We start from the raw sequence: 111,751 nt of genomic DNA, 5'->3' as shown, positions 1-111,751 counted from the left end.
GAATAGAATTATCAGACACATAGATGAACACAATATGTTGGGGAAGAGTCACTGTGGCTTTTGAAAAGGGAAATCATGCCCCACCAATCTGTTAGAAGTCTTTGAGGGGCTTAACAAACATGGACAAGAGTGATCCAATGCATATGGTGTACTTGGACTTTCAGAAAGCCTTTGACAAGGTCCTTTCACCAAGGGCTTTAAGCAAAGTAAGCACTCATGGATAAGAGCGAAAATCCTCCCATGGACTGGTAACTGGTTAAAAGATAAGAAACAAAGGGTAAGAATAAATTATCAGTTTTCACAATGGAGAGAGGTAAATAGCGGGGTTCCCCCAAGGATCTGTACTGGGACCAGTGCTGTTCAACATATTCATAAATGATCTGGGAAAAAGGCTAAACAGTGAGGTGGCAAAGTTTACAGATGACACAAAATTACTCAAGATAGTTATGTCCAAAACTGACTGAGAAGAGTTAGAGAGAGAGCTCATAAAACTGGGTGACTGGACAACAGAATGGCAGATTAAATTCAATGTTGATAAATGCAAAGTAATGCACATTGGAAAACATAATCCCAACTATATATACAAAACTATTAGATCTAAATTAGCTCTTAACATTCAAGAAAGAGCTCTTGGAATCATTGTGGAAAGTTCTCTGAAAACGTCCGCTCAATATACAGCGGCAATCAAAAAAGCTAATGGGATGTTAAGAACCATTAGGAAAGGGATAGATAATAAGAGAGAAAATATCGTAATGCCTCTATATAAATCCATGGTACACCCACACCTTTAATACTGAGTGCAGTTCTGGTCGCCCCATCTCAAAAAAGATATCTTAAAATTTGAAAAAGTACAGAGAAGGGCAACAAAAATGATATGGGGTATGAAACAGCTTCCATCTGAGGAGAGATTAAAAAGACTGGGCCTGTTCATCGTAGAAGAGAGATGACTAAGAGGAGATATGATACAGGTCTATAAAATCATGAGTGCTGTGGGGAGAAAGTGAATAAGGAAGTGTTACTTACTCCTTCACATATCACAAGAACCAGGGGTCACCCAATGAAATTAATAGGCAACTTAGGCACCACAGGTGCCAACTTTTGTTGTCGCTGGTGGGTGCTTGCGCCCCCCCACCGAGACTCTGCCCCCTCCCTTCCCCATTGGATTCCTCCCCAAATCCCCGCCCTGGCTCCGCACCCCCTGGCCCCACCCCGACTCCACCCCCTCCCTGCCCCATTGGATCCCACCCCAAATCCCCGCCCTGGCCCTGCCTCTTCCCCCAAGCATGCCACATTCCTCCTCCTCCCCCCTCCCTCCCAGGCTTCAGTGAAACAACTGTGCTGGGAGGGATGGGGGAGAAGCAGGACATGGCAGCCCACTCAGGAGAGGAGGCAGAGGCGGAGATGAGCTGGGGGGGTGGAGTGGGGAGCTCCCCGTGGGTGCTCCAGCCCCGGAGCACCCATGGAGTCGGCGCCTATGATAGGAAACAGATTTTAAACAAATACAAGGAAGTACTTCTTCACACAACGCACAGTAAATCTGTAGAACTTGTTGGGAGGTGCTGTTGTGAAGGCCAAAAGTATAAACAGATTAAAAAAATAATTAGATGGTACGCCCACATCTTGAATACTGTGTGCAGATGTGGTTGCCCCATCTCAAAAAAGTTATATTGGAATTGGAAAAGGTTCAGAAAAGGACAACAATTATTAGGAGTATGGAACGGCTTCAGTATGAGGAGAGATTAATGAGACTGGGACTTTTCAGCTTGGAAAAGAGACGACTAAGGAGATATGATTGAGGTCTATAAATCATGACTGGTGTAGAGAAAGTAGATAAGGAAGTGTTGTTTACTACTTCTCATACCACAAGACCTACGGGTCACCAAATGAAATTAATAGGCAGCAGGTTTAAAACAAACAGAAGGAAGTATTTCTTCACACAACGCACAGTTGACCTGTGGAACGTCTTGCCAGAGGATGTTGTGAAGGCCAAGACCATAACAAGGTTCAAAAAAGAACTAGATACATTCATGGAGGATAGGTCCATCAATGGCTATTAGCCAGAATGGGCAGGAAGGGTGTCCCTAGTCTCTGTTTGCCAGAAGCTGGGAATGAACAACAAGTGTTGGATCACTTGATGATTACCTGTTCTGTTCATTCCCTCTAGGGAACCAGGCACTGGCCACTCTTGGAAAACATGATACTGAGCTAGATGGACCTTTGGTCTGACCCAGTAGGGTCATTCTTATGTTCTAGATACATTCATGGAGGATAGATCCATCAATGGCTATTGGTCAAGATGGTCAGGGATGGAACGCCATGCTCTGGGGTCCCTAAACCACTGATTGCCAGAAGCTGGGCCTGGACAACAGGGGATGAATCAGTTGATGAATTGCCCCATTCTGTTCACTCCTGATGAAGCACGTTACTGGCCACTGTCAGAAGACAGGATACTGGACTAGATGGACCTTTGATCTGAGCCAGTATGGTCATTCTTATGTGCTTAGTCCTGGTTTACATACACAGTTTTTGTACTGGTATACATTTTTTGGTTAGGGGTGTGATTTTTTTTTTTTATAACTGAAATAGTTATGCCAATACAATCCCAACTGTGGATATAGTTATACCAGTATAACACTGTTATCACTTACTTCCCTTCCTGGATGGAAACACCTATACCAGCATAATGCGCCTTTATACAGCCATAACTGTATCTGCTCTATGGGCTGTCTATGCTGAAAAGTTATATTAAGAACATAAAAACAGCCATACTGGGTCACACCAAAGGTCCATCTAGCCCAGTATCCTATCTACCGAAGGTGGACAATGCCAGGTGCTTCAGAGGGAATGAACAGATAATCATCAGGTAATCCATCCCCTGCAGGGCAGGCTTTAGGGCTATTCTCCCAATTCCCGGGAATCAGGCCCCGCGCCTAAGAGGGCCCCACACTCTCCACCGAAGTGCTGTCGGAAACAGCGGCAATCGATTGAGCTGCCGCCAAATTGCCACCACTATTTTCGGTGGCAGCTCAATTGCTGCTGCTGTCTTCGGTGGCATTTCAGCGGCAGCTCTTTCGAATCGGGGCCCGCACATCCTAAAGCCGGCCCTGATCCCCTGTCACCCAGTCCCACCTTCTGGCAAACAGAGGCTAGGGACATCTTTCCTACCCCTCCTAGCTAATAGCCATTGATGGACCTATCCTCCATGAACTTATCTAGTTCTTTTTTGAACTCTGTTATAGTCTTGGCCTTCACAACATCCTTGGACAAGGAGTTCCACCCAGGTTGACTGTGCATTGTGTGAAGAAATACTTCCTTTTGTTTAAATCTGCTGCCTATTAATTTCATTTGGTGACCCATAGTTCCTGTGCTCTGACGAGCAAATAACACATCCTTATTTCTTTCTCCACACCAGTCATCCCGATCATATCCCCCCTTAGCTGTCTCTTTTCCAAGCTGAAAAGCCCAATCTTATTAATCTCTGCTCATATGGCAGCCATTCCATTGCCCTAATAATTTTTGTTGCCTTTTTCTGAACCTTTTCCAATTCCAATATGTCTTTTTTGAGATGGGGCGACCACATCTGCACGCACTATTCAAGATATGGGTGTACCATAGATTTATATTGGGAAAGCTATGTCTCTCAGGATGTAGAAAAATCAACCCTCCTGAGATGTAATTAAACTGACCTAACTCTCAGTGTAGACAGTGCTAGGTCAATGGAAGAATTCTTCCATCAACCAAGCTACTGCCTTTCACAGAGGTGGGTTAGCTATGACAGGAATACTCCTCCCATCACTTTAGTGTCTACAGTGAAACACTAAAGTGGTGCAACTTCAGCTGTGCTGCTGTAGCCTTCTAAGTGTAGACATAGCAAAGTGTGCTGTACTGCTTTAACTATCCAGCATAATTAAATCAGTACAACTTTGTGTGTAGGTAGCCCTTAGTGATAGCATTACAATAGCATTTAAAACCCTAATTGTGATTGAGACCAAAATATGTTAAGTGCTTCATATGCATTAGAGACAATTCCTGTCCCAGAGAAGTCACAGTCTAAACAGACATGACAGACAAAGAGTGGGAAGAAGGAATTATCTCCATTTTTCAGAAGAGCAACTGAGGCACAGAGATACTAGTAAACTTGGCCAAGCTCACGCATTTCTATGGCAGAAATAAGAGGAGAGGTTTCCCTACTCCTACTTGAACACTGTTAATAAAACTATGTTTCCTCCCTCATCTTTTTTAGGATCATTTCCCTCAGGCAGAAATGTTGGAATAAAAGACTTCAAAAGGGACCAACCACTCTTATTAGGTCAGAACTTGGACATTAATTGGTGTTACAGCATCAATTTAAAGTGGCTTACGTTTTACATTTTGGACTTGTCTGTGTACATGGGAGAAAACCTATGTTATAATTATGTTAGTCTTGACAAACTATTTGATAGCCACACTGGGTACACGGCTTTGCCTGGAGGCATCATGATAGCTGTCCTATTTTGGCATATTTTAAGCCTTTTTTAAAGGTGGCGTGTACACCCTTTTGTTCTACTGAATGACACAAATATGGGAATGATCAGGCCCTAAATGGCAAATAACCCTAGATAAGACTAATCTTCACATCAACTCCTGAACACTTTGAAGAACTTCTTTTCAGTCACGAATTTAGCAAGAACACATTTTATTTTTTATATATTTCTACTTGGATGTGTCTGCACTCAAGTAGATCATAGAGACCTCTGTTTTCAAGATCAACCTAGTATAGGAGCTTTGAAAGACTGAAATATAACTGCACATTTTAGTACCAGCAGCAGCCATTTTTCCAGTGCTATTAAACATGATTGCAAACCTGAATTCATGCACCTGAATGTTAGTAGTGATTGGGCATTCTGGGTATCAGACTCTTTCTGTGGATAGGACTGAACTGCATTTTTAAATATGATCTATGTGCAGGGTCATATACTAACCTTAATAATATAAAACATATCTTTCACATGACAATGATTCACTTGTGCATTCAGATATCCTAATTACATGCAGTCATGGTAAGCTATTTATTGAAAGAGAAATACCCTGAAGATTAGACTCCTCATTAGGAGACTTTATCACCATTGAGATGAATATGGAAGGGATTGTCTACATGGGGACTTTTACCAGCATAATTATACTGGTGTAACTCCCCACATGGATGCTTATGTTCACATAGTTATACCAATATACTTATACCCCTTATGGACAAGCCCTAAGGTCTGATCTACACTACAGAGTTAGATCAACACAAGGCAGCTTACATTGACCAAACTATGTAAGTGTCAACACTTAAATTTCACTCCTGCTGATATAATTGCCCTGCTATACCAACTTAATAATTGACCTCCATGAGCAGCAGAGTCAAGGTTGATGTGGTTAGGTTGAGGCAGAGTTGGTGTAGACACTGCATTGCTTAGATCAACTGTTACTGGCCTTCAGTAGTCATCCCATAATGCCCCACATCAACAGTACAATTGATACAAGTGCTCCTAGTGAGGATGCACATCTGCCAACACAAGAAGCAAAGTGTAGCCATACTAAAGCAGTGTAATTACCAGTACCTGTATACTGACATAAATTAGGTCAATTTAATTTTGTAGTGTAGACATGGCTTAAGTCTTACATCTTTACAATACTGTCTCACTATTTCCTGCAGGAGTGAATTGGAGCCAGATGAACAACCTCTGGTTTCCAACCTGTGCTCCTGGATCTAACTTTTTTTTTTTTAATTAAACCTTATGGTTGCAAGATTACATCTGGTTACATTTTTGAAGGTTAACAGACAACCTGAAAAACAGCTCACAGAAAAGTGTGAACTGCTCCATTTATCTCACTAGGTGCTAACTCTGAAGCATAATTATGGCATTAACCAGTTCACCAGTGATCAAGGCACACAAGAAAGAAACAGAAGTTGCACTATGAAGTTCTGCTGTATTTTGTTGTAGTATCAGGAGAGGTAGAGCTGAAATTGTAGAAACTGATTATTGGGAAAGTAACATCACCCACACCCAATTTGACCTCTGGTTTCTAACAATTTGCATGTCAGGTACACTGATCTCTTTTCTCCCCTTACTTGGCTTGTTGTTTAAACTCTTGCAGACACTTTGTACAGGTATCAAAAATTTCTATTAGTATGTTCTCCTCTTATCTGTTCCTTCAGTGGGTACTTTCAGCTAATGATGTCTGGCTCCCCCTAACTCATTTCTTAATTTTTTCAGACAAGTTAGTGTGTGCTTTAGTCCACTCTGCCCCTCACACTTGGGAGGAGCTGCCTGTAAATATCCACAAGGCTAATTCATTATCCCCCTTAAAACTTTCCTGTTCTGTGATACCTAAAAAAAAACCCTGACAACAGTAAAACTATTAGTGGCCTGAGGCCGCCGAACAACCCTATCTCCTGGCCTCCCATCGGTCATTTCCTCTTAGATTGTAAACTCTGTATGGCAGGGACCACGCGCTCCGTCTGTGTGCATCTGTACAGCCCCTTGCACCAGGGGCTCCCTGGCCCTTCAGCAAGACAAATAACGAGGCAGACGAGCTCTTTATCCTGCTGCCGTTTCCTGACTCGCCCCTCTGAGCCCAGGGACTTATCCCCCGCTTCGCTCCAGCTTCGCGCTCTCAGTTACCGCCCCCCCTTTGCGGGCTTCCCCCGCTCCTACCCCGGCCTGGCTCTAGCCACTGCCAGCGGCTCGGGGCTCGGGGCCCGGGCCCGCGGCCCCTCCCCACTGAGGCCCGGGCCCGCGCGGCAGACGCCAGACAGCCCCTAGCGGGGAGGGCTCTGAGGCGCGAGCCGCCACTAGGCCTCCCGTCAGAACGGCGCTAGAACGACGAATCTGGAGGACCACGAGCTAACGGCTACTTCCCGGCCCCCGGGGTGGCGCTCGTCACTACCGGGTCAAAGGGCATCCGGAAGTCACGGCGCGAGGGATTCGTTCCGGGTCGGGGATTCCATCGCGTGCACTGACTTCCGCCTGGCCGGCCACCCGGCAGCAAAGCGCGAGCCATGCAGGTCTCCAGCCTCAACGAGGTGAAGATCTACAGCCTGAGCGCGGGCCCGAGCCTCCCCGAGGTGAGAGAGGGCGGCCCCCCCCACTCCCGGCCGGGATCCCGGCCCCAGCCCCCCCCCCCGGGTCTCCGCGAGAGGGGGCGCGGCGCAGTCTCTGTTCCCGGGCGGGAGCTGCACGGGGCAGCCCCGTGCTCCCGCTCCAGGACCTGCAGAGCGTGTCTGCGCCAGGGGAAACCGCTGCCTCTGCTCCGTCTCGTTTCCCCGCCCAGCCCCTGGGCGCTCCCCTCCTGGCCAGGCGCACCTCTGCCGCGGAGCGGGCGCTCAGGTTGGGTGCACGGTTGCTGAAACCCCTTCAAAGTGTGCGTGAAACTGACAGAGCGACGGTGTTTCTCCTCAAACTGCTGCAGCTGCCAATTTTGGGGCGCGTTTAGGCGTATTTTTCTGTCTCTGTCAAGTCTGTTCCTGTCCGGTTGAAGATCTGCTTGAATAACAGGCGAAACGGTGAAACTTTCTAGACAAAAACTGCTGCCAAATGCACAAACTTGGGGCGGGGGGAAGAGACTCCCTAGATCACTGGTTTTCACCCTTTTTCCATTAGTGGACTCCCTAAGAAATTTCCAGTGAAGGTGGGGACTGGGGCTCTGTACCCACTACAGTTTAAGCCCATATAAGTTAAGTTCCTCTGATGTGAATAAGCTGCCCCCCTGAGCGAGGTACATTACACCAGCCTAAGCACTGGTGTGGACAGCGCTATGTCCCGACGACATAGCTGCGACTGCTCACGGGTGCAGGAGTAATTGAATTGATGGGAGAGCTCTCTCCCATGGGTTTAGAGCGTCTGCACTAGCAGTGCTACCGCGGCGCAGCTGCAAGCTCTGTAGTGTAGCCATAGTCTGTGGACCCAAAGGGGTGTGTGGACCAGAGGTTGAAAGCTAATGTCCTAGTGCTTTCTTCTCTAGTCTCTCTGAGCAATCTGGGATCAAGGTTTCAGCAGCATTCAGAAAGAGATTAGATCTGTGTACAGACAATACTAATATCCAGAGTCATATTAGTAAAAACTCTAAAAAGTAAATTATCAGAGGGGTAGCCGTGTTAGTCTGGATCTGTAAAAGCAGCAAAGAGTCTTGTGGCACCTTATAGACTAATATATACTTATAGCTCATGCTCCAAAACGTTTGTTAGTCTATAAGGAGCCACAAGACTCTTTGCTGCTCTTAAAAAGTAAAGATGGTGGGATATAATACCTCAGACTTCAGAGATTAAGACAACCTCTGATTATTAGATGTTGGGGAAATGTGACTTGGGGTAGATTATCCCCTTTTCTGTGTCTTCCTGCAGGGTGGCTATTTTGCACTGCTTCTAAACCTTCTGGTATTGACTACTGTTGGTAATAGGATACTAGGTTAGATAGACCTGTGGTCTGATCCGGCTCTGCAATTCCTCTGTTTATACAGATGTTATAAATAGTGGTAATGTCTTAAAAATTGGGTTTTAAGTTGATGGTGTCCCCTTAATATTTTTGTCTGTGTCTCACACTGAAATCTGAGAAACATAGGAATAGGACAAAGTGAAGAAAACCGAAGAAAAAATATTTTGTATCCTGACAAAATTCCAATAATTTTAAGTGAAGTCTTTGCTTTTTTTCGCCTAAATTCACTGCCCCAATAATGACCTTTTACATATTTGTGGTTTATACCATTATGCCCCATCTCATTCCTAGTCTCATTCTAGACCAGGGGTCGGCAACCTATGGCACGCGTGCCAAACATGACACGCAAGCCGATTTTGAGCGGCATGCAGCTGCCTGCCGCCATCCCGGCCCCCAGCCCCACTCAGCACCCCCGTCCACTGCTCTCCCCTGCGGTGGCAGGAGGCAGAAGCTTGGTTCTGCGGCAGCCAAGCTCTCCCTCCCCCACCCCGCTTCTTCCGCCAGCGTGGTGCTTTCCTGCTCCCCCCCCTCTCCGTCCCTGAGCCAATCAGCTGATGGCCCTTGCGAGAGGGAGGGGGGGAAGAACAGCAGCGTGCACACAGCTCCATGCAGGACGCAGAGAGAGGTAGGGACGGGGCCTGGGGGAAGGGGGTGGAACAGGGCACATCCCTTCCAGCCCCCTGCCCTGAGCGGCTCAGGGCAGGGGGCTGGGAGCACCCCCACGAGCCGAGCACCCCAGCCCTCTGCCCTGACCCCCCCCACACACTCAGCCTTCGGCCCTGCACCCCTATACCCCCCAGCCCTCTGCCCTGACCCTTGAACCCCCCCACACACCCAGCCTTCTGCCCTGCACCTCCCAGCCCTCTGCCCTGAACCCCCCCACCCCAACACACACCCAGCCTTCTGCCCTGTATCCTCACAGTCCCATCCCTCTTCCCTGAAATCCCCAACACACCCAGCCCTCTGCCCTGCACCCCCACACACCTCCAGCCCTCTGCTCTGACCCTTGAACCCCCCCCCACACCCAGCCTTCTACCCTGCACCCCCCACACACACCCAGCCCTCTGCCCTGATCCCTGAACCCCCCCCCACAGCAGCCGTCGGCCCTGACCCCCCTCCCCCCGCCCTCTGCCCTGACCCCCGCCCCACCCCAGGTCTGGGGTCCCAGCCGCAGGCTCTGCTCAGCCTGCTGCTGGCCTAGGTGAACAGAACCCCAGGATGGCAGCGAGCTGAGCAGGGTGGCAGCGAGCTGAGCAGGCTGGCAGCGTAAGATCAGCATTTTAATTTAATTTTAAATGACACTTCTTAAACATTTTGAAAACCTTGTTTACTTTACATACAATAGTTTAGTTATATAATATAGACTTATAGAAAGAGACCTTCTAAAATGTTAAAATGTATTGCCGGCATGCAAAACCTTAAATTAGAGTGAATAAATGAAGACTTGGCACACCACTTCTGAAAGGTTGCCGACCCCTGTTCTAGACTGCTGTCCTAAACCTTGGAATTGTAACCTGTAGGGCTTTTAGACTTTTTGATAAAAGTTGTGTTGCCAGTACATTAGCTAGCAAATGCTAACTAATACATTTGAAAAGTTTAGTGTAGACTATGAAGTTTATATACTTTAACGCATGCTAAACTGTTAGTTACAGGTAGGTGGGAGCCTTGCCTGCACTAGGCTGTTAAAATGTGTTAATTAATTAACATGCTAACAGCACACCTTTAAGCCTCATCTAGGATGGCAATGCTGTTTTTGGGAGGCTGAGAATCTTAAGATTTTATTTGGAAAAAAATGTATAACTGCTCTGATTGCAAAGATAAATCTTCTGAATGTAAATAGCTATAATAATCAGGTGAGTGTTGAGACTCACTAACAGCACACTCAAGTTTTCAATTACTTATTTTCTTAAGTATGAAATTATTAAATAGCTTCATGGAAATGCTTGCTTTGCTATACATAGCATAATAAACAGAACAAGAATTAATTTGGTTGTTAGAGCCTAGTTTTGTTTCACTGACAAATTTGATAAGCCTAACTCTCACACGCTTTTCCTAGCGCTTGAAATTAACACTGACAGCAATTATTTTCCTTTTCTTACAGTGGATTTCCGATAAGAAGAAGAGAGCACTACAAAAGAAAAATGCGGGTAAGTTGTCCTTAACACATGCTGTTCAGTAAAAATGGGTTGCATTTATATAGCATTCTAGTCCAGAAGTAGATCAAAAAACTTTACAAACTGATTTAAGAGCTATAATTATATTTTGCTTATGTACATAGATAGTTGGCAGCCACCTCTGGATTGAAGAGGCACAGCTGTAAATTGATCTAGATTATGGGGTCAAGAACTGAATTTTCTTATTCGCAGTATTGTACAGTCAACTGTACGAATTATGGGTTGTTCTTGAATTCCTATAAAGCATCAGGTGTGGGCCACTGTAGGAAGTGGAACAGAATATATGCTGGAGTCCTTTTACATATACATTATGAGAAGATTGTCACATTTCTGATGTAGATACAATTATGATCCTCAGGGACAATGCAGCTGGTTATACTCACATTTCTCAGCAGCAAGTACAATATCAGAGCATTCTTTTCTGGCAAGAAGTTCTGTCACCAAGATCTGTTGTTCAACTCAAAATGTAAAATCTGCATTTTAATTAAAGCCTCCTCTTCTTGTCCCAGACTCTATGCTGTTAAAAAATGCCCAGCAAACAAAAAAACCTGCAAACAAAAGTTCCTACCCATGCATAGTCAAGCTTTTCTGCCTAGAGATCGGGAGAGAAACAAAACACCTTTTTACTCTGGATTTTTATGCTCTTTTGGTTTTGGTATAAATACCATAGTGATAACTGCCATATGGAAAGCTAAAATAGATACATATTGGGTTTTATTGCATGTGTCCATAACAGAGGGCGATGTGATCCACTGTATCAGGGTTTCTCAGCCCATGGGTCAGGGACCCAAAATTGGGTTGCCGGAATGTTTCAGAGGGTCGCGTGGGAACTCCTGTGGCTACAGTCCTGTGGGGCTGGCTGGGCTGCCTCCCTGCTCCAGGAAACCTCTGGGGTCCCAGTGCCACTCAGGTTAAGCCCAACTGTCCTGATGACGGGAGTCCAGGTAGGCCAAATTTGAGTGAGTGGCACGACAACCCCATGAGCCAGGTCAGAACTCCATTCACACAAATTTGGTCTAGCCAGGGTGGTGAGCCCAAACCTGAGTGGCACTGCAATCCTGGAGGTTGCAATGCCTGGAGTGGAGAGCCACGCCTAGCCAGCCCCACACACAGGAGCTGCCACTGTGGGGTGAGTGCTGGGCAGAATCTGACTGAAACCACCCTAGAGGCTCCATCCCCAGATTATTTACTGGGTCGTGACAGGCTATAAACCAAGGGTAGGCAACCTATGGCAGGCGTGCCGAAGGCGGCACACGAGCTCATTTTCAGTGGCACTCACATTGATGGGGTCCTGGCCACCAGTCTGGGGGGCTCTGCATTTTAATTTAATTTTAAATGAAGCTTCTTAAACATTTTAAAAACCTTATTTACTTTACATACAACAATAGTTTAGTTATATATTATAGACTTATAGAAAGAGACGGTCTAAAAACGTTAAAATTTATTACTGGCACTCAAAAGCTTACATTAGAGTGAATAAATGAAGACTTGGCACATCACTTCTGAAAGGTTGCCAACCCCTGCTATAAACATTTACAAATGGGTCCTGAGCCCAAAAATATTGGGAACCACGGCACTATACAGGATCTCAGCTATGTAAGGTAAAATGCTATTTAACTTTCTGAACTATAATTGTACTAATGTACTATAACTGAAGTGACGTGATTTGTTCTACATTGACGTGATTTGTTCTACATTGATATAGTCTACTTCTGAAAATTCACAGAATGTACTGATCTGTAAATTTATTACTTGGCATATTTTTGGAAGCAGTATTAATTACTCCTGGGGGAATTCTGCGCATCTGTGGACTAGCAGAATTCATTTGTCTCGCATAATTTTGTATTATCCCACATAAAAAAGCATTTTGCCTAAGAAGTGCTGCAGTTCTGCCTTTTGCCCACCAGAGGCCCCTGTGACACCGGAACAGCCAGCTGCCTTCATGCTGGCTGTTCTAGCTCCACAGCAGCCTCCTCTGGGCAAAAGGTGGAACTGCAGCACGTCTTAGGCAAAATGTTTTTTATGTGGAAAAATACAAAATTCTATGCCCAGTGCTGCAGAATTCCCCCCAGGAGTAGAGTTAATCACAGCACCCTGCCCACAGAGCCAGGTTAGGACAGAGTGGGGCATAGAGAGCTGCTGGGGGAGGACAGACTGGAGCATGGGCTCAGGATCTAGTGGGGTGACAGCATTGAGCCTGGGGAAGGGGGGCTGTAGAGACCCATGAGGATGAGGGGTGTAGGGTAAGGAGCAGACATGCCTGACTGAATGAGAGAGGCTTGGGGTCAGGCAGGGTCTGCATGGGGAAGGCTTCCCAACACCCTAACAATCTCTCCCTTCTCCCCAAAGAAAAACCTCTCACCCATACCTAGCACCCTCCAAGTTCACTCCTAGGCTCCCTCAGCTCCTCTCTTACCCCTGACTCACCCAAGCCTTTGTGCTGCTTCTGACAGGTGCAGCAAATACAGTTCTGTATTGTGATTTAAACGAATTACACGAAGTTCTGTATTAATATGTCTTGTAAGGAATCTATTTGTCAAAAAAAATTTACCAGAATCTTTTTTTGCTCTGTGTTGTTACAGACATACTTTCTGACAGATATTTTTAAACAAATTACCAAAATAATTGTAACTGTCTTAATTGTATTGTGTTATTTTGACAAAATATGCAGAATTTTGCATAATTTTCAAAGATTCAGTGCAGAATTTTTAATTTTTTGGTGCAGAATTCCCTCAGGAGTATTATATTAAATGTTCCTCATGCTTAAAATGAGGATTTTTGTCCTTTGTTTAGTTACTGATGATACTGCCTTAGAAAACTTTGTCTGTCAAACAAAAGATGTTACCAGTTTTCATTAATAGGAATGTTTTCTCTTCAGATGTTCGCAGGAGAATTGAACTTATTCAAGACTTTGACATGCCCACAGTTAGCACAACTATTAAGGTATCAAGGGATGGACAGTATATTATGGCAACTGGTGAGTTAACTAAATGTTTATGTATGCCAAAGGCTAAAATATTCGAAAACCTTTACCTGGAGGTACCTTACTGAAGGAGAGAAGACTTTCTAGATAATTTGTAAGTGTCAATGTATAGGTGCTTTTTTAGCTTACTGTTACCATGTGGTGAACCTGGTAGCTCACATGTCATGGTACTCTGTGAAGCACTTCTTTGTAGCACATGGGTATTTATAGAATTTAATTGTTATTTTTTTGCAGATGGAGGCTGCCCTTGACACGTCTATTATGTGTATATGAATCTGGCTTTCAAAATAAGTTTTTTTTAAAGTTTAATTGATTGAAAATCCTAGTGGCCGCCAAACTATTTAATGATCTAAATTTGCACAAATAATGAAACCTGGTTTTGATTGTTTTTTTTCAAAAGTAAAAATCAGTGAAACTCTGCAAACATTTCGTGGATTGGCCGACGTTGCTGTAACCATGTATTATTTTAGATGAAATATACTATTTTAATACATGATAGCTGCATGTCTCACTTGGTGAATGAAAAGTAAATGTTGTTGTCTTTAGTTATGAATCTCACTTTAATGGTAAAGTGTAAAGAAAATTTTATCTTCCTATTTCTTTCAATGGGTATTTCAGCCATTTTGGTTAGAATGCTCCTGTTGTTGTTTTTATTATTCTTGTACAGTAATCATCTTTTAAATTAATCTGGTATTCTTTAAAAGGATGGAGGCATAGTACTACAACTAAACTTCACAGGGATAACAACTGAGAATTAGTGATTTAGGTAGACCTGGACAATCTAAGACTGTACACAGGCTTAGCCTTTCAGACCATTAGAAGGTAATGTTGTTATATCCAGTCACAGAGACCATTATCTTCAGCTTAGATGTGTGTGTGGTTTTCAGAATAAATTTCCAGCACCAAGGTCAAGGTTTTCAAAAACGGGTCCCTAAAGTTATGTCCCTACATGGCTTGATTTTTAAAAGTTGCAAGCACTCAGCAGCTACCATTGATTTCTGGGACTGAAGGTTCCAGCAGTTGAAATAACAGCAAAAGTAAACACTATGCATACTTAAGACCTGACTGTGTTTAACTGATTGTTTTGAAAACATATTCTCTGGTTTGCTTATGTCAGGGATAAAACTGTTTTGCAGGAACATATAAGCCAAGGATCCGGTGTTTTGATACCTACCAATTATCCCTGAAATTTGAAAGATGCTTAGATTCTGAAGGTCAGTAAATTATATGGCTTTAAACTGTATATGGGAGGCAGTGTGGACCTGTAAGTAGGGCACTGAAGTGGAGTAAAGAGACCTGTGTTCGGTCATTAACTTGCTGTGATTTTATGCAAGTCACTTTTTTGTACCCCCATTTTCCCATCTGTAAAAGGGAGATAACGTTACTTAACATTTTTTGTAAAGCATTTTGAAATCTGTGGGAACTTAAATAACGTATCTAAAGCAAAGCACAGGCTATCTGATTTACCCTGTAACTTACGTTTGTAAGATTATAAGATTTTACATTGCACTTTTCTTGGTAATTGTTAGATCCAAATGTCCATGTATATCTTCGATCAACCCAAATGGGATTTCTGTAAATCAATAAGATTGCTAGAAAGTGAGCCATCAATCCTAGATAAACATGCTTGTATGGCTGGCTGGCCTTTTACACATTTTTTTTTTATTACAAAAAAATCTAATTAAATAACCTTTATCTAATCAGCTGTCAAGAAAAGCAATAAGTACAGAGTAAAATTTACTAATTTGCATACTCCTGTCTTGAGTAGTAGATACTTTCATATCAATATTGCACTTTCTTCTTTCCAAGTGAATCAATCTCTAGTTAGTGTTCTAGAAAACTCTAAAAAGCTTTAATATTTTTCATTCGGTATCAAATTTAAATCTGTAAGGTAGTTACGGTTATTAATTATACATTAATTCCTTACATTCTTAATAGAATTTGAGTTTATTTGCCTTCTTTGCTATCTGAAAAGCATTTTACATGTTGTGAGCTCTACAAGAAATGAATAAATAATGTCATCTAAAAAACTAAATTAAGATGTAGCAAAGAATCCTGTGGCACCTTATAGACTAACAGACGTTTTGCAGCATGAGCTTTCGTGGGTGAATACCCACTTCTTCGGATGCAAGCAGTCTGTTAGTCTATAAGGTGCCACAGGATTCTTTGCTGCTTCTACAGAACCAGACTAACACGGCTCCCCCTCTGATAAATTAAGATGGTATTAAAGTTGTGTGGTTAAGTGCTCCAGATATGATAAAGGCAAGGTTGTACTTGCAACTTTGTGCATATTCATTAAGATAACCTTTAATTTCATGATTACATCTCCATTTGTTTTAAACTTTAAACATGTGTATAGTCTTCTAGTATGCCAGAAAAACAACAATCTGTGAAAGTCATTAATTTACAAAGAAGACAGTAAACATTCTCCACAACTTCCTTCAGATTAAGTACAACAGTTTAATATTAGACTCCTGCTGGCATATTAAAGCTGCCTAAATTCACCAAAAAAATTTGCCTTTCTCTGACTTAACTAGCATCTAACTAGACTGAGTCCAAAAAGATATACTTGAGTATTATTTTAAGGAAAATACATTGTTTACGAGAATGATAAAACATTACGAGTTGCTACATGTGTATCTCTAAGGCTTTAGAAAAGTATATGAAGATTATATTTGATCATGTAATTAAAGATTGCATACATAATGCATTGATGTCAGTGTGAAATACTTACATGATGAAAGTTAAGCATTAAAGATCTAGGTCAGTGTTTGTAAATCATGTTTACGTAATTGATTCTTAAACTTTCTTTATTCCTCCTCCTCCCCAGTGGTTACATTTGATATTTTATCAGATGATTACTCAAAGGTATGTTTAATATTTTATTTTTAATGTCTGTTGAGAAAACTGAATTATTTTAGACTTCTGTGTATTAAAGGGATATGGCCAATACAAACTTTTGAAGTTGATGAGGTTAAAAAAAAAATTAAAGTCCAGTTTCTTTAAATAGCATGTCCTGACTCTTTAAAATGATCTTTAAAATATTTCATTTTTCTCTGCCTCTGTTTGAATGTTTTCTCCTAACTAGTCAGGATACAGGACAAAGAACAAAACTGGCAGTTAAAGCAAAGTTTGGTCTAAAATACAAAGAAAATGAAATGTGAAAAAGAAAGAAATGTCTTTACTAATTTCTTTCAGTTATAGACATTTTAGGCCTCATCTATATTGGCAGCAGTGTATGTGGGTATAGGGTATGGGTAACTATATGCCTCAGTGACAAGCAGGCTGAGTCTACACTGTGGTGTACAGCTACACATGGCAGTGGATGGTCCTCTTCCCCACTGCTTCTCCCCTTTCCCTGCTGGCGGAACCTTCGACTTTGGCAGGGAAAGACTCCGGCAGCAGAAAGGGACAAGGCAGTACACTGCTAAAAATAGCAGGGTAGATGTGGGAGGCATTTCTCAGATATGTAAAGAGCTGTGTAGGATATGTACTCCCAAGGTTCTGGTGTGTCTTTACTCGCCTAAGCAGTTCCTCACCATCTACAGTAGTGTTTATACCTATGCTAAGGGGCTGTTCTCAACACGCCACTGTAAGTAAAGACATAGCCTTAGTCACAATCATTAATAACTACAAGGTGGGTACAAATTTTTCAGACAGAAATGTGATTTTTCAAATTGACTGTTGCTTTAAATGTTAATGTATTTAAGGTACTGTTTAGTCACATGTTAATAACCTGATTAATGTTAAGCATGTGAGTAATTTCGTTGACTTCAATATGACTACTCAGGTGTTTAAATTTACCTTGCTGAATCAGGACCTCAATTTCCCTGGACAGACATTGCCATTTTATTAGATATGTAATCTTGTTGCTTTTCTAGATACAGAATGTCTAAAATTCTGCCACCTGATAGAAAACTAAGAATAACTGTGTCTGCATTGAATGGGGAAAGGTGGGAACTAATTTTATGAGTTACAGCAGCCTTCCACCTGCTTTCTCTCTAAAGGTACGTCTACACTATGGAGACTATACTGGCATAGCCCAGTAGTGTAGACACAGCGTATGTTAACAGAAAGGGGTTTTCTATTGGTGTAGGAACACTGCCTCCTGAGCGATGTTAGCTACATTGATGGAAACACTCTTCCATTGACGTAGCTGCATGTACACTGGGGTTTATGTTGGCATAGCTATGTTGGTCAGAAATGGTTTGTTTTTGTGTTTCTTTTTTTTTCCATACCTGTGACCAATGTAGCTTTCTAGACAAAGCCTAAGAGAAAATGCTGGCCATCTTAAGGACTGAAAAAAGAATTTGTGAGGTTATCAGAAGACATTTTTTGTTTATAAATTAGTTTCCTGTCTGGTTATAAAAAAAAGTGTTGCCTTTTTGTGTTTTGTGCTGAAATTGGCAATATATTCAGATGCAGAAAAACTATCTAGAGAACTTGTCTAACTCCATATTTTCCTTTTTGTATGTCTTTTTTTTTTTAACGTTATTATCCAAAAACATAATGTATAATCAGTAAGGAGAAAAACTGAAAACCAGTCCAAATAATCCTACCTACTTTAAATTAGCAGTGCATTCAAGATATTTTTAATCAAAGAGGCGTTACTCTGGAAGTATTTACTAATTGATGATTATATGACTCACTGTGTAGGTTTAGAAAGGAATGGTGTTTTTGCCTTTTCAAAAAAGGTTGTCTTTCCCTTTGTCTATTACCCATACCAGTAGCCAGATACCTTGGGGAAGATGGTCTTGTCATCCAGTGGTTTTATTTTCTAGGAATAACTCAGTGGTGGCAGAAACTGACATGATGCTAAGGAAAAACTAATATAAAAAAGTTCCACTGAGTTGGATCTATTTATTAATAAAGGAAAACCTGAGTGTTTTTCGTTCCAGTATTGTAGAGACTTTCCAAAAATATCTAAAACAACAATTATTAGAGATTGAGGGAAACTTCAACATTTGTATGTCCTTCGGTTACTCTGAGCTTACTTTATGAAGGCATGAAATTTGATTGTGTTTCATTTTTTAGGCACATTTTGAAAAGTCTTTAAAAATTCTTTTTGTGGGAGAAGTGAAAGAGGATGAATATTCAGATTTGTCCTTGAAAATAATCTGCTCCCCCTGAGAGTGATCCTTTGATGTCTTTCCCCCTTTCCTTCTGTCCATGGACTTAGAACATGCTATTGAAGCTTAAACTGAATATTATCTCATTTTACGTTGATCTCTTTAACTTATTTTCTGTACTGCTCCATGCTTCAGAAATTTCCTTTAGTTTTACTAGACTGTCAAGTTAGAACAGAAGAGATTCTAGTTAGACTAGAGAAGAGAACTGACCTGGGCATCATTGTAGAAAGCTTAATGACAAGCTCTTCTTAATGTGCAGCTGTGGTCAAAAGCCAAGCAAGATGTTAGGCTGCATGAGGAATTGGATAGAGAATAATTTGGGAAATGTTGTTATGCCATCATATAAATCAGTGGGGTGGCCTCATTTGCAATATTAATCACCCACATTGTAAGTAAGTAAGTAAATAAATAAATAAATTGCAGAATGGTTAAGGATGTGGGAAAACTGTTGAAGAGCGATTGAAAAGATCTGGATTGTTTATGTTAGAAAGAAGATGAATGAGAGGGGACATGCTAAAAGTATATAAAATAATGGTCTTGAGGATGTAGATCTGGAATTTCTGTTCTCCCTGTCTCATAACTCAAGAACAACAGCTATTTAATGAAATTAAAAGATTAGGCATCTGTCCTTCCCTTCCCTTCAGGGAGTGGTGATGGTAGGAGAGCTGTTCATATAGGCATACAAATGAACAGAAAATGCCACCATCATTATGCAACTTTTTAAACGCATGTTGAAATTTCACTAAAAACATTGATCCAAAGGCTGCAGAAATCATTTAGAAAGATTCTCTTAAAATTAATTTATCCAACTCCCCATACCCAATTAAAATAGCGAGGCAGGATCCATTTTATTAAATGTTACCATTGTTATTTAAATACAATGTTAATTAAAAATAATAGCCAGCTCAGTTGGTTTTGATAAAAACCTGTGATTTTGAAAAATCACTGGAGTTTTCTTTAAAGAAAAGAGTGACAAGGGTGGAGAAGTGGGGAGGAAACCATCAGAAAAAAAACTAACCCCCAAATCCTTTCTGTTTTGTGTTTTCAGATTGTCTTCTTGCACTGTGACAGATACATTGAGTTTCATTCACAACATGGCCATTATTACAAGACAAGAATACCAAAGTTTGGTAGAGATTTCTCCTATCACTACCCATCATGTGATCTGTATTTTGTAGGCGCAAGGTATTGATCCGGATGGGCTGGTCTCGGTTTTCATTTTTCTTAGGACTGTTTTTTTCAAGACTAAAATGAAGCTAAAAATATGCTGTAAAAATTGACAATTCCATCTAAATGCACAGTGGAAAATGCTATTCTTTAGTGAAGCGAGAAAATGTTGGTGATAGAAAAAATAGGTTGGTTCATTAAACAGAAGACTTTACAAAATTAAATTCAATAACTCTCAGGAAGGAAAAATCATACACAAATTCTAATTTAGGAATAACTCTTTAGGCAGTAGTACTGCAGAAAAAGATCGGGGGGTATCTTGGATCACAAATTGAATATGGGCCAACAATGCAATGCAGTTGTAATATATGGGAGGTAATTGGCTCTCCTTAGCACTGTTGAGACCTCAGCTGAAATACTGTGTCCAGTTCCGTGCATCATACTTTAAAAGGATGTGGACAAATTGGAGAGAGTCCAGAAGAGAGCAACAAAAACAATAAAACGGTTTAGAAAAACCTAAAATAAATAAATAAATAAACAGAAAATGCTGAGAATTGTTAAGATAACATGTTAGAAAATTAATACATTCCTTACCTGGTAAGATGTAGTTTTTGGTATAGTACCGATACTTTGTTGGTGAACATTTAGAGAGGGGAAGGAAGATTAGTCAGGGGACAGGAGTTTCCCTGCTCTATTCAGATTAAGTTCTGAAAATTTATACTTGCTATAAAAATGAGATCTAAACAAGAATTCATAGATCCTAGGACTGGAAGGGACCTCGAGAGGTCATCGAGTCTGTCCCCTGCCCTCATGGCAGGACCAAATACTGTCTACACCACCCCGGATAGACATTTATATAACTTGTCTTATGGTTTTCACTCATTTAAAATATTCAGCATTTAGAGAGAGAATAATTAACGTTAGCTTCTTTGTAGTTCTGAAGTATACAGATTAAATCTGGAACAAGGAAGGTACCTGAATTCGCTACATACAGAGGCTTCGTAAGTACCTACAGTTTATCATGTTCATTACAATTTTTCCAGCAGAGGGAGCCAAATATTTAGCTTGCTCATTATCAACAGCACATTCCATGCACAATCCAAATGCACCGTAATGTAAATTAAGGTATAGTTTGACAGAAGCATGGTCAATTCTGAGCTTCGTACTTTAAAAAAATCTTCACTCTGACAATTAGATGTGTTCATCTTATTTCTATGTATATTTTTTATTTGTCTAATCTGCTCTTTAAAATAGATACTATGAAACTTCCTTTTGATTAATGTGCCTTCATTTAATCATCCCCAGTGCTCTTCAGTCTAGCCATCATATGTTGGTTGATTTCTTGCAGTCTTCATGGCATAAGTGGGTCTTGAGAAGGGACTTGGAGGAGGCGATAGACTTGTAAATCATTTCAGGGAAGATTCCAAGTACAAGAGGGGATGAGGAAGAAAACAATAAGATATTTATGAAAAGATAAGCAGGCAGTTGAGGGTGGGATTGTTGGTAGGATGGTGGTGTTGGGACAAGCATGATAATTACAATTGTTTTAGTCTAAGTAATTTTGTGGGTCATTAAACTCTGCCCCTCTTTCTGTTCTAGGGAGAATAATGTCTGTGACATAAATCCCATGCACTGCTTATTTGCTACTGGGACAGCTGAGGTAAATGTTTAAATTAACCTTTCTAAGAACTGTGGCAGTATTTCTTTCTCATTTCTTGGTGATCATATGCAGATCATAGTAGTATACCATAATATATAGCTGAAGAATTAATTTGATCCTATTTATTACATTAAATGTAAATTGATTAAGATGTTGGACAGCCTGGCTGTTTTCAGAGCACAATGCAAACAGAATTTCTTGCACTATATTGGATGTGGAAACACTTATGATTCCACAAATAAGCAAAGAAAATAATCATCACGTTTAACTTTAAAATATAGACATATGTATAATTTAACTAGCCTACACACATCCTGTTACTATTTTAGGATTTAACATTTTAAAGACATTCAGATCTGATCGTATTTTTTAAAAATAGAAGAAAACTGAAATGTGGCAATTAGCATGTCATCACTGAAATCCAATCCTTCCATGAGCTGTTTACCTTCGCAATTAAAGTGGATTGTCAATAGATCCAGCATCCTCTATAGTTTGATTTCTGGCTTCTGACAGGGCTAAATAATTGCACTGTTTAATCTTGAATTATATTTTTTTTCATTAATTGTTTATACTGTGTTTAGGGGAAAGTGGAATGCTGGGACCCTAGAACTAGAAATCGAGTTGGTGTGTTGGACTGCGCTTTAAGCAGTGTGACAGCAGATACAGAGTAAGTAATGATTGGCTGTTAGTGCATAATGTTAGGTCCTGATCCTGCTCTCCAGTCCTACTACACATCAGTAGTCCCATCAATGGTAATGTGTAAATGCTGTAGAGTTGGTCCTTTATCTCGAAAGTTAGGTCTCTTATTTCATTGGTCTGGCAGACAAAGGCTAAAAGCACATCAACCCAGAGCTTGTGAAGATGAACAATAATATTTCTGAAAAAATGCATGTCATTGGTATCCCCATTAGTTTTTGTATCTAATTTCTGAATATATAGACAAACATTCAGTATTTTTAGCCATTAACTTTAGGCATTTTAGAAAATATTCACAGTCTTTACTAAAAGGATAATATAATTATGAACATTGTTCTTTTCAGGATAGATGGCTTACCATCTATTTCAGCACTGAAGTTTAATGGAGCTTTGAATATGGCTGTAGGCACATCCACTGGACAGGTAGGCATGCTGTTGAATTAACTTTGCTTGCCATAGATCTTGAGAGATACAGTTCTTGTATCAAAGACCTGGATCTTTTCAGACATTCAGTATAGTTGTTTTGAAGCCAGTTTGTACTAGCGGAGGTGTAAAATATACACACACAAACTTGGCATTTGTGTTTGTATACGAGGTAATAATACTCAACCTTAAGGTGCAGAGTAATTTCATCAAGAGGAATTAAAGAGCTACAAAATAACAATGCAGTGATGTCCTGATGTGATGCTGCAAAATCCCCCCCTCCCCTCGCCCCCCCATGTACAACATCTCAATGTAACTTTCTGTTTACTCAATAGTGTGAGAAAATTGCTGTTTTTTGTGGTTCTGCTGCTTTTCAATTCAATATACCATATCCACTCTCCTCCTACCCCACCTCCTGGCTATTCTAGTGAAAGAGGTGGTTTTTCATCTTTCTTCCAACTGCTCCTGGGTGAAGCTAGGGGTTGCCCAACTCCAGTTAAATGGCTATTACTTGGGCTGTCCATGTGTAGTGCAGTGTTAGGATTTCTTCTGTCTTCAGTACTCTATTTGACTGTAGAGCCCCAGGTTGAGTATTGTTCGTGTATGTCTGCTTTCTGAGTACCTGTTCTGGATGTTTTGAGAGAGCCATTCACCTCAATACTTGGGGTGCAAAGTCTAATGTTGTTGAATCAGAAGAATATTTAGTACTAGCGTAGTTCTGCTCATGTGTAGAACTGGGTGCTTTACAAAGGTAAGTTAGCATTAGTATCCCCACTTTACATTTAGGAAATTGAGACACTGCCCAAGGCCCAGTGACAGCTCACTGGGAGAGCCAGGACTAGAGTTTCTCCTGAATCCCAGGCCAGGGCTCTTACTTACTGGACCATGTTACTTCCCATAAAGGGAATGTGAACACTAATGTTTTCAATGAAATCATGAAAATGATGTTCCCAGGTAGTAAGTTGATTAAAAACTGCTAAATCCTAAGGGGCTTTTTAAGAATCTGAGTTACATATTTCACTTGAAGTTACCTTGCTTTATCACCATCCTGTGCCATAAAGGAAAAATAGCACTAGAATACACTAGACAGATGACAGCACATATAACACTTGATTTTTGGTATTTACTAGAAAGTATGGTAAATGCTTACATTCATATATAATTATCATAGTACTGAAGCATCTGTGTGGTATTGGTATAAGAGATTATTTCAGAGTAAACTGGGCTTGTTTCATAAGCAGTTCAGAACTTCAACTGCTTCTTAGTTGTATTTTTACAGACTTGTCTAAACACAAAAGTTGTACCAGTTTAACCTAAAGGTGATGTTGCACAAATGTAGTTTAACTGGTACAACACAGAGTGTAGGCCAGGTCTAGGTTGAACACTCTTGATTAGATAGTACAGGGAATTTCTGATGTCTTTATTTTTCCAGATTTTGTTGTATGATCTCAGATCCAGTAATCCATTAATAGTCAAAGATCACCTGTATGGCCTGCCTATTAAATCAATCCAGTTCCAGGATCCATTAGATTTAATAATATCTGCAGATTCACGAATCATAAAAATGTGGAACAAGGACACAGTAAGTATATTAAATTATTTTTTATAATTTTGTTTGTATGTGATTTAAACTTATGTCTGCATTTCAATATAGCGAGTTTTTTGTGTATCCTAATTTGCTTAGTATTGTTATATTCTATTTGACTTTACAAATAGATCATTGGGAAAATCTTCAGTAAGCTGTTGAGTATACAGATGCACAGACTGTTTTCAACAGTTATATAGCTGCTTATAAGCCTTTTTTAAAAAATAAAGGTCTAAAACATTTGTAAAATTGGTGAGATGTAAAAAAACAAAAATACAAAATGTTTTCCTTCCTCTGTCCTTTTGGCACAAAGTCTGTTTTTCCCAAAATGCACTTAATTCATTTCTAACCCCTGTGATCAACGGTCTGTAACTCATGGAGTCAGATGCTTGTATGTACATAACTCTACCAGTACAAAGAATCAGAAGTTAAGCCTACACTCAAATTGCAATTTGCAATATGTTATATATTGCATTAACTGACTAATTTACAGTAAAAAGCAACACAGAATCCTGTGGCACCTTATAGACTAACAGATGTATTGGAGCATAAGCTTTCGTAGGTGAACACCCACTTCATCACCCACAAAAGCTTATGCTCCAATACATCTGTTTAGTCTATAAGATGCCACAGGACTCTTTGTTGCTTTTTACAGATCCAGACTAACACAGCTACCCCTCTGATACTTAATTTACAGTAGATATTTTTAACCTTATAAGCTTAAAAGGCAGACATAAAGTTGAGCTTTTAGCATGAATATCCATATGATACAGGAGATGTCATGTTTGTTGGGTGTTTTACAATCTTTGTCTTAATCTGTGCATTCATACTAATGTTTTGTATGGAATTTACTATGCGCGAATTGGCAGATCCATAATAGCGCTGTTGTAACTCAGGCCTGGTCTACACTAATGGCGGGGGTCGAACTAGGGTACGCAAGTTCAGCTACGCGAATAGTTCGACTGACTTACCCGTCCAGACGTGGCGGGGTCGAACTCCGCGGCTCCAAGGTCGACTCCACCACCGCCGTTCACGGAGTTGACCGCAGCGCTTCCGGAGTTCGAACTATCGCGTCTAGATGAGACGCGATAGTTCGAACTCCGAGAAGTCGAACTCACCGCGTCGACCCGCGCGGTGAGTATGGACCTGTCCTTAGTTTCATTTCAGGGTCTTTCATTATTTGCTGTTTTTCTCTTACCAGTGCTTGCATTACACTCCTCAAAGACTCACTAGCTGTTCTGCCCTTGCACTCTTCTTCTCTTCTGACTTGATGATGGACCTTTTCAAGAGAAGTTGTGGCCCGTTCAGTAGCTTCCAAATGCTTTATAGCCTATTTCAGACAGTCATCTAGGGTTGCACTATTATTTCTCCACCATAGGAAATCTACTTGCCTTCACAAACACCCAGAGGCCTTTTAGGTTCATCAGCTTTCTTACAGTTTTCTCTGATCACACATGGGTTGGTTGGTAACAAGCCCCTTTTCAGTAGCTGTATAGTTAGTTACAAGACTTGATAAATCCTTGACTAGTGTTTAAACACCAGTGCTAGCCTCTCTCCATTTTTTTAATTGCATACATTTCTCCCAATGACAGTTAAGCACCATAAAGGTTAGTAGGTGGCTCCTGAAGTGGGAAGAGGGAGAGTTTCTTACCGCAGGAGGCAGCGCTGGGTTTGGACTCTTTCCTAGAGTGTGTGCCAACCGGCCCCACCTCCACCAGCTGTTGGTTCCTGAATATCTCTGGTTGAGTGCCAACTGCGCAGAGGCAGATTGGGGTGGAGAGTCTCTGGCTTTGATACCAGAGTAGCCCCATGCTGAGACGTGCCTTCGGGTGGGGAGTGTGAGACTTTTATCTGCTGAGATGGGGGTGGGAGAATGCTCTTCTATTAATCATCAGGGAAGAGACCAGAGGTGGGTGGGGTAACAGCATTCGCCTGGGAGGTAGAGGAAGCGCCTGGAAGGTAGGTGCGACTGCTGCAGGGAAGGCAGAAGAGACAAGAAATGGGATCCAAGTTTGCTCTGCCTTTGTCCCTCATTTTAGAACACTGAGGACATGTATGCTCATGCTTTTAGTGCTATGGCCCAGTTCTTAGAGGCTTCTTTCTCAATGGCTGTTTTACATGTTTGCTTATAAAAGTACCTAACTGTGCTGTCTTTGTTTTCCCACTCTTAAAGTAGTCTTGCTTCTGAGCCCCTCTAAATATGCGCAATAATTCTGGATACAGTGCAAAACAGGTTCTGACCATCGTGATCATTAAAGCTCACTTGGCACTTTACAGATGAGTAAGAGTAGATGTGCCATTTCTTCAGTGATAACAGAAAGGGAAAGAATAACAGGAATAACTACCAGTTAGCAAGGAAGGGTATGAACCAAGTGGGTGCCAGATGGCTACTTCAGGGCTGCAGCTGCTTTTCCCTGTCCAACTCAAAGGGCCAGTTATCAGAAAATTATGCTGGGAAAGTTTTCGATGAGTGAGTGACCCTGCACTCTGTGCATTCGGAGATAGTTGCTTGCAGAGAAGGGACCGAATTCCTACATTTTCAAGCAAATCCTTTGCCTTTAGACATCTGCATCTTTGGTGGTAACCTAATGCTTGAAATATTTTTATATATTAGAATTTCAAGTGCTATGTTTCAATGTAGTTTTTTGCTGATGTTTCTATAATGAAATAAGACACAGACATCCACTGCTTCCCTCATTCAGTGCCCTGCCACACACAGTAATTTCATTGTCCAGGCACCATTCTAGTTGGTAATCACATTCTTCTTAGCTAAATTCCCCCTGTAGATTCTACATATGGTTTTCTTCACTTCATCTAAATTGATGTGTAGTGGTGCTGTGCATTGTTAAACAAGTCACATTCCACTCAAGAACGGGCTGCCTTTCAGTTATGAATGAAGTGATCAGCATATATCACTCATGTATCTCACTTCGTGGCTGAGGACTTGAGAGCCACAATTGAACGGCATTGTATAAATGCCAAGTGGTATTAAATGGCTATTTATGATATAGGATTATACCCAGAATATACTATATACCCAGTTTTCACCTGAGTGTAATTAATTAAGAAGCAGGTTTGATACCCTTCTCAGTCAATTTGTTAGAATAAGCAGACCCCGTTCCTTGTATGCTGTCAGTAAAAGGATCCATTTAAAAATATTTAAAGGCAAAACTTTATTATTTAAAAAAAAAATTGTGGGTCACAAACTTCTTTTAGTGCCTATCTTGCCCATCAGTGGGATTATGTGTAGCAACATGAACTGAAAATGACAAGGTTGTTCAACAACAGATCTTACCCTTTTCTTAATGTTGTGCAGCATTGATTCCTGTTTATCTTTGTTTCTCCTGTTCTGTTACTTTGGATATATATATATATTTTTAAATAATTTCCTCTTCTCTTACTTCACTATAGTGGTTTGGCTGTAAACTGAGAGCTGTCTTCCCCTCCCCCCTCACCCCCTTGATCTATCGAGTCAAATTCGTGAAGTGAGACAAAATCCTTAAACTGCGTACTTTAAATATCATTATTAAATCACTATTAACCGAAGATCTGGTCAGCCAGGGGCTACATGTAGAATTCCTTGAGCTGCCTTTGCCATCATAGTGCAAAGCCTTATTTGTATCATGCCTTGCTTGCTGTACTCTTCCACTATATTTTTAATTTTCATAAGGGCTACTTTTTAATTGGTTTGTTTTATTGAACTTTGTAATTGCATCATTTGAAATCTCTAATGTTTTCTTCCACTATTTCAGGGGAAAATATTTACTTCCATGGAGCCAGAACACGATATCAATGATGTCTGCCTTTATCCTAATTCAGGTATGTAAAATACCCTAAATATCTATTACATTCAACAGGTAAAGCATCTACTGCCAGAGGCTGTGTCAGGCTTGGCTGACTTTGGTTGGTAGACTTTTTATGGAGCTTCATGTGGTCATATTTGTATCCTTCTTTTCTCTGATTCATTACTGACTCAATGTGACACTATGGTTGTAGGCCACTGTACTGTCATTCAGAGGATCAGAGCTACTTTTGGCCGTTGAAAAGCCAATGCCATTTTTCATAAGAGTAGCGATTTTAGCTCTGCGTCCAGGTCAGAACTTCATTTGAGTAAAAAAAGTTTTCTTTCTAAAACTGGACAAAGTTTTTTAATTAGTATGTTGACAAAAAAAACCTTGTCAACAACATTTAAAACGTTTGTTTTTTGTCATAAATTCTCATTTCAAAACCGACAATTTTGATTGTTTTGAAAGAATAATTTATTTTCCCATTCTGTCAATTCTCCCTTCCCACAGATGTTTTTTCAGTGTGGTTGGGAAGTTAGATGGGTGGGGGAATCTCAAAAAATTAAATGTTTGAATCTGAAATGAAAGGTTTTTTTATTAGTTTTGACTTTTTGTTGTTGTTGAAAAACAAATTTTTGAAAATTGTGGTCAGATTGGTTCTTTGGCGGTAGGCATATCCTTTGATTCACTTTTGTTTTGGGAGAGGGTAAGAGGGCTGACTGTTTTCGCAGTAAAATCTACCATGTCATTGGCATGTTACGTCATGGCTATGACACTACTGTCTTACAATTCAATTTGGTCTTGCCTGTTATACAGCAAGCCAGCTCTGCTATAGTTAAGATTCAGGTGCACTTTATAATCTGCATGCCTTCTTGGATTGTCTTGAAATTTGCTATGCTTCATAGAGGTCTGGGTGGTGGTAGTTCTCCTTGTTTGGGCTCAGAAGAGTAAGGGGTTCCTGAGATACAGCCCCTCTGGAAAAAAAGAGCATTTTACAAAATCTGGTTCTTATAATATTTTTTGCATACAGGGTGCTAATAACATTGTTAGATTCTTATAACTTTGTTGGTGCAGAGCTGGGGAATACAAGGGGTCAGAGCAGTGAGGAGTAATGTAGGAGGGTGTTGGAGTATTGCTGGAGGTATGGGGCGAATAGGAGGAGAGGGGTCTGGGGCTGTGATGAGGGGGGATAAATGGAAGGATGGTAGGGACAAGAGATTGTGGATGTCAGGCCAAGAGAAGGGAGTGGGAATTAGGGACGGTAGGCGGGATGAGTGGCAGGAAGTGGGTGGGGGATTAGAGGTTGGGGGCTTGTCAGCTTCACTCTCCCCTTCTGTGTTCTGAGTCCCTCTCCCTGTTCCCCTGTATGTGCCATCTGGGGAAATCTGCGGCGGCCCCCCCCCCCCCCCCCCATGTGTGTGCTGGAATCTGGGCGGGGAGAGTCTGCTCCTCTCCATATCCCCCCATGTGACCTGGTATCTGTGAGGACCATGGTTCCCCTGGAGGATCTGAATTCCTCTGTCTGCCCTCGTGTGTGCCAGGATGTGGGGGGCGGGAGGATCCTGCTCCTTTGCGTAGTGAGCTGAGAACAAGCATGCATGGAAAATGCACCAAGTATACAGTGCTGAGTCCAGGGTGGGGAGCGGCAAGAGGTGTCTGGCCATCCCCTCAGAAAATGTCCCCACTGACTCCATGCTAGTACCTATACTGGTCCTGCAGTCTCTCCCTAGTTCCTCAGTCTGCAGCTCCCACCCTGACACCTGCCTCTCTGTGGGGAGGACTCTTGGGGAGGGAGAACCAGGCTGTCTTAGACAGCAGAGACAGACGATGAGAAGATAGCAGGGAGAGAAGGGATTAACATGTGGCGAGTGCATTCTGTGGCCAGGGTAATTATTGCTAGGGAGCCAGAGGCAGTGGAAAGGGAGAGCTGGACTGTGGTACATGGAGATGCTCAGAATTTTTTTTTTTTTAATAAAAACAAGGAAATTAAATATCCCCAACATCCATTATCTCAGAATTAAGATTGCCTAGTGGTGCCTTGTACCTTTCTGGAACGTGGAGAGTGGCTAAACTTTTGAAAACCAGGAAATAGAGTTACAGTAATGCAAACTTCTGAAAACAAGGAAGCAGAGTTAAGGTGCAATCCTTTACAGTCTTAACTCTGCCCTTGGAGTGATGCTCCAGCGTGCCCATAACTTGCCTCCTAGCAATCTGCCTTTGCAGTTAGTGCAGAACACTCAGGGAACATGGCACGTGATTACTGTAGCACAGAGTTTAATACCTTATGTTTGCTAAGGCAAAACTTGTATTCGGTTGAGGGGTACTAGCCAGGAGCTACCTATACCTGCCCTGCACTCAAACACAGTTTTCTCCACAGACCCAACAAGAAACTTGCTAAATTGTACAACCCCTTCGCCCTTATGCACAGGATTCCATCAAACACTGTACTTCCATTGACATTCACGGGGTGCCTTGGAGAGAGGCTCAGATCACTCCTTCTGTATATCTCCTTGTATCACAACCACAGTGTTGCCAAGCTGCTCACCTTATCCCTCCACCACTTGATACAACTACACATACCTCAGTGAAGGCAGCTGGAATGCATGCAGATAATTCCCAGTCATCTCAGGGGTGGGGGTGCAGAGTTAAGGTTGTGTTGGCATATAGGTTATCTGTACTTCCTGGTTTTCAGAGGTTTAAATTCAGCCATTCTCCACGTTTTTGGAGGGCATGAGGCACCACTGGCCACCCTTAACTCTGCGTTATCGAAGTTGTGTTAACTAAGGTTTTGGGTGTATAATATTGATTGAGACATAATCATATTTCCATTGAGTAGAAGTCTCTCTGCCCCATCTGCTTCTGTTCATTGTAAATTTTTCTAAAGAACTTGCTTTTTTCAAACTTAATACTTCCCATTGAAAAGAGAGTTATTTCTTATTCCAGTCTGTGAAATCTCTTGCATATAAGATTAGTCTGGTCTGTGGTTTGATAGGTGTGTCTCTCTTCTCATGAAGGATGGTCAAGGCTAACAAGCTGAGACAGCAGAAACATGAATAGGAGACTTCTTTGATCAAGACTCTCCTTTTCTATTTCTCAAATTTCCCCTGTAGTATACACCCAGGTACTGTCCCTGAAACTGTTTCCTCCTCTAATTTTTGGTGGAAGGTTCCCAGAGATGCTTACCTTTACTGTCTTCTTTGAAGCATTAGGCATAATTGGTAAACTGCTTCTACCGTTCTGTCTTTGGGGTTTTCCCTGTTCATTGAATGAACTGTTTTTCCATTTCTAGTGGCAGTGAAATGCTAATGCTCCAAGGCACTGTTAATCCATGAAATATACCATAAATCTTTCTGATTTTGTTTAGGTTGCCCGTAAACTTTCCTGGGCTTGGTTTTTAACCTTGCTACTGTGACTCTCTTGGTGTGCCAGAAATATCCAGCCCTTTTTCGGTCTTCTAGAGTCCAACTGCATTGTGTATTTTTAATAAAGGGATTGGCTGGAAGGGATTATCATATTAATTGTGTGCCTCTATTTGGATATAAATTGTATTTCTCCCCTCTGGCTACATGATGATTGATCCCGTTATTCATAGTCTCAGTGGAATCTTTTAGAACATTATTAGGTCAGAAACTTATCTAAATTGATTTTTTTTCCCCACACTCCCCCCTTCATGCTTTTCCTTATTTGTATTATTTAAAGGTCATTTTTAGGAAAGTAAAATGACATAAATGCAGAAATATCTGCTGAATGCCCTTACTGACTAGTTTTGTGGGGGAAAGTATAGCATATCATTTGTCACATCAAACTTGCACAAAGCCTGTTGCCAGTTCTGAGTTTGCTTAGATTTAATAATACTTGACAGTTGTGCCTCACTTCTCATCTTCAAAGCATTTCAGTCTGCACAATACCTCTGTACGGGTAAGTATTTTCCATTTTAAAGTAGCACAAATTGAGGTACAGCAGTAAACTGGCTTGTTCAACAACAACATAAATGCAGTTTCCATCTGAGTCACAAGATCCTGGCGCCCACTTCTGTACTTAGACCATACCTCTGATTCCCAGAATGATGTATCCTGGATCATCACCAGTACTGTAAATTGCAGTTGCGTCACTGAGACGGTCTATAAATCCCCAAGTAACAGGAAATTAAAAATTGCTACAGATGAGGACCTTATCAATGTGAGGGAAATTTTTCAAAAATTTCACCCCAGAATTAACATGGTTTCATCTTCACTGGGGTTGGCCACCATGTTAAGCACAGTATTAATTAGACGCCTTCTATGCAGAGTGAGAGGACAGTAGCAGCACCTGGCAGCCCACATACAATAGGGCTTATAACAGTGCTCACATTGGTGGAGATGAACCAGTATTGGCAATAGTGGGATTTTTTTTAAATAGGGCAATGAGGCAGGGATAATCAACTTACTTGGGGCGCAGTTGGCAGGCGCTATTCAAGTCCTAATCAGTTCTGTTTAGATATGCTGTAGTATCACTATTTTTTTCTCAAAGATCTTTCATGTTTACTCAGATTGCTATTCTAATAACTTCCTTTTTAGTCTTGTTTTATTTTAATAAAATTTGCAGTTAAATTCGTTTTTCCTAAAGCCCCGTAAAGGCAATGGAATTGATGTACAAATCTGCTTTGTACTGAATAGGACCAATTTTCTTCAAACATTTCTAAATAAAATAATAAAATAGATAAGCTAGTCTCTTATGGCCATTGTTTACACCATGTAATTGTGTCGCTCTTTAGGAATGCTGCTGACAGCCAATGAAGACCCTAAAATGAACATCTACTACATTCCAGTAAGTAATGCAAATAAGTTTGGCCCTGCTAGAAATATTTATGAAATATTGTTTTTAAAACTGTCAGCACTTTAATGTAGCACATTTTCTTGTCAGATTGTTCTGTAGTAAATTTTGTGTGCAGACTGAATTCATTCTGGAAATCTATAAATAAGGCTTCTAGGCATGTGTAATAATTTATAAGTAAAATCTATTGTTTAATCTCATGCTAAACTAGGTATTGGAAACAAAGTGTGGTGTATTTATATTACATCATTATTTTATTGAAAATCAACCCTGAAGCTTGCCACACTCTTAACAATTCCTAAATTGACTAGTGGCAGTGGGAAATCCAGTCTGAGCCCAAGAGAGAAAATCTGCAGATTTTCTATCAACTTGTTAAGATAGATCATTAAATATAAAATGTGGAGCTTACCGTCAAGATATAAACTGTCTTCTGAAATAATTACCCTAGCATCATAGTACAGCTATAGGCACTATATCCCTGGCCGCTGCTTTCTCAGCCATTTCTATGTTGGTGGCAGTTCTTAGCACCTGGTTACCGAATGTCCTATTTGAATTGGAGCTTTTGAGTTCAGAAATTTAAATATATCCTCAATCTTGAGGTATATTTTAGCCAGGCTTATACCCAATCTCCAGTTGCTCACATACAGTTACGCCTGCATTTTAGTCTCAGGTTTGGACTTTTTAAAGTGTGTGCACATGTCTCTATCTCTGCAGGGTTCAGGTGCAAATATACATGTGAGCAATTTTACAGGCAAAAAGGGAGGCCACCTCTGAAAATAGATAGGCCTTTCACCAATCATTATATTCATGTTGGCTCTAGATCATGCATTTTAACCAAAAATGTTGGTATAGCTGAGCACAGATAGGACCACTAAGCCTTTTCAACAATCTGGCAATGCTGCCCTTCCACAAATCTGACTTGCTGGACAGATTGGCTCCTTAATTATAATTGTTCATTCAATAATTTGTTCCTTCTGAGTCCAGCATGTAGTTTGAAAGCTTTCTGTGGTAGCATATGAGTTATTGCAAAGTTCTATCTTTAGGAAGATTGAAGTTGTGTTAAAAATGTTTCAATCTAGTGTCCTGTCAGTGTTTCCAGTTCAATTGACTAATTTAGTGACTGTACTGCTTGTCTCTAAAACAGCTTGAAAACATCCTGAATATGTTGCAGAATCTTTTTTGTACATGTTATGAATGTTGCATATGCTTTACAGATGTAGTAACTTACTTATGTTCTATTGTGACGGTGCTGGGTTTTGCAGTGACAAACCCAATGTTGTTTCATAATGAACACATTGCATGTATGCCTTCTTTTTCCTGGACAGGCATGCTGTGTTAAAAAATGCTATATTAAGACTTATTTTGGCTAATTTCCTTTCCAATGAGTACACTTTTGTATAAATTTTAAAACAACTAAAAAGAGAATCCATTTTGTCCATCTCAAAAGTCTGCCGTTTTTAAAATCCTCCTAGGACTGTTGAATTTACACAGTGTTTCAGAATATAACATTTTGCATTATATTTTAGAGTATATCTGAGATATGTAAATCACGCGTAGCCAGATGTTCCCTAATGATGTAGCATATGTACTTGTGTAGAGCACATATTATTCCAGTTACAGTCAGCATTAGCCTAGGCTCAAAATTTTCTCCTTTCCCCCATTTTCTGCATTTTTTTCATACTTTCTGGCGTCCTGAGTGATGTGATGGTTTCCTTGCAGAGAGACAAAAATTGCTTTACCCTGTGGCTACTCTGAGCAGATCTTCACCTCCAAGACCCAGCAACTTGCTGTTCTAACTAGTCCAATTTTCCCCAGGCAAGTTTTCTGACTTTTCTGGGATTGGTTTGAGCCAGGATTCAATTTTACGAATAAATAAGGGCTTAATTTATTTATTTGCTGCAAGTTAGGCATGAATAGTGCTTCAGATGTCCTGTCTTTTTGAGACGCAAACAAGAGCTGATTTATTATCCTTTAGTTTCACAACCAAATAAATGTCAGCAGAAAGGACTTACTAATGTACAAGGCAATGTTCCTTCAGAACCTTTGGGGATAGTTTAATGTGCCACACTAAAATAGAATCCGTTCAACTGATCCTGTCTCTTAATTATTTAGCGCATGCCTAGTCATCTAGCCAAGTGATGGCATCTTCAGTGGTGTGATACAGTCCTCCTAGGCCACTGCTGAACCTAGTCAGCAGGCATTCATCGACAATGTCCGTCATCGTCTGTGTTGCGCCGCAGCTGCACAAAGGGCTGTCATGGAGGCCCCAGCAATACTGATTAGCTGCACAGAGACTTTGCCCAGTCCGGAACCTGTTCAACAGGGACCGTTGGCAACGGGGCAGGTCAGAACCAGGCAGGCAGATTGTGGGGTCGGCAATGAGGGACTGGCTGGGGATTATAACAGATACCCATTTCTATCGCCAGAGTGTTTCCTGGCGTGGTGGATGAGGCCATAATGGGCAACGTGACAGCTAACATGCAGCTGGTGATTTTAAAAGGTTATTGTGCAGTGAGAGGCTTGGTTTGGTGTGTGCTCTCTCCAGTAATTTGCCCGTGGCAATCTCTCGTCTGATATGAGGAGGAACGATATTGCTCAGAACTGGAAGCCATAGAAGTGGAGTCGGACGCAGGGTGCCGGAGATGAGGCACATGGCGGCATGTAATTGCATATCCATGAGTTTGATGTGTGACGATCAACTCCAAACTGGTGCGCAGTACTCCGCCGCCAAATAAGAGATAGCAAGAGCTGACATCTGCAAAGTTGGAGCATGAGCACCCCATGACTAACCTACCAGTTTGCTCAGAAGGTTGTTGCCTGTCTTAACTTTAGCTGCTGTCGTCTTCAGGTGTCTCTTAAAGCCCTATTATACTAGTAACAATTTAAGCTTTTTGAAGCCTGCATAGTGGAACAGCTACAGGCAACTGTTTTGGTGATGGTCAGGGAGCATTTGAAGGGACTCTGTCTGAGAGGTTCATCTGTGTAATGCTTTGGTGCTATGCCTGCAACTGTTAAAAGCAAGTTTGATGTTCCGGGAACAGACAGAATAGACAAACAACGTTATGGAGACACTGGCATCTCCATTCTGAAGGCCAAAACTAGATTTCTGACTGTGATGCTGATTTGAAGATTTAGGGGTTGCAGAGTATGCCTCAACCTTTAGTGCAAAGTTTATTACTAATTGGGCAAAGTACCTGAGATAGAAGAGTTTGTTGCACCGCACTGCTTAAAAATTAGGACTAACTTGTACCATATAGGCACATACCTGTTTTGTGGGGAAAGGGGATAACATTAGGGCCAACTTTCCACTCATACAAAACTGAACACTCTTGCCCACACCCAGCCACGCCCTGAGACCTTGCCCCTTCTCTGAGGCCCTGCCCACTCCATCCCCTCTCCTTCCATCTCTCGCTCTCCCCCACCCTCATTCACTTTCGCTGGGTTGGGATGTGGGAGGGAGTGAAGGATTCCAGCTGGGGGTGTGGGCTCCGGGGTGAGGCCAGGGATGAGGGGGTTGGGGTGTAGGAGGGGGCTGAGGCTTGGGGTGCAGGCTCCAGGAGGGAGCTCAGGGCTGGGGCAGGGGGTTGGGGTGCACGAGAGGGTACGGGCTTCGGGAGGCGCTTAACTCAAGTGGCTCCCAGAAATGGCCGACGTGTCTGGCTGCTAGTTGGAGGCATCAGGGGGATCTGCATGCTGCCTGCGCCTGAAGGCACCACCGCTGCAGTTCTCATTGGTTCCTGGCCAATGGGAGCTGCAGAGCCAGTGCTCGGGGTGGGGGCAGTGCACGGAGCCCCCTTGCTATCCCTGCACCAAGGAGCCGGACATGTCACTGCTTCTGGGAGATGCACAGAGCCAGGGCAGGCAGGAAGCCTGCCTTAGCCCTGCTGTACCGCTGACCGGTCTTTTAGTGGTCCAGTCAGCAGTGCTGACCGGAGCTGCTAGGGACCCTTTTTTACCAGGCTTTACAGTCAAAAATCAGACACCTGGCAACCCTAGATAACATTTAGTCATGTCCCAAAGGGAACACACAGGCAGGATGCCTTCAGGAGCTCCCTGGTACACAAGAACACAGATGCGGCTACACTCTTATATGTAGCCAGGATAGTCATGGCTCTATACCCCATCGCTATCCCTTTTGGGGTGCAGCATCTACCCCCAGAATAGTTGTAAGAGAGCAATGCCTATATGCCCCCGGGCCCAGAGACTGCAGTTCTGTCAAGGCCTTGTGTAGACCTTTTAATGGTTCCTTACTCCCTGCCTGCACTGCATAAAGGCCAAGTGGAATTTGGCCCTTGATGAGATGTTTTAATTTTATTTGGCTTATACGTCAAAGGGCCTGGCCTAGAAATTCCATTCTTGCTTTATTCTGTTGGCCTTAATGAAGGCAAGTGCCTCTGAACTGTATTGGGCAGTTTAGCAGCAGCTTAATAGTTACCTACAGCTTATGCAAACATTTAGAACCTGCATCCCATCAGCTGGCTTCCTGATACATAGTTTGATATGTGCCTCAGGAAGCTTGAAATTAAAGATATGTGTGCTTTGGGATATTTGAAGGCTATTGATGTTAAAAGTGTGCACTGAGCCAGTAGTGTACCTAGAGACTGCTGCCAGGGAAATGAGGAGAAAAACTCCATTGGGGCAGGGAGGTCCAATGGACTGAGATCTGAAATCGGAACCAGAAACTTTCGCTCTAATTGCAACTGTCAGATAAATCGATTCATAGGTATTAAGGCCCGAAAGGACCACTGTGATCCTCTAGTCTGTCCTCTATTTACATAATGCCATCTGTTCAAGGATTTCAGAACCCCTGATAGAAAGGGTTTGAGAGTCTTAAATTATCATTGAGATAGAAAAACTCTTATCGACATTTAAAAATGAGATGTTGAAATTGAGTCTCTGAAAGGTCATATGATGAATAATATATAGTGACAACCAGGGTTAGAATCCAGGGCTGTGTGTGTTTCTACCTACAAATTATGGATATAAGATTGCTGACATGTAAATCCTCAGGGCATCTCTGTGAGGTAGATGTTTTACCACTGAAAATGGGAGGCTCTATATTATGGAGGGATAACAATTGCTCCACATTTGAGGTTTTGACCAGTTTTCTGTTTAACACAGTCTTTACTCCTTGATGTTGTTAAAATTACATTCATCCACCAGCAGCTTCTTGTGTGGTGTAATAAAATGACTGTGTGACTAGATCATTCTCCAGCTGCTAGCTCAGAGCAGTCATAATACTGTTACAACTCCTAGAGATTTGTCATTTCAGTTCTGGAGCCAAAGGTCCTGGATTCCCATCCCGGCTGATGACTCTGGGTGAAATATGTGGGATGTTCTCAGTTTTCTCCCATTTCATAAGTGTTGTTTTGTAAAGTTTTGGAGCAATTGTATAAGGCTTGTCTTAACTGACAATTTGAAAAAATCAGTGTGTTGTACATTTTAAAAAAGTTCTTAATGTTTTTGTACTTTGAAACTGAAGCAGCTGTGCAGATGCCAGTCTGACAGATGCCTGTCTACATCATAAGTTAGTGCTGAATGCTTAATTGAGATCAGAAATCCACTTACAAATATCCTGGAGTCCCTGTAAGGAGGAACAGGTCATTCATAAATTCTAAGGCCAGAAGGGACCATTCTGATAATCTAGTCTAACCTTCCATATAATACAGGCCATAGAATTTGCCCAAAATAATTCCTAGAGCAGATCTTCTAGAAAAACATCTAGTCTTGATTTAAAAATTGTCAGGGATAGAGACTCCACCTCAACCCTTGGTAAACTGTCCCAATTAATTATAGTTACTATCACTGTTAAAAATGTATGCCTTGTTTCCAGTCTGAAGTTTTCAACTTCTGGCCACTGGATTGTGTTATACCATTCTCTGCTAGATTGAAGAGTCCATTACTAAATATTTGTTCAACATGTAGGTACTTACAGACTATAATCATGTCATTCCTTAATCTTCTCTTTGTTAAGATAGATAGACTCAAGGAGCTCAATCACTATAAAGCATGTTTTCTAATTGTTTAATCATTCTCCTGGCTCTCCTCTGAATCCTTTCCAATTTTTCAACATCTTTCTTGAATTGTGGGCACCAGAACTGGACACCATATTCCAGCAGTGGTTGCACCAGTGCCAAATGCAGAGGTAAAATAACCTCTCTACCCCTACTAAAGATTTTCCTGTTTATGCATTCCAGCTCTGCCCTTTGCTTCCCTTCCCTTCCTTTTCCCTCCCCTCCAATAGCTAGATTTCATGGTGGAGATCTGATTTCATCGTCCGTGACACGTTTTTCACGGCCCTGAATTTGGTAGGACCCTAGTGATGATATTGCTCCTGGTGGTCTGATCTGTGAACCAGGTTCATTTATGTGTTGAGATCAAGGCTGAAGTAGTCTGTGCAGGTGCAAAGTATTGTGCCTCTTTGGTGCTATGGAACAGGTTCCTGCAAGTTATCTCTGCTGAACAAAGTGCTAAGGAAAGCAACGGGCTGAAGCTGTTTAATACTGATGCTTCAAAACTGGATACACTGACGTAGTCAGTCCTTGCTTAAGTATCTCAAGGCAGACTGACTCTCATTCCCAGACTCAAAGACAACTGATGTGGGGTTACATACTTATACCAAGTCTGGAAACTCTAGTGTATTGGTTTGAATGTTAAAAGAGGAGGGTGGAATTTTTCAAAATTAAAGGTGTGTCTGCTTTAGAAGTTGTTGATTTTCCTAAAGTCTTGGCATGCAGCCAAATAGACTGGCTTCTCTGACTGGAAGCAGTTTAGCTTCTGGTGCAAGGAAGAGATGTTAGTCTCTAAAACTTCCTAGAACATCTTTGCCTTTCAGGTGGCTTTGGAAAGTAACTTGATTTCTTAGCCCTTTCCTGGTTCAGGGCTGTTGTCCTACGTGAAACTTGAAAATGCTTCAAGATTATCTTGTGGGGATTTTGCCCCTTGATTCATTTTTTCCAAGCAGTATCTTTAAAAGGTTGTGGTTGACAGCTTTGGCCTTGAGCTGTGCTAGGAACCATCTTGGTTTGCTTTCTCTCTGTCCTTTTGTCAGTCTTGATCAGACTGCTGTCTCTCTCCAAAGGCCAGCTTTTACCACAGCCGCCTGACGCCTTTCCATTTTGTTCTCTGGCTCAAGGCCTTTCTCTGCTTCCCTACAGGTGGAGTGGCCATGGGGGAAATCTCCTGCCTCTTGGCTGTTGGTTGCTAGGTGTGAGTGTCCTGGCGATTGAGGTTACCTTGTCTTTAGGGATCCTCTGTTGATATGGGTTGGTTTCAGCCCGTCCTTAAGGACCCATTCATATCACCTCAAGCAGTTGCCTGACCTAAACACCTCATGTCACAGTGCATTTTGATCTTCTGTTGATATGGGTTGGTTTCAGCCAGTCCTTAAGGACCCATTCATATCACCCTAGGCAGTTGAATGACCTAAACACCTCATGCCTCCCACTGTGCTCCAGGTGCATTTTAACTGTTGTGCACCCACTGGATAGTCACGTAAGTCACTGTGGTGCATACCATTCATAAAAATGTTATGGAAAATTCCTGCCTCATCAGTTTAGTGCTGACAAAGATGTTTTGGGAGCCTTGGGCTAAAGGGTGGTGGCATTAGAAGCACAAATTGTTTTACTATTAAGAAAATCATTTCTTATTAAAAACCAAAGATTAAGTTGTTTTAAGTCTTGATACATCATCCTCTTTAAAGTATTTGGTTGTTGTGTAAACTTGAAAATAAGTTCTGTCCATATCATCCTGATATCTTAAACATGAGTTTGAGCAAATACACTATGAAATGAGTTTTAGTTGAACAATATGTGGCCTGTCTTATGGTATGGTAACAAGTTTAACACAAAAAAAAATTGTTTGTCTATGCAGACGGAAGTGTGAGCTTCCTATCTTTAACCTGAAGGTTTCAGGCTGAAAAGTAGCACATTGGGCATATTCCCAACAAAGGAAATCCTCTATTTTCCATCACCATTAATTGGTTCAGAAGAATCACACTCTTGTAAGCATAATACCAAAAGCATCAATGTGTGAGATTCAGAAAGCAATTTCCTGGTCATCCTGTGGAATCTTTTTGGAGTTGTTCAGCTAAAATCACGTGGATGCATTATGAAAGTATATGAAGCCTTTGTATTCCCATTATATCTAATACACGATAATCCAATAATTAATTGTCCATTTTAAATTGACACTACTACACTGACTCTAAATGCAGACTACACCAAACAGCTCAGGTTGCTTAGTTAAACAGGACAACATTCCTTACAAAATACATTACACTTGGCCACTATTTTTTGTGCTCCAATTTTTACATTCATAACAATTATTGAATATTATTATAATATCAAAAGTCCTTCAGACTAAATTCTAGACAATTAGCAAATTTTACTGTAACTGTGGTAAGGAAAAAGCAAGTATCTTCAGTCATCCTGTGAGTTAGAAGGGACCAGTAATTTTGAGTCCTTAATTGCAGTGTTCTCTATCATTTCTCCAGCAGATTTGATATTCCAAGTTGTGCACAAATTTTCATTGCAGAGCACTCCTGCTTTTTGAAGGTTAAATAATGTGCATGAGAATTTTTTAATTGACCTGCAGACTCCACCTTACGCTTGGTAGCTGGGAGGGGGCTTGAGACAGAAGTAAATTCTTTGCCACTTACGTGGTACGTTTCCTTCACCACCATTCATGCAGATGCTGATTTTCTGAGAGATTTTGTAGTGTGCTTCTAGAGGGGTGAAGCATAAAACTGAGAGGGGTATGGCCCCCGGAATAACTTCAGTAGTCCAGGAGGGCAGCCTGTCCCTTGCTGCCTAGAGGCAGCAGTACTCCCCAGAATCCTGGCAGTGCTACATGCTGTGGCCCCACAACCAGTCTTGTCTAGGACACCCACCCCACTTCACCCCCATGTGCTACAGCTTGTATGTGGAGCACTGTAACTGGGCTATTGCAGAGAAGAGAATTCCTTGGACAGAATTTGTTGTAAAGTTTGGGTAGATGGGGGGTCGTTGACCTACAGATAGTGGCTGTACCCTGCCAATTGATTCTGTGGGTCTGACTTAGCTGAATATCTTTTACACAGAAGTGCAGAGAGTTGGTTTGCAAAGGAATCAGTAGTATAGGGACCTCTATTCTTAGGTTCTCATTTTAAAAATAAAAATAGTTCTTGGGTTTTTTTCTCTTTTCCTTCTCTAGGGAGGCAGAAGATTTGAACCTCAAGCATCTCTTTAAAAGTTGCACTTGGTAGTTCAGTATATCTGACCTTGTACTCTGTGTGTGTTTTTCTTTGTCATGTTTATGCAAATATAGAGACAGTGCAGTAATTTACTTAGCTCTGGCCAATGAAAGGGTGAAGGAAACCATCTGCAAGTATTTGAAGGATGTAATAATGATGGAGGGAGAGTTTAGAAACTGGTGTTGTCTAGCAGTACATAAAAAAGAGTAACTGGATATTTGTCATGGTAGACTCCTTCTAATAAAACAAGCATTTATGATTTTTCTCTGGAGGGTAACTTTAAATGTTTGTGCTGCTACCCACCCTCTACGTAGTTTCAACTCATATAGGTATCGGGTAGATTACTCTTTCCTGTGAGTAATTTATACAGATTATACTATATTATAGTGTGTCTTACTATTAAGCTAAATCCTTCCTCGATTATGACTCCTCATAATTATAAACCAACAGTCACAGGATTATGAGGCTATAAAGATGTGTTCCCGTTTCTAACGCCAAAAGCTGTGCGCTAAATACAATCAGCAGATGGATGAAAGCCAACATTAGGAATTACATATTTTATTTTTATATTGAAAACTGTTTTTATATTCAGAAAAGCTATTAAAAGAACTTATTGCAAATCACTAACTGGTCCCTAACTGAAACTCAGCTATGTACAGTTGCAGGAATAAACTTTTACATTTTATCAGTTTATGCTGGACATCTCTACGTTATCTGAACAGATAATTGGAGACCCCGACAGTTACCCCTCCTTCCCTGTGTATTATCAGGCTGGAGTTGTGAGAACTGATATGCCAGTCTTCCTTCAAGGCTTATAAAATAGGACATTGTGAGGGAAGAAATTAGATTGCCATGCCAGTGGCTTAGCACACACTTGCTCATCACCAGATTCCCAACTAATCTTTCAGTTACACAAGCTAGAAGACATACCACTAGACCTGGTATTCCTGATCCTTTGTCATCTTTCTCACACACACCTCCCATTACTCCTCCCCGCACCCCGCAGGATTCTCTTGAACATGGCCGACACTTCAGACTCCACAACAATACGTAGACTAAATGTTTTTGATACATTTAATTCCAGTGGAAAGTCTAATATACTTTAGAGTAGTCGCCTAAGAAAGGTGTCAAACCCCCTGTTGCTCTAAATGACTTAGAACAGGGCTAAGGACAAGATGACCTGATGGAGCTTTCCATTTCTGACTTCTAGAAATAACTCTTCTTAGCAACTTTTATCAGTTGGCCTCTATAATACAATATAAACGAATACAAGCTTATTGAACTCCGTCTCTTGTGTTCCTTTCCTGTATTCTTTAGATTTTCCTGCTTCAAGTTGGGTTCTGAGCTACCCTTAGTCTTAATGTTGCTCTAAAAATACTCTTGTAATGGAATTCTTTTGTATTTTGAGATGACAAATTCTAAAATTTAGAACAGCTTTAAAGAGTGGAATCTTGAAAGAAGCTTTTTAAAAAATAAATAGTGGAGGGTCTTCATTAAATGTGTTCTGCCACAGTCCGTGCCATGTTCTATCCCCTGGGATTTTAAAATGCTGTTAGTGGAGAAAGGTCTTTCAGAAAATTACGTATGAGCTGGGTTGCTGCACTTCATTATGAAGAACAATGGGATAAAATAGTCACAGAGGCTATGGAAGCGTAGTGCTGACCAGGAAACAATAACACACAAGTTTTATGGATAATATTCTAAAACCATCTGTGTGTTTGCCAGCATTAAAAATGCAAACTGTGTCTTGGTATAGACATTACCATGCAGCTGGTGGTCAAGATAAATGAGACACACATTTGGGCCGGGAGGTGCTATCCTTGTGCCTCTAACATACTGTATGAGCATAGTATCCTGTGCACCCAAGGGTTTCTTCGGTACACTTGGAAAACAAGGAAAAAGTGCTCTGCCAATGTTCAAAGTTACTGGGTCAAATTCTCCAGTCTGCAAAGGCTTCTTTGCCTTAATTCAAGTGGAGGTAGCCAGTGGAAACTTCCCACTGTAGGGGAACCCTCTGCAAGTATAAAGCTCCACTGTGTCCTGCACCAACAACAGCCCTTAGAGTAAGAAGGAGAGGGCATTGTGGGATTTGTGTTCCCACAGAATATTATAGTGTATTTGTGTCTAAATAATATCAAACAGACGGAAATTGTTTTCTTAGTTAACTAGATTGCCCATGAAAAGAGGAAAACACACGCCAATTATTAGTCCTTAACATGAATATTCTGTTCAGCACGGCAATCGGAAAACACACAGGATACAAATACCCTAGAGGCTGTAAAGCTTATGAAAAGTATTATTTATTTTTATGACTGTAGTGCCTAGGAGCTCTCGTCAGGGACCAGGACCCCATTGTGTTACATACTGTACAGTCTAAGACAATATGGACCCAGAAAGGAGAAGGCAGGGAAACAATGAGACAGTATTGAGCACCATGATGGGGCCCCATGCATGGCCTCTACAAATTGTACAATCATCCTTTTAAAAACATACTAATCTTGTGCTTAAAAATTACACTTACGAAACTTGTGTGCTTTTTTTAGACTAAAGTGCTTCTATTGATGCAAAGCCAGTGTGTCTCCTACTTTAGTTTAGCATTTTCGTCTGCTAGGCTTTCCTGCTGTTGGTGTGTCACTATCAATTTTTAGATCGGTGGCTGTCAGGAAGAAGAAATTCAGAAGTAAGTAAATATAAATAGTTTTGTAGGTTCCAAATCTAATTGGAAATGGAATTTCTGCAAATTTCAAATGTGGTAACAAAAAAAGCTCACTTAGGGCAACTTATCTATCAGAAGGTTTTATATTGGAATCCATTATCATAGTGTTAGTGCTTCTCAAGTTCATTAGATTGGATTAATGAAGTCTTTAGTGAGCCTTTGACTCTCCTTCCACTTCGGTTTGTGAGACTCTGCGTGAAGCTTGTGGTCAGGGTTTGTTTTTGTTTTGTATTTTAAGTTCACTGGCAGCCTGTACTCCAATCAGCGTGCTTGGGTACTCTCGCATACCTGTTCATGTAGCTGCACCTGCTGCACCACAAGTGTGTGAAAGCACACAGTTATAGGTGTGGCTGCAGGGCATAGTGGTCTAGTAGGAGGATCTTCATTAGGCCCAGCTTAGATGCTGCACCTAAGCAAGCTGTGGATTGTGCAGAAGTAATAGTCAGGCATACGGTAAAAGGAATGTTGAGTGTCAGTAGCCCTGTCTGCTCCCACAGCCCTTCTTAGCTTCAACTGATCAGTTTATCTAATGTAGAGCCACTGGGATTTTAGTCCCGTCTCCCCTCCCCCAAATCCTCTTATCTTATCAAGGCCTCTTCAAGAGTTAAAGCAGTAGGGAGCTACTCCTCCTTGGATGTGTGGCAAGCCCAGTATGAATGGGAACGAATTTGTTTTACTTTCAGGTATGTCAGGTATATATCTACATAGATTTTCCTTTTCCTCTGTCTTCATATCAAAATCTGAAAGGGACTATGGTGAAAACTTAAAATCCTGTTGATGGTCCCTTAAAACCACCGCTGGTATACTGAAAAGCAAGACATAAAAGATGAAAACTGAATCTGGTACTATAGAAGGACAAAAGAGTTTTCAGTGGACTTGCAGCTTCTGACAGCAATGGTGAATTTGGCCCCAATATGTTCCTCACAAGTAGAGGAAAGTTTAAAAACTTCTTTAGGGAAAAGAAAGATCTGCAAATCGAAACATAATGTAGGAAACAGTGAAAGTGGTAACAAGATGTTGGATGATAAAATACTAGAGACCAGGAACCAGAACCTAAAACTAAAAAGGTAAGACAATAAACAAAAAATGTCACCAAGCAGGGCAAACGGGGTGAGGACAAAAAGGAGAGAGCGGAGTTGGAGATGATAGAGCAGAGGTGGGCAAACTACAGCCCTCTGGCCCACAGGTCCGTCCTGCCCAACCCCTGAGCTCCCGGCCAGGGAGGCTAGCCCCCGGCCCCTCCCTCGCTGTCCTCCCGCAGCATGCTATGCCGCCATAGGCATGGGAGTCCTGAGGGAGGGGGTGTGACATTATTGATATAAATTGGGACCATATAGAACATGGGTTGCAACCAAGGTCCTGCAGTGGCACCAAATCTTAGATAAAGGGGGTCATCTAAGGTGTCTAAGACCAGATTATGGGTTGCTGGTTATAATTATGCTGTCTATATGTCTGTATCATTTGTAGTTAAAGTTATAAGTATTGGCTCTGTAATGTCTATAGTTTGTATTCTGCTCTGCCTCTGGGAAGTGTCCCAGACAAGCTGATGTTAGCCCGGCATAGCTGGATTGATGGCCCATTAAAGGGCCATCGGCTACACAATTGACCCATGGAGAGAAGGCAGACACGCCTTGTGACTCAGCAAAGTATGCAGGGACTGGCCCATGTGACTCTAGGCTCCATTTTGCTGTAAAATTCCACAGTGAAGACAAAGGGATTCTTACACCTGGAAAAGTCTATATAAGGCCAATGCCTCATCTCCATCTTGTCTTCAATCCTGCTTCTGACCTCTGGAGGGACTTTGCTACAAACTGAAGCTTTACACAGGGGACTGAACGACCCATCCCGGTGGGGGATGTATTCCAGAGACTTAATCTAAACCTGCAGTTTACTCCAGCACTGCTGCAAGCCTGAACTAAGAACTTTGCCATTACTGTATGTAATTGATTGCATTTAACCAATTCTACCTCTCTTCTCTACCTTTTTCCCTTTGTAAATAAACCTTTAGATTTTAGATTCTAAAGGATTGGCAACAGCGTGATTTGTGGGTAAGATCTGATGTGTATATTGACCTGGGTCTGGGGCTTGGTCCTTTGGGATCGAGGGAACCTTTTTCTTTTATTGGGGTGTTGGTTTTCATAACCATTTATCCCCAGGACGAGTGCACTGGTGGTGATACTGGGAGACTGGAGTGTCTAAGGAAATTGCTTGTGTGACTTGTGGTTAGCCAGTGGGGTGAGACCAAAGTCCCTTTTGTCTGGCTGGTTTGGTTTGCCTTAGAGGTGGAAAAATCCCAGCCTAGGGCTGTAACTGCCCTGTTTGAGCAATTGGTCCTGATTTGGCACTCTCAGTTGGGTCCCGCCAGAACAGCTCCGTCACAGGGGGCTGTCTGGGGGCGGGGGTGTGGATAGGGATTGGAGCAGTCAGGGGACAGGGAGCAGGGGTGGTTGGATCGGGGGTGGAGTCCCGGGGGGGCAGTTAGGGGCAGAGGGGCTCCGGAGGGGGTGGTCAGGGGACAAGGAGCAGGGGAGTGGGTGGATAGATCGGGGATTCCGAGGGGGTCAATCGGGGTGGGAAGTGGGAGGGGGCGGATAGGGGACGGGGGCCAGGCTGTTTGGGGAGGCACAGCCTTCCCTACCTGGCCCTCCATGCAGTTTCGCAATGCCGAGGTGGCCTTTGGGCCAACAAGTTTGCCCACTCCTGTGACAGAGGAACAAGAATACTTTTTTTTTTTTTAATGTAAAGACTTTGTTACTGTGGGGACACTTGAAGATCTGAAAAGACAGCTGTTAGAACAACTAATAAGAGCAGAATAAATGATGCATTAAAAGGAAGAAACAAAGGGAAATTGCCTCGAAAAGAGGCTTCTATTAATTTTATTTACCTTTTTTAAGGAGTGACTATCCTGTCTACTCTGAAAAACTATTACTTAAACTCTTAGTGATTCCTTTTCCTCCAGGCTGCTCCCACAGACGATGAGCAACGCATCCATTATTTTAATCAGAATCCCAGAAGTCACCCACAGTATGTGAAGTTGGTCCTGTCAATGAATAATTGACTGCAAAACCCTGGCAGAGCACAGGATATGATGCATAAAACTGTAAAGTCAAACTGGCCAGGATTAACAATAGTAATAGTTATTATCAGATAATACCAGAATGGGAAGATATTAAATATTACACACTACACTAAATCTGTACAAGTTCTTGCAGCAGTCTCTGTGTATCAACGTAGAAAAACTTTTTAATAAGAGTGTAGCATTCTTTGACATGCTGAATAAGCAAAACCAAAAAGTGGTGTTTTGGCAGAACTCTTGTAACGCATTGTCCAGGTTTTCAGCATATGAATGTTTATGCATGGGGGAGATTTTCCGTGGGGTTGGGGAGAACATAGCTTTCCTATCATGACTTTTGAGCTAGTGACACACTAGCTTAAACTACAGGAAATGAACTTGTTTTAAGTCAGGTTTTACTGTTTGATGTCAAAATATCTGCAGCAATGTCTTTGAGAATACCTTGTAAACTAATTCAGAGGTAGAAGGCTTAAGAATCACTTGGGAAAAAATAGTCTTCTAATGCAATTCCCTCCTGAGATAGAAAACTGAATGGGCTGAATGGTGTCTAAACCAGAAGGTGGAAAGGATAAAGAGATAATTGGAGAGCTCCGGTATGAAAGGCCCAACAAAAATGCTGCTATATGCTTGTAGCCAATTTTAAATTTCTCATTTGAGTGGGGGAGGGAGGGGAGCAAAGGATATGAATCCAAAGAAAAATGTGGTTTTCTGGGGGAAGGTGAAGTCTGGTTTTCCCAAATGTAGAAAAATTGTAATTGGGTCCTAATGTCTGATATGTGCCACCTATTCTAAGAAAATAGAATATGCAGGCACCGCGGAGATAGTTTGTTTCCCTTTCCTCAATATGATTTACAAATAATCTACCAAAAAGGGCTGCTAAGACACACTGGACATACTTGGGTTGAGATCCAAGTTGATCCAGTTTGGAATTGTCCCCTCGTTTATAATAGCAGGAAAGTTATGGGACCATCAGACCGAAACTCTCACAGGCTGTGATATTGCTGCCAGTGGTATGCTACAAAAAGTGAAATGTGGGGTTCTCACATCTGATTTCTTGTTTAAAACTGCATTCCAATATGCTCCTGGCTGACTAAAGAGAAAATGTGATTATGGTTATCGTGTTAAATCTCCCACATATTGAGTCTAATGAGAATGTGAAATGTTAAAAAATAGAAATTTATGGGGGAGAGACACGGGGCCAATCCCACAAACCCTTATTCAGGTAGGTTGCTGCATTAAACTAACTGAGAGTACTTGCCAAAGTAACAGTTTGCAGAGTTCAAGCTGGTTTTAGAGATTAAGTTGGAAAGAGCAGATTTGAGAGAAATCAGGGACGAGCCTGGGTATAAGAAGTGTTGGATCTGGGCTATATATGAGATGTGGTCAGACATATGCTAACAAAGGCACAAGATTCTTAGATTTTAGGCTCTTTTGGACAGGGACTGTTTCTTATGTGTCTATGTTGGAGATATCTCATACTGGGACCCTTTGGGGCCTCTGGTTCCTCCTACACTGTAAATATAAATGAAGTCTGGAAACATACATTTCATGCTTTATTGGATTTTTATAAAAATTACTGAGCAGCCTGACTCAGCAGTGCCAAAAAGATAGGGTAGCAGAACAGAGAATTTAGAACCAGAGAGGTGTCAGAGTCTCTAGGTCAATCATGATATGATTGCAGAGGTACTCTTGACTGGAAAGGCTGATTTTGATCATTTATACCATAGATAAGAAGAGATTGATTTATATAGATTATTATGAGATGATTGAAAAATATTTGATGGAAAATGGATGAAAGACTAATCCTTCTGATTATTAACTGTATCTGAAAACAGGAATGTCTTGACCTATGGTTTAGGCTTATTGCACTAAATGAGTAGAAGATTGTTTTGTCTTTCATTAAGATTCCAACTAAACAAGGTAGCAAATGAAGGCTGTTCTTGTGCTTAAAGTCAGACCCATACCATGAATTACAGCCTAAAAAGTTAAAAAAACAAAACAAACAAACAAAAAAAAAAAGTAAAAAGCAATGCTGTTACAGCTATAACTTGGAAACATTAAAGGCTTGTTTGCATATTGGTTTTATTTCAGACTTAACTGCCGTTTTATAAATTAAAGTGGACTGCGTCCACACAATGCAATTCTTCTGAATTAACTGGCTAGTTAGTGCAAATTGGATAATTCACGTTGAAAGTTGGTTAAGTTCATTAACTTAATTAATTAAATTAATTTTAATTAATTAATTTAATTAAATTAAATTAAGGTGGGAAAACTTTTGTGGAGTCTGTATTTTGGGTTAACGTTTCAGTCGTCCCTCTGATATTCCACAGTGCATTGTTTCACACCAAGATCTGCCTGTCTTTTTACCTGTGCCCTCTACTGCCCCAGGGTCATGATAGTGGGATGTTGTCTCCCTGTTTAAATGCTGGTGCACAACATTCTGTTCTTGGCTAGTAACTGTGCTAAAGTAAAAATGCCTTCTTCCTTCTCTTGCCTTTTCAATACAGCTGATGGAAAATTGTTGCACATTCAGATCAGTACCTCTAATTTTAAGAAATAGAGAAGAAAGCATTAAAAATATACAGTTTATGTGAGTCATAATTAATTACTCATGCAAGTGCGTTGACTAAACTTGGTTGTGCAATTAGAGAACTAATTATGATGAAAATGCAATTGCACATTTAAATCGCCACCCAGACCCCGAGGGTCACCCATTTGTTTCTCCTTCCTCATTTTGGCTTGCTGTAGTCTCTCTGCAATTAAGCAGCTCTATTGAAACCTGAAAGCATGTACAAGTGTAATTATGTGCCCATTTAGACATACTTAACATTTTAACAAGTGCATCCTATTGAAAATTTAACAAGTAATTTTTTAATGTTAATTAAAAATATAGATACATTAAGACAAGTTTTGCATGAAAGCCCTAATCCAGTAAACTCATATACATGGATGGACTCTGAAGTAACTGGGGCTCTGCATGAGCATATGGACTTGCATCATCAGAGTCTAAAGAATATACCGTATATACTGGATCATAAGCCGGTTTGTTTATAAGCTGACCCCCCCCCCCCCCAAGATGGATAAGTAAAAATGGAAAATTTTTATAACCTGTTCATAAGCCGACCCTATAATTCAGAGCTCAGCACACTTTGGCTTGCGGGCCATCAGGATAAGCGGCTGGTGGTCCGAGATGGTTTGTTTACATCGAGTGTCTGCAGGCACGGAGGTAAACCTAAGTAAACAAAGTGTCCCGACGCGCCAGCTGCTTACCCTGATGGGCCGGGACAGCAACTGGTGGGGTAACTTTTGGGGGCAGAAGCTGGGAGTCAGGGGAGTAACCCCGGTGACCACCCCACACATGACCCCACCCCTAGCCCGGGACCCCCCCACACTCTCCCCATCCCATCCCATCCCTTCCCACCTTATCTGGGGAGGGCCATGGGAGGATGTCTGTGACCTGTCTGGAGCTGCTCTGGCAGGCTGGGCAGTGTGGCCGCAGCCTGCTCCGGTGGGTCAGACCGGGCGGCGCGGCCGCAGCATGTTCCAGCAGGCTGGGCCGGGCGCTGTGGTCACAGCGTGCTCCAGCGCCAGGGTGGCACAGCCACAGCCTGCTCTGGGGAGTGGGGCCGAGTGGCACGGTTGCAGCCTGCCAGCCCCGGAGGGCAGCGTGGCCAGAAGTGGAGAGACTCTGGCCCCGCCTCTTCCCGTCTGGCTCTGCTGGCTGTGCTGCATCTCCTTGCTCTCTCTGTTGTGGGGGAGGGGTTGTGTCCCACCTCTCTCTCTCTCTCTCTCTCTTATCCATCTTGGGGGGGTCAGCTTATACCTGTTCATAAGCTGACCCCAGTTTCTGGTGCTTCCCTTTTTTACTAAAAAATCTGGCTTATGAACAAGTATATACGGTATACCTTTCATAACTATTCTAGTCTGTCAGGCTAAATACACAGTAAAAACTGTACAGGAATCCACATTTGTTAGAGAACCTTCTGTTTTAAAAAGTTTTCCTCAATGTGTTCTCCAAACATAAGGGGCAAGGTTTTCATTTACACTAAGGCTCCTTTTAACCACATTTTGGCAGCGTAAAGGGGCCTTGCCATGAGAATATCTTACATTTGGCATCCATTTTAAGACCCCTGTGTATTACCAGAGCAATGTAAAGTTGCCTTAGAGTATGTCTGTACTGCAGTGTAAAGTCCAGGGTTAGTAGAATTTGAGTTAGCAGACCCAGGGTCTAACTTAGGGCTTGAGTGTCTGTCTATGCAATTGTAACTTGTAGGAATTGTTGAAACCTGGGGCTCCAGCATATATGCTGCATTATGTGGGCCTGAGTGTCTCCCCCCTCCCCCCATCCCAGACTTCCTAGTGCCCTCCCAAAGTGTGGCTGCTGTTCGTGGGACGGTGCGGGAAAACTTGACAATCCACCAAACTTGACTGAGGATAAAGAAAGTGAACCTGTGGAGTTGTGCAATACTTTTGGTAGACTCCCAGAGCACGAGACAAGTGGAGCTGTGCCTACACTGAAAAGCAGTAGGGGTTGAACGCCGGGGTCCTAGCTTGACTCCAGGGCTACTGGGAGCCTGGGCCCGATCACTTGGTTAGCACAATTTATGATGAAGGGGGGTTAGGCTTGAGCCTGAGTTTGAACCCTGGGTGTACATTGCAGTGTAGACAAACCTTACTGTAAATGAGACTCTGACCAACCAAGAACAATTCTGTTCTACCTTAATTTGAAGACCACCATTAGATAATTTTGTGTGTTGCCTGTTGAAGACAAATCTGACTGCATAGTCAAGCTGTAGTAAAAGGCTGTCTTTGTTGTTTAAACTAGTTAGTTATTCAAATCTGATGCACATTTTTTTTGTTTTTGTTTATTTTTTAAATACATTAATACAGTTTTGCCACATGGCTAAGATCTTGCATTCCAAGGTAAATAATCAGTTTGGAAACCCCTAAAAGAGAGGCTTATTTAATATGAAGACTGGAGACACAAGTTATATGGTGTTAACTAGGCAGCTGAGGTGGGAATCACAGGGAGGATATGCTGAGCATTTCAGCACCTGCCATCTAGGCGCCCTGCTGCCAAGTGGAATTCACAACTCTATGTTAGGCACCCAGGCTCCCTATGCAATGCAGGGGGAGTGACTTAGGCGTCTATAGTGGCAGTTAGGAACTGAAGTCTTCCTTTTGAATCCCACCTGTAAAGCCACCACTATATATGCTGTGGAACCCAGAACAAAGTAGTAAATGGATGTTTTACAAGATTACACATTAATCAATACTGACCTAAAATAAGAATCCGAAGATCGACTGACTGATAACTTGATAACCCATATATCCTTGTGTGTTTTTTGTAAAATGTGAAGTGTTAATTTGAAGCATTACAAATTAGTTTTGTGTTCTGCCTTCAGGGCAGTTTAGTGCAGTTTAAACTATATAACTGCATTTGGAAATCCAATTTCTGCTGTTTTGTAAATATATATTTTAATTTTTATTGCAGTAGATAAATAGCACAAAATATTTTTTTGTGCAGTAGGAAGACTTACTGCAATTTCTAGCATCCCCTTTACAATTTGGTAATTCTACTATAAACTCTTTTTTAGGGTCCTATAATGTGGCATTTTATAAACTAGAACTTGGGACTCACTTCTGCTTCCTTTGAAGTCAAAAGCAAAACTCTTGTTAATTTCAGTTGTATGGGATTGGGCTCATAAACTGCATCAAACGGATACTTAACATAGTATTCTCCCCTCCTTAAACTTTGTTCTGTTTATCTCATAGGGCTTGATCATGCGCGGTGCTGAGCACCCTCAACTTCCTTGTGAAATCAGTAGGAGTTTAGAGTGTTCGGCACCTTTTGGGATCGGGTCTGTTGTTTCTATGGCTCAAATGAAGCTGTGGAGCTGACTATGAAACGGACTAGTTAAACAGCATTTAACTGCTCAATTGCTATCAAAAGTACCAAATACAGATTAGCAAGCACATGCTGTGCTTTTGAAATAATATCTGGTGTATCTTAACATTTCATTAACTTCAGTGGAATGTTAATGGGAGGACAACAGTGTGGTATTATCAGGAGAAGTCCGCAGGGATTTCATACATTTTCTTTAAAGTATTTTCATTAAATTCATCTGCAACAACATAGATTAACAGTTGCATTGTATCAGAGCTGTACCACAATGAGGCTCTTGTATTACAGTATCATCCTCTTAATGTTAGTTTAATTGCCCTTTAAAATACAAAGAATATTAAATCTAAAAAAAAATAAATCTAATTTACAGTAACATAATCTTTTTGGGGAGGTTAATTCCACCAGAAATTGTCTCCCTTTTATAATTAACGTTTGAACAAGTTTTAGGCATATTTAAAACTCAGTTGAACATCTCAGAACATTTCAACAATAGAGGACCCATTTTGTCTTGTGTTAACAGTGTTAACAGTGAAAAAGCTGATAGAATTCTTTGCCCAAACACTATAATGTGGACTAGGGAAACTAGGCACTGTGTCTGTTGATTTTTGCATCTTTGCCTGGTGAATCGGAGATGTAATGGCTAGATATTTTTGTCCATATTAGACTGTAGTGGGGAGACTTAGGTGTCCAGCTCTCATTGATTTTCACTGAGAGTTTGGTGCCTAACTTCCCTTTGTGCCTTTGAAAATCTTCTACTTCTTGATGAATATTGCTAGTGATTTTGAAATTTCTATGTTTATAGAAATATAGAACATGAATAAAAAACAAATTTAATGATTTACATAATCATAATGATTTACAATTTGCTAACTTTATTAAAATTGACATCTAAACGGATTAGAAATGTCATTTGTTAATATTGTACAACTGGGAGCTTTCTACTTTGAGTCTAGTTTTCATCACATTGTTTTCATTTCCTTGTGTATCTGCAGTTGCATCAGCTATCCTGTTCTTGACCTTATTGCAAATTTCAATGCATTTTTCTCCATTTGGATTTAGTAGAATTATCTCAATGTCGGTTCACAGGCATATTAGCCACTTAGTCTAGGCAGTCCTCCCACTTAACTAGCACCTCTCTCAGAGCAGAGCCTGATCCCCAGGTGGGGAAGGAGTCTCTGTTCCTCTGGCTGTGGCGTTAGTAATAGGGAACTGGACAGTCAGACCCTCTCAGCTCCCAGAACACTTGCTGACCCATCAACAGAGTGTGTGTTTGTGCCAGGGGACAATTTGTCTCTGAGTAGGGAGAAGCATAGAAACTCTCTGATGGTGCCTAGGGCCCTGTGGAGATGGAAAGGCCAAGGTTGTTTGAGTGGTTGCTGGAAGAGAGGAGAATGTGTTTTAACTAAGGGAGGAAGTAAATGGAGGAAAGGGATTAACAGTTAAAGATGAAAATAAAACTCCTGTAAATTTATTAAAATAGAACATGCTATAAAGCAAAGGGTGGGCAGGAATTCAGTTTCAAAGGGCTTGAGGGGAGAAACAAAAGTGGTAAAACTAAAAAAAAAAAGAATATCTGTATTTAGAGAGACAGTACTGTTTTAAATGTAAATTACTAAAAAAAAGTTTTAAAAAAGATTTGACATGGTAAAGAAACTGTTTCTGTGCTTGTTTCATTTAAATTAATATGGTTAAAAGCAGCATTTTTCTTCTGCATAAAATTTCAAAGCTGTATTAAGTCAATGCTCAGTTGTAAACTTTTGAAAGAACCACCATAATGTTTTGTTCAGTTACCAACATTTCAGAGTTATCAGCAACCTCTGTTCCTGCGGTGTTTGTAACTCTGAGATTCTACTGTATTTAAGATGTCCTTTTGGAGCTCACTGTGTGTCTGAAGTAACCTGTGCTTTAATGGATAAACCTGTAGTTTTTAAATCTCGTTGGACACAACCTGAGGATGTGGTGTCGTAGCAATGGATGAGATCTGTTTTTTAAAAAATTGTCCAAGTGACAAGCAGGAACCTTGTATTTGTTAAAGCAGTGTGACAGCAGGATGTTATGAAGGACTAGTTTTTTGTGGGATTAAAATATACATGAGTTAAGAACTCCACTTATTTCAAAGACTCCTCAGGAGACCGACTTTATTATGCTAAGATCACGCTGACAGAAAATATTTTTCAGCAGTAACAGAGAAAAAAAAATAAATAGAATTGTGTCCAAAACTAGAATATCAGTAACCACAAAACATATGACTAGGAAAAGTCCTTTCTTTTAGCTATGGTAATGAAGCAACATTTAGCAGTAACCGTTTGAATTAGCATGAAAGGCTGGAACACTTGTACTCAGTTGACTGAAATCTAATTTTATTAAAAGCTTTTCATTTAGCTTTGAAGCGGGGGAAAACAGGAGATATAATTGGAGACACTTAAGATCTAAAAGGAGGAAAAAATATCTGACTGGAACATTCTGCTGAATGTTACCCATATTAGTCAAGTGGTTACTGCTGTTCAGACAGCCATAGAGATTTGGTTAATCCGACCTTATTGATTAAGTAGGCAGCTGTTTCTGTTGTCAGAGACAAGTTAATTGTGATCTTCCGAGGAAAGATCTAATCTGGGTAAAATGTATGGTTAACGATGCCAGTGTACATCTCCAGTTGCCATGTTTGATGTGGTTGCTAACTTTGATCACAGATTGACCTTATTCTTATTTCTCGTGACTTTAAAAGATAGTGCTGCAAATTTCTAAACAGCAAAGGATATTTATAAAGCTAGTTATTAGAGCAGATTAAACAAAATGAGGAACCCTGCTAAATTTGACAGACATTTTTCTTGATGAAGGAAATATTGCATTAGGGGCTTTTAAATTTTACTGAATACATTTGAAAGTTATGGTCTGGAATACACTACTTCTATTTTAAGGCAACTATAGTTATTTGAAGAAAAATGCATTTTTAAAAAGGGGAATGACACTTTTCTAATTGGAGCAAAATGATTTGTCACCATAGACTTTGAGAGATCCTTATTGGTGTAACACAGTCTTCACATTAAGAACAAATTACATGTATTGCATTATCAAAGTTGCCTAAAAAATTCTTTTGAACAGCATCCATTGCCGTATCTATTGTGACTTTTTTTTTCCATTTCACGTTTTAGTAATGATGGAACAAAAAAGAAAATGGATTATTAAAAGTTCCACTCTGCTGGAGTTGGTGACCTCCCTTACATCCCAAGCTTCCCACTGAGTCTCCACTTTTCCCCCTGGAGAGAGGACCTTCATGTTGGCCTTTTTCCCACAGAGCTAGCACACCTACTAAAATAATAGGCTCAGCACAGTGGGTGAGACTATGCATCAAGATTGAGAAGGATTGGTATCAGCAGTGGAAAAAGTTAGGGGTGTTAATAATAATAATAATAATTGCTTTTTGGGATGAGGAAGCATGAATTGAAAGTACTTTGATAGTCTAGCAAAACTGAGTTCAAATCTCACACATTTGTATTTAATTTTTTAAAATATTTCCAGTTATCAGCTCACCACAGTGTGTTTTTCCTTGAATGAAAGTATGTGAAATGCACACAGGCATCTTAATTAAATGAACAGGACAAAATGGGATTTAACATAATTGCCCAGTGAGCTAATAAAGTCAAGATCCAGATGAGTGTGAAAGATTTGTTTGTTTTCTAGCATTATTATGTAAGTTCAAAACTGTATCCATCCTGTTTGGCTTTTAATATATAATCAGCCCAATTTGTCACATTTTGAAGCTGTTAAACTAGAAGCCTCTAAATTGTTGACCGACATTAAATTACCTAGATTGTAACAATAGTGCTGTCAAAGAGTATACAGGGTTATTTCTGTTTGTATTGCAAGCAGTAGGTTTGACTGTGCTCTCAAGATGCTGTTTAAGCACATTTGGCTTCAGTGTTGTGTATTTACTTTCACACTGCAGTAGAGCAGCAGGTGTGAGGAGCTGGGGGTGCTTTTATTTTTGAGTGTATGTATAAATTCAGAACTCTTCTTAACATGCTCACAGGTTTTAGGTCCTGCCCCAAGATGGTGCTCATTCTTGGACAGCTTGACAGAAGAACTGGAGGAGAATCCAGAGAGCACAGTTTATGATGATTACAAATTTGTTACCAGAAAAGACCTTGAAAATTTAGGTAAAATTTTAGAGACCTTTTATTTTATTTTTGTGTCTGTTTTTTTGTCCTCTTTTCCTTGTTCAGTTTTAAAGCACTCACATTGCTGCATGTTGCCTGTCTGCAGTTTAGTAATAAAAAGGCTGTTAAAAAGTTACTCTAAGTAGTTCTTCCCAACTCTTGCCACTGTTTCTAACATGCCAGTCCTGATTGCCCTACTTGGTGGTAATCTTTGTCAATTCAATGAGAACCTTTGCCCACAGCTTGTCTCCTGAGGATAGGGTGACCAGATGTCCTGATTTTATAGGGACAGTCCCAGTATTCAGGGCTTTTTCTTATATAGGCACCTATTACCCCCACCCCCTGTCCCGATTTTTCACAGTTGCTATCTGGTCACCCTACCTGAGGAGAAGGTTGATATACAGTGATTCAGTGTGTATAAAAAAGTGCTTTGAGGTTCTTTTAGCCCAGCGTTTCTCAAATGGCCTCATGCAGCCACCAGGGGGTTTCCTTGCAGCCAGGAAGAGCAGTGATGGGCGGGAGAGGCAAAGCATTGGCCCTTCCCCCCTCCTTCCCTGTTCCTCCTGGATGCGTAGCCCTGCCCAGCCCCTGGAGACAGGTGGGGCACAATGCTGCAGGAGCACAGTGAACTCTCTACTGGAAGGGGGGTGGGAGTGGGGCAGTGAGACTCAGGCTTCAGCCCTGGGGTGGTTGGGAGGCAGGTTCCAGCAGCGGGACTTAGGGATCCTAGCTGCGCAGACCAGGGCTCCAGCTGTGGTGCTTCAGGTGCCAATACCTGTCTCCAGCTGCAGGGTTTCAGGCGCTGACCCCCAGCTCTGGCCACACAGCCCCAGCCTTCAGCCATGGGGCTTCAGTTCAGGCTCCAACCCCTGGCCATGCAGCAGCAGGCTCCAATCCCCATCTGGCCATGCGACACCAGCCCAAGGCCCCAGTCCCGGCAGCAGCTGCTGGCCCTGGGCACCAATCCCCGCCTACGTGCTCCAACCCCCAGTCCTGGCCGCTGACCCTGGGTGCCGACCTGTTGCTCCAGCTGCGCTTCAGAGGGTGCCAGTCTGGGCACCAATCCCCGGCCCTGGGTGTGTGACAATCCCTGTCCCAGGTGTGTGGCAGTGGGTGCTGGCTTCAGCCTTGTGGCGGCGGGCATTGACCCCCAGATCCGACCACGCGGCCTCTGGCTCTGGCACTGGGATCCAAACCCTTGCCTCTGCCATGCAACTCCTGCTCTGGCCTCAATCATTGACCTCCAGCTGCACAACAGCAGGTGCCAATCCCCGGCTTCAGCTGCGGGGCTCACCACACACCCTCCTCTCTCTTCCAAGCCCCCTCCCCATCACCCCTGGACCCCACTGCCTTCCTGGTCCTGTATCCACCCCTCCATCACCCCAAGCCCCCGCTGCCTTCCCCGGCCCACATCCATTCCACCATGTCCCCCACTGCCTCCGTCTCCCACCCCACCCCTCAATCCAGGGCTTAATTTGTCCTGGGACTTGCTGAGAAAAGTGATATTAACAAACATGCAAGTATCACTTTTCACAGCCTTCTAGATAGCTACTAAGTGTCCTGTGAAAAGTGATTGATATTAACAAACTTACAAATATCACTTTTCACTGTAATATTTTTATTATTGTGTGCAAAAAATCCCTACATAAATAAATTAAAATGACGTGTACATGCTATTTATTTGTTTTTCCTAAAGTTAATCAAGTATTTTTGGCCACTTTGAGGCCACCAAAAAATTTGTTGCGAGAACCCCTTAGCCACACAATGAGAAACAGAGGAAAGGAAGAGAAGTTGTTTCTACTTTCAAATATTTATGAGATGCTCAGATTCTGTGGTGCTGAAGCCATAGTAAATAAATGATAAAGGAATCTACTTGCAAATGGTATCATCAGTAAAAAGAATATTTTGGACTTTTATACAATGAAATTCATATAGATGTCAATGGAAACTTATTTTTAAGGGCTTTTTTATGGTATACAAGACCCATAAAGCTTTATCTTCATAACATCACTGAGAGATAGGGAGGTATTATCCCCACTTTTTTTTGTTACAGATGGGGAACTGAGGCACAAACTATTGTCTGGTCTACACTTGAAACTTAGGTTGACATAGCTACAATGCTCAGGGTTGTGAAAATGCTCAGCACCACTCGCCAGGCCTGAGTCCTGTAGCTATGCCAACCTAATCCCTGGAGTACACACAGGGTGACAGAAGAATGCTTCCATTGACATACCTGCTATTGCTAGGGAAGCCCTTCCATCGCTGTAGTCTCTGTCTACGCTACAGAGTTACAGTCTCATAGTCACGGTGCCATAGCTATGCTGCTATAGCGCTTGTAGTATAGACATGGTCTTAGCAACTTGACCAGCATAATACAAGAAGTTTGTGAAAGGCCCAGAAATAGAATCCGGTCTCTCAGGCTGTCTCTACACTGGAGAGCTGTACCCATGCAGCTGCACCACTGTCAGATCTCCCACGAAGCTGCTCTGTGCTGATGGAGAGAGCTCTCCTGTCGACATCATTAAACCACCCCCAATGAGCAGCGATAGCTATGTCGGTGGGAGAGAGCTCTCCTGTCAACGTTGCACTGTGCACGCTTCCACTTATGCTGGCAAAATGTATGTCACTGAGGGTGGTTGGTTTTTTTTTCACACACCCCTGAGCACCATAAGTTTTGCCAACATAAGTGGTAGTGTAGACATGGCCTAAGACGTAGTCCAGTGTCTTAACCAAAAGACCATTCTTCTGTGAACTTGGAGAGGGTTCAGAATGTCCCTTTTGAGCGGTTTTGGATTTTCATTAACCTGTAGAAGCTAAATCAAACTCACCTAGGATTGACAAACCAGGTTTATTGGGGCATCTTACACCTAAAACTTACAAGTATTACTGTTTTGTGCTATTAGATGTCAATTGATATAGCATCTTTTAGGGCTATAAATCTATATAAGCTCTAGTCCTTTCTATGAAAGGTTGTCTACTAGTAGCAATCAAGTTTATAAAGTTTAGTCCCATGTTTTACAACGATAGCATTGTTTTTTGAACTCAGTAACTTTTTCTCCTGAAGATGATGCCTGTGTCTTGTTTTTAAAAACATTAAATTAGTTTGGGAGATAAGAGAGAAACTCAGTGTAAATCTCTTATTTGTGGAATTGTCTTTTAGCCAAGATTTATTAATTTCTGGAACTATTGGATCTGTAGATAATGTTTGCTTTAAAGAAAAGTTCTCCTTTTTCTCAACTATACAGAGTTGCCTGAAGATATACACAATCTTCTCCCATTTGGAGATTTTCATTCTTTATTTAGGTTAGGGCCTAGGGTGACAGTTTTATGAACTGCTACGGTGCTGTATTTATATCTTTCAACATACCTGTTCTTCAAAGGTAGTGACCCAAGGCAAAAACTCTTAATTAAAACATCAGTATGCCACACCAAAACCTGTAATTCAAATGTGTATATCAAACACATACATACCTTCAGAAAGCTCTCTCCTCACAAATAATATTTCTTGGTAAACTATCCATAGATTGTGGGCTAATGGGCATCTTTTAAAAAGTGTGCAGTAAACATTTACTACAGCAAAAAGAAAAGACTGTTTTTGTTGTGGGGTTGCTCAAATTCTTTGCGAGCTTAACAATGGTTTGTGGTGCTACAGTCTCGATAGGATGGACATAAATATGGGTGAGTTTGATACTTTCAAATCACTGCCATAGTTTTCCTTTAGTCAAGTATTCAGTCAGCTTAACTGGGAGAATTTCCTATATCTTACTCTCCTTTGAAGTCCCCTGATAACATTATGCTTTTTTTTTTTATTCCACTCCATCTCCCTCCTCCCCCTCCAGGCCTTGCCCATCTCATTGGATCACCACTGCTCAGAGCATATATGCATGGCTTTTTCATGGACATACGACTGTATCATAAGGTAAATAAGGTTAATTCATTAAGGCTGATCCTTATTTTGGTACATTTTTGCCATTATGTATACTGTATATTTACTTAATTATATATTTACTTTATATTTCCTTTCTTTAATGCCTTCTGTTTTGTTTAAAAGGTGAAAATGATGGTCAATCCATTTGCCTATGAGGAATATAGAAAAGAGAAAATTAGACAGAAGATAGAAGAAACACGTGCACAAAGAGTTCAGCTAAAGGTAGAATCCTATTTATGATGATTAAACTTTTAGAGAAAATTGTTCTTATGGAATAATGTAAAATAACTACACCACAGAGCTGTAACTGAATTGGGAGTTTATGGTGTTTCGCCTCATACGTGAGTTCGTTGATGTTGCCAAAGCCCTGAAATCAAATTACAGCCTCAACCTATATACCTCTTTTATATGGAACTGTGGCATTCACATGTATATGGAACCCAATTTGATGAAAAGAAACTGAGATGAAGCAGTCGAAGAAAAAGGACACTTTAGTCTTGTTATGCTTCAAAACTTCCACAGACTACTCAAGGCATAAAGCTTGCACTTTTTTCTACTTCTACATGTAAAACTGGAGGTTTACCAGATGAGTCAGATCCTTAAAATGCAGTTATGATCTGAAAAGTGACTGTTGAAAATGGTATCATGGGCTTCCATGTTTGTTTATCAAGGCTTTCCAGATCAAATCTGCTCAGCATATCTGTCCTGATATCTTATCCCTGCCAAGGCCAAAGATGCTTCAGCATCTCAGTACAACCCGACTAATTCCTTTGGACTGGTAATCAGAAAGAATATACAGCTTCTGCATCTTTCTAGGTGCTGTGGTAACACTGGTTTTGCCTTGTGGTTATGGCAGATGAATGACCTCTTCTGAAACCATGATATGGCTTTGCAGTCAACAACTAGAATGTTGAAGCATGGTATGCCATTTGCTAGAAGACTCAGTACTGCTTTGGGGACCTTGACTTTTCTTCTTAACTTGACAGGGAATAGTCCCATGACTGTTTCTATGCTTAGGTCTTAGGAAGCTATTAGTTAGGTGAACCATTTTTTATAATAATGCCTGTAATTGTACTGGATGGGTAAACCCAGTTTTTCATTAATTTGGGTTGAACTTTGTGATTACAGCGAGGGGGAAAAAAGTAGAGATGGTAGAGATTATTTTTATCCTTGGAACTAAATTCATGACTGTAAAACGTGTAGCGTAGCCAAAATTTCTTGGGCATGAAAAAATATATTGATGAGTTCTACATTTCCTTTTCTTCGTTAGAAACTTCCAAAGGTTAATAAAGAGTTGGCACTCAAGCTGATTGAAGAGGAAGAGGAACAGCAGCCTACTAGAAAAAAGAAACAAAAGGTAAGACTTTATTTAGGAGGTGTCCAAAACTCTACAGAAGCACCAGGATAAAAAATTGTTCTGTGTTCATTACTATAAATGGTTAGGCAGGTTAGTGTTCCTTTGCTTTTTGGATAAGGCTTTTGCGTGTGATCATACACTGCATCTTCTAATTAGGTGGCTTTACAGTGGAATTCATCAGTAGTAGGGAATCAGGAATACAGTGCAATAACATCTGGCCAATTGTATATCAAACTTGTAATGGCGAAGCACTTGCTGTGGAGATGAGGTGGTAGGAAGAGTCCAAAAACTCGCTAACTGTTTGATCAGTAAAGTATTCAAAAACTAAACCTTTTTTTTAATTTATATATATATATATATATATAAATGGTAGTGCCTACAATGTGCCTAGGCTTTGTCCATATTGTAGGAAGTGACAGTTCTTGCCCCAAAGAGCCAACAGTATACATTTTTTAGTTTGCTCTTACTTCCACTTCATAAAGTAGTCAAAACTGTTCACTCTGATGCAGCAGTAACTCTTGTACAATTGATACTGAAAATGCCATATCTGTTTTAGATAAGGCAGGTCTAAACAAATGTTTAGTATCTGGCGGGAGAGAAAAATAGCATATTGCAAATCAGTGGCAGTGTAACACCTTTTGAAGGCTCTTTCCGACATGGGCCATATAAAATCTGCCCTGACACCCTCCTGGTATGCAGCAGAGACTCCCTTTACTTTATATAGATGAGAAGGGTGACTGAGCTATACCATCCTACAACAGAAGAGCATTGGAATTCATATAGTTAGCAGAGCACTGGAGTATTGGAATTCATATAGTTAGCAGAGCAGACATAAGGTTCATGTGGTGTCTGGTCTAGCGAGAATTTCCGTCTCGCAAGTGGGATTTAAAAGGGGGCTGGATAAATTCATGGTGGCTAAGTCCATAAATGGCTATTAGCCAGGATGGGTAAGAATGGTGTCCCTAGCCTCTGTTCGTCAGAGGATGGAGATGGATGGCAGGAGAGAGATCACTTGATCATTGCCTGTTAGGTTCACTCCCTCAGGGGCACCTGGCATTGGCCACTGTCGGTAGACAGATACTGGGCTAGATGGACCTTTGGTCTGACCCGGTACGGCCTTTCTTATGTTCTTATGGGATGGTAGGAAGAGATAAAGGGGTGAAGGGGTAAGTGATTGTGGTGGAGTCTTCACTGCAAACTTTCTGAACCTCTATCAAAAGTCTCAGCTTTCACTTTCTTAGTATATTTGTTCGGAGATGTATATTATACACTGTGCATTAAAGTAATAATAAAATACCATATAAAATATAGGTTCTGAATATTTCCCTGAAACAGTATTAAGGATTTTACCAAGGACAGGTGGTTTATTTTTTGTTTGTTCTGCTGTTTATTTTTAGATTAGATCATTAGCCAGACATTTGTAGATACTAAGCTTCTCTAACTTAAACCTATCCCCTTTTATGTTTTTTCCTTTCTAAGCAGCTGTGAAAACAAATAGTTGGACCTGGTAGTAATTTTGCAGCTGCATCAGACAAAAGGGTTTTCATTAAAAGAGAAACCTCTTGAGGAAATCTTTAATATGAAGATATTAATACTAGTTTAAATTATAAATTCCTTATGCCTGATCCTGTGTCCAGTAAAGTCAGTGGCAAAACTACCATTGGCTCCAGTGTTGCAGGATTAGGCTCTTTAATGAGACCGATAAAATTGCCTCTTTCCTTGCTATATGTGGGATTGGGGGGTGGGTGGGGTGGTAAAAGAAAGTATGCAGGGTGCATACCCTTTGGGGGGGAAGTGGGAGTCGTAAGTATATTTGATACTAAAGCAGTTTTATAAATATGAATGGAAATGCATCTCTGGGGAATATTGTTTCATATGTGATGGAACCATCCTGGTGAAGCAGTTTTCTCCACCTGTAAACACGGCTGACTAGCTAAGAGATGCTGAGGAGGTCCAAGTTAACACACATTCAACACATTGTCGATACTAGAGTTGGTTTCATCGAAACATTTTTTATGTCAAACTGTTTCATTAGGACACAGAGGACTTTTAGATCTAGAAAAGAAGATATCCTGTTTCAGTACTAAGCACCTGTCCTTAATGATTTCAAAAATAAAAATAGACTATTTCAACTATTTTGTAATCTCGGCGGTAGTAGCGCATAATGACATGTCATAACATAATGAAGAAAAAACATAAAATAAATTCTAAAATAAATATTTGAAATTCCCAAATGAAATTATCGGAGCAAAAAGAAATTTCAAAATTCGAAAGTCAGAATTTCCCATGAACTGGAAATTTGGAGTTTTTACCAGCTCTAATAGACACTTACCTTAAAATATGAAACATTGGACCTGAGGTTCCTATAGTTTGAGTGGCAGAATATATTTTGTTAACAGATGTATGAGAATAGTTTTTATGTGATTTATATGAAAATAGTAAAACCATACTATAGATAAATTGAATAGATCTTGATGTAAATGGTCTGGGAGAACCAAGCAATCAATATTTTATATCCGGTTGTCTTTTCTTGCTTCATTAAACCTGAGTAGTGCTGGAATGAGCTTTACGTTTTAAATCGTTGTAGCCGCATTTGTTTCAAAATTGTGTAACCAACTCTTATTTTTCTTCTCTTTTGTAGAATCTGCCTAACATTCTCACTGATGACCGGTTCAAAGTCATGTTTGAGAACCCAGATTTCCAGGTGGACGAGAAGAGTGAAGAATTTAGGCTGCTTAATCCACTTGTTTCTAAAATAAGTGAGAAAAGAAAGAAGAAACTAAAGATTTTAGAACAGCAAGAAGCACAAGAGCAGGTACAGCCTTTTTCTTCTAGGTTCGGATTACCTACAGTTCTTTGGTTTTTATTACAAGCATTCAGGGTTTTCTTTTATATGACATTAGAAAGGAGAAGAAAACAATGGAACATTATCAATCTGTCTGTAAATGAGTGTGACTAAGATTTATATAAATAAGTTATTAATATTAAACGTTAATATCTAAATATATTCATTTATTGTTGTATCTATCACATAGTGTGTCTGTGGATATAATTAGAATCTACTCTACATGCTGTATTTGGTTGTTGTGTTAGAATTCTAGTTCCCTTCAAATTGGACATACGTAGAGATTGTCACGTACTCTAATTGGGCAAAGAGTTCTTAAAAAAAATCAGTTAATGGTTCCTTAGAGTAACTATTTTTGTCTGCAGGAAGAGGAGGAAGAACCAGAAGGAAAACCAAGTGATGCAGAAAGTTCTGAGACTTCAGATGATGAAAAAGGCTGGGTTGAAGAGGTCAGGAAACAGCGCAAACTTCTACGCCAAGAGGAAAAAGTAAAACGGCAGGAAAGGTTCAAGGAGGATCAGCAAACAACACTGAAACCTCAATTCTTTGAGATTAAAACAGGGGAGGAATTCAGAAGCTTCAAGGACTCTGTCAAAAAGCAAAAGTTAATGAAGTAAGACTAACACTTCAGTTTAATGAAGTTTGGTTGGGTTGTTTGCAACTGTCTTTTTGTTATGCAGACCCAGGTTATTTTATTTAGCAGGCGCAATGATCCTAGAAGCAGTTTATACAGCCAGACATGGTAATTAGGGGGCATAATTTGAAGTGACACTCATTTAATCTCGAATTCCCCTGTTATGTGAATGCGGTATGTGTAGTCCCTGTGCCTTACTTTTTGGGTTTGATACTTTGAACTAGATTGGGAGGCCCTTTCTTCACACCGGTGAGAAATTTCTCATATAGATAGTCTCATTGGGACTACTCCATGTGAGTATCAGTTCACCAGTGTGAATAAAGGGTCTTACAATTTCCCCCTGTGATCTCTCCCCATTAGAAAACATAGACTATCCCATGATTTCTCCGTGCTTACCAAGTAAACCTCTCTTTGCTGGGAGTGGACAGTAAAAATATCTTTTGACTTAGATGGGCCCAAAATGTCTGGATTCTATAAAAACTAATCTGCTATCTTAGTTCTCAGAGTTCTAGAATCCAGGCTTTCTCCTTGCAGTGCTAAAAGCCAGGGTTAAATATTTTGTCTGAGTTTCATATTTTGTTTGTATACAGTGTTGTTATGGCCTTGTTGGTTCCAGGATATTAGACAGACCAGGTGGGAGAGGCAGTATCCTTTACTGAAACAACCTCTGTTGGTGAGACACCTTTTTGAGCTTACACAGAGCTCTTCTTCAGGTCTAGGAAAAGTACTGAGAGTGTCACAGCTAAACACAAGTTGGAACAGGTTGTTTAGCACAATAGTCTCCAAATTATGGGTTGCACTCCCCTAGGGGACATGGAGGAACGTTTGGGGTGGGGCAGGGCCCAGGCCAGCCCCCAATGGGGGGCAGGGAAACACACATTTTAAGGGGTCATTCAAGGCAAAGTGGCCAGTTGACACTTTTCCAGTCATAGGGGTGAAAGGAGACACTAAAAATCACTAACTGAATAGAGTCACTGGATTTATGGCTTATTACAACAATCTGTAACCCACTAAGCTGCCCCCTCGGTTTTTTTTTCCTCCTTCCTTGCCCCATGACAGGAGAGGTGTTAAATACAATTTTGTTTGTATCTTTTAACTCAGCTGTTAGCTAAAGCAGTAGGGTTCTGTATCTAGAGTATTTCTGCGCTTTAGAGATGCCAGAAAGTGTCCTGACTTTCCAGGTGTTTAGTGCCAGACATTTTCATTGACCTCACTTAGATATCTGCAGCATTTTAAAAAATCAGACTTTTCTTACAATTTTATTAATTGGAGATCTGTGCTGAAACTAATAAAAAGCCTTGAAAGACAGCAGCTGCTGAAATAGATATGTCATAGCATGCCAAGTGCTCAGCATAGTTCTGAGTAGAATGAATGATATAACAAGAGGGAGATTATACATGCCAAAACATTTCCCACACAAATAGTGAACAATTGTATCCATCCTAATATCTGATGATCATTTTGCTGCTGTTCAGATATGGCAGATTTGTTATGGTATCATTGTGTCACTCAGCTGCATGGTGATGGGCATTTTAGAAATAGGTAACACAGTGTTGTGTATTGAAGGGAAACATTGAACCCAATGCGTTTAGGACCAGTTTTTCTTTTTTAAACTATAAAATCGATTCTGTAATATCAGCCTTTGGGTTCTACTATAAGCACTATAGAAATCCCTAAGATAGAAAACGATACAACAAACAATTTTCTTCTGGAGTGCTATCTAAAACAACCACAAAGCATCATAAAAACTCTGCAGTTCATATGCATATGGGGGGTTCTTTGCTCATAAATGTTATCATCAACACGTGTGAAGAGGCTAGTGCTCAAAAATCTCTGCACTCGGAGGCCAGGTTAAAGAACCTTGGGAAGAGACCAACACTCCACATGTTCTGTCTCTAAAGTGAAATACACATCTTGGGCACCATATTATAAATCCTAATTGAGATTAGTACTTCAACCTTTGCCTGTTCTGCAGGTGTTGCTTGCATTTTCCCTGCTCACTTTTTGTTAGCAAATTTTACACATAGGTTTGTGTTCATACCTTTATTCAGCGTACACATTCTGGATGCTTCAACTCCTTATCTAGAATCTTTTTCAGCTTACGTATTGAGTTTTCAGTTTACTTGCTCCTGGCTGTTTTCCTTTTTTTCATTCCAGGGGATGGGGCTGCTTTTGTGCCCTTTTGAGTTTTTCAGAGGCATACAGATTGTAGTGTAAGGTCACTGGGTGCTCTGTCAGAGGGGAGTGAATCATGTGCATCTTTGTTTTGCCACTTCAGCCAATGATCTGAAAAGGAGAACAAATTGTGATCAGGTGGCACGTGCTCTGATTTCCATTGCAACAGGGGCAGAAATGGAAGGACGTTTCACTATTGCTAACCTACTGTTTTTGTAAGTTCACGCAATGACCTCTGATTAAGGTGCTCTTATCCCACTGAAGGAAACTCTCAAATGCTTCCTTGATCTTAAATGAAATGACTGAGGAGCAATCAGAAACAGATGGGAACCTTAACTGTAAGCAAGCAGACTGAAAGATTCAGTTAACAAGCCAGAGTCAGCTCTACCTAAGATTGAAAAGTTGAGAAGAAATAAGTACAGCACAACACAGCAGGAAAGAAGCCCCCACACTGAGAAAATTACATAGTGTAAAGAATCTTCTGTGTGGAAGGGTGGTGGGTGTGTGTCTGTGTGCGCGTGCATGTGGGTGGGGGGTGTAATTGCTGTTTCTGTTGTAGAGGAGAAAATTGAAGGCAAATACTGTAGATCTCTTCATGGGATAAAGGAGTACCAGTGACAAACTGAATAGACTGCTGTATGGAAAAAGTGCCTGTTGAACTACCAGTGGGCATGAGGTTTTACAACCTTAAAACAAGACATGATCCTACCATGAGGGGCTTGGGCAAAACATAGTGACATGATAGCAGCTGAAATGAAGAAGAAATAGGATAATTAAACAAGTGAAGTGGACTAGAGTACACATCGCATCCTTTTCCAGTGAGCTGCTGTTGTGCCATGTGAAATTCTTTCTCCATGGGGGAAAAAATGTTTAAATTACAAGTTCTGTGAAGAATTATCCCATTTACACTCAGCCAAGAAGCATTCAGACTGCACATGGGGTACTCGCCAAACTCTTCCAAAACCTTTAATTATCAGCTGCTGTCAGTTTATAATCCCATATAGCTGATCTGATGCAGAGCATGATTTGCCCTGATCTGTGCTTATCATAAAGGCACAGTCATCATAGTGTCAGCTAGCTTTATTATTTAGAACCATGTTTGAACATGGTAGAATTTTGTAAAGAAGACTAGCCCTAAAGAGACGTCTACTGGCCCTATACCATGATAAATGCTCAGCATTTTTATGCTGACTCCTTGAGCAATGTACGGAAAATTGGAAAGATTGTAGTGGCATGTACCATCTGGTGATTCTGGCATGTTTGTCTTTCATTTGATTTAGCCAATTTAAAGAATGATGGTCTGTGACCAACATAATTAAGTACCTTAATGCCTCCACTACCCACTTAATGGCAAAGTGTTCTTTTTTTCTATAGTTGTATAATGTTCCTGGGGAAACAGTTTATGACTTATATAAAACTGGGTGTTTCTTTGTCAAGTTCCTGACTCAGCGCTGCTCCAAGCCCAACTTCTGAAGAATTGGTGTATACTTAAATTTCTTCATAAATTCAAGGATTCTCAGGACAGGAGCATTCTGAAGCATATGCGTAAATGCAGCAAAGTCCTTAAGAGTAGTCTCTAATCACATTTACGTAGTGAGCAGACTGAGCTCAGAACCAGTACTCCATCCTCATTCTACTTTGACCTGTCAGCCATATTTGACACTGTTGACCATGTTCTTGAAATTCTTCCTTGCTTCCATGACACACATTCCTGGTTCTCATCCTACCGCTCATCACTTCTTCAGAGGATTCTCCTCATCCCCACTCCAAATTTTTGTGGGGATTTCACAGGACTCTGTGGTCCCCTTCTCTTCTCCCTCTACACCTTATCTCTGGGTACTTTTTTTCACAAATTCAAATACCATCTCTGTGCTGACAACTTCACAGATCTACCTATCCACTCCAGGCATGTCTCCTGTCCAAATTAAAATCTTGGCTAGTCTTTCTGACATTTCCTCAGAGGTATCCAGCCATCAGCTCAATTTCAACACGACTAAAACAGCTCTTAATTTCTCTCTTTCCTTTCCCTCCAAAACCAGTCAAAACATAACAACCAAAACCCACCCTGCTACTGCCTTTATTGGTCATGCTGAACAACACCAACATCCTGCCTGTTGCTCAGGCCCACAACTGGGGTGTCATCTTCGACTCAGCCTGCACACGAAGACATAGTCCTCTCTCTATGTCCAAATCTTGCAGACACTTCCTGTGTAATCTCTCTTAAGATACAACCTTTCATATCCATCTCCTATAGCTAAAACTCTTGTCCAGGCTATCATCATTTTAATGTCTTGATTACTGCAACATCCTTTTCTCTGGGCTTGACAAATGAAGTCTTACCCTGCTCGTATCCATTGAGAATGCTGCTGCAAAGATCATTTTCCTACCACAGTGCTTTGACCATGTTTTCCTATCTCTTTGCATCAAATATAAGCTGCTTGTCTTCACTCTCAAGCCCTTCCCAATGTATCCCCACCCGATCTTTCATTCGGTGCCAAGATGTCAACGTCAGTGACAGCCTCCATCATCCACTTACTAAAGATTCAGATAAACACCTTTGGGTTTTCTCCCATGCTGCACCTCCTTAAAACTACTCTGCTCTGATGCCTGCGAACACTCAACAATAATTAAGCCGCTGGTGTGCTGAGATCAGCCTATTATGCTGACCATTGTCTCCTTGTGCTCCCCGTCTGTCTGTATCCATCTGTCGACTCCTGTCTTACACTTTGTAAGCTCTGTGGGGCAGAAACAATCTGTCATCTTTTTTTCTGTCTTTGTACAAAGCCTATCATGATGGGATCCTGGTCTTTGGCTGGGGCTCCTGTGTGCTGCTATGATACAAATAATAAATTGAACAGCACTCTTAGTGTACCCATTGGGCCATCTTTTTGGAGGTGATAAAAAGTATGTTTCCTTCCCCTTTGCTGTGGCTGGAGTAGTTGTATGTCACAACATAGATATTTAAGCAATATTTTTGTGAGTGCATAACTACACAGATACATATATGCCCCTCCCCCCCTTATTTATAGAATAAAGCTATTATCCCATAGCCTTTTCCTACTATCTCCCCACATTAATTTTCCTCTGACTGAAGCACCATCCAAGCAGTCATGCTAAAGAATTGCTGGGTAGTAGCCACATTTCTCTCATTCACTTTCAAAGGGGAGAAAAGTGAACTTCAGTTTAAAGTAGAAATCCCGCTACACTGTCAGTGACTGATCTGCTGCCATAGTTAGCTCTGAGGCTTAGCTTGTCTTCTCAAATAGCACAGATGGAACAAGTTTTTACAAGTTCTCACTGAAAAATATATTGGAGGAAAACCAGAATCAAAATACCTAGTCATGGGGGGAAAAGCAATTATTGACAGTAATTTTGTATAGTTCATATGAAAAAGCCTTTCATATACATAAATTACTTTACTTTTTAACCAAGATCCTGCAAACTCCCCTGGCTCCATACCGAGGGCCCAGTCTTTCAGCCACTTCAGCCACAGAACTTCTATGGACTTCTGTGACTGCCTTTCACATGTATGTTTATGATTGTCTGTTTCTTCCCTTCATAAAAGTAATCTGTAAAATAGATACACGAGTACCTTGCTGATAATTTGCACAAAAAAGGCAGTCTCTCTCCCCATCTCAGCAAAGATCTAAGACTTCATTGCAGTTACATGAGAGCATTTATAACTAATGCTATTTAAAAGTAAACAACAATTGTCAGACTAAATGATACATATTACATAATAAAGTTCAATCTTCTTTACTGATTGGTCATTTAGGCTGCATCCTATTTGCAGTTACTATTACAGTACTGTACTATATAGGGCCCCAATCATGGATCAAGGCCGCACTGCGCTAGGGACTGTGCAAACACATAACAGACACAGTCCCTGCCCCAAAGAGCTTAGACTCCGTGTCAATGGGAGAAGGGGTCTGTCCACATAGAGCTCCTTATGGAATCAGGGTCTGTCTTGCTAATTCACAAAGGTCTGCCATTCATGAGTGCGGAATCATGAGGTTTGGCTTTATTTTTAAATTTAAACCTGTGATAGGTATAGAATATTTTCTCCTGATATTGAAGTAGGATGAAACTTTCAGAATCACTTACATTGAGCGGCCATACTGCCAGTGTTATTTTAATCAGCTCAGGTAGCTGCTACAAATTGGGGAGTCAGAAATGCCAATTATAATGGGGGAAGGGGGAGAGCGGGAATCAAAATAAATGTTAGTCTTTCATGGTAGAAAGTATTTTTGGCTTTAGAAACTAAGGATTTTGCTTTAAAATGCCTGTTTTACAATTTTATTTAAGATCAGTACACTAGAATATCTACTGCAACTGAATTATCTGGCACTTCCAGATATTCCATAGAAAAATGCTGTCATAGCACATGTTGGTTTGGTGGGAATGGCATGGACTAATTGAATCCGGTTTGTGTCTTAACTAGGGCCTGAATTTAAAAATTAAAAAAAAGTGACAGAAGTAGAAAAATGGCTGTACAATGAGCAATACCTGAAGGGAATAACTGAAATTTGCTTTCCATTTGTGTTGACTGCATATGTGTTGCTTAATAATTGAGTGCAGAATGACAGAAGTGCAACCCAATTGCAAGTTTTTTGCGAGTTATAGGATTTGACTGCTTTGTAGAGTTTGTAATTTCTTCTGTTTGTAGTATCAGTTTTTACAATAGCAATGTTATGGTGACAAGAACATAAACAGGCTTTTCTTTAATTGTTCTCTGCAGAAAAACTCTTGGCGATCGCCTGAAGCTTCAAGAAAAGCTTGGCACCCTCAGTGTATCTGATACCACAGTAGGCAGCAAACAGATGACATTCAAATTAAAACAGGTGAGTTAAAAATAATCTTCTGTAAAGAAGATAATGCACAGGATGATACATTTATTTGTCATCTGAAAAAACAGGGAGCCCTAAAGCCATCCGAAACAAGTGTCCCTCTTGATTTCTTCATAAATTGACTGCACCTTTACTTTTTTGCACACCCTTGTGTGTGTGGGCAGCCCCACCAGACGCATGCGCAGGGCCAAGCAGCGCCAAGCAGGCACTTGGGCGGCCGCCCGGGGGCGGGCGGCATTTTGAGTGCCCGGCATGGCTGCATGCAGCGGTCCACCACCCGAGGCCGGAAACGCGCAGGCATGACGGCTGCGGGTCCTGGTGTCCCGCCCCGCCTTCCCCGCCGAGCTCTCGCAGGCATGGCAGGCGCGCGGGTCCCGGCTCGGTGGACCTGCCCGGCGCGCATGCCGCAGCAGCTCAACCGAGGAGCGGAAAGAGGAGAGGGACCGCCCGCCGGGGGGGGGGGCGGCGGCGCGCGCTCCTGCTTGGGGCAGCCTACTTTCTAGAGCCGCCCCTGGATGCATGTCCTGGTGGGAAACACTAGTTCCCTCTCTTAGTAGATCATCTGTAGCTCTATCATCCAGTGCTAGTACCTTGTCAATTCTCACAGTCTTGGGTTTGATCAGTACTTGATTCATAGGCAAAAAATACCCAGGATGCTGAAAGAAGTGATGATGTCCTGTAGGTGAGAGTCTTCCCTCTGAGTCATTAGAGATGGGAGTGCCTCATATTGATAAAACAACTCCTGACCACTTTGGAGTTCCATGGCACTGTTGACAAGGATAAGAAATGTAGTTCCATGTACTTGCCAAATTACAATTTGAGTGAGTAACTGCATTCTGCCCACCTAACTTTCCCAAGCAATTTCAACTGAATGGTGTTTTTGTAATTCCTTTCTGGAAACAGTTGTGTAGTGTCTAAAAAGGTGTTTCACCCTCCAGGTGATTGCATTTTGCGGGATGGGGAGGAGGCAAGGAGGAAGGAAATGGATTTTGTGTATGTGTTTACATATTTTGTAAATCACTTTGGGATCTCGGGGTGGAAAAGTGATACACATGAGAGGCGGAAGATTTGGAGAACAAAAAGATTGAAGATTTTTTTAATGATTACATTAAACAGTGTGCCTCTAAAATATACATTTTAAAGCTGCAATGCTAGAACCTAAAGATATCATGCTGAACAAACTGCTATAACTAAACCTTAATAGTAACATTTTTACATTACGGTTCACATGCATCTGACATGATGCAAGCTTATGCTCCAATACGTCTGTTAATCTATAAGGTGCCACAGGACTCTGTCGATTTTTACATTAGAATTCTCTGCTGAAAACTTAGCTTTTTATGCTCAAATAACATGATGGATGCATGTATAAGAACCTTTAGTTTTACACAACTTCATGCAATGTAGATAAAATAAAAAACTTAATTTCTGTGGTACCTTAGTGCTTGACAGTTTAACGGGGAAGGTTTTTGTAAACTGTAAATATTGTATGCAAGTTATCTTGTTCCTTTTCATGTTTGTCTAGCACTGTACAGTTTTGTAGCTCAGGAACTGTCCTAACTTTGTTAATGTTGAACCATTTTTGTGGGCCAGTTGGAATTCTAACTCAAGTCTGTTTTGTAAATATTCTAGTCAGGGCAGCAGAAGAAACAGCAGGAAGCTGAGAAGCAACATCATCAGGAGAGGAAAAATATCAGGCGTTCAGCTAGCCACCTCAAGAGTAAACGTGGTAGAAGAAGACCCTTTTAATTATTTCTTAAAGAAGCTGCTTTACTTTCACTTGTCACCTGGAAAGTGGGACTTTGCAAGACAGACTCCTTTTTGTATCTAAAAGGTGGACGCAAGAAAACTAGAACCTGTTAAACTGTATGTGAGCTAATGAGAAGTTCACAAAATGCTTGGAGTATTTGGAGAAGACACCATGAGGACAGTGTTACAAACTCAGTCTTGGTTTTGACTTGTGCATGAAGCAGCAGTGATTGGTTATTGTGTAACCCTGGATGTGATTTATATGAAAGTCCTGTCTGTGTAAACAGGACCTTATCTGTCTATTTAATTTGAGAAACAGTGATTATTTTTTTAGCATCATGAAATGTTCACTGTTTAAATGTGGATTGAAAAGTTTTAGGCTGCTGAGAGATCAAGGGTTAAGTCATTTTTCCCTATAATAGCTGACATCATAAATGCCCAAAATAGGAATCACCGTAGCTGTGGGTATTGCTGTTGTCCTGATAGCAAATGAAATCACACACAACCCTGAGCAGGGCCGGCTCCAGGGGTTTTGCCGCCCCAAGCAGCCAAAAAAAAAAAAAAGCTGTGATCTGCGGCAATTCAGCGGGAGGTCTTTCGCTCCAACCGGGAGTGAGGGACCCTCCACCAAATTGCCACCAAATAGCTGGACCTGCCGCCCCTCTCTGGAGTGGCCGCCCCAAGCAGCTGCTTGCTAAGCTAGTGCCTGGAGCCGGCCCTGACCCTGAGCATTGGCTTTGGTATGTGCTGGTGCATAAGGCCATGATTCAGCAAAGTAGTTAAGTGCCTACATGTCTGCAAGTTGAAGTCAGTGAGACTAGTTGCATGTGTGAAGTTAGGCACATGATTAGTACCTTGATGAATCGAGGCTTAAATTAGGAAGCGACCAGTATGTTCTGTGTACAAACATGGGGCCTGATCATGTAAACCCTTCATTTATGCAAGCAGTCTTTACCCACATGAGTTAGTACCATTAACTTCAAATATTGCAGGATTGGAATCATGTCAAGGAACATACTATAAATTGGATGTCTATCAAATGCTTTAAAGATAACTTAGTTGTAACTTTAAATCATACACTTTTCGACTGGCGTGAAATTAATTCCAGTGCAGAGAGGGCAAACACGAGGTCCTAGGCAATGGTATGAATTCTGCCTTAAGTGTTTTGGATCTTAAAAGAATTTATTCATCATTTAAAAAAAAAATCTACTTACTGTTTGGCTAGTCCCAATAAATTGTGAATTTTCTGGATGGAGCCAGTTTTCAGAATCTCCTTAATTCAAAGCACTGAGCAATATATCTTCAAACTTGGGACAATGAGATAATGTAGCCTGATTTTTATATAACAGATCATATAACTTCACCCAGTGACCTCTGTATTGATCATAGTAATGTGTGTATGACTAAAGCATATAATCAAGAAAAACATCCAGTTTGATTTGAAGACATCAAGAGATGGAGAAAACTCTATTTCCCATGATAGTTTTTTCCAATGGTTAATCACCCTCCATTAAAACTTTATGCTTTGTTTCTAATTTAATTTTATCTTTTTAACTTCCAACACTTGGTTTTTTGTGTCTTTTTTGGGGAGGCAAGATTAAAGTCCCCTCTAATACCAGGAATTTTATGTCAAGTCGCCTTTGTCGTTTTTTTGATTGAGCTCCTTCAGTGTCTCTGTGACAGGGTGTATTAGGCCCTCAGCTGGAGGTCTCCAGGTCATACCACAACCTGTCCCAGAAAGGAGCAGTAGAGAAGTCTTCCAGCCTGCCTAGAGGGTCTTTGGGGGTCACAGCCAATTGGAGAGAGGCTGCAGGGAAGCAGCCAGTCAGGGCCCACCAAGGCCATATATAAAAGGAGCTGGAGTACAAGGCAGTCAGTTGCTGCCTGGAGCTGGAGGAATGAGGGCTGTGTTCCTGACTGATTGCAGGAGCAGCAGGACCACAAACAGATCAGTTGCTGGCAAGATCTGGGGGAGCAAGAGGGAGCTCCTGGCTAGCTGCTGGGACTGAGTAAAAGACTTCAGCCCTATGTTAAGGCTGAAGCATTTGTGAAGGTGCTGGGACTGCGGGGAAGTGACCCAGAGAACTGTAGCTGCATAGTGACTAGTTAAAGGGGATGCAGTTGCATGTGGCTGCTATTCATAGGGTTCCAGGACTGGGACTGGAGTAGTGGTTGGGCCTGGGTCCCCCCCCAGCCAGCCACTATGGGAGTGAGGAAGGGAATTGAGAAAGGGCTGAATATTGAACTGTGAAACACTCCCCAGAAGGTGATTGGGTGGGCTAGTGACCCAGCTGGAGAGGTGGGACCAAAATGGCCCAGAATGGGCAAAAACAGTGTCTCCAAGGAGGAAGCTCTGGGGGTATAGCTCCCTACCAAGGCCAGGACTATTTAAAGACTAGAGATACCAACAGAGGGGTACTGGGATAGGCTGCTGTTGGGCTGTATACCCTGGAAGGGGTCTGGTTTGTTTCACATACACAGTGTGTGAGAGACTTGGCTGGAGGGCTGAGTAGTTGAAAACCCGCCTGAGAAACCACCGACAGAGGTCACTGCAGACTAAGAGTGTGCAGACACATGCACTCGGCCAGGGGGCGCTCATGAGAGGTGGGTGCCACCCGTTACACTCTTCCTGCAGGACATTTTCTCTAGCTCTCAAATCAGTTACTCCTCCGAATTTTCAAATTAAAATGTGGACACCAGAACTGTGCACAGTAATCTAGTATTGGTCTTACTAAGCCTGTATAGAGAGAGGTAAAATCATCTCTCTATTCTTCCTCATTATACCTGTTTATACCCCCAGGGATCTTGCAAGCTCTTCTTGCCAGACCCTCATACTGGGAGCTCATGTTGTTTTGTCCACTATGACCCTCTAAATCCTTCAGTCACTGCTTTTCAGGACACAGCCCCCCAGTTCTGTAGCTATAGCCAGAATTCTTTGTTCCTAGATGTTGTATTTGGCTTATTAAAACATGTTTTGTTTGAATGGGCTCACCTAACCAAGCAATCCAGAATGTATGGCTCCCTTGTCCTCATTATTTACCACTCCACCAATCTTAGTTGCTCTTGTGGACCATCTCTCCTCCCAGTCTTGATTCCACTCCCTCCATATAGCAACAGTGGTGTTCCATGAAAAGTAACATTAGGAGAATACAATATGAAAATAAACTCTATTCAGTGTAATGGCTGCAGCTACTTGGGCCTGGTCTACACTGAGGGGGGAATTGATCTAAGATACGCAACTTCAGCTATGAGAATAGCGTAGCTGAAGTCGACGTATCTTAGATCAACTTTGATTGACTTTGCGTCCTCGTGATGCGGGATTGACGGCCGCCACTCCCCCATGGACTCCGCTTCCACCTCTCGCCCTGGTGGAGTTCCGGAGTCGACGGGGAGTGCGTTCAGGGATCGTTTTGTCTAGATGAGACGCGATGCAACGATTCCCCAATAGCCTTGGTTACATCTTCCTGTTTTTCACTCTGGCTTGTGCTTGCTTTCCTTTGGCAAAGGGACTCTGTACATACTAGTACCAAATCTCCCTTTAGTGCCTACTGCCCCCTGTACTCTATTGTCTCCAGGTCACTTTGGAAGTGGGTTCTGTCTTTGTGTGTGTTTGCTTTCTCTGATTTTAGTATTGGCAGAAATATGACCATAGGTAAATTTGTGCCGCAAATACATATAGGAGATAAAGAGAGAAGTATTTGATTTATTTATATGAAGTTGATCACGTAAATGTTTTTGAAAATGCATGATGAGAGCAGTGTATTTTAAAGTCTCACCTGCTTGAACATAATGGGCATGTTGCAGTTGTGAGAGAAGCAGCTCTGTGGAGTTCTCCTGTGGTGGCGCAGTTTGAGAACTGCTGCAAGACTGATTTTGAAACATGATGGGACTCTAGAACTCATTTTGCTGGCACGTTAATATATATGTATAAACTTAAGTGCCCATTGTAACACCGATCTCATTTAAGCCTTTTGATCTGATTCCAGAGCTCAGCGTATAAACATCAGAGATGTTCGTAGCAGTCCTTTTCTGCAAGCTTTGAGTATTGTACAGCTAGAGCACTTTTTCTACAGGCCTATGCAAGCAAGAATGTTTATAAAATGCTGCTGCAATACATTTTGTGATTTATTTTTTTCCAAGTGGGTCTCTTGATTGTGTTTAAACAGCTACAAATTTCTCAGGCCACTGCATCGTAATAGTAGAATGTCTGAAATCCTGGCAGCCCGTCTCAGGATTGTATACCTTTTCAGAAGTGCTGCCTTTAGGCTCACATCACCCTTGGTTGGCTATTCCATTATAGGCCTTTTGAGCTTTTCCAGTGAAACATGGGACAAGCCTGAAGAGCCACTGCTCTTGTGACCAACCTCATAACTATAAGATACCCTTTCAAAAGTGGTCAGATAGTCCTCTAGATCCTTTTAGGTTTTGCCATCTTAGCATCTTTCCATATCAGAACATGGCAGACTTCTGTCCCTTTAAGAGCCTTGAGAATTGCAGCCTATTTTGGGGGTTATTAGCTGTTCTGTTGTTGCTGTTCTGCCTAGATCAGGTGTCTCCTGCCTTTGATTTTTGAACCTTTTTGCTACGCTTCCAGCTGGAATCTTTGGAGTTCCTCTGCTATTGTATAGCTGTCCCCTCCTCTGTCTCCACATAAGCCACACAATAATGCCCTCACTTGTTCAGGTAAGGAGTCACCTATTAGCCCAAACCAAGTGATGCTGGTGGGCAGAAGAAACACTTGGAAATTTGTAGGAATGGTGAAGTCTCCTCTGGCTGAAGGAAACTACACACCCACAATTGGTCACTCCGGTCTCTGGTTTACGAGTGCTTGTGGATTCCTCCCTGATGCTAAGCTCTTGCATCACAGCATCCACCAGTAATGTTTCTATCATTTCTGGTTGAGTAGGAGATTGTCCCATCCTGGCGGATGATGACCTCACCCTCATCTATACTACAGCGATGTAATATATTGGCCATGAGGCAATCAGCCCTTAGAAATCTCCAACTAGTACAGCACACTGTAGCACATTTCAACACAATGGTCTATCATGGACACATCAGACCTGTCCTTCGCTCTCCACATTGACTTCAAGTTCTTACTCCTTATCTTCAAGTTTCTCTTAGGGAAAAAAAAATCACCTAATGCTTTGGGATGGAGACTGTGGCTTACAATTAAGCTCCGTTGGTACAATGGAACTTTTTGGCATATGGGTGAAATACATCTGAATGGGAAATAACACTTTTCTTGGGGGCCAATCCAAGATTGGAGCTAACTGTTCCCACAGAAACTGAGACCCATCACAAACCTCACCGCCTCTTGCTCCAGGTGCAAGGCACATTCCTTCAATCTTACTTTTGCCAACAAACACATAGCAATGTGTACATTTAAAAAATAAAAACAAAACACAAGATTACCAAAACAAAACACAAGAAAAATTCTTTTATCTGTAAATCTAAATCAATGCTTTGCCTAGACTTGTTTTTGCAGATATTGGGAAATTGTGTTTAAATCAGTTATTGGAAACTTTTATAAGTGTTTAAATACTGATCCATTAGTCCTTTTTAAAATCCCCAATCTAGCCAGGGTAAGAGTCTTTCTCAGACAGATTGTTTTATAGACTGGAGTCTGCAGAAAAATACTGTATCATTCCACTCAATCTCTCATAAAAACTGCCCCTGTTCCAGATGATTGTAGATTAGCAAACGTTTTACTTATAAAAAGGCTCCAAGGGTGATCCAGGTAACTAGACCAGGAAGCCTTATATCTGTATCTTGGAAATGGAATGAAATAATAATTAAAAAAAGCTGGTAGATCATGATATAATAGGGTCTAACCAGCATGATAGCTGCAAAGAGAAATATCTCACTAATTTCTTAGAATCCTTGGAATGTGTCAATAAAGTAGAACCAATAGACAAGATTTAGACTTTCCACAGAGTCTTACACAAGGTCCTGGACAAGAGGCTAATAATGAAGCTAAGTAGTCATTAGGTTAGAGGCAAAGTATTATCATAGATCAAAACCTGTCAAGCAAGAGTGGGATTAAATGATTTTTTTTTCATTGCAAAAGTTACTAGCAGCTGCCTCAAGGTTCCCAACTAGGTCCCCATGTTTAATGTATTAATGATCTCGAAAGAGGGATAACTAGTGAGGTAGCAAAATTATCAGATGCCATAAAATTATTTACATTAGTCAGGACGAGAGAGAACTGTAAGGAACAGAAGAGACCTAAACAAGCCAGGTGAACGGGCAGCACAATGGCAACTTGAAATTCACTGTCAGCAAATGCACATAAGATGTACAAGTAGTTGGTGGGGTTCTAAATTAACGATCAATCCTAGAAAGGGACCTGGGGTCCATTTTGTCAGGTTGCTGCTTATTTGTCTCCTTTCTAAGGTAAACAGTCCCATATTTTATCACTCTTTCTATGCCCTTGATAGTTCTTGTTACCCTTCTCTGAGCCGCCTCTAGTTCTGCAATATACTGTTCAAGATGGGGTGACCAGTACTGTAGACAGGATTACAAACGAGGCTGCATGATTGATTTATATAACGGCATTATAATATTCTCTGTATTATTCACCATTCCATGCCTTATGTATCCTAGCAACTTGTTAGCTTTTTGACCGCAGCTGTACATGAAAGTTTTCATTGAACTAAGTATATGGACCCCAGGGCTTATAAAATAATGAATGATGGAGAGAAAGTAGATGAGGAAATTGTTCTCCTTGTTTCATAATGCAAGAACAAAGGAAAATTCAATTAAATTAAAGTGAGAAATTCAAAAACAGTAAGAGGGGAAATACTGTTTCACAAAATGTGTCCTTTTTCAAGTGCTGTTCCCTAGGTGTATTCCACACATGGAGACACCTGTGCAGCATGCGCCTGAGATCAGACAGTTCTAGTAGGTTAGTGTCTGTTGATTCACACCTGCACAGTTGCTTGTGCTCTAAACCGAGAGTACAAGGGGCAGTGCAGACCAATGCCTCTTCAGTTCCTTCTTACCACCGCATGGCCTGAGTCAGAATCCTCTGTGTTCAAAGCTGCCTGTTTATCAGTGGTTTGAGCATTCCCCTGCTAAACCCACGGTTGTGAGTTCAATCCTTGAGGGGGCCGTTTAGGGAACTGGGGTAAAAATCTGTCTGGGGATTGGTCCTGCTTTGAGCAGGGGGTTGGATTAGATGACCTCCTGAGGTCCCTTCCAATCCTAATATTCTAACCTGTAAATATGTTGTAAATAGTTTATTATTCTTCGTAGTGTTACTATTTTAGTCTAATTAGTGTAGCTTGGTTCTCCTCTCCTCGGGAAGCCTTTCCCCATGGACAGAGACTATGCCCTGAATCCCAGGACTGCTGGCAGTTTAAGACCTGCATCTCCTGCCCCTTTGTGAGTGATGAGCTCCAGCGTTGCTTTTACTGCCTTGGGATGGTTTTTTTACTGCCTTGGGATGGATGCATTTTTGCTAGTACATTCTGTTTTTTTTTAAATAAGAACCTTATTACCTCCCCTGGACTTATGCCGCTCGGTGCGAACCCAGTGGTGTAATGAGCTGTCTGAAAAGACTGAACTGTGCTGGAGAGAGAGGGGAAGGGGTTCAAATGTCCATATCTGTAAGATGTAGTCCATGTATTCCAGGGGTGATGAAATCAATGGTCCCAAATAGGACTAGGGGTTTGAATTCAATCCCGAAATTTGCCAGGAGTGAAGGGGGTTCATAGCAGTGGAGTTGCATGCAATCCTAACAGGCTGTATTGGAAGCTATGGATAGGCACTGAGCCACACAGACACTATCACAGCATCCTGTTGATTCCTTCATGAATTCTGACCCAATCCTGAGTGCTGATTGCTGCAAAACTTTTCCTGTAGCAGAAACTCCAGGGAAGGGTGTATTTTTCAGGGCCATCTTGGTAGCTCACCAGCCCACTCCACTCAAAGATGCGCTGTTCAGTCACTTTGGTGGCATACACACCTGGCTGCTTGGAATAATATCACTTCTCTTTGCCAGTCTGGCATCACAAGAACTGTAACATCCTCCAAAATGTGCAATTCCTGAAATGATAGAGAAAACTTATCTAGTATGGTGAGGCTATCAACCTCCCCACAACTCCAGTTGCAGGGTCTGGGGGGTGGAGGGAGAGTTGTGATTTTTAACTTATTCTCTCAGCACTTTTTTCACTGTGATGAAACCAGCTGTGCCCAAGGAGTTTATGGTCTGAAGCAGCCTTCTGCCAATATATTGAAGTTCAGTTTTCAAAAAGTAATATTTTCTGCCCTTGAAATTCCAAAATGTTTTTTTCTGTGATCCGTCACTGGGCTATTCGAGACAATAACCCTCCATGTCTTGTCCTAATCCAGGACTCTCGCCCTCTACAAGCTATAATATCGCCAACGCTCCCCCATACTGCAGAAGCCTGGCTCATCATAGCTTCTTGCACCATTACAAGAGGAAGCATTTCTGTGCACTTACGCTGACATTCAGGCCAAAGCCAATAGGCAGTTTGAGTACCAAAGGCAAAGGGATGTGCAGTAAGAGGAAAGACAAGGCAAGTGAAAAGACTCGGAGGCTGGCTTGGCAGCTTGAGCACAGGGTAGCAGAACAGGAGCAGGCATTTGTTTGCAGTTCCTGGAACAGGAATGGCAGTGAAGGGAGAAAGATAGTGTGCAACAGGGCTACACTTGGCACTAGCAGCTCAAAGCCGCAGCGCGCTGGCGCGCGCAGTAGTCAGCGCCCCAGCGCGGAGAGAGAGAGAGCAGCTGTCCTGTCTCCCTCCCCCTCCCCCTGGGGAAGAACGGCAGGCGCGCGCGGAGAGCCGGCAGGGGGGGGGCTCACACTGGCGCTTAGCGCAGCGCGCTTGCAGCGCGAGAGGGTGTGTTTTTCACACCCTGCCTGCGCGCAAAATTTTGCAGTGTAGCCAAGCCCTAGAGAGAAGTGTGTGAGCAGCTGCTGTCTCTAATGGCCATATACCCCTCTGCAGTAACCTGGCCTGCATTCCAAGAACAGCTTGGACAATTGCATTGCTGGGTGGGCCATGCAATCAGGCCCTATGAGCAGTGGGACACGGCAAATGAATCTCGTGCAGTCCTCAGTGCTGAACCTCTCCCTTCTGGATGCCTCCCTCTTGCCCCAGCCCCAAGTGTGTGGCAAAAGTGGCAGGAATGGCAAGGAGAATGGGGGGCCAGGGGACATTCAGTAGTAATGACGGGCATTGTCTTGTACATAGTTCCACCGTTTGTACTTGTTTAGGCACTTTGTGCTTGGTTACTTGAAAGCTTTTTGTGTTGCTGGTGTTTTGGTGTAATGGCAGCTGGCTTGCCAGGCAGTGGTTTAATAGTTTACTTTTCCAATACATGTGAGAAAAAATTATAAAGAAATTTTATTGCAACACATCAGCTAATGTGTTTTTCAAGTGATAAAGGTCAACACGTGATCAGAGACAATTGGGGGGTGTATGCAAAATCCATGTCTCAATACAGTTATATACATAAATCCATACGGTTTCCCCTCTGCCCCTCATTTCATAAGCAGTCATGTCATTCAGAAATACAGTACATGGCAATCAACCCCCCTCCCAGACAAGCAATCAACACCTTCCTCTTCCATTGGCTCATACAAGCATCCCTGATTTCTGTTGCTGGGCTGCATCCAGCCCCAGCTGTGGTAGGTGCACTTTCTGGCTGAGTACTGGTTCAGCTGCCCCTCACTGTCATAGGTCCATTCAGCTTCACAAAGATTGTGCAGAGCACAGCAAGCTACAGTAATGCAGACAGCATTGATGACAGTGAAATCCCACGGGCAATGTCTACAGACCTGTTTGGATTCCAATCTGCCAAACGCACATTCCACCACCATTCTACACCTGCTGAGAGTGTAATTAAATCTTCTTTTGTCAGGGCCTCTGAGATCAGGGTACAGTTTCATAAGCCAAGGCAGAAGGAGGTCTGGGGAGGGGATCCCCCAGAATAACACCGGGGACAGTAACTTTGTTTATGACAATGTCATGTGGATGGAATAGTGTCCCAGCTTGTCTACGAAGGTAGGCACTCAAATGTCAGCAAACCCTGGCATTGTGAACTTTCCAGAGCAGCCAACGCTAGCCCACCAGGCGGAGGACAAACTATGGGCACAGGAGTCCCATCAATGGCCCTGGCGCAGCAAAGCCAGCAATTACTTCAGGTACATCTTTTATGCCCACCACTTTTTGGAGTAAGCCACATGACTGGTTACTTCAGAAAACCTCTGCCACCATTTTCCTACAGTCAACTTTCCAACACCAAACTTGTTAGTAATGGACCTGTAGCAGTCTGGGGTAGCCAGATTTTAGGTGGTTATAGCAACCTACTTGTGGCCCAGCATGGCTGCCCTCATGCACATCTTTATGCTGGGCAAGCTGTTTACGGTGCTCCAGAAGCTTTCTTCATGCAAACGTTCTGGACATTGCTCGTCATCCCAGGTCTGCATGACTATGTGGTCCCAACCAGTCTATGCTTGTGACCCTGCCCCAGAAGTACTGATCTGCATACGGGTCAGTGGCTGTACTGCATACGGGTCAGTGTCATGAGCAGCATCAGCCAGTTCGAGTCTTCCATGACTGTCACCTTCCTTCTCCATCATTAAATCTGTCAAGTGCCTTTGGTAGGTCAGGAAACACCACTAAACTTCCCACCAATGTCTCATGGAATCTCTGTTTACTTCCTTACAGAAAAAGGAGCAAAAGCCCAAGTTAGAAAAGTTCTTGAAATGGCAAGTTCTCCATGTTGCTGGGAGCACTCAGACCAAAATGGCAACTCGGCAGGATGTGTTGACGGCCTGTTCAAACTTCCTGTAACATGCAGGGTGGACAGTCTAATTTTCCAACACTGCACCATGAACAAACAGCCACATTTTGGGAGTTTGGGATACACTTGGTTGGACTTGGCAGTGTGGATGCTAGAGGTCTCGGTTTGGCCCTGGGTTAAAAAATTCTTAAGCTAGGGGTGGCAATCAGTGTGCTCAAGACCTGGCTTCTCAAACGTGGATCTGCTGACTTGAGTCCCATTAACCCTGGGATTATATTGCAGTGTGGACATACCCAAGGGAGCCATCACTTGAAGAAGAAATGGAGAGGTTACTTACCCGTACCTGGAGAGTCCTTGAGATGTGTGGTCCCTATTTGCATTCTACTACCCACCTGCCTTCCCCTCTGCTTTAGATCATTATGATTTGTGGTAAGAGCAGAACTGGAAAGACCTCAGTCTGCACTGCCTCTTATACCCTCAGTTCGGAGCATGAGGAGAGCAACCATGCAGATGTGGACCAATGGACACTACTTGCTAGAAATCTCTGATCTCAAGCACATGCTGCACATATGTACCCAGGTCTGGAATTCAGATAGGGACCACACCTCTCAAAGAACCTCCCATTAAAGGTAAGTAACCTCAATTTAAGAGGTAGAACTCACTGCCACAGGAAGTCATTGAGGCCAAGACTTTAACAAGAGTTAGACTGGATATGGATACAGATATCAAGAATATCCAGAGTTGTCATAACAACAAATTTTGGATATTAAACCTCATGCTTTAGGATTTAACCAATCTCTGATTAGGCTGAGACCTCTGTGTGGGCAGATTATCCCACATCGGCCGACTGTGGGTTTCTTACACCTGCCTCTGCTGCACGTGATGCTTGCAACTGTTGTGACAGGATACTGTCCAAATGGACCTCTGCTCTGACCCAGTGTGGAAATTCCTAAGAGTTTTCAACTTTTATTGAAATTGCTTTGGGCATCTTAGAGAAATTAATGACTCTAAATGATCTGTGAGGAGTGACCAGATAGTATGGCCTTTTAGAAACCCACTGCTCAGTATATACTTGGAGTTAGAAACACTGCTTAAGTTTCAAAACTGACTGTAGAAAAAAGTTCAAAATTGCTGTTTAAGAATCAGAGAGATGCATGAATGAAATAGTAGCTATTCAAAGAAAAAGCCTAGGGTCAGATACTGATACCTTTATTCATACTTAGTAGCACCTTGCTCCACTGATTTCAGGGGCGCTATTTGTGCTGTTAAATTACTATCCCACTTGGGTAAAGATTAAAGGCCAGATTCTGATGGTTAAAGTTTAATACCCTTCCCAAAATAATTATGAAGATATTTTAATAAACCAAGATATGTGTTGCACTCCTATGATGCAAAATTCACTCTGAAATCTAAAAACACCCATGGATTTACCCTAAACAATGAAATAACATTGCCCTCCATTAAGACAATGTCCTTTGCCAAAATGCCCCCTTGCTTGAATAGTCTTAGTGAAATAATATCCAAAATATTTCACTCTGTATAAATGTTTGTTTGTAGATGCATTTTATAATAAGATTTTACAGATGAGTAATCCATCAGCATACAGGTTTTTTTTAATGTATTGGTTATAGAACATAAGGGAGCTATATTAATTGAAATATGGGTCTTCATAATATATTCTTCCCCCCCCCCGCCTCCCCCACAAACAGTCCCTCTGAATTGCAAAGCAAACCACTTGCTACTTTTGCCTCTCTCCTTTTTTTCCATAAAGATGTAATAGCACTTCTCTTAGTGTTGTTACGTAGACAATGTGCTTTGTGTCTGAGCTCAGTAAGCCCAGCTTTTATATGCTGAATAGAAGCACTGCAAGCTTCTATTATTAGCTTGTAGGCCTTATGAGCCTTAAGCAGACCTGTTGTATCAACAGAGGAGACAATCTACATTACAGTCTCCAAAATATATACCCGTATATTAGAATCTAAGGCTTTTGCAGTAAATATATATTTAAAGCCCATTTACTGGAGCCAACAGAATCCCAGTTGTTTAAGCATTAATGCAACTGGTTGGATAAACATAAAGCTCTTAATACAAAGTGCTGCTTTAGTTATTTTGGCTCTGAAACTGAACAGCAGAATCTCTGGTTTAGCTGATTTTTCTCCCTCAGCCTCCCTAAATCCACATCTGACACTTGTTATTGTTTTCTTTTAATGTTTACTTCCTTCTTCTGTCTCCCTTTTAATAACTTTTCATCTAATTTTAGGTATAGCTTCCCCTTTGCCCCCTTTTTTTAAATTTTGTTTGGGACCTATCCTGGTTCCAATTCTGTCCCAGTGGCAAAATTCCCATGGACTTTAATAGGACAGGGTTTGGTCTCGTATGTGTACATATAGGCTTGGAACCCTTTTATTTTCACTTTCCTGTTCATTCTTTCTTCATTTTTTGTGTTATTTCTTCTCTGCTTACATAGTGCTCTTTGGTTGTGACCTATAGCCTACGCGTATGAAATACTTGTGCACAACCTCAGGTACCTCTAGCTAGTTTATTAATACAGCCCTGACTCGGGGAAATAGGTGAATTGTATACACCAGAATAAAAACGACACTGGTTGAGAATGCCCATATTGTAATGTAAACTCTTACATACTTTTATTTCTCTCCTTCAACATCCAAGAAGGAGAAATATTTATCTAATTGCTAAATTAACCTTCAGTGACAATCAGGTGTGCACGTGCAGCAGATTATTACAATTCAGTATAAATGAAAGAGAGAATCCTAGCAAGAAAAACCTAGTGAAATCTAGCATGAAGGCTCCCATGCCTGGACCAGTGTCAACCGCTATAAAAGGTTTGGATGAGACTGTAGTGTTAACTAAGCATTTATTATAATTATTTATTAATAAAATTATTTTACACTACAGTCTCATTTAAACCTTCTCTAGTGGAGGGCTCACGCTAATGCTTCCACAGGTTTAGCTGGGCCAGTTGGAATATGGATAACAGTTTAATTTTCCCAACTGTTACAGTATAGGAGGCTATAGTACTTACCTATGGTACAGATGTGTGGCATAAACTTGAGGTTAACACATTTTTAATACTTTAAAGAGTAAAGATGTAAGTTTTCTGTCCAAAAGAGCCTCCAATTTGAAACAGAACAGCTCTTTATTTCTAGAACAACGTATTTGGTGGTGGTTATTGTTATATTGCAATAATCTGCCCAATAAGTGCCAGGCACTTTCCAAACAGAGGAGGGCACAATCTCTGCCCTGCAAAGGGTACACTAGAATGTGTGCTTTATACACACATTTAAATAGTTTGCAGTCTGAAATAGTATACAAGCAAAGGAGGAGAAAAGGAGCTATCACAAGGGTATTCATCCCAGAATGCCCCCAGTGCATGAGTGTGAGAAAGAAACTAATCCACTAAACTACTTTGAATGTAAGGGAGGAAATGAAAATTATTAATAAGCTAGAACTGATTTCTGGAAGAGTGGGTTGTAAGGAGTTAGAAGTTGCTTGGTTGGATAAGTAGATAGAGAGGGACCAGGTGTAATGTGATAAAGGTTCAAATCAAAATTGGGAGGAAACACCAAGGGCAGGGGGAAATGAGAGTTCAGATGGAGGAAGAAGGAGGTGGCAAGATTATCCAAGACTTTGTAGATGGGGAAGAGAAGCTCAAATGTGATGCAGTAGGAGACAGAAAGTTATTTCAGAGACTGAAGGAACAGTTGACCTGGCAAGATTGATCGGAATGAAAGCTGACTTCAGCAGTAATATTTTGGATAGACATGAGGGGGAAAGAGTCAGGAAGACTACACTGGAAATTGAGATTAATCAAGACAAAGGAATGAGCACTGCAGGGAAAGTGTTTCACCAGTGGGAACAATGAGAAGAGGACAGATTTTGGTGATGCTAAAGAGGAAGGAATCTGACTTCATGAGAGGCTAGACATGCAACTCTGTCACCACTGAGTGACTGGAGGTGCAATCTTCCTTAACAGGTTTCAGAGTAGCAGCCGTGTTAGTCTGTATCCGCAAAAAGAACAGGAGTACTTGTGGCACCTTAGAGACTAACAAATTTATTTGAGCATGAGCTTTTGTGAGCTACAGCTCACTTCTTCGGATGCATAGAATGGAACACACAGACGGGATATTTATACATACAGAGAACATGAAAAGGTGGAAGTATGCATACCAATAGGAAAAGTCTAATCAATTGAGATGAGCTATCATCAGCAGGAGGGAAAAAAAACCTTTTGAAGTGATAATTAAGATGACCCATAGAAGGTGTGAGGAGAACTTAACATAGGGAAATAGATTCAATTAGTGTAATGACCCAACCATTCCCAGTCTCTGTTTAGGCCAGAGTTAATTGTATCTAATTTGCATATTAATTTGAGTTCAGCAGTTTCTCTTTGGAGTCTGTTTTTGAAGTTTTTTTGTTGAAAATTGCCACCTTCAAGTCTGTCACTGAGTGGTTAGAGAGGTTGAAGTGTTCTCCCACTGGTTTTTGAATGTTATGATTCCTGATGTCAGATTTGTGTCCATTTATTCTTTTGCGTAGAGACTGTCTGGTTTGGCCAATGTACATGGCAGAGGGGCATTGCTGGCACATGATGGCATATATCACGTTGGTAGATGTGCAGGTGTACGAACCCCTGATGGCGTGTCTGATGTGATTAGGTCCTATGATGGTGTCACTTGAATAGATATGTGGACAGAGCTGGCATCGGGCTTTGTTGCAAGGATAGGTTCCTGGGTTAGTGTTTATGTTGTATGGTGTGCGGTTGCTGGTGAGTATTTGCTTCAGGTTGGGAGGCTGTCTATAAGCGAGGACTGGCCTGTCTCCCAAGATCTGTGAGAGTGAGGGATCATCTTTAAGGATAGGTTGTAGATCTTTGATGTGCTGGAGAGGTTTTAGTTCGGGGCTGTAGGTGATGGCTAGTGGTGTTCTGTTATTTTCTTTGTTAGGCCTGTCCTGTAGTAGGTGGCTTCTGGGTACTCTTCTGGCTCTGTCAATCTGTTTTTTCACTTCAGCAGGTGGGTATTGTAGTTTTAAGAATGCTTGATAGAGATCTTGTAGGTGTTTATCTCTGTCTGAGGGATTGGAGCAAATACAGTTGTATCTTAGAGCTTGGCTGTAGACAATGGATCGTGTGGTGTGTCCGGGATGGAAGCTGGAGGCATGTAGGTAAGTATAGCGGTCAGTGGGTTTCCGGTATAGGGTGGTATTTATGTGACCATCGCTTATTAGCACAGTAGTGTCTAGGAAATGGACCGCTTGTGTGGATTGGTCTAGGCTGAGTTTGATGGTGGGATGGAAATTGTTAAAATCATGGTGGAATTCCTCGAGGGCTTCTTTTCCATAAGTCCAGATGATGAAGATGTCATCAGTGTAGCGCAAGTAGAGTAGGGGCGTTAGGGAACAAGAGCTAAGGAAGCGTTGTTCTAAGTCAGCCATAAAGATGTTGGCATACTGAGGGGCCATGCGGGTACCCACAGCAGTGCCACTGACTTGAAGATATATATTGTCCCCAAATGTGAAATAGTTGTGGGTGAGGACAAAGTCACAAAGTTCAGCCACCAGGTTAGCCGTGATATTATCGGGGATACTATTCCTGATGGCTTGTAGTCCATCTTTGTGTGGAATGTATGCATACTTCCACCTTTTCATGTTCTCTGTATGTATAAATATTTCCTGTCTCTGTGTTCCATTCTATGCATCCGAAGAAGTGAGCTGTAGCTCACGAAAGCTCATGCTAAAATAAATGTGTTAGTCTCTAAGGTGCCACAAGTACTCCTGTTCTTCCTTAACAATCTATCTTGTCTCCCTTGTTTGAACAATGTGTGTGAGGCCTCTTGAAATCATTTCTAAACATTATGAATACAGTATAATCAACATGCTGTTGATACACAATTGTGGGTATCCTGTCACTTGTGGGTCCTGCAAGTTCCCTTTCTATCCTGGTAAAGTGATTAAACTGTATTGTCCTCTAGATGTGTGAAGGGGAAGCGGGAGGAGGAATACTTTACTCTAAACTCCGGGAAAACAGAACTCTCACTTCTCTGCAGATATTGTCCATCTTGCTCACTCCTTTGTGGGACTCCAAGTAGAGGGAATTAGTTTGACACTGTGAGTCACTTTCAACTATGATAGGGAAAGAGCTGAATGAGGAAAAAAAAGTCATTTGTAGAGTTGGTCAAAATGTTTCCATCAAAACTTTTTTTAGTTGGAAAATGGCTTTTTGATGAAAATGGAAATCTTTGCAAAAAATTCAAGTTTAATCAAACTGAAACAATTTTTTCCCAGTTCAGAGAAAATAATTTTCTGATTTGATCTGTTCATTGTACAAACTGCACTCAGTCTCCAAGATAGAATATTGGATTTTTCCACCCAGCATGCAATGTAATTAGAGCTGATAAGAAAACTCAAATAGTCACACAAACACGCTCAAACTTTTTGTTTCAATTTTCATTGAAATTTGGACTCATTAGGAATTTTCCATCCAGCTCTATGGAATCACAAGATTTGTCAGTCAGGGTTCATATATTCCAGTTGGCCACTAAGCTTCCTTAACCTCCCAGAACTGTCTTCACAGGCACTTCCTGCTGGATTTATGTATCCACCTTCTTGTACTGTCTGCAATAGAAAAATGACCTGTTGTTGATAGTGGTGGTTATCAACAGGTTCCCCCGGTCTGCCCTCAGCTGGTTGAAAACAGTTTGTGTTAATAGCACAGTAGTCCAAAGCAGTTACAGGAAGTTTGATAGGAAACCTCTTCTCTTCTGTATTTCATGCTGTCTGTACCTGTTTTGTCCTAGCAACTAAGTGGAATGTAGAGGGGATGAGTTGGTGACAACCACTATCAGCACTGTGTTTTTTTGCTAATATAGGCAGGAATTGGTGACAACTAGCCCTGATAAGCTAGAAGAGGGGATGATTTCATTTTTAATCACAGGAAGTTGTGGCAACTCTGATAACTACTTGTGGCAGTATTTTTACCTCCAGCTTGCTAAGCATTATCCAAGGTCCAGCCGCATTGTGACATTGACAAATCTGGATTTATTAAATTCAGTAATTTCAAGGCAGCTTGACTTATGCACCAAAATAGAAAAAACACTTAAAAAGAAAGATTTAGAGAATCCATTGTTGTGCAACATGCTTATACAATCAACAAGCTTCCATTACACTGAAGTTACATGGTCTCTACAGATCTAAATGCTTGTCTGTTAATTAGAAGTGGGTCCAAGCCTAGCCACAAAAATACTGATCAGGATCCCAAACTTCTCCAAAGTTCAAAGGTGGTTTGAATCCAGAGCACGAACCCATCTCAACTATTAACAATAGAAATAAAAGGACATTGTCCAGTACTCTTACAAATCTTTAGTGTAGCACCTTCCTAAAAGCTTGAAAATAACATTTATCCATTTGCTTTATCCTGTTCCATTTGACCAGTCATCATTTCTGAATGGATCAGAAGCCAATATTATGTTGTACCTTCTCAGACCGCACCCCAAAAATTCCTTTTTCCGTTCCAATCTCTCTTTTTAGGCCTTGTCTACATATACATGTTGTACCACTTTAACTATAGTGGTATAGTTAAAGTGCTACACCCCACCACCCAGCCCAGTGTGGATGCAATTATAGTCATCTAAATATGGTAGACTAGTATGACTATTCTGATACAGTAAGGGGCATAACTGTATCCAGGCAAGAGGTGGTACCAGTAGGACTGGCGCCTATATTCAAACCAGGATGATTTTCGCACTCCAGAGAGAATTGGCTACAGCTTCCATAACTTTCTAACAGAAGAAAGCTATTGTGAGAACTGCATTATAACCATGGTACAAATGCATGCAATACTGGCTGAACTGTATCATGGATTGACTAGCTTGTTTTAGCTGTGCTACCTAGACATGCTTTTCTTTAAATTAAAAATAGACATTTGTTGGGTGCATAAGAAAGCCTGCCCAAAGGCAGAGAAGTAATTTGAGCGACCAGTACTTCAAATTATATTGGTTCTTACGGACGTTGGTTACACTAATTACAGGGTTCCTCCCTGCAAAGTATGAACTATTACTGAATCACTTCTCAGATTTATTGCACACAAGAAGGCTTTCATCCTACGTGCGCAGGGCTTTGAACTGTTACTGAATAATTTTTCATTTTTTTTCAGGCTTTCATTCCCACCTTTTCTCCCTCCCACCTCCCGCAGATCTTTTCCTTTCCACCTGCATTCTCGATCCTGCAGTCCTGATGCAGGCAAAACTCCCACTGATGTCAAAGGGTGGTTTGCCTGTGTCAGGATTGGGCCCAGCACGTAGGTATGTTGTGAGGCAAATCACACTCTCCGATTTTCCTTTCTTTCTTGCAGGGTGGAGATAGATATTGTTCCATTGAGGCACTGCACCTATTGGCTGGAAGTGAGGACTGGGAGTTAGGAGCCCTGAGTGTTAATCCTAGCTGATTTGCCTTGTTGGTACCTCTGTTTTCCCTAGGATAAAACCCTTCCCTACTTCAGGAGGTTGATGAGCTTTCCAAACACGAACTGAACTGCACTTTTAGATCTTTAGCAGAAAAGTGCTTCTGTATCAGAGTGCAAAGGATTATAAACGTGCTCTGACATCTCTGCAATGATCTCCAGGGTAGCCTTCTAAGCGTGTTACGCAGATGTGGGTTATTGCTGATGCAGCAGGGCAGGTTTTTTCCCATTCTGTTGCTCACACTGCTTAGCAGACATCTTTGGCATTAAAGGTCTAATAAATAATTCTCAATGTGGTGTGCCTTGTACAGAACAGAGGAAAAAAGACATTCCCTCCCCCCAGGAGTTAATAATCCAAATAGAGCCAGTACTTCCCAAAACATGTGGGTGCCTCCATGATGGTTTCTGAGTATTAATACCGTGTACACCTTCCTCCTTGGAGAAGTGCAGCTGTTTGGAGCAGCTTGCTTTTTTCATAAAAAAAAAAAACCCTGTTAAAACCAGCAACTAGTGTTACTTGCAACATTAGAGATGATTAGAGCTGAGATAGATGGGAGACGTCTGTATTTTTCAGCTGGTTTGCTCTGTGCACTTAAGAGCACTGTGTATAGTCAGTGTCACTGTTTTCCTTGGAGAGTAGGTTCCATTTCCCTGGTTGGTTGTGGGGGTCTTTCATACGGCAACAGAGGAGAGAAAAGCAGGCTGGGTGGGTTTTTTTGGTTTGTTTTGTTTTTAAAAAGGCTAATGGGCTTGCAATACGGAAAAATAGCAGAGGGCTCCAGGGCAGGATTAGCCCTGTGATGGTTTTCAGTTCCCTCTTGGAAATTCACTAAATGTTGAGTTTATGGTGACCCTTTAAAGTGCTCTAGGAACACTTATTTTGGATGGATGTGTGATAGCCTGTGTGGTCTGCGGGAGAAATGCTGTTGCCCAGAGGGCTGTTCCTTTGCAGAGATGCTTGTCTGTTTCATGGACAAAGCAGGAGTGTGCCAGGGAGCTCAAAAGAGGCCAGCACCTTTTGTTCAGTCATTTAGAAGAGCCCTTCCAGTGATACTGGGCTTTAGGACCTGTATATAGCAGGAGCTTTGATCTGCCCAATCTAAGCACAGAACAGGCAGAGGAAGTGAGAAGATCAGGCCTACAGTGCTAGATGTGATTCAGTCACTGTTGGGCAGAAACTCTTCCATTGTCTTTGCCCTCTGGCCACAGATGAGAGAGAGAAGAACCAATTTCCAAGAACCTAGAGCTCCCCCTCCTATGGCCTCCAGCATTGGGAAGGGGAAAGAAACACTCAAGACTGAAGATGTCTGCTTTTCTCACATTCCACACTCCTGTTCTGTAGTCAGTAAACAGGAGGAGCGCTGCTAAGAGGAATCTGGGAGTTGTGGTGGATCACAACCTCAACATGAGTCAACCATGCTATGCTGTTGCCAAAAAAAATAAAATAAAAAAAAATGCAAATACAAGCATAGGTTGCATTAATAGAGCATAGCATACAAGTCATGGGAGGTGATAGTACTACTCTATTCGGCACTGGTTAGGCCTCACTGGAGTAGTGTGTCCTATTTTGGTCACCAATGTATAGAAAGGATGTAGAGAAACTGGAAAGGATCCAGAGGCAACTGACAAAGATGATCAGAGGGATGGAACACAAGCCATCTGAGCAAAGGCTGAAGGAACTGGGTACGTGTAGTTTGGAAAAGAGGAGATTAAGGGGGTATATGATAGCAGTCTTCAAATACTTGAAAGGCTGCCATAAAAAAGATGGAGAAAAGTTGTTCTCTTTCACCACAGAGGGCCAGACGAGAGGCAATGGGTTCAAATTACAACACAGTAAACTTGGATTAAATCTCAGGAAAAACTTCCTAATTGTAGGAGCAATAGGACAATGGAACAGACTGCCTCGAGAGGTTCTGGAAGCTCCTTCAATGGAAGTTTTCAAAAGGAGGCTTGATAGCCATCTGTCTTGGATGGCTTTGAGACAACAAATCCTGCATCTTGGGAGGGGGTTAGACTAGACCCTGGCGGTCCCTCCTAACCCTGTGATTCTATGAGAGAAGAACCTCTGGATGTTGCAGGGAAAAAAATAGGATAGATGGGGCTAGGGAAGAAACTGGCAGCCTGTCTGAAGAATGCAAGTAATGGAACTGGCTTGCTCAAAGCCCTGTGAGAAAGAAATTACAATACAATAATCAAGACTGCTGGTCCCATGGACATGTGATGATGTTGCAAGTTCCTAATGGGATAGATAGTCACAGATTAAGCAGTTTCATAACATGTGTGACACGCAAACTTGCCACGGTTGAAATTGAAGCAGTCTATTAACTGAGTGTTGTTAAGTGACACTTAGGCAACCTTATTTCTAGCAGGTCTTCACTTTGCACCTTTAATAATGTTCTTTCAGTGCTGTTTTTTGTCTTGGATTTATTATTTAGACTGCAGTAGCATCCAAAAGGTATAACCAGCAGACACTTTCCAAAGGGAAAGGCCCTGCCCTGAACAATGAACAACCTAAAGGGGAAAAAAGATTAACAAAATTGAGAACTGTATTTACAGTCAAAGATTAATCAAGTGATAAAGTAATTGGCATAAACATAACAAGAAACATTAACAATGACAAAATATAGGAAGAGTAGACATCTGTGAATGTGCACATATTCCCGTAATTAAAGTCCTATCCAAAAAGATTCCTGACAAGCTCCTGCAGAAAGAGGCTGTGATTTCTGCTATCCTGTATTTTACCAGTCATGCAGTGCTTGTCTCTTATCTTGCCAAGCTAGCATAACTGCACCTTTAACGCCCAGATCCAGCTAATCAGCCCTACAAGCATGAATATCCACTTTCTCTGAAGACTGTTTGACCACAGACTCTGAAGCCTGGACAACCTACCTCCAGGCACAGTAAAACTCCAGACCCAGACTGACTATACAAGTTCAGAAACCAGAAGATGCACTCTATGCCTGCTTCATTGCATGTTACGAGCCAACTACACAGTGTGCCAAGTCTACCACAGTGTTCACCACATATAAAATATTAATAACATCCCGACTTTGAACTACAAATAAACCACTTCAGTGCAATTCCACAGATATAAATCCTGTTCCTATAGTGATTGCCAGCAGCTACTCCAAGGCTATTCATGCTGCTCATGCCCTGCAAAATCTTGATTTATCTTTCCCTATTGGACAAGGCCTTTCCCTATAGGTGGCAATACAGTGGAATACAATGGAACTCATTCACAGCACCCTTTGTTACCTGGGGTTCTTTCAACCCAAAGCGCTTGGTAACTTTTACTCTGTGTGAGGAGGTGTCAGGGGAGACACAGCCATCCGACCGATACATGGCTGGCACAAACAGGACAATGCAAGAGTGCTTTCACTTAAAGCTAAACTTTAGTCTCAAGCACTTACACACGTCTGCAACAGGTTAATAAAACACCCCCAACCCTTGATAATTACCAAAGCTGAGTGTGGCTCTCAAGTGATACTGCGGCAGGCTTCCAGTGGCCAAATCTTCCATCTGCTGATAGGGACCGTAAGATGTATCCAGAGGGAGAGTCCAAAAAGAGTCCTCAAACGAGTCCAACTATCTCAAGCTTTTTCCCCTTATTTATACATTAGTAACAGAATGACATGTTCCTTAAAGAAAACTTGTTAAGCAAGCAGTTCCAATGGGCAAGCAAGAGGCTCCTTCTGATTATTGATTAACCAGGTGTGGGTTTTTCCAGAGTTTGCAACCTTGAGACCCCAATAAACATTCCTGGGGTACATCCTGCTCTTCTAAAATGCATATATCAGCAACTTCAACACAATTCTTATCAGGAAGGACATTGGGTCAAGCTGCCCTTTCTGAGGCACCCAAAACTCCCCCTTCCCCCCAGCTCCTGCTTTGGTCAAGCTGAGATTGCTGAATGGCCAATTTACAGCTAGGCTGCCTTTAACAATAAGCCATAGTGGTTTCAGGCACTTTACTGGTTTGCCAAAGTCTCCCTGTACACCTTCATGTGAAAATATCCCCAAATGCTGCTTCACTGATCACAGCCTCTGAAACAAGGAGCAGGGAGATTTTAATATTACTGCTATGGAGTAGGCCTAGCAGAGGAACACTGGGAGGTGAAAGGTTGTACTTATGAAACAAAGCCTAGCTGGAATAAAGCTAATCCTCCTTGTACTTCCCTTGACGACAGTGTTCCTGCAACTACTGGAAAATTGAGCGGAATATTGGCATAACATGTTCAAATAGAGCTGATAAAGTTGATTTGTCAAAACCAAAACATCTCATGGGGAAAGTACCAAAACTTTTGTTAGCAAAGGTTTCTCATGTCCAGGAGAGGGAGAAAGAAAGGACTTGAATCTGGGTCTTCTGCATTGCAAGTAAGTGCCTTAGGCACTAGGCGCTTAGAGTGTAGCTCTGTCAAGCTCTGCTGTTCAACTTGTTCATCATCACATAAGAATGAAATACTCATGGTGCATGTGCATGCAGAAAGAGTGCAACTCTGTAACCCAGTAGTAAGGGTCTCAGTTGGGATACAACAGAGCTGGGTTCAAGTCCCATGTCTTTGTGATTCAGAGAATTTTTGAAATCTTGAACATTTTTGCTGAATGGGACAATCATTTCCTGCCTAGCTCTATAAATAAGTCAGCCTAATAATAAATCCCTATCTTGTTCTCTTGGAGAGGAATTGTATCTAAAAGTTTGGTTTAGGGTCTGGGCCATTGCATCATGGTTGCAACATGGCAGTGAAGTACTATCAGCTTATTCGGGTATATTTCTGTTGCAGCTCACAGAACTAGTGAAGTAAGAAGATTAGATTTCAGCCTGCTGGGGTTTGCTTAAAGGCAGGGGCGGCTCTAGAGCCCAGCGGGGCAAGCACCCGCCTGGGGCGGCCCTTTCCCAGGGGGGCGGCACGCTGGGCCGGTGGACCTGCCGCAGTCATGCCTGCGGGAGGTCCACCGGAACCCCGGGACGACCGGACCTGCCGCAGACACGACTGCGGACGGTTCGCTGGTCCCGCGGCTCGGCTGAACCTCCCGCAGGCATGACTGCGGCAGCTCAACCGGAGCCGCCGGATCAGCGAACCGTCTGCAGCTGCGGGAGGTCCAGCTGAGCCGCGCGACCAGCGGACCCTCCGCAGTCATGCCCGCGGCAGGTCCGCTGCTCCCGCGGCTCGGGGGCGCCTCCCGGGCATGATTGCTTGGGGCGGCCAAATTTGTAGAGCCGCCCCTGCTTAAAGGACTACTTAAGATTCTTGAAACAGCTTTTGTTGCAGCTGGATTGTGAGATTATTATTAAGTTGTCTAACACTTCTCACACACATTCTTGTAATGAAAAAGCAGATCTCAAAAGATTAGCTAACATGCAATTTTATAAAGTTTAAAAATTGTACCAACACCAGGCCATTTTTTTTTTAGTGTAAGCTGCAACTTTTTCATTTGATGCTGAGGTTTTTCCCCTTCCATTTAGATTTCATCATAGATGGAAGAATGTGTATTGTTTCTTTAAATTTATAGAACGAGGAGTATGGGTATGTTTCTAGGAAGAAGTTCTACAGTGAAGCACAGAGAGACTGAATAATAGTCTTGGGGCTAATTCCATAGGTGCTGAAACTAAGGGTGCTGCCGCACCCCCTGGCTTAAAGTGGTTTCCATCATATACAGGGTTTAAAGTTTGGTTCAATGGCTCTCAGCACCCGCACTATACAAATTGTTCTTGCACCCCTGGATAATTCTGCTTTCTTTTTTGTAATAAAGTTCTTTGGTGAATGATAGAAGAAAGATTCTTCCCTGAGTCTTTACTATTATTACATAGAATTATAGAAGATTAGGGTTGGAAGTGACCTCAGGAGGTCATCTTGTCCAACGCCCTGCTCAAAGCAGGACCAACACCAACTAAATCATCCCAGCCAGAGCTTTGTCAAGCCTGGCCTTAAAAACCTCTAAGGATGGAGATTCCACCACCTCTGTAGTAACCCATTCCAGTGCTTCACCACCCTACTGGTGACACAGTGTTTCCTAATATTCAACCTAGACCTCCCCCACTGCAACTTGAGACCACTGCTCCTTGTTCTGTCATCTGCCACCACTGAGAACAGTCTAGATCCATCCTCTTTGGAACCCCCCTTCAGGTAGTTGAAGGCTGCTATAAAATCCCCACTCACTATTCTTTTCTGCAGACTAAATAAGACCAGTTCCTTCAGCCTCTCCTCATAAGGCATGCGCCCCAGCCTCCTAATAATTTTCGTTGCCCTCTGCTGGACTCTCTCCAATTTGTACACATCCCTTCTGTAGTGGGGGGACCAAAACTGGATGCAGTACTTCAGATGTGGCCTAACCAATGCTGAATAGAGGGGAATAATCACTTCCCTCAATCTGCTGGCAATGCTCCTACTAATGCAGCCCAATATGCTGTTAGCCTTCTTGGCAACAAGGGCGCACTGTTGACTCATACCCAGCTTCTCCTCCACTGTAATCCTCAGGTCCTTTTCTGCAGAACTGCTGCTTAGCCAGTCGGTCCCCAGCCTGTAGCAGTGCATGGGATTCTTCTGTCCTTCTGCACTTGTCCTTGTTGAACCTCAGATTTCTTTTGGCCCAATCCTCTCATTTGTCTAGGTCACTCTGTATCCTATCCCTACCCTCCAGCATATCTACCTTTCCCCACAGCTTAGTGTCATCCATGAACTTGCTGAGGGTGCAATCCATCCCATCATACAGATCATTAATAAAGATGTTGAACAAAATCCGCCCCAGGACCAACCTCTGGGGCACTCCACTTGATACTGGCTGCCAAATAGACATTGAGCCATTGATCACTACCCATTGAGCCCAATGATCTAGCCAGCTTTCTATCCACCATATAGTCCATTCTGCCAATCCATACTTCTTTAACTTGCTGGCAAGAATACTGTGGGAGACCATATCAAAAGTTTTGCTAGAGTCAAGATATATCACATCCACCACCTTCCCCATATCCAAAGAGCCAGTTATCTCCTCATAGAAGGCAATCAGGTTGGTCAGGCATAAATCCATGTTGACTGTTCCTGATCATCCTCCTCGCCTCTGGACCCTTTAAATCCAATCTCTTTGTTCAGGCTCCCAAATGAGCCCTACCCTCTTCCTGGGGTTTATGCCACTTTACCTGTGCCTGGTAGGGGAACCCAGGCCCACCCACTACTTCAGGTTCCAACTCAGGGACCCTCTGCCCAGCAGCCACATATCGCTCACCTCAATCCATCGTTGCTATTTCCCTGGGCCTCTTCCTACTGGGCCCTTGTATCTCCAGCCCTGCCTCAGGGACAACATACTCAGGTTCTTGTCTCCGCATTTCCTGCTACGTGACGTCAGCCTGCCATACTTCTGTCTGGTTGCCAGGCCCCACTAGCCAGAGAACAGCACCCCTCTGAGTCCAGCCAGGACATCTCTTTTTATCTGCGCCAGCAGGGCCCTGATTGGCTGTTGCTAGCCACTCTAGCCCTTGGAGGACCAGGCCTCTTTAGTCTCCAAAATGGCTGCTCTGGACAGTGGTCTCTACATAAGCTTGGAGGACCTACCTTTGCTGCTCTTTCCCTCTCAGCTTGCTGCTTCTTGCAGGGGGACTGTAATAGGACCACAGAGTCCCCAGCTGCAAAGCCTGAATACACCCCATCACACACTTACAATGGGGACTGAAGATGAAATAATTTGCCTTCACTGAGTGAGGAAATAAGAGTAAGTATATTCTTTAAAAGAATGCTGGGCGTTCAATGTTCAAACATAATAAGCCAATGGGTGTCCTTTAACTGAAGGATACGGAGGCCTTGACAAATCATGGCCATTATTAGAAGCATTGTGGTATTGGTAATGAATTCCAAACTTTTGTGATAGTCTAATTTAAGTATTGCTTCCAGCCCCAATTGCTTGCAAGGGAGTGGACTAATGGACAGATGAGCACTGATTTCTAGGAGAGCTCTCCAGTAAAATGGCTCCATATTTCTTCTACTGAGCTACAAAATAATCCCATGTCCGGCACTAGAGAAAACCCTGCTTACCTGCTCCTGGGTTCACAGATCAGAACAGCACCCCCCCGCAGCATTAAAGATTTTTTTAATGATTTTAATGAAATAAACACTACTGGGAATTGTGTGATTATGGGACATGTTAACTTCCCAAATATAGATTGGAAAACAAATGTTACTAATAATTGAAGGGCCTAGATCAGGGGTCGACAACCTTTCAGAAGCGTTGTGCCGAGTCTTCATTTATTCACTCTGATTTAAGGTTTTGCGTGCCAGTCATTCATTTTAACGTTTTTAGAAGGTCTCTTTCTATAAGTCTTTAATATATAACTCAACTATTGTTGTATGTAAAGTAAATAAGGTTTTTAAAATGTTTAAGAAGCTTCATTTTAAAATTAAATTAAAATGCAGAGCCCCGCAGACCGGTGGCCAGGACCCAGTTAGTGTGAGTGCCACTGAAAATCAGCTCGTGTGCCGCCTTTGGCACCCGTGCCATAGGTTGCCTACCCCTGGCCTAGATTTTCCTGGATGTGATAGCTGACAGATTTCTTGACCAAATAGTTGCCAAATCTATAAGAGATGATGCCATTTTAGGTTTGCTATTGATGAGTAGCAAGAACCTCATACAAGTACTGGTCGTAAGGGATAACTTTGGTTGGAGTGATCATGAGCTCGTTCAGTCTAAACTAAATGGAAAGATAAACAAAAATAGATCTGCAACTGGGGTCCTTGATTTCAAAAGGGCAAACTTTAAAATTTTAAGGAAATTAGGGGATTGGACTGGAGAAATCAAGGATCTGAACGTGGAGGAAACTTGCAATTACTTTAAGTCAAAGTTAAAGAAACTTTCTGAAGCCTGCTCCTAAGCAAGGGGTAAAAATTCATAGGTAAGGTTTGCAGACCAAGCTAGATGAGCAAGCATCTCAAACAGGTGATTAAGATAAAGTAGAAAGCCTACAATTAATGGAAGATGGATAGATCAGCAAGGAAAGCTACCTCTTAGAGGTCAGAAAGTGTAGGGAAAAAGTGAGAAGTGCCAAAAGCCAAGCAGAGATGGACCTTGCAAGGGAAATTAAAACTAATAGTAAGAGGTTCTATAGCTATATAAATAAAAAGAAAACAAGGAAAGAAGAAGTGGGACCGCTAAACATTAAGGATGGGGTAGAAATGAAAGATAAGCTAGGCATGGCCCAACACCTAAAAAATACTTTCTCAGGTTTTAATAAGGGTAATGAGGATCTTAGGGGTAGTAGCAGGGTGGCTAATAGGAATGAAAATATGGAGGTGGAAGTCAAACTCAAACTGCTTAATGGGACTAAATCAGATGGCCTGGATAATCACCATCCAAGAATATTAAAGGAACCAGCATATGAAATTGCGAGCCCAATAGCAAGGATTTTTAATTAATCTGTAAACTTGGGGATCAGACCCTATGACTGGTGGATTGCTAATATAGTACCTATTTTTAAGAAGGGGGTGGAAAATGATCCATGAAACTACAGGCCTGTTAGTTTAACCTCAATTGTATGTAAGGTCTCAGAACAAATTTTGAAAGAGAAAGTAGTTAAAGACAGAGCAGTAAACAGTAATTGGGATAAAATACAACATGGTTTTACAAAAGGTAGATTGTGTCAGACCAACTCGATAGCTTTCTTTGAGAAGTTAACTGATTTTTTAGACAAAAGAAATGCAGTATTAGATTTCAGCAAGGCATATGATACAGTGCCATATGGGAAACAGTAGCGTAGCTAGTGGAGTGCAGAGGAAGCAGCTGCTTCCCCTCAGCACATTTTCAAAAAAGCCACGCCTTAGCTGGGGTTAACATGGTGCCAGGGGCGGGGCCCACGCTCCGCTCTGAAGCTTGGCCTGCCCGGCTTCCCCCAGCTTGCTGCATACCCTGCCCCCACCAATCAGCTGTGTCTCCCAGCAGGAGGGAGACAGCTGATCGCGCGGCAGGGAGTGGAGGGGAAGAACTGAGCTTCAGCAAGCTGGGCTCCTGTAGGCAGGCTTTGCCGGCTTCCCCTAGTGTGCTGCATTGGACAGAGCATTGGTGGGGGTGGAGAGGCACATCTCCTGGTCTCCTGTGGGGTGTGTTGTCCCTGCTTGCCCTCCCTGCCCAGGCAGAGACGCCCGCCTCTCAGAGAGAGTGGCCATGTAGTGTGCTTGGTTCCCCCTCCCTGGCATCTGGGTGACTGCCTTTTAGGGGGTGAGGGGTGGAAGGGAAGAGGCAGTGGGGAAGGGATAGAGATGGGGGGGTAGGAGAGGAAAACTGAGACTATCAAGGGAAATCTTCATAGCAGTACAATCTCTGCCTGGGGGGTGTGGATGGAATTGTCTCCCAAGGGAAGGCTGGAATGAACTGTCTGCTGTTGTAGTATGTGTTTAGTTTAGTCCATGTGCTCTGGCAAACACAAGTCCAGGCACCCATGGGCGCCGACTTATATGGGCTCCTGGGGCTTTAGCCCCAGGAATATTCACAGACAGGGGCTCTGCTCCAGCAATATTTGGAGCTAGGTTTTTCCCCTGCTGTGCTGCCGGCAGCCCAGAACCTTTTAAATCCCAGCCGCGGCCGGGAATCAGAGGGCTCTGGGCTGCCCGCCGCGGCGGGGAGCCCAGAGCCCTCTGATTCCCGGCCGCGGCTGGGATTTAAAAGGCTCTGCGCTCCCCGCGGTTGCAGGCAGCCCAGAGCCCTTTAAATCCCAGCCGAGGCCGGGAATCAGAGGGCTCTGGGCTGCCTGCTGCGGTGGGGAGCCCAGAGCCCTCTGATTCCCGGCTGCGGCTGGGATTTAAAAGGCTCTGCGCTCCCCGCGGTTGCAGGCAGCCCAGAGCCCTTTAAATCCCAGCCGCGGCTGGGATTTAAAAGGCTCTGCGCTCCCCGCGGTTGCAGGCAGCCCAGAGCCCTTTAAATCCCGGCCGCGGCTGGGATTTAAAAGGTTCTGGGCTGCCCGCCGCAGCAGACAGCCCAGAGCCCTCTGATTCCCGGCCGCGGCGGGGATTTAAAGGGCTCGGGGCTGCCCGCCGCAGCAGACAGCCCAGAGCCCTCTGATTCCCAGCCCCGGCTGGGATTTAAAGGGCTCTGGGCTCCCCACCGCAGCGGGAAGCCCAGAGCCCTCTGATTCCCGGCTGCGGCTGGGATTGTGGGGAGCCCAGAGCCTTTTAAATCCCAGCAGCGGCTGGGATTTAAAGGGTTCTGGGCTCCCCGCCGCAGCGGGCAGCCCAGAGCCCTCTGATTCCTGGCCCCGGCTGGGATTTAAAAGGCTCTGGGCTCCCCGCGGTTGCAGGCAGCCCAGAGTCCTCTGACTCCCAGCCGGGGCTGGGATTTAAAGGGCTCTGGGATCCCCGCGGCTGCCAGCAGCCCAGAGCCCTTTGAATCCCAGCCTCTGTCTGCTGATTGCCCCCTCCCCAGACCCCTGCCCCAACTGCCCCCCAGAACCTCCACCCCCTATCTAAGCCCCACTGGTCCTTGTTCCCCGATTACCCCCTCCCGAGACCCCTGCCCCTAACTGCCCCTTGGGACCTCAGCCCCTATCTAAGCCTCCCTTCTCCTTGTCCCCAAGGACCGCACCCCCTACCTGTCCGCTGATAAACCTCTTAGACTCCCATGCCTATCCAATTGCTGCCTGTCCCCTGACTGCCCCTTCGAACCTCTGCCCCATCCAACTCCCCCTGCTCCTTGTCCCTTGACTGCCCCCCGGAACTCCCTACCTCTTCTCCAACCCCCAAACCGCTTACTGTGCCACTCAGACCAGCATATCTGGCTCCATGCAGCTCCAGACAGTTGCTGCCATGCTCCCCCATGGAGCCCACAGCCCTCTCCCACCCCCAGCACCTGCCTTCCAGATTTGAACACCTCAAAATTCAGGAGTGCTCAAGCTCGGTTTGGGCAGCTTTTACTTCATTTCTCCCAAATCAGTTTCCCCTGCAAGGTGCCAACTGAAGGTGTTGGAGAACAGAGAGATCAGGTGGCCTCCTAATGCCTGGAAAAGAGACAAAGGCCGGAGGAGGGAGTGTCAGTGCCTGTGCGGACTTCTGGGAAGTGCACGGTGTGGAAGGGGATGCTGTGATGCTTTGGAACATCTCCATACAAAGCCAGTCAGGACTCTGGGGGAGCCTCCTCTCTCGGAGCATACTGTCTCCAGGGCAAGAAGCTTACACCTTCCTGGGTCTGACCTCGGAGCATTCAGCATGCCCTTCCACGTCATGCACTTTCCAAAGTGAGTCTGCCCAGGCTGGTCCTGGGGCAACCAGAGGTCGCTGCACCCCAACTCTGCAGTCAGATGTGACTCTCAGCCAGACAGTAAAACAGAAGGTTTATTAGATGACAGGAACACAGTTTAAACAGAGCTTGTAGGTACAGAAAACAGAACCCCTCTGTCAGGTCCATCTTGGGGGGTGGGGAGCCCAGAACCAAGTTCTGGGTCTCTCCCAATTTCCCCAGCCAGCTCCAAACTGACACTCCCTCCTCTGGCCTCTGTGTCTCTTCTGGACAAGGAGGCCACCTGATCTCTTTGTCCCTAACACCTTCAGTTGGCATCTTGCAGGGGAAACTGAGGCACCCACACAGTATTCAGAGAAAATATTAAGAACATTCCCACTTCATCACAACAGATGCAACAAAATATAATACTGTATATTGAAGTAGGCAAGTGCTGCTTCTGACTTTCCACTTTTAATTGACCCTTGTAATCTTGTGGCACTGACGCGTTGTAGCTTCATTTTATATCGGCTTACAGGGCGGGAGCGGGGGGGCCCCACCATTTTGGGCCCCACCAAAAATTATACAAACCTGCCGCCTATGCAGGCACCATGTTGGGGGGCAGGGAGAGGTAGCCTGATTTTCCCCCCCTTATCAGGGGAAACCTGAATTGTCTCCTAAGGCAAGGGCTTGTGATCATTTTGGGAGAAGGGGGAGGCATTGCTGAGTCTCACGGTTGAGTAATTCTCTGGTGATGGTGGTCATTAAGTTACTAATTGTCATTCACTTGCTGCACACAATGGCTGGTGATGGTTGTTTAACATCCACCTAGCCATTTGGTCAATGCCTTGTTTCTTGGGAGTTGCCTTCTGTAACTTCTCTAATTTCATCTCACTCTCCTGTGAGTACAAATTCTGGTTCTAAGGACCTGGTGCCTGGATCCCATATTGCCTGGCACTGGGATTGGGAATTAGTGCCCTGACATGCAACAACTCCTATTGTGTCAGTGTAGATCCTGCTGTTAGTACAACTATTTGCAGGTGCCCTTGTGTTTAGCTGAAACTTTGGACTTAGTTTAGTGGGGATGGACTCAGAGACTGAGAGCTAAACTGACACTACTATCCTGCTGTGTGGATCCCAGTGTGCTTGTACTGTGAATTTTTGGTATGCACATGTGGCTATATTTATCTCATTGTGCTGATAGTGCTACTTCCTTGGTGTGATGATGACATTATGCTAAGATGAATCGTGAAAATAGTGATGGTGGTCACTCTGTGCTGTTCATGTGAATCTTGCATTTTTGTATGCTGGGTTGGTGTAGCCCTTTTGTTCCCAGGAAATTAGAGCCACAAGGTGGGTGAGGTAATATCTTTTGTTGGTGAGAGAGAGAGAGAGAGAGAGAGAAGCTTTGGAGCTTTCATGGAGTTCTTTCTTCTTCCTGAAGAAGAGTTCTGTGAAAGCTCAAAAGCTTGTCTCTCTCACCAACAGAAGCTGGTTCAATAAAATATATTACCTCACCCACCTTGATGTATATTACCCCCCTCCATATTACCTCACCCAGCTTTCCAGGAGTGAGTTTTCATGATGACATGTGAAGTGCTCTGACTGGTCCTGACTTCTCTGTATCAGCCCCTCTAGCTTGCACTGCAGCCCAGTACTTGGGGGCTGGGTGCCTGCGGCGCTGAGACTCTGTGAGATCAGGGACTCACAGACCCAGCTGGGAGGGGAAGGGCACCTCCTCCTCGGCCTCTCTCTCTTGCTGCCTCCTTTTCCCGAGTGCCTCATGATGCACAGAGCCAGCGTGGCTAGGTGCTGCATTGGAGAGTCTCCCAGTGCAGCCCCCCACCCCCTCTCCCCCATGCGAACCCCCAACAGACCCTGCCCATCTCTGTCCAATTGTCTCTCTTATGCAGGGGACTGTGCCCCCCGCTCCTGTGTGCTGCCTGCTTCCAGGGGCCACAGATTGCAGAGCAGCCCCCTCAGGAGAGATGTGAGGGGCTGTCCCACCGGGTGCGTGCGCAGCTCCCCGGAGCACTGCTTTGTCCCATTATATCCAAATTTGTGTTATATCGGGTCACGTTATATCGAGGTAGAGGTGTAATTTGATATGTCGGATGGCGCCTTTTTTTATGTGTTCCCTCCCCCTGATGTTAGAACCTGGCTACGCCACTGATGGGAAATCATTAGTTAAATTGGAGAAGATGGGGATTAATATGAGACTTGAAGGTGGATAAGGAGCTGGTTAAAAGGGAGACTACAATTGGTCATACTGAAAGGTGAACTGTCAGGCTGGAGGGAAGTTACTAGTGGAGTTCCTCAGGGCTCAGTCTTGGGACCAATCTTATTTAACATTTTTATTAATGATCTTGTCACAAAAAGTGGGAGTGTACTAATAAAATTTGCAAAATTGGGAGGTATTGCCAATACAGAGGAGCACTGGAATATCATACAAGAAGATTGGAATGACTTTGAACACTGGAGTAATAGAAATGGGCTGAAATTTATCAGTGCAAAGTGCAAGGTCATGCACTTAGGGACTAACAACAAGAATTTTTGCTATAAGCTGAGAATGTATCAGTTAGAAGCAACAGAGGAGGAAAAAGATCTGGGTGTATTGTTTGATCACAGGATGACTATGAGCCACCAATGTCATGGGACCATGAAAAAAGCTAATGTAATCTTAGGATGTATCAGGTGAGGTATTTCCAGTAGAGACAAGGAAGTGTTAATACTCTAGGCACCGACTCCATGGAGCACCCATGGGAAAAAATGGTGAGTGCTTAGAACCCACCAGCAGCCCCCCATCAATGGCTCTCCCTCCCCCCAGTGCCTCCTGCCCACTGGCAGGCCTCCCCCCTCCCTCCCAGCGACTACTGCCTGCCACGGATCAGCTGTTTCGCGGCATGTGGAGGCGCTGGGGAGGAGAAGGAAGGAGCAAGGGCACAGCGCGCTTTGGGGTGGGGGTGGAATTAGGTGGAGAAGAGGCAGGGTGGGAAGAGGTGGGGAAGAGTTGGGGTGAGGGCAGAGCGGGGGTGGGAAGAGTGGGGCAGAGCGGGGCGTCGAGGGAAGGGGTGGAGTGTGGGTGGGGCCTGGGCACAGCTGGGAGGAGCTCCCCCTGGCAGATTAGAAACTTTACATAAGTCATTGGTGAGATCTCATCTGGAATCCTGTGTGCAGTTCTGGTCTCCCATGTTTAAGAAAGATGAATTCATACTCGAACAGGTGCAGAGAAGGGCTACTAGGATGATCCAAGGAATGGAAAACTTACCTTATGAGAGGAGACTCAAAGACCTTGGCTTGTTTAGCCTAACCAAACGAAGGCTGATGGGAGATATGATTGCTCTCTATAAATACATGAGAGGGATAAATACCTGGAAGGGAGAGGAGTTATTTAAGTTAAGTGCGAGTGTTGACAGAAAAACAAATGGATATAAACTGGCCATCACAAGTTTAGGTTTGAAATTAGATGACAGTTTCTAAGCATCAGAGGAGTGAAGTTCTGGAACAGCTTTCCAAGGGGAGCAGTGGGGGCAAAAAACCTAACTGGCTTCAAGACTGAGCTTGATAAATTTATGGAGGGGATGATATGATTGGACTGCCTACAATGACACGAGGCCCATCGCCAGTGGCTGGAGACTGAACACTAGATGGGGAGGGCTCTGAGTTACGACAGAGAATTCTTTCTCGGGTATCTGCCTGTTGGGTCTTGCCCAGACATGCTCAGGGTCTAACTGATCACCATATTTGGGATTGGAAAGGAATTTTCCTCCAGGTCAGATTGACAGAGACCCTGGGGGGGTTTTCCACCTTCCTCTGCAGCATGGGCCATGGATCATTTGCATGTTTAAACTAGTGTAAATGATGGATTATCTGTAACTTGATGTCTTTAAATCATGATTTGAGGACTTCAGTAACTCAGCCAGAGCTTAGGTGTCTATTACAGGAGTGGGTGGGTGAGCTTCTATGGCCTGCAGTGTGCAGGAGGTCAGACTAGATCATGATGGTCCCTTCTGTCCTTAAAGTCTATGAGCCTAAGGTGAATCTTTGCTCTGGCTTCCCAGGGATCCCCTGGGACCAGCCAGATTTGGGGTGGTCCTTGAAGCATTTTCTGGTAGGAGTGGGATGGAAGGGGCAAACCTTATCCAGCGCCCACTGGTTTGGCTTTTATTGAAGGAGAAGGTTCTCAGGACCCTAGTGTGACTCAAACTTTTGGGAGCCACGTTTGAGCCTTTAGGCTTCAAACACCCTTTTCACCTTCTGAGCTGGAGTTTTAATAGCTGAAATATACTGTACAATGGATTAACATTACTGTAAAAATATAGGACCAGATTCTTCCCTCTGCATCATCATGGTAACACCATATACTCAATATTAAATTTGATACATTAATATAATATTTGCATATATCATAAATATGTCATTATAGTGATTAGCTGACTTTCCTAATGTCCATAGGCTCAGAGATGCTAATGAGAAATGTAATGTGCTAATTTGTCAGAGACCAAAGTGGCATTTACCCATTCATTATACAGTCATTAGCTCATCTCTGTCACTTTGCTCAGTTTGCTAACTTTCTACCTGATTTCTTTCAAGAGCAAAGGAAAATAATATGTTTTTGTATGAAGAGGTTGAATCTAGGGGGCCAGGTTATCAACTGGTGTAAATTGACCTAACTCCACTGAAGTCATTGGAATTTGGCTGATTTATACCATTTAAAGATCTGACTCTGTCTTGTGGTATTAAATCTTGTCCAGCCTAGAATTAGTAGCATCTGGTTTTAAGTATTCTCTGATTTGTAAGAGATTTGTTACCACTTTATCTGA

General features: G+C 42.4%; 1 protein-coding gene and 1 long non-coding RNA gene across 3 annotated transcripts; one reads left to right on the top strand and one right to left on the bottom strand.

Moving 5' to 3' along the window:
* The first annotated feature begins 6,912 nt into the window (after nt 1-6,912).
* NOL10 (nucleolar protein 10) lies at nt 6,913-77,113 on the top strand. Of its 2 annotated transcripts, none has more exons than XM_039532035.1 (21): nt 6,913-7,093; nt 10,561-10,606; nt 13,512-13,610; nt 14,753-14,830; nt 16,447-16,484; nt 19,794-19,930; nt 20,848-20,913; nt 21,512-21,572; nt 22,154-22,239; nt 22,613-22,691; nt 24,124-24,273; nt 28,029-28,095; nt 32,815-32,867; nt 57,830-57,956; nt 61,796-61,875; nt 62,008-62,106; nt 63,155-63,241; nt 65,883-66,056; nt 66,452-66,699; nt 73,634-73,736; nt 75,375-77,113. In XM_039532035.1, the coding sequence occupies exons 1-21, from the start codon at nt 7,028-7,030 to the stop codon at nt 75,489-75,491; spliced, it is 2,061 nt and encodes a 686-aa protein (XP_039387969.1). In that variant the 5' UTR covers nt 6,913-7,027; the 3' UTR covers nt 75,492-77,113. The 2 variants fall into 2 exon arrangements, with proteins under 2 accessions (XP_039387969.1, XP_039387971.1); XM_039532037.1 differs by lacking the exon at nt 6,913-7,093 and adding an exon at nt 7,417-7,531.
* LOC120401797 lies at nt 44,675-102,126 on the bottom strand. The gene is made up of 3 exons (XR_005596740.1): nt 101,964-102,126; nt 68,762-69,006; nt 44,675-44,761 (listed from the first exon to the last, which is right to left on the bottom strand). It is a non-coding gene; the product is annotated as an uncharacterized LOC120401797 (long non-coding RNA).
* Nucleotides 102,127-111,751: the final 9,625 nt, after the last annotated feature.

The sequence above is a fragment of the Mauremys reevesii genome, linkage group 3, assembly GCF_016161935.1.
Source record: "Mauremys reevesii isolate NIE-2019 linkage group 3, ASM1616193v1, whole genome shotgun sequence".
Classification (NCBI taxonomy): domain Eukaryota; kingdom Metazoa; phylum Chordata; order Testudines; family Geoemydidae; genus Mauremys; species Mauremys reevesii.
Note: the sequence above shows the minus strand (reverse complement) of the source record. Positions and strands in the feature narration are given on the sequence as shown.

Coding starts and splice junctions, on each gene's coding strand:
- NOL10 (XM_039532035.1), top strand. CDS start 7,028: ATGCAGGTCTCCAGCCTCAACGAGGTGAAGATCTACAGCCTGAGCGCG. Junction 7,094..10,560: donor CGGGCCCGAGCCTCCCCGAG/GTGAGAGAGGGC, acceptor CTTTTCTTACAG/TGGATTTCCGATAAGAAGAA. Junction 10,607..13,511: donor ACTACAAAAGAAAAATGCGG/GTAAGTTGTCCT, acceptor TTTTCTCTTCAG/ATGTTCGCAGGAGAATTGAA.